Source organism: Anabrus simplex, chromosome 1, assembly GCF_040414725.1.
Source record: "Anabrus simplex isolate iqAnaSimp1 chromosome 1, ASM4041472v1, whole genome shotgun sequence".
NCBI classification, from domain to species: Eukaryota; Metazoa; Arthropoda; class Insecta; order Orthoptera; family Tettigoniidae; genus Anabrus; species Anabrus simplex.
In genome coordinates, this window is record NC_090265.1 from 1560017373 (window position 1) to 1560161551 (window position 144179).

General features: G+C 38.6%; 2 protein-coding genes across 2 annotated transcripts in view; one reads left to right on the forward strand and one right to left on the reverse strand.

The window, feature by feature from the left end:
* The window catches only part of crb (crumbs), a 625965-nt gene extending 620104 nt beyond the window's left edge, over positions 1 to 5861 (reverse strand). Inside the window, exon 1 of the mRNA XM_067138875.2 lies at positions 5742 to 5861. Within this exon, the coding sequence (XP_066994976.2) occupies positions 5742 to 5772 (31 nt within the window). The 5' untranslated portion in view covers positions 5773 to 5861. The remainder of the gene's footprint in view (positions 1 to 5741) is intronic.
* Positions 5862 to 10168: 4307 nt separating this feature from the next.
* On the forward strand, positions 10169 to 93139 carry LOC136858518 (mitochondrial-processing peptidase subunit alpha). The gene is made up of 11 exons (XM_067138120.2): positions 10169 to 10314; positions 10585 to 10829; positions 34262 to 34341; positions 47070 to 47152; positions 53658 to 53760; positions 63525 to 63617; positions 63700 to 63984; positions 65236 to 65444; positions 87335 to 87500; positions 87598 to 87730; positions 92489 to 93139. The coding sequence occupies exons 1-11, from the start codon at positions 10259 to 10261 to the stop codon at positions 92665 to 92667; spliced, it is 1632 nt and encodes a 543-aa protein (XP_066994221.1). The 5' UTR covers positions 10169 to 10258; the 3' UTR covers positions 92668 to 93139.
* Positions 93140 to 144179: the final 51040 nt, after the last annotated feature.

Consider the following 144179-nt stretch of genomic DNA (forward strand, 5'->3'; position numbering starts at 1 on the left):
GGAAAATGCTGGGGAAGTACCTTAATTAAGCCTACGGGCACTTCCCACTCCTAGGCCTTTCCTAGCCCATCGTCGCCATAACACCTATCTGTGATGGTGCGACATAAAACAAATTGTAAATAATTGTTGTACTTTTCCTTTCTTTACTGAAAGCGAGACTGATATTAGCAGCATGAAATTACGTATACTATTTCAATAGGCCTACTTTGGTATCAATTTAAGTTTAGTCTTTGTCGAGTTTATTTGCCAATTCCTTCTTCCTGTTTTTTCTTTCTTTCTTTCTTTCTTTCTTTCAACATCTGCGACCACCGCACGTGTTAACCACGAAACAAATTATTCTGCGATATCGGTGTGTGCTGTGGTTCATGATCAAGTTTTTATATTTATATTTTGACTTTAGAATAAATTAAATGTTAACATGTTTACATAATCGACGCAAAATATGACAACCTTGCTTTTGACAGAGCTCACTTGCCTTTTAAACGACACGCGCCTCTTGTGTCCAGAGGAAAGAAACCGACTGACAACCCTCATTATCACTAGGGCGGGCAGAATGACAACCCTCATTATTACCAGGGTGGGCCAAGTTTTGAGATTAGAGGATACCGCGTGGGTATGCTTTGAGCGTCAGGACTATACAAGTTTTAGCTCGCCGGCTCGCAGGCAGGGGGTTAATCCCAGTGAAACTCACAGATCAGGCGAGTGCAGACATTTAATTTTATTATTATTTATTGTTATTTATTATTATTTCTCATTATTTGAGATCGAATTTCTTGGCGGAATTTTAGTGGATTTTTAGTAGTATTTAGAGGATCTTGAAAATATAAGTTGGCAACACTGCTTGTAAATCTAATCAAATACTGTATTTGATCTAATCCATAGATTCCCAACAGAACTGAGCGAGTTGTCTATCGTTTAAGGTTCGTGAAGATGTAAGCTTGCATTCGAGATACAATGGATTTGAGCCCCACTGTCGGCAGTTCTGACGATGGTTCTCCGAAGATCAACCAATTTCCATAATAAGTAGGCCTGACTGCTACACCCCTTTTCGTATCCCACTGTTCAAATTATTTCTACACAAATTCATCTATATTCTGATGCAAAGATCTTTATTCTCGACTTGAGAGGTCAAATGGCATTATCCCAGAATTTGTGATACACGTTCAGGCACTCCTTTACAGATGTAAATCTAAGAATAAAAAAAAATACCATTTTCTGAAATCCCTCTGTAATATAGCGATAGCGGATAGCGAACGTGAACTTTTAAAAATCAAAATTAAGAATTGTCGCATTTTGAAAAACATAATGTGGAATTTAATTTCATTATCTCACTGATAATTCTTGGCATTTACATAGTTATTCTTCGGTATTCTATATAGCGAATCCGTATTAATTAATAATGTTACTGGTTTTACCTCCCACTAACTACATTTTAATGGTTTTCGGAGAGGCCAAGGTCCAGGAATTTTGTCCGAAAGAGTTCTTAAATGTGCCGGCACCGAGCTCGATAATTGCAGTCGCTTAAGTGCGGCCAGTATTCAGTAATCGGGAGATAGTGGGTTCGAGCCCCATTGTCGGCAACCCTGAAGATGGTTTTCCGTGGTTTCCCATTTTCAGACCAGGCAAATGCCGGGGCTGTACCTTAATTAAGGCCACGGACGCTTCCTTCTACTTCCTAGGGCTTTCCTATCCCATCGTCGCAGTAAGACCTATCTGTGTCGGTGCGATGTAAAGCAAATAGCAATAAATAAATAAATAAATAAATAAATAAATAAATAAATAAATAAATAAATAAATAAATAAATAAATAAATAAATAAATAAATAAATGTGCCAGTAAGTCTACCAACACGAGGCTGACGTATTTGAGAGCCTTTAAATACCGCCGGACGGAGCCAGGATTGATAATGATGATGATGATGCTTGTTGTTTAAAGGGGCCTAACATCTAAGGTCATCGGCCCCTAACGGTACGAGATGGAGGACATGATATGTTCATTAACATTGACTAGAATTTAAAACAAATAAAGATGAACAATGATATTATTATTATTATTTGCTGTACGTCCCACTACGGCATTCGGTGACGCCGAGGTACCGGAATTTAGTCCCGCAGTTCTTTTCACGTGCCAGTAAATCTACCGACACGAGGCTGACGTTTTTGAGCACCTTCAAATACCACCGGACTGAGCTAAGATCAAACCTGCTAAGTTGGGCTCGAAGGCCAGCGCTCTATCGCCTGTGCTAATCAGTCTTGAGAATCCTTATTAATGTTAACACATTCTTATATATGTCAGTTTCATACTGTGCTACAGAATGTCCTGCTGCAAATGCTAAGTGCCAAGAAGGTTGGATTAATGTGACGTAAAAACTAATAACATTACCCCAAGTACCAAGAAATAAAATTTGATTACGATTGTTGTTTTAGGGGCCTAACATCTAGGTAATAATAATAATAATAATAATAATAATAATAATAATAATAATAATAATAATAATAATAATAATAATAATTTCGTGTGACTATTTCTAGCCGAGTGCAGCCCTTGTAAAGCATATCCTCCGATGAGGGTGGGCGGCATTTGCGATGTGTAGGTTAACTGCGTGTTACTGTGGTGGAGGATAGTGTTATGTGTGGTGTGTGAGTTGCAGGGATGATGGAGACAGCACAAACACCCAGCCCCTGGGCCACTGGAATTAACTAAGGAAGGTTAAAATACCCGACCGGGAATTGAACCCGGGACCCTCTGAACCGAAGACCAGTACGCTGACCATTCAGCCAACGAGTTGGACAACATCTACGTGATCGGCCCAGAAACGAAAGTCTATAAAAGACTGACATTAAATGTCAAACAATAATTAAGTTTGGTAGTAAATAAATGCAAGGCACAATTCTTGCCAGATAGACACACCTGTACACGCACTAAGATCTGTAATATAATGGATACATGCAAGCGAGATCCTTTTTGCCAGATGTCCACTTGGAAGTCTACAGTAATTTGCTCGTTAAATTAGATGAATATCTAATGTTCTGATTCATACCAAATCTCGACCACCAAAAAAGTAAATAAATACTTTATCCGCAAATTACTGCGGCAATCGAACATTTCACTACAGTACGAGTAAAAACAATTTTGATATTATTTATCGACACGAACAAATTTCTTTTGTCTTAGACGCCTGAAACTCCTCCTACCCAGGAAGTTCCGTAAGTATGTCGTCATAGCTGTGCCGGCGAATTCTGGCCTTGTTCCTATACGTTTAACATTTATGTGAGGGAGGAGGGTATATAAGTATAAATAGCGTACTTCTAAGTAGGACTCTTCCATTTTCCACGGTTCATCAGGCCTGAAGTGTTTAATATACCCTACCTTACGTCCCGCCTATGACAGCTTCCTCCTTGATAGGCAACCATCCACACAGTACAGAAAAACTGCATTGGGTGGGCCGATATCAGGGCTGGCGCAAACCCAGACAAACACACCCTCGTCGTATATGCTGTATGCTATTGCTGGTTAGCAGATATTGAAATGTCATGTGGTTGGCGTGACGACATCCTCAGTCGAACTGCTTTAATTCTGCTAAATCTCGCATCAGCCAACTCTTAAGTTGGCCTCACCCCTCAGCCAAGAATGAAAATCCTTGTACTGATCAGGATTCGAACCCAGATCCTCCAGGTAAGAGGCAGATACTCTACCCTTACACCACGACCGTCTAGATAACCTTCCTAAAAATACAGAAAAGGTGGCTTGCTTTAGCCGGTCCGAAATTGATAAGAGAGTCAGTCCTCTTAACAGAGACCCAATGTATTCAGTATAATGAAAGGGAAGTCAGGGCTCGGTCAAACATGCACTAGTTAAAAGTACCTATTTATTAATACATTACCATCCTCCCTCAGGTGGATGTTAAAAGTCTAAGAAAAAGTAAATGTGTTCATGACGAATGTGTTTCACTATCTGAACACAAAATCTTGGCTAGATCCCAATTTCATATTTGCAGGTACCTATCCCAAAAAGAACTAAATCAAACCACATGAAGCTATAGGTTTGTATTTTCATAGTTACTTAATTTGTTTAGAATAGGAATGCGAGTCTGACCGTTACCGTTCAAGATTGGATAGCCACTCATCTCACTTCGCGAGTCTAGGCGAACCCATTCATGGACTTCAAATTTCCAATTCCTTCTTTTGTTGTTCTATTTTAGTAGCTTCGGACATCAGTCAATGGCCACGGATTGTACCTATAGCCTACGTGAACATCCAGGATTCAAAATATATATATTTGTATGATCGAGAATGGCAGCATGTACCTCATGTCAACCCATAGTAGAACTGAATGTTGACTCCTTAACTATTAGGTCAAAGAGGTGGATAAAATAATGTTATTGGTTTTATAGCACGTCCCCTAACTAATTAAACGGTTTTCGGAAACGCAGGGGTGCCGGATTTTTTCCTCGTACCTGTACGAGTTTCTTTTACGTACCAGGAAATCTACCGAGAGGCTGGCGTATTTGGGCACCTTCTCATACCACCGGACTGAGCTAGGATCGAACCACCAACTTGCTGTCAGTAGGTTAGCGCTCAACCGTCTGAGCCATTCAGCCTGGCTCAGAGATGTGGTCAGCTGTCTCAGTTCCCGGCCGATTATTTTCCAACCCTGGTCCCAATATTTACAAATGCACACATCAGTGCAGACTGCAGCCACTGTATTGGCAAGCTACAGTATGTCTGGCTTTACACAAAGTATGGGAAGTGAGCAAGTGAGGGTAGTTATCTTTGTGTAAAATATCACTGATATCAAAATCATAAATTTCTTTACAATGTCCTTATTAAGAGGTCTTCACTCGGGTACAACCTCCAATGTCTTATTTACGAAATCGCTGAAAAACGAGATTTCAATTTGTAACTGTCGTACTTTTCAGTATTAATAAGCATCCCCTGATCGAACCAAGAACAATCACAATGCTCTCTGTCCGTAGCCATAGCACCGTGTTGGCGTGACCTCCTCTGCTTCCACGAGTTTTACTTGAAATCTTTAAATAGTGAACTTAACCATTGTTTTCTAGGTTTTCCCCGAAATTCTCTTTCTTCGCAATATACCGTACAACTGTATACATAACAGTATACTTATTAATACACGCATTACCTTCAATTACTATGAAGAAACTTAAGAGTATCCAACCCTCGGGAACGCAGCTATAAAAGTATCTAATTCTTATTCATACACGCATTACCGTCAATATCTATTAAGAAATTTAACAGTATCCAACCCTTAGGAACGGAGCTATAAAAGGATCTTACGGCCTTCCGGGCTAAAGACAGGTAATGGAAATGAAGTCGTGTTATTCCTGAAAGTAAAGGAGAAAATTACTCTACACCTACTTTCTTGATAATAAATGGCGATGTCTCTTTAGTATATAAAATTAAATAAATAAACAAATGGGATGCAATTTTCTTCTCTCGTCCCATCCTTCAAAACTGGCGCTAGGATGTCCAAAACCTTATGGGGAATGTAGAACTTTTTTACAGTTTGCTAAAGAAAGATGAATTTATTACGATGTACTGTACACATTTTTTTCAAACACACTGAATCAACGGAGTGATTATCAGGATGCACACTTGAAGATACAGAGATTTCTCACGCCAAATATAACACCTGTCCTACATTCATTTCACTAAACGTACAGGTGACACAAAACTATAGAAGCTGAAGAGAAGATAATACACTATATATAATTTACGTACCTATAAGGCACACCGAAGCATTAATGAACATGTTCACTTCGTTTTACTTTCACTTGTGAACTAATCCACTATATCCACCATTACGTTGCGCACTCGATTGCCACCACACCACCGAAACACGACAACCAGACAACCACTGACTACTCACTCAAGGTTTACGCACTTGTTATGCTAGTAGTAGCTCCCCGCCCCCACCAATTCAAATGATTCACAACACGATTCACATTTTTCTCTACAGAGGACGCTGGTCGCAAACATGGCGCTTTAAATTCCATGGTTTCGCGAACGCAATGAGGGGTTGTGAAAAATACAGTTAGACATTTACATCTTGCAAGATATTTTGTAGTGGAGCAAAACTTACGTCTTCATAGAATAAACTTCAATTTTCAACACAGATATATTCCAAAGATCATTTTTTTTTTTTTCAAAATAAAAGCAATATACTATGAACTATTACTGCTCTCTATGGAGTCGTACGAATACTACGTGTATTTTCGATTGTCAATTTTATGTTGTCCATTAGAGATGGGAATAACGGACATTTTTAAATCACAGTTATAACTGTGATTGCTACTTTTCAGTATCTGTTATTTTTACCTGTGATTTGATAACAGTTAGTAACAACAGGTTACCTTCAACATAATTTTTGTAATGTATTTAGGCCACTCCCATAATATCATTTGAAGATATTATGATATATTTTATTTATTCACATGGATCGAATAAAAATGATAGCAATGGAATGGAAATTAATGTCTTACTGCACGAGAACATTTTAGGCATCCAATAATAATAATAACAACAATAATATATGAGAATATCGTCATAAATCAAACATTGCTGATAGTGTTTACTTATAGGTACCGGTAATAAACATAAAACCTGCCCACTGCCTTTAGATATTTCTCTTGCAATCTCCTCGTATGCTGACGTGCTTTTAATTCTATTGTGGTAATCTATGGAGCCCACTGGATATATAGCAGCCAGGGATGTGCCTCCTACTTAGCAGTTAATACGCAGTTACGCACATAACATTCTCCGGCTATGAAGACGAAGCCATTTTTGTTGTTTATATTCCCAGCATGCTTAGCGGCGTAGAGCGCACCGCTAATACTCATATTTCATTTGTCAATTCTGTCAAAGACTTAGCAATTCTTTAACCGATTATAACATGTTCTGATTCAGTTTCAAGACTTTTGAAGACTTCTAAAGTACTGCAAACGGTCTGACAAGTAAACTAGAGAAATATTGGAAGTTCTCATGAAGTATCCTTAACAAATAAACTTTAAGGTTATGAAAAATTAAAATCATTGAAACTTGTTTAATCACAAGCACGCGGCTTCTCAGAACAAATAAAAAATCGTGAATTTATTTTAAAAACTACAACTAGAGGTCTAATTACGCTTGTCTCCTTAATCTACAGTTAAATGTACTAAATCAACATCCAAACATAAAATAAAATAAGCCCACACGTCAACAAGCTTAAGCCTACTTATGTAACTAACACAGTACACTAAATTACAGTTAGAATTTGGGATGTCACCAAATTAGGCCTGCTTGTTAAGTGATGCATTCGCATTCAGAAACAAAAGCATGCTAGTTTTCTTGTCACTTAACCTGGTGCGACGTTCGTTCAGCACATTACCAGCTTTGGAAAATACCCTTTCGCATGGCACGGACGAAGCCAAAGCACACAGATACTCTCTAGCAACCAAACTAAGGTGTGGATAGTTGTACACTCTCTCTCGCCACCATTGCAAAGGGTCCATTTGCCGTGGTAGAATGTCATCTTCTAAATATCTCTGTACTTCAATTATAGCTCTAGACTTTCCAGTACCGCAGGGTTGAGCTTTAGCCACAGACTTGTCGAATGAATCCCATAAAGAAAGTTCATCTGGATCATCATGAGAAACAGCTTGAGTAGTCTGATTTTCAGTTGGAGTATTCTGATTAAGTTTTTCAGCAATCATTTCAATCACATGTTTTTTTGCATTTTCAGCAGCAGTGGCATTTTTGAATGGCAGAGTCTTAAAACGTGGATCAAGGAATGTGCAGATAGATATTGTTTTGCTACTCTCAACTGATCCCAGCCTTGTTAACAAACCACTTTCAATCTTCAAGACCACAGCTTTTACTTTTTCGCTCAAGTTACTGCTAAGTGATTTTCGGCACATATCACTTAAGCAGTTAACCAACACAATGACGACTGATGCAGTGGCATAGTTTTCCCCACTAATAAACCTTGTAGCACTTTCAAATGGTTTTAGAACGCGACACATTTCTTTCATTGTTGCCCACTCATCTGCAGTGATCACTGGTAAATCTGTGTCAAGTAATGCAACTGTGCTACGTATGGCATCTTCAAGTTCAACAAATCTGTCAAACATAAAATAAACAGAGTTCCAACGTGTCGCCACTTGCTGCAATAACTTTTTCGGCTGTCCTGGGCCATTCTTGGTCTGGTAACTGCACAGCTTCTCGTTGGCAATAGTGCTTCTCTTGAAGTGCGCAACTATGCTTTTTACCTTCTCGACGACTGGCATCACTAAATTCAAGGCATCCATTAAAATCAAATTCAGTGTGTGTGCGAAACATCCGAAATGTTTCCACCTAAGTTCGTTCACGATAGCACTTTTAATATTGGCTGCATTGTCCGAAACAGCTAGCAAAATAGCACTTTCCAGACCCCATGAACTGACACATTCTTTTATTTTATTAGCAAGGTTGACATTAGTGTGGCTACCCTCAATTAAAGTACAGTCAAGCAATACTGACACCAGTTCGAAGTTTTCATTTACGAAGTGGACTGTTATGGCTAAGAAGCTCTGATTATTTAGTGACGTCCAACAGTCTGTAGTCAAACACAGTTTTGTAACAGACTTCAAAATACTTCTGACATTTGTCACACACTCTTCATATAGTGCAGGAATCAATGTTTTCGAAATGGTTTTGCGGCTTGGTGGCTGATAATATGAATTCAGTGCATGAGAATATGCTAGAAAACCTTCGTCTTCGACCACACTGAATGGTTGTAAGTCACAAACAAACAATTTCAGTAATGAATTATCAATATGATTTTTTTCTTTAGCGGTTAACTTCTTCGGAACAAATTTTGATACAGATTCCTGACGTAATGTTGTTCTGGGTGCTATGGGTCTGGGAACACTAGATAATGCGCAAGGTATCTCAGTTAAATGTTCTCCTGCAGACGAAGAGCAAGTAGGAATTTCATCAGGTGGAGTATCTGAACTTCTCCCTATTGAAGAAATAGGGGCAAGAGATGTTTGTTGCGAGTCATAGCTGTCTTCTTTACGGTGGGACACCTACAATAAACACACATACTAGGGATGTAACATTTTCAATACAAATGACTCATCTGTACATTTAAAAAAATAATAACACCATTGATTAATGAACATATAGCTAAAAATTAAATTTACTTGATTCAGACTTACTGAGGGCGCCGCCACGGTTGGGTGTTTACTGGTTATGTGCTTTTTCAGATTCGATGTTGAAGTTTTGTACGAAAATTTATTCTTACACATTCTACACCGAGCGAAGTTATCGTCAATGATATTATAGAACGTCCATATATCACTTGTTTTCCTCCTTTTCGTTGAAAGCTCCATTTTAATACCTCAATATTACCCACAACACTAACTAATAATAACTCGGCAAATTAAAAAGTAACGGTTCATCAGCTGTAAAAACATAGGAACAAAAGTGTAGGTATTTTTTGTGAGTGCTCTCTATCGGATATTGGTGGCGATTCGATGTGACAGGCGAACATCTGGGTAGCAGGTATAAGGACTCCTCTCCTATTGGCTTCACGGTAACAATCACAGCTAAGCGGGCAGGTCGATTGCAAAGTTACTCTTATGCACGGCACTGTGACTCCATAAGGTGACAGACGGGCCTCTGTGTAGCAGATATAAGAACTTCTCTCCTATTGGCTGCACGGTAGCAATCACAGCTAAGCGGGAAGGTCGACTGCAAAGTTACTCTTGGGCACAGCACTGTGACTCCATAAGGTGACAGACGGGCCTCTGTGTAGCAGATATAAGAACTCCTCTCCTATTGGCTGCACGGTAGCAATCACAGCTAAACCAGAACATCGACTGCAATTGGTCGGCCGGTAGCAGTCCATCACGAGCGCTAGTAGCAGCGTCACACAATAATAGTTTTTAATGTTGCCACTCGAGTTTGTTGCTACGAGAATGTCTGCCTAATTCGACACATTGTTAATACAAATATGTTTTAAATCAGTCTAATGTATGTTCTACAGGGACTACAGTTATTCGTCGAACAGGACGGAAAAATTGTAAATCACAGATATTTTGCTCCATCAATCACATATTGTGATTGCTACTCTTTGGTATCTGTGAGTAAATAACAGTTCGTGATTGTGATGCACATCTCTATTGTCCATAACATCTAGGATTCATCTCGGAGCTCCTTCTACCTCTAACCTGAACAAGTGGGGGTGCAGAATTTGTTTGTAAAGCAAGTTGTGTAAAATGGTGGGACGGACAGGATTCTGTACTCTGGGAGCACGTATTCTCGGAAAACATTCGTAAGTGTTAGTTTTTACGAAAGATGGGCCAAGGTGTTTTTGCATGCCGAATAGTAAGTTGGTAAAAACAGTTACAACATTGTGACACGATGGTAGAATATTGCACATGAACCAGTTGTGTCAAACTAATTGACTTTGAATTGTATGTTATTAAGTTCTACTTGTAAATGAGTTTTATGTTAATTATCACTTCTTTCGTGACGTGCTGCATGTAATTTCTTAATTGTCTGTCGTCTGTACCAGTTCATATCACAAATATCAATTTTCCAGGTCTTCCAAGCCAGTTCGATGTTCTACATGGCAGAAGCTTAATTTTTCGACGAAGCGATCGGACCCGCCAGTTAATAAGAGCGGTTCATTCACCCAACCTCCACTAACACAATCTCTTCCTGGTCTGCCTCCTGCAGTATTCAGTTCTTTGGATGGCGAAGAACATAACACTCAGATAACAACTTTGGAGAATGGTTTACAAGTTGCTACAGAGAACCGATTTGGACAGTTTTGCACTGTTGGAGGTAAGTGGAACATATTGTGAATAGTATTATTGTAGGTGGAATTATTGCATAAGAGAACTGTTTTTGACATTGCACCACAAGTCACGATATTAACTGCAAAGTTGGGAAGATTAATATTTATTATCACTGCCATGGTACAGTTCTTGGTGAATTTACTACTTCTTGCATCTCTTAACTTACTTCTTCCTTTCAGGTCTATATCTTACCTTGAGTGAAAACATGGGATAAACACTTGTGTAGATATGGAAAAAAATGTCTGTAAAACAGTTATGTATGGCAACAGTAAATAAACGAGGGCAAGTCAATAAGTATCTGCAATTTTGATCTAATTGTCTTTAGGTTGGCTCCGTGGCGTTGTATGCTCCACTAGATGACAACATTGTCTACGTCTGTGGTAGGTTTCAGCGTTATCAAATCAGTGCAGCTTGCGCTGTTGCGACATAAAGATAGCCGCGCCACTCTCTGTTTGCACCAAGGAAGAACAGAGTTCCGTAATCATTTTTTTTGTGGCCTGTGGGTGTACCAGGAGCGGAAATTCATAGAACACTCATTCATCTGTTATTCAGGATCATATCAAGCACATGTTCAATATTGACATCTTGTTACCACTGCAGGTGGACGCCCGGATCTTTCCTCATCCTTCATGCTCGTGCAACCACTTTTGAACTGTTTAGTCCACTGGTAAACACTTTGCTGTGGGAAGATATTGTCCCTGTATTGTGCTGAAAGTCTTCTATGAATCTCTGCTCCTGGTACATCCTCAGACCACAAAAAAAAAAAAGGATTACGGAATGCTGTTTTTCCTTGGTGCAAACAGAGAGAGTGGCGCAGCTATCTTGATGTCACAGCAGCACAAGCTGTACTGATCTGATAAGCTGAAACCTACCACAAACGTAGACAACGGTGCCATCTAGCGGCTGGTGAGCACACACCGCCACAGAACCAACCTAAAGACAATTAGAGCAAAATTGCAGATACTTATTGACTTGCCTAGGTAGATACTGTAATCTCTGCCAATTCAGTAAAGCTCAGGTTGCCATTATCTAAAGATTGTATGCATCAATTTTTTGAAAAACTGTATTTTTGTTGTTACCTTTGGATATTACTTCATTAATCACCTAGTACCATGCACGTCTAATCCTTATCCCGTTTCTCTATGGGGTTGGATATGACGTGAGATGAATCTTTGTAGCAAGTTTTTACGACCGGATGCTCTTCCTGACGTCAGCCTCATCAGAAGAGTTAATGAAATGAAACAAATGAAATAGGAAGGGAGAGGGTGAAACCCAGTGCTGGCACATAGCCTACTCCTGTCGAATAACACCAAGGCTTTGTGTCTCCATCCGATGGACAAATCACCATCAACAGCATCGTTTGCCCTTACTCCATATGAATACTGCAGAGAGGTTTGGAATTTAATCCAGGTTTTAGCACATAATCTAGTGATTAGAAATTGTATACCACCACCTCCCCTACCCTGCCGGCCGACATTCTGATGGTGACATTTTTTTTTTTTACCAGTGGAACTTGAATTGGCTAACCATAGTCAGACCATATAGACTTCATGCTTTTACCAGGCGGGCTATCTCATTAATCACTTAGTATTCTAACAAAACTTTAAAAAGAAGTATATATTGAGGACCAAGTTGGCTGCACCATTCAGGCCTTATGGCTATTTGCATTCGGGAGACATTGGGCTCAAACCCTACTGAAGATAGTTTTCCTAGGTTTTCCATTTATACACCAGGAAAATGTACCTTACAATGTTGACTTCCGGCCATTTCCTAAGCAGTGTTTTTTGGTGTGGTATGCCCTCTGTGGGGTGCACACAATCAGACACATATACCTTGGTCTTTTTTATATACATAATAGACTGCAAAACAGCCCTACACTAAAAGTACTCCTTCCACCTCGTAGACATCCACACGTACCAGCCACACTTTATTTTCCTTCCCCACCCAGTTACCACAGGCTTCAGGAGTACCTCTGGCACAACCTCAAAGACATTAAGGTACTGACCTACGGTCATCAAACCTACTTTAATAATAAAACACAGATAAATCTTGCGCCAATACCCATAACCCTCCACTGCACACCCACCTTTGGATGAATTTTATGAAGCATGGCGTTGCTCCCTGAATTCAATGCAATTAGATATAATAGCCAACTTTGCCGCACTAAATGATCTTATATGAAATCGGTTCTAACCTTTAACCCAGGGCCATCCAGTCATTGCACTCTGAGAGCAAGGCCGCGCTCGGGGAGCACCGGGCAGTCAGACTAGCGCATCTTCCCCTACCACCACTACAGTGTGGCAGCGAGGAGACCTGAGGCAGACAGACGATGTTTGGACTGTGCTGACTCGATTCGTACGTACAGTCGTGCGGCCGACGGCTTTTGTGGGTTTGTTGACATCATAGTGATAGGGCTGTTTTGCCATAACAAATATACCGCACGTACAAATCGAAAGGTACTCTGATGTATGGAATATGAAGGAAGGGAAATCAAGTGTTAAGTAAAGAATAATGTGATTTATTCAAAACTGAAATTTGAACATGTTTTGAGAGGAAAATTCAACAAAATTTTACCAATATGACCAGATAGTACAGACCTTGAGTAACTTTTGCCCAGTCGTTTTTACGAGCTTTTAGTTTTGGAGCGAACAATCTTCTCCAAATTGGCTACAATATTTCTAGACACAGCTATTCTTAATTGCGCAAGTTTCTATCGCTCATCATTGCACGATGTTTACTTTTAATAAGCTTAAGAACTGAAAAATGCTCACAAATGTAAGTTGAGTTGAACATTGACAGAACTTGACATTCATGTTTATACAAAAGGGGGTATTCTTATTGCGGAAAGCCGCTGTAAAATTCTTCTAAACTTCGTGACATTAGAAGGCGGTCTTTAAGATGAACATTGCACTGCAGTTCAATCAACTCTAATTGAAATAGCTGTGGAGCACTGTCTGCACTAAGAGAAAATGGTCGAACAAATACATCTAACACCGCTTGGTGTTCTGATAATTCTGAAAATCTGTTTTCATACTCTTCTTGTAATTGGTGAATTACCTGCAAGTATTCATCAAAGTCGACACCTTCTTTCATTGTTTCAAGTAATGGAAAATGTCCTGTGTTCCTTGAACGCAACTGGTTTTCCCACGAAATCAATTTTCTTTTGAGTGCGTGAATTTTTTTTCACTAAATCGCAGATATTGGGCTTTTCGCCCCGAAGCGAAGTGTTCAAAGTGTTCAGATGGACAGTAATGTCACTTAAAAATGCGAAGTCCGCCACCCACTTAGGATCACGCAAAAGAACTTTGGGCCGCCCTTTTGATGTCACACAGTATCCCGTATTCGAGAGATAGTAGGTTCGAACCCCACTATCGGCAGCCCTGAAAATGGTTTTCTGTAGTTTCCCATTTTCACACCAGGCAAATGCTGGGGCTGTACCTTAATTAAGGCCACGGCCGCTTCCTTCCCACTCCTAGCCCTTCCCTGTCCCATCGTGGCCATAAGACCTATCTGTGTCGGTGCGACGTAAAGCAACTAGCAAAAAAAAATTTGATGTCACAAAAGATATCTATTGCATTCTGCAAGCAAAAAAACACGATGAAACACCTTCGCCTTGCTCAGCCATCTTACTTCTGCATGGTACGGGATATCCGGATAGTCTGCTTCGATGTCATCCAAGAAGTCTTTGAATTGACGGTGCGTGAGTCCATGGGAGCGAAGAAAATTTACCATTCGCACAGCTGTTCCCATTGTGTCTTTAAGCTTGGCGACTTTTGCACAGATTGCCTCCTGATGGGCCCTGTTTCATAAAACATCTTTCACCAATATTATTAGTAAAAAACCAATAATATTAACTAATAATATTAGTGAGGCGAATGGAGGAGGATAGGTTACCTAGGAGAATAATGGGCTCTGCTGTGGAGGGTAAGAGAAGTAGTGGGAGACCAAGACGACGATGGTTAGACTCGGTTTCTAGCGATTTAAAGATAAGAGGTATAAAACTAAACGAGGCCACAACACTAGTTGCAAATTGAGGATTGTGGCGACATTTAGTAAATTCTCAGAGACTTACAGACTGAACGCTGAAAGGCATAACAGTCTATAATGATAATGAATGAATGAATGAATGAATGAATGAATAATATTAGTATTATGTTTCATAGAGTTATTAGCTAATAATATTAGTAAACTGTTTCATAGACAACATGACTAATAAAAGTTACTCATATTATTAGGATTATTTCCATGAGTGTATTTTTTCTCATAATTCATATTATTAGTAAAACCAAAGTGAGTGGTATTTTAATATTTTGGCATTAAATCGTGAAAATCACTGAAATGGTCAACTCTGATTCAAATCATGATAAGGAATGAGTGTAGGCATTCACCGTTCAATAAATGTTACGTCAAACAGCCTGTACTGGCATGTAACAAACATATGAATACAATGGGAGATTTGAGTTAGATTACAGAACTTTTGAGTATTTGCTTGATAGGATTGGTAATAGAACGTTCCACTGCAAGGAAAAATAGCAGCTTTGCATTACACTCCACCGGTTGGTAGTGATACACAGTATGATTGTGTTTCTCTGGTGCAGTTCTGCTCGGACACCCCAGGTAACCTTTAAAATCTTGGCTTAAATCACCAGTAAACCAAGATGATAGTGATGGTGATTATTGTTTTAAGAGGAAGTAGGCTACAACTAAGCAACCATCATCTATAATAACACTATTCAGATAAAAAAAATGGAGAGGATCTGACATTTTTAAAAATGAAGGTATCGGCCAAAGAAAGAGAAGGGTCACGAAGGGCGTGAAAATGGAAGACTCTCTCGGCCTTGCAACCTAATAATGTCAGGGTCGGAAAAGTACAAGAGTTGAACTAGGGAGGTCAGAAAGGTAGATGAAAATGAGCCTGGCACAAGTAAGTTGAAGCAATGGCAGGACTTGTCTCGGTACCCCGTGTTCGGTAACGCACGCTTCCAAGTTGAGAGCCCTGGGACCCCTTTTAGTCGCCTCTTACAACAGGCAGGGGATACTGTGGCTGTTATATTACCACCCACACCAACAGGGGTTAGTAAACAAAGATTTTGCTAGGCCATCTCAACAGAGATGTTTAAGAGCTCATGGAATAAAAAAGTAAAAGGAACAAGGAGGGTTAGTGTGCAAAAGGCTGCAAATAGTGGATGCTTTAACTCAATCACTTTCCGCAAAGAAACTTTCTTCTCTCACATTATTTGCACTTCTTTTATCCATTTTCATATGTTTCAAAGTCACAACAACGAAAATATCAAGTGAGTTTCTCGAACATGTGGATTAATAGTCGGTTGTAGTCAAGCATTAGCTTACTTTCTAAACTTTCTCTTAAGTAGTAGTTATAGTACTCATTATTGATATATTTTTAACGTACTCTACGTACGATTTATATTATATATGATATAGATGTTGATTCCCATAGGGAATCTGAAATATTTGTCCTGAATTTCAGATTCCCTATGGGAATCAACATCTATATCATCTGATGGCCAAGCAGGCATCAATTTTTGATAATGAGACAAAGTCTTTTAGTGCATTGGCACTGCCGGTGGCTCCAGTTAGCCTACACAGTGGCCTCCACTGTATGCACTAGCCAGCGTATTGGTAGGTGTGCTAGGTACCAACTGATGAGCCCACCCTAGCACACGAGGGCGAAACGCTGGCAGCCAGGAATGAGTTAGCTGGAAAATTTATAATGTCCAATAACGGACCATTTATATTGGTATTATATTATATAGATGATATGTTTTTTTAAGTGTGATTACTTTTGTTAATACTATTACTGTTATTATTGTTAATATCATAGTATTGTTGTCAGTAGTTATTTTTAAGTGTTCTAAGTTAAGACTGGTTAAGTGTGAGAAAGGGAGTATATCCCTAACTTTGCCGGGATGAATAAAACATATTATTATTATTATTATTATTATTATTACAAGGAACAAATCCAAACCAAGAACATATGCAACAGACCAATTTTAACCTCCATTTGTATCAGCTGACTAATGAACTAATATTATTAGTGAAGATTTTTTTTAGTCGTGTAAATCTTTATGAAACAGAATTTGGTTAACTAATAATTATTTTTATGAGTTCTAATATTATTAGGCAATATTATTAGTTAGTTTTATGAAACAGGGCGCAGGGTGTATCAAGCAATAGATCGCCGCCATTAGGGTACTACAGCCATTTTTAATTTTACATAGCTGAGGAACCCTGTGCGTAGACCACGCAAAGCAGGAGCTTCATCCGTCGTTACACTCTTCATCCACTCCCATTTTAATCCCATTGACTCAAAAACATATTCCACAGCTTGGAAAATATCAAAAGCGGTAGTGGTGTCTTTGAGAGCTACCAAGTCTAGGAAATCCTCGGTGACCCTAAGATCGTCATCCACCCCTCGAATGAAAATAACGAGCTGAGCTGTGTCCGCAATGTCAGTTTATTCGTCGAGGGCAATGGAAAAGGATACAAAATTTGCTACCTTCTCCATTAATTGCTGTTCCATATCAACGGCCATATAGTCTATTCTGCGAGCCACAGTTTGAGGAGAAAGAGAGATTTTGTCAAATTTCTCACCTAGCTCCATAGGACAAATACATCCCGCCGCATCCATTAGGCACTCCTTGATTAAATTCCCTTCTGTGAAGGGATTCCCAGCTTTGGCAATTCGCAGCGAACATTTGTAGCTTGCTCGTAAAATGGGTCCACCAACCTCACTCTCCCCAATCTCCTGTCAGGCAAAAATACGGCAAGTCACAATTTTAGTGTTCTTCAGATAATTAAATCATTTCTTCATTCCCTTTTGTAAACAAGCATTTTAAAATTAAAACAATAGTACTTATAGAATAGTGCTGCTTGAAATTTTCTTTCAATTCTGGCGTCTGGCTTCTGTCAAATCACCATAATCATCCCTGTGGTTCGCACTGTAGTTAAGAGATATAAACTTCATGTAGAATGGTCCGTATTGAACTGTGATTAGATATAAAATTAAAAGTTTAGTTTAACAGTTCCACCTTTTCATTACAAAATTTTTTACATTACAAATGAAACATTTATTTGGAACTAGTTTTGACCTAAGGTAATGCATTAAAGTAATGCAATTTATGCATAGTTTTAAACTTTTATCTCCATTGTGACTGTTTCGTCTTCAACTTTATAGCGTCAGACCACAATGTTTCTATGATATATGTACATTGTTTATGGACTATACAATATGTTGTGCAATTCATGTTGTTGGCTGATGATGACCTTGACCATAGGTCGAAACTAGTTCCAAATAAATGTTTCATTTGTAATGTAACACGCATTACAAACATTTTGTATTGAAAAGGTGAAACTGTTAAACTAAACTTCTAATTTTATATGACAGTGTAGTGCCGTTCCAAATTGTGTTGTTTTTTAAACACACTAAATCTCGGTGGCACACTAAACATTTGGCATGCCCTTTATAAGCTGTACAGAAAATTGAAATTTCCCATTCTGCTCTAAGTGCTGCTGCTTCACCACTCCTTTTTTTTTTTTTTTTTTTTTTTGTACGATGTTCAGTCATGACAACTGCGAAACTGATTTAGTTACAGGCTGTCAACAAAGCGCATTGGATTAGACTAGTGACTGATGGATCGGTTGTTTGCTTCGGTGCAGTGGGCAGATCGCTCGCTCAGCCAGCCAAGCTCCTTCCACCACTACCAAAACTACCTTCCCCCAAAGCGTTCGGAACACTGGCTTAGAGCACGGCCAGAGCACTAGCGCTTGGGGAGTGCTGTTTGGATGGCCCTGCTCTAACCTCATATACATCGTGTGATCCTAAAGATGTGGGTTAAGGGTTGACATGAGAGGCTCTTGTTCCTGCCGTGTTGGGCCAATGTTATTTTTGTCACTAAACAGGAAGTGTGCAGACCAATAAAGAAATGCCTTACAATTACCCTGGAATGGTATGATACTTAAAACTTACATAATTGGTATGATGTCATATTTTTTACGATCTTGAGAAAAACATTTTTTTGGTAACATGGAAATGAAAAATCATAACTTATAGAACATATTTCAATTTTGCATACTTTTAAAAGCTGAAAATACATTTAATATGAAAGAAAAGTTTATTGAGGAACAACGTCGCCTAGCAGTTAGGTCTGTCCGTAAATTAAAAAAACTTGAAATTACTATATATTTAATTTTTAAAACAAATTGTATGTTAAAACAGAGGGTTAAATGATCAAAATGTTTTGGTAATAGCTAAAAAAAAAATCTTGCTTGCAATGATATGATGTCTTGATGATGCTGCAGTTGATTCAGGCGCTGCAGATTTTGCAGATATCCCACCGGTGCTCCACACAGAACGCAGTGTCAAACTTGATGCAGTAGTTGGCTGTCATTCTTCGTTTTTCATCTGGGCGTATTTTACAAGTTGTTCTCTTTTTGTCCATCCCGGAAAGAACTGGATCTGCTGCTTCTTTTCAGCCAAGAACACAAGACCATAGTTCTTAGCTCCCTCGGATGATTTTTGATAGTCAAGTGCTGTTCTAGCCATGGAAAAACCAGCTGCTGATACAACTGATTCAGATAAGCTGATCTTGTCATGGTTTGTTCTTTTCTAGAACTCTAGACCCTGTTCAAAATAATAAGCGAGTTAACTCCTCCAATGTCGATCAAGTCATAAAAAATGCAGAGTGGCCATCTTTTTGTTTTCCTTACACTAGATCTGACTGAAACCATTTAGTCAGGAGTATCTACTCCTCCTTTGGTCTGGTTGTAATGGTCAATCATAACTCCTTTGCCATCTTGATTCACTCCCTTGTCTTGGTGCATTGTGGAAATAAGGCAAACTACTTTGTTCTTCTTAGCCTTGTGCGATAGAATTGTTATCGTGTTGCTGAAAAAGTATTTTGCATCCCCAAATTTCCCTGTTCTTTGTTGATCTCATACTCAAAGGTATCTCTGGTTTGTTTAGGCAGATTGTTTCTAAAAGTGTCAGCTTATAAGGAGCCTTGAGCAATTCAGAAGCCAACAGAACGGTTGTGAACCAGTTATCCATTGTTATGTTGCGGTTCGATCCATGAAATGGAGGTGTTAACTTTTTCACATAGTAGTGGGAAAGAGGGCCTTCGACAGTTGTGATTTGTTTCCCTAAGTATGGCTCAGCAACTAACGTATACTTAGAACCAGCATCACAAACGATAACAATTTTTAACCCATATTTAGCTGGCTTTTTAGGCATATACATTTTGAATGGACATCTGCCTCTAAATGCAAGCAGCTGTTCATCAGTAGTGAGATACGGGCCAGCCTCGTAGTTGTTTATGCATGATTTCATGAAAACTTCCCAAAGGTGCCTTATAGGTGCGAAGCGATCCATTGTTACTCTCTCAGCTCGGGTAGTTTTGTCATCGAATCTGAGACAATCTAATAAAAACTGGAATCGCTTCTCACTAAAGCAAACTCTTTAAACATTACCACTTACAGAAGGATCAACCATTATTGCTGTATTTAGGTTATTGTCCGTGTGGAGAGCAGAGAATATTAGAATGCCCAAGAGTGCCTTATCTCTGTGGGAGAGGTTTGACTGTTTGAAAACTGAATTGTTTTGTAGTTGGCTTGTTTTCTTACTATTTCTTCATTTGTATGAGTAACGATTAAGTTTACCATAGTATCAGTAAAGAACAACTGAAACGCATCTAAAGGGGTTAGAACATCTTTACCGCTACCTTTAGGCCGTTGTCGGATATTCACAATATTTCTAGGGGTATTTATTGTACTTATGGTTGGAGGATTTTCAGTCCAGGAATAAGCGTTTTTTCTTTTGATTATTTTTGTTGTTCGTTGTGGAGTCAAGCTTGCAGATCCTAAAGAACCAGAAATAGTAGTGGTAGCAGTAGTATTACTATTATCAGGTCTTGATTCAGCAGATAGAGTTGTAACAGATTTTGTCCCACAACTACCAGAGGGACCAGGGGTGTCAAGAACTTGTGTAGTAGTGCTGTGTGGGCCAACCACTCCTGATGTGTACATTGGATCTTTTTCATTTGTTGAATGACCACGACGTTTTCTCTCCAATTTTTCATGAAATTCATCATCTGAGGATTTATCTGAGGGTGAGGGTGTATAGTCGTCACTCTCAGAGTATACTTAAACTGAAACACAACACTACGTAAAATAGTTACACCATTGGTATGATATCGTAACATTCACGAACTGACATAAAGAACTCAAAAACAAGAGCTTCCAGCACGACAGTTGCACGTGCACTGACCTTGTGAGTTGAGTAGGGGAAGACATTGGGAGGGCCAGAACAGTCTGCGCAAAAACCTGTTCTATGCAGTCAAATTTGTGTTACGTTTCATAAAAATTACGACATCGTACCATTCCAGGGATAACCATGGTTACAGGACTCTTCAATTGACAACCATTTGTTGCAAGTAAGAAAGCCAATGTCTTGTGCAACAGCATTTTGACAATTTTTTTGTAAATTTTATTTATTACAGTATGAATACCTTACCAAGTTGAATAGTGATTATTTTCACTGAAGGTCAGTTTTACCCTTTGATGGTAGACTTGCTGTTATGGACCGTTTAACTGGTCTCCTATTTTAAGTTAACTATATCAGTGTTTTTGTAGACCTCTTTGTTTTATGTGTCTTTATTTATTGTTTTCAGTATTTTAAGTGAATGAGCAGTTTCCATCATTTTGAATTATCAAGGAATGCATTACTTCTTATGTGTGTAACTAGCTCTGTGGCCTTCTTTAATCCCATATCTCTTATGGTTAGTCTACACCAAAGTTAATAAATGTTAACGGAACAAAGTTAATAAACAATGTTAATAAAAAATTTTCTCAACATGTTAATAAACTTTTGTTAACAAACTTCTTCAACATTGTGTCCACACCAAAATAGCTGTTTGTGATGGATAGAATGAGGAAGAAAAATATACTTACAGGTGCAGCTTTCATTATTTTAGTGAATACAGTTAGAGAAAAGAACAGACGCGAAGTGTGGCAAAGAAAAATATTGGAAAGGCGAGTAGAATTAAGTTTGGAGGGAACACTTATATCAGAACTTTTAATTCATGATGCAGCAGGCTTTCAGACTTTTCTTGAGAATGTCCCCACATGACTTTCAGTTCTTGTTGACAATAGTTGGGTCTGAAATTGCAAGTAATAATACAGATTATTAAAAAGCCAGCTCCACTAATGGCAGGCTAATTTTTTATAGGTATAACTTTAAGATTCTTAGCAACTGGGTGACTCGGACATACTTACTGGTATTTACCTAGTGTATTTGTCTAGAGTATCAAAAGAAGCAATTTCAGTTAATATGTATGAGGTGTTTGAAGCTTTATACAACAATATTGAGGAATTGGTAAAGGTACGAAATCAAGAAAATCTTAATTTAACGTAGTTAGGGTAGTATTATTTTGATGATGTACAAGCGATTATGGGAGGTTAGGTTATTTAGTGAGGCGCGAAGCTAGAAATTAAACTACATTAGAACACAGCTAAAAGAATATCATACAGAATTTAACGTACTGTATATTAGATCTTTCGCTTTGATAGTCAATTTTTAGAAGAAATAAGAAATCATCATATTCTGCGCTATGAATTTGCGTGCTCTAATTGCATCCTTGCGCATGTGCGAACCGAAATGTTAACGAAAACCCGAAAACACGTCGGTTATTCACAATATTTCTAGGGGTATTTCTTGTACTTATGGTTGGAGGATTTTCAGTCCAGGAATAACCGTTTTTTTCCTTCGATTATTTTTGTTTCATTCACAAAAGTTAAAGAAATTTTGTTTATCAACATGTTCAAAAAGTTAATGAATACACTATTTTGTTTATTAACATCCAAAAATGTTCATTGTTCATTTGGACTCGTCCTGTCAGCATTTCGGTGCGATCGTGCATCCTGTGAGCGACTGTGGGATCATTGTTGTGAAAAGTGACATCACCTGGACGTTTCCTCCGTGTGCAAATAAGCAAAAAACCTTATATTTTAGTGCATATTATTCATTTTCTAGGTCGATGACTTTGTTGTTCTGTTCTTCTACACGTATTTTAGAAAAATATTATTTCATATTTCATATGATATGATCGTTGTATGTAATATCATAAGATCATTTGTCACAGTTAAGGTCTACAGTATTCTGATTTTAGATTTAAAAAAAACGGTGCAAGAATAACCTACTAATACTTAGAAGAAGGGTTTCTCTTAATTATACCGAAGAATACTGCAAACGAACATGCCAAAACAACATCTCAAAGGACGAAAATTACACGCATTTTTAGCCCCGGAGGTTACCTCCATGCACGACTAGTAACGTAATATTTTTCGCGCGACTAAAGAAGGGTTAACAAAGTTAACGGAAACATCTTGGTGTGGACGCACCTTTATACTTGCGGACAAAATATGGCCTCAGTTCCTGGAAGCCAGCCGTCAGTCACACCCTGCACCCTGCTGAGTTAACGAGTTCTAAGTGATCTTTGTTTGGTGTGGAGAAGTTGCCAAACCTCACCATCTTTACCCTTTCTTCACGTTGAGTGCTGTAGACAATTTGGCAACTCCAGCTAGAGTAGACATACTGGGCCGATTGCAGAAATGATGACCAGTTTTAAGCCGTACACAATGTCTACCTAAACAATGTCCAAGATGCACATGATCTTCCATTGCATAAACAATGTTCAACCGGTGTTTAGCTGGACATCGTTTATAGTTTCAATATTGGTTTGAAAACGGAAATAGAAGTATCTTTCATGTAACTCTTTGGTTGTCACAACCAATGAAATTCATTGGTACATGTGCCAAACGTTAATCAGCTGTCGTCTTTGTATACATTACGCAAATGTGGCTAAGCATGAGCATGACTTGCCCATGGATAAGAATATCATTTTCGGTGGAAATGAAATCTCGTAATATTATCGACACTAATGCAACGCCACTGTGTGGGGAAGTGTAGCTTTGATTATAGTGCTGTTACGGTGAGTGTTATCTTAATAGCTTAGGCGAAGGGTAGATGAAACAGTAGTACTGTGTAACCGAATTAATTATATGGGCCATATACCGGATGGTGCACCAGCCCCTTGTGATCCAGTTTTATGCATCCCTTCACATGTACTGCAATTCTGAAGGACATCGGTCCCTCTCCCTAAACCTGGGTAATATAACGAGATGTGTGTTTACGGGCTAGAGGACAGTAGGAATCGTGAGAGCCACTATTAATTTGTTCTGGGTACTTCGAATAAATCTGTAAAACAAGTACAGGTACGCAGAAGACGTTCTTTAAAACAGGAAGTGGATGCACAGACTGGGAGCACGGTACTGTATAGGCTGGGAAATGGGCGCCGTATGTCAAGTGTCGCAGTAGCTCACATTGCAAGCGGGCGGGGAGATATGTGATAGTGGACAGTACTCGAGGTAGGAGGTTCGAATCCCGCATAAGAATTTTTTTTTTTTTTTTAACAGCCAGTTGCCTGGGATGTGATAAGATTGCATACTTGATAGCTTCCAAGGACTGATTTGTTTATTTGACCCTGTAAAGTACCGTATGTATCGTTGCATTGGGTATGGTGCTGGGTTGGATGAGGATGAAGAGATTATGGTCTGTGGCCAGTTAGCTATGTCGTACATGTTCCAAGCTTCGTAGACCATAGGTAGGGCAAAGTATGCCCCATCGGAACGACATGTGATGGCAGCTAAATATGTAGCTGCGTGAACTCCCCTTCTTCGAAGCAGTTCACAACACAAAGTTTATTCATTGTCTCGAGATGTATTCCAGCTGTTGATAAACTGAACCATAATAGGTATTATGTTTGATCCTGTATTGACTTGTTTGAATCTATTAAAGAACTATTTAAAATAGTTTTTACTTGAGTTCGCCTTGTCAATACACCTTATAATGATAGAAAACTATTTATTTTATTTTACCATACATGTTTCGGGAAAATCATCCATTCCCTTCATCAGCGATGGGTATGTGGATATGTTACTTATGTATGGAGAAGCTAGACAGAATGCATACCAGGCACAACGCCTGTACCAAGAACACTATCCGGATAGACGACAACCTTGCAAGTGACTAATCTCATGTTTTAATCCGTACTGAAATCTGTTATTTACAATAACAAAGTTTTATTATAATCCACCTGTTCAATACAATATAATGTTGTTACATTTATAATATCTTCATTAATTAAAAAGTTTATGTGGGACATGTTTCGCTCCCTTACAAATCTGAATCTCGAAGAATGGTTATGTTAGTAAACAATGACTTAAGAACTGTTAAATCAGTTTTCACAAACTTAAACTTACTCTACTAGAATATCATAAAATACAGAATCTTTGGAGATTTGCCTTAATAATATGGGCTTTATAGGAGAGATACATTAAAATTGTGGAAGAAAGAGTTGTTCTAAAATATTTAAAACAATTAGCATGTCTAAAATCGTAGGGGAAGAAAAATACACGACAACCGGCGGTCATGAAATTTCGGAGTATGGAAAAAAGACACGGTCTGTGGAAATCATCCTGTGATGTCTGCTGACAATGCAGAGGTCGTGTTTGACGCTATCCGGTGTAACCCTCATACTAGCACACGGGCCATTGCACAGGAGATGAACATCAGCTGAGCGTTTATTAAGCGGATATTGCATACCCACCGGTTTCACCCTTTCAGTCTGTACTTACACCAGGATCTCCATGGTCATGATTTCGATGCCCGAGTGGCGTTCTGTCAATAGATCCTACAGCATGTGCACGCTGATCCTGCTTTTTTAGCGACTCTCTTATTTACGGATGAAGCACGATTCCACAACAATGGAACCGTTAATCGCCATAATATGCATTACTGGAGTGTGGACAATTCCCATTGGGTGCAACAGTCGGCATTTCAGGTACAGTGGGGCGTGAATGTATGGTGTGGAATCATGGGTGATCACCTCATCGGTCCCCATTTCTTTGAGGCCCATCTGACCAGCTAACGCTATCTGCGGTTTCTCCAAGATGAACTACCACCGTTTTTGGAACATGTGCCACTCCGTGACTGTTGCAGGATGTGGTTTCAACATGACGGAGCTGCACTGCACGCGGTGGTGGTCGTCCGGAGCCATCTCCATGCAACGTATCCTGATAAATGAATAGGAAGGGGAGGACCTGTCAACTGGGCCGCCAGATTGTCCAATCTTATGCCCATGGATTTTTTCTGTGGGGCCATGTAAAACAAATGGTGTATGCACAGGAGCCGGCTAGTCCTTGTCACCTTAGACAGCTCATCACCGAGGCATGCCGATCTGTTTCTCCACAGATGTTGCAACGGGCCAGGCGGTCCTTACAACATTGCGCGCTGCTCTGTATCATCCACGGAGTTCGTCAGTTTGAGCAGGTGCTGCGTTAAACAACGTGAATAACTGAAATCCTTTCACACGTTTCCTAGCCTTTATCAATCCAGCTCCATACCAACGGCCCTTTTCATAGTCAAATAAATGAATCAGTCCTTGGAAACTATCAAGTATACAACCTTAACACATCGCAGGCAGTTGGCTGTTAAAAACATTTCTTATGAGGGATTCGAACCTCCTACCTCGAGCACTGCCCACTATCACGTACCTTCCCACCCGCTTGCCATGTGAGCTACTGCGACACTTGACCTACGGTGCCCACTTCTCAGCCTGCGCAGTACCGTGTTCCCGCTCTGTGCATCCACTTCCTGTTTTAAAGTACATGTTCTGCGTATCTGTACTCATTTTACGGGTTCATTTGAGGTACCCATAATGAATTAATAGTGGCGCTCACGATTCCTGGTGTCTTCTAGCCCGTAAACACACATCTCGTTATGGGATGCATAAAACTGGATCGCAAGGGGCTGGTGGACCACGCGGTAGATGTAGTTTGCATTCTGGACATCATAAGTTGGGAGCCCTGAAGATTGTTTTACGAAGTTTCCCCATTTTACAGCAGGCAACTACTAGGGCTGTTATTATGGCCACGGCTCTTCTTTCCTAGTCCTTGCAATTTCCTATCTCATAGTTGCTGATAACTTATCTGAATTAGCGTGACGATTATCTAAAAAAGGAAAAACCCACCCACACAACCTATTTTTTAGTTGTCACTATTATATGTGCTTACTTAGCAATAAATATAATACAAGTGAATCCCTCCCGGTTGATATATGTGACATCCCTCTGATGATCAGCACAAGTAAGTCTGATATGGATGTAGTCTAAGTGACCCATAATTCCATGAAAGTTATCCCATGTATAATAAAATATATCGGTTGCCAAGAATTGTAGTCAATTTGAGTCACCAGGCTGTCCCTTGTGTCAGTCTCAAGAAACAAGTCTCTTGGAAAGCGAAAACATATTTTAAACTGTACCTCCCTGTACATTTCAAATGAATTGCTGTGATTTCATAGCAGACGACCCACAGAGAGGCCGTCGGACTAACCTTTCTTCCTGGAATCGTCTCAACATGATAATACAAATTATATGTTTCATGGTACATAACCTCTGATTTGTGATTCACTCGTCACATTTGAGATTAAACAGTGTTCTCGGCAGCGTTTAAACATGACTGGTTGAACATTGGTTTTAGACAGTGTCTACAGTGCAACGTGGCAGGCATACTTAGACATTGTTTAACCGTACATGAATTCCATGAAAAGTGCAACCTTGGCATGCTTTTTTAAACTATCAAAAAAATAGTGGTATGTTTAACAATATGAACAGTACATATTATAAATGACCTTTTCTAGTGATGAACATATTTTTAAAATACCAGGTCTTTCAGAATAATTTTTAAGAAGTCGTTAAATTTCTTCATGAGCTCTTATGCTTAATTTACTCATTTAAACCAACAATCTTTCTTTAATTTGTCCCTATGCACTATTATCTCCTTTAATCCGATAAGCATTTTGCCAATTCTTTTCAGTTATATTGTTTTTTGTCAACAGTATAACACCCGTTACAATTCTTGTAACATCCATTACATTCAAAATAGTGAAATAACAAGAAAAAAAATGTTTGATAGTATTTAGTTGGTATTGTAGTTCAGTTGCTTATGGAGAAACACTGGTTTTTCTGCCTTTTCTATCCTGGGTCAGTTCCTGATTTTCAGATGCTCTGATCCAAAAGTAGAAAAAGTAGTAAAAGTGCTAGCTGAAGATGCAACTGAGGGGCCTGTTCCACAAAAGTATGGTCTTGTACATTACAAGTAAATTCTCTAGTAACTTGTACAAATACCAGAGTTTCTGTTCCACAGTTGTACTTTACTACTCCATACTTACAAATTACTAGTGAATTTTTATAGGCGTGTTCCACAAAAGTACTAGTACTTGTAACTTACTAGCGAATTGAGAAGAATTCTCTACCAGTGAAAGGACAATAATATATAAATGTACTAGTGCTATTTAAATACGCTTATTTTGGATACATTTTGATAAATATGTGGTCTAGCAGTAGTGATAGTGATGGTGATGAAAATGAAAACTATCGTCTGTACAGGGAAAGAATAAACTTCCAGTTTAACACTGTATTTGAATACAATGAACGTTTTAGGTTAAGCACAATATAGTGGAAGAATTTTTGATAGATATTGGCCATAGCTTAAAATATCCTACGAACAGAAATAAATCTCTCTCTGCTAAACAACATTTACTAACAACATTACATTGGCTAGGAAATGGTGGTCAGTACCATGGTACTGCAGATATGCTTGGGATGGCAAAATCTTCGGTCTGTGGTAGCTGCAATAAATGATATAAAATTTCCTCAAATTGTTTGTTGGCCTGAAAATACTGAAAAAAACATATTCCAAGAAGGACATTCCTGGAATCATTAATGAGCAGAATATCTCTTACATACGTCCAACTTTTCCCCTCAAAAGCTCCATGAGCTTTTCCCAAGTCAAATATTTCCATCCAACCATTTATTTTGTCTTGTTTTTTCAGACTCTCGCTGAATCCACCGAAATGAATATCTTTCCTACCTTCTATTTCCTTCAAAATGAATAACTTTGTTTCTCTTGACATCATTTTAACAATTCATGCAGAGTTTGCAATTTCGTAACAATTAAGTTTGGCGGCCGAATATCGTTATTAGCGGCATCTGATTCCTAATGACAGACCAAGGTAGGTATGTTAGACCAAATACAGTAGAGACAATACACGACACTTACGGATTTCGCCTTGCTAAAATGGGAGACAATTCGACGGTGGCGCTCCTAGTGACTTGACCTGAACAAATCGCGCTAAATTCAAATATCAATGGAAATGTATATACGGAAATGGATAAATAAATTACGTCTAGAAAGAAAGTGGTATTGAGATATTAACTTCGAAGTTGCTAAAGCAATTCTGGATAAATGAATGAAGAATTATTTAAAAGGTTATTATTCAAAGACTGAAATTAGACATATAAACAAGGTGTGAAATGGACTGCTGTGAAATGGTTTGATCTTTCATTGATGCATTACTTTTTTAGCTTTAGCATGTAACTTGTTTGATGATAATAATAAATATAATCAATAAATAAAAATATTATCATAAAAATATATAAATAAAATTACTCAAAAACTTAATAAAATTAATAAGCATAATTAACCGAAATGTCCGTAGTATGGGCGCCAGAGTTCACCAGAATGGATCCCTCGAATTTAGATAAGAGCATGATAAACTTTATATCCCAGGGCGTGTACATAATGCTGCGTACTGGTACATCTGCTGCAGGCCTTACCTAACCTCCTGAAAACGACTAATTAGGTAGGAACTGCACCTAGGTTTATCAATAACACTGATTCTAAAATAGCTAACTATATTCTGAACAAATTCCGTGCATGAGCACCTCATCAACATACAACATTATACATATAATACACACATAAAATATTGCTGGAAGACTCCATATTTACAACAACAACAATAATGAAAATCGTGGGAAAACGAAAGCGAGAACTAAGTTACCATTTGTAAATAGTCCGATGAACAATGTACATGTATGAAGATAAATACCCTTCACTGTCTCTATATCAATTCGACTTACCGATTCTCATAATCGGCAGTTATCACATCACACAGATACTGTACCTTGTACTACCGTGTTCACATATTTTAACACTTGTTGTAAAGATATATACACACGTCTGTCGATCCTCAACATATAAATTTATGGAAAGTCTGAGATAGCTTTCACCAACATATAATGCTAGGCCGCCACAAGTGCTACAATACTTAATGCGCAAGCACTCTCCACAATCAGCCACTTTCCACTAACATAACAAGACTACGCTCCACGAACGTTTGAAGTCCAGTCCATTGCAGCCGTGTCACTCCAGTACCGTGTATCAGCACCACTTCCTTCCCGTACAGTGCGTCAGTTGTAGTTGTAGTTATCTTCCTTCTCGTTCCTTTACAATCACCTCTACAATCACCCTTACAATGTTCCTTACAATGTCTCTCATCATCTCCCGGTTGCCGCCGTATCATCAACCTTTATAGACATCAACATCCCCCTCCTCTCAGATGATACGTCTGGATTGGTGCTTGCCAGCCAATCATGGGTGGTCCTCTTCTCAAGACATGCCCTGAACTTCTCCTTTCTCCCAAGAGATAAACAAACACTCGGGAGTTTTACATGAATCACCAAACTTTCGTACTACAACAACAAGCTCATCTCATCAGGCTGGGATATATTCATGACTCATGAATTTCCCGACACAAGTACATCACAACAAGCACTGGGGCAGCCATATGACTCATTCAAATTACCAGAGTTATTAAAGCAGTGTTTTCCCACTCATGCAAAACAAATTACTCATACCTACATATGTGGATATCTTCCAGCTTACCAATATAAATGGCAAAGTATACAAATGAAATAATAATAATAATAATAATAATAATAATAATAATAATAATAATAATAATAATAATAATAATAAAATAGAATACTGACAATAATATCTCTAACTTCTACATATAATTCTGGGGTGTGATATATGTACTATCGCAAGCATACCTGCCTGAAATCTTACGGTTGGATTTGTCTTTTTTCCTCATTTAAAAACAATGTATCATCATATTAAGACATTTGTCAATAAAAATATCGGCACATTCCTTACACATATGATGCAATGAATTAACATTTAATAGCTGGACAATTTTCCTCTTAACATGAAGCCTACTAACAGAAAGAAAATCTATAAAATTCCGGCTTTAATCTGAGAAGAGGGATAAAAGAAAGAAAAGTTTGAAAATGTTGTCGATAGTGATGCTTTGAGGAATATTTACGTACAATTAGAGTAAAAATGTAACATACCCTTGGCTGTACAGTCGAGGATTTTTAAAGTCGCTGGCCTGGAAATGATCTGAACAGATCTTATAATTCTTATACAAGCGTAACGTCCCTTCTTTCTTGTACACTTTATCCAAATCGCTTCTGTGACATTTCAAAACCCACAGATCACACCTACAACAACACATCGGTATTGAAGGTTAACTGCTGCACTATACAATAAAATATGATATTTTAAGCCCGTTAAAACATGGGTCGAGCAGGTCAGAAGATTATGAAGTACTATAAAAATCTCTGTCACTGGAAGAATATATATGCAAACACAATATTACTTACATGTTCTTGTCACGAGGGAACCTGAAGAATGACCGCGCATTTTTCTCTACTTCGTAATTACTGCAGCCAAACACAGCACATACCTTTCCCCTCATGTTGACAGGAGATATCAAGGAATGGCACACGCTACTATTTAATTATGTCAACTCACTGAAAACGCATAATTAACACCAAAAACTTCACACAAAAATACACGTGCTCTTATGACAGAATCAGTACCGTTCAGGTCTATCCGCTAGAGTGTGCTCCAATAGCTGTCCCTCGATATCTCGCTCAGTGTCGTGTATTGTCTCTACTGTATTTGGTGTCGTGTATTGTCTCTACTGTATTTGGTTAGACTCTCGTAGAACATACGCGAGGATCGCGGAAGAACAGAATGGCTGATAATAACGGAGTAATTTCCTATCATCAAAGAAATAAACTGAAAAATAACATCGTAGCATTAAAAAATTCACAGGAATATTAGTTCTTTCAATCTTTGCTGCATAAGTTACAGTAAAATACGATATTACGATAAATGAGGCAAGCATAACCTAATTCAATGACTGGAATACGAAGATAAACAGCTGATTCATGCTATGACGTAGTATGTTTATTGATATGTCGTCACTTGTAAAACTTGTAACAATTCACTGGTAATATACAAGAGACTATCAATTTTTGTGGAACAGAAATGTACAACTCCATACATTACAAGAACCCACACTAGTAACTTGTAATGTACAAGACCATACTTTTGTGGAATAGGCCCTGGTGACAAATCGTGCATCATCAGTTCTTCTTCTTCTTCTTCTTCTTCTTCTTCTTCTTCTTCTTCTTCTTCTTCTTCTTCTTCTTCTTCTTCTTCTTCTTCAAAAATCTTTTCCCTTTCTTGAATGCTTTCCCATCATGGTTTGGCTGTTATACTCTTCTTAATTTGTGATTGTAAAAGTGTTCCAGTGGGGCAGTTTGAAATTCAAAATTGTTATTGTCAGTTTTACTTTGGATTTCAAATAATCAGATACCTTTTTCCTTTATTTCTCTTTTATCACAAATGACTGCTTTTTTTAACAGACCAATTTATATACAGTATTAACTTTGATATTTCTCTTAAAAAAAACAATTAAAGAATTTATTTCTTAGTCTTAGAATGAGCCATGTGTTGGAAGGAGAGGAGTTTAGAGTTGCTACACTCTTTTCCTATTGCAAGGAACCAAAGACTATCTTTATTTTTTTGACAGGTATTTTAAAAATTAAGTATTCTAAAAAATAAATGCTACTGGTTTTTTTTATATGCAAAGTATATATAGTACGCGAACCTTTTCTTGAGCCCTGAGCTCCATGGTGCTGAATGGGAACTAGGGCTCAAGAAAAGGTTCGCGTACTATACTGATGTAGTAATAGCTCATGATTGCACCATAATTGAACAAAAATATCATGTAATTTAGAATTTCTGATTTAAATTGGATTAAAATAAAAAGAACATTTTTAATAACATGATTTTTATTAACCCTAGAAATTACATCAAGATTCTTCTCAATATCACACCATAAAGAATCCAATAATGGCACACCATACTTTTCCCCTTTTCCCCCTATCTCTGTTCAAGTCATTGAAGGCCCTTGGAGGGGTGGATGGTAAATGTTGTATACAAGGAACTTTATATACAATGCACAACATAAAAGTTTATTGCTTCAGCATTTTTATACAATATGTACATGAAATAGAACAAAACTTTTCTTGATGCTTGTGGAGTTGCACATGTTTAATGTTAATATAATTTAGTAGGCTGAGGGCCTGAAGAATATTTACATTTGTACAAATTGAAAGTCCTATATACATTCAATCTTGTCTTGATGAGACAGTCTGTTCAAATGAGAGAATGTTCTTGATAGTCGAAAACTATTGGTCATGTATAGTAACAAGTGGAACTTGTAGAGAGAGTTCGTATTAGCAGAATGCTAACAGGAGGCGTATAACTTGCAAGGAACTTGCGTTTATGTTCATCTATAGGAGAATGCTATGATTGCAGTCAGAGCACTGTACGGTACTTGTGTGAATAGCAGAATGCTTGGATGGGTGCTCGACGTAGCTACGGGATGCAGGATGAATGAGGCAATGTCCAGAGGTGAAACCTCACGGCCAGGAATCAGTCCACCTGTTCAGAACACATTTTTAAGAGGGTGCCTCCGTGTCTGACTTGCGGTGTAGTCTGGTCGTTGGACACTGTGGGAGTCCTCGAGAGGCGAGAAACGTCGCTCCTTTTATAGCGCTGGCTGACGTCGCAGACGATCACGTCAGCGCACTGCAGTCTGCCTCGTGGTCTCTAGAAACATCCATGTCGGGCGGGCTGTGGCGCTTGTAGGCACGGAGGACACACACAACAGTAAAGGCTTTCATTATTCGTAACCGCAACACTAAGTGGGATAGAGCGGGTAACCCTATACTAACTTGGTACTTTTCTTTGGTCTGTGCTGAGTGAACCTTAGGGCCATGTACCTCTCTAGAAGTGGGAATTGTGTTTCTAAAACGTTTGACCTCCAGACAGCGAATCAAATTGAACCCATGTCCTTCTGGGCAAACTGATTGTGCCTTTACCACCTCAGCTAAGTAGACCCTGGTACAAATTACTAGAATCTTTTAAAAATAATAGCAAGGTAAAATAGGAAAAAAATATTTTAATCCCTCAGATGGTCAAGATTTTTTATGTTTGGAAGCTATTGTGTTGCTGAGACTTAAACCATGATGACTGTAAATTCATTTTTATATTTGACTAACTATATTCATCTCTTTTCAGTTGTTATTGAGTCTGGTTCAAGATACGAGGTTTCATATCCCAGTGGAATCTCCCATTTTCTTGAAAAGTTGGCATTTAATGTAAGTGTTATTTTGTATACTTGAACCAAATTTTACATAACTATATGAGCGAGATGAAACAGAAGGTATAATGTGAAGTATTTGCAAATACAAGTTCTTTTTAAAAATATCCAAATTGGTGTTCTAGAAGTTGTTCAAGAAATAACTCGATGAAAATGTTATTGCCTTAAATGTAGTCCTTTCCTCAATTCTCTGTATTCCATATGATATTTCACTTTTGGAAGCAGTGTTCTCTTTGCTCAACACCTTGTGCTTTCTTAATTGAAGAAGGTTCTACAGGATCAAGATTTTACTCACTCAAAATTGTCAGCGTAGTAAGCTGCAGCTATAAGCCACATTCTCCACCTCATTACAACTGGCATAGGCAGCATTGGCTCCATTTTTTACTTCCCAAATTTTTTAAAAAATGACTTGGAGCCTTTATGAATATTTTCTTGATTGCAAAAACTAAGATTTTCATTTCAGGCAAGAAAGACTATACTGTTTCAACAACTCAGTGAAATTCATTAGAATATATCAAGACCTCCCATGGCTTTACACATGCAAGATGCTCTGTCTGTGTAGGCCATGAGAACAATATTGGTTGCTGTGCCTGATGGTTACAAAAGATTGAACATATCATTGAAAAAATAACAACCGTTGAATGATTCACCTTTGATCGCACACATTAATAGATAGTAGAATAGAATACTCCCATCTCCTAGTTCCGGATTACCTGAAACTGGGGAAAAAATCCTCTTCCTATTTTATGGTTCTTTCTGCTAATATCTCAGCATACATCTTGCTAAGTGTGTCCAACAGCATAATGGTCCTATAGTTCTTTGTATTAGATCTTTCACTGTTCCTTTTGTATTCAGGACATATTATTCCTTGCCAAAATCATGAGATTTTCCTACCATAACATTTTTTGTTTAGTTATAATTCCCAGCATCTTGACTGTTGTTACTTAGCTCTTTCCAAAATTCATAAGTATTTCCACTAATAACACCAGATTTTCCCCCTTTCGTTTTTTCATTGTCTGTAATACTTCATGGTTAATGGAGTGGTTCCTGTAGTCATGTCCTAGTTCGTGAACATGAGCAACGACTGAGTGGCCTAGTAAGTGGTCCTGAGTGTCGGGACACCAGTTTCTATGGAATGGGAGTGGGCATCTCGGACTATTTTGAGTCTTGGCCCTCCTTGTGCTCAGGCGGCTATGCTGTATAATCCACTGATAGTCCCTAACCCGTTAGAGGAGAGATCCTCACTTGGACTATGTGTAAGTAAGTGTAGCACCCTGCTTCATAGAATTTTCACCGAGTACACTCAGAACATTTTAAGCAAGCCTCGGGCCTATGGGAGTATCAGAATCCCACTTCCATTTGACAGGCGAGGGACTCCTTGGAAACAACTTGGTGAACAAAATGGAATTCAATGGGGAGCTATCAATATTAATAGGGCTTATGGAAGAAAGAAAGTAGAACTGGCTGAGTCTGCAAAGAGGATGCATCTGGGTATGAATGGAGTAAATTATATTTGGGTAACGGGAGATAACGAGGAGGAGATTATAAAGTGTACTTGACGAGTGTTAGAAAGAGAAAGCAGTGTGGAGTAGGGCTGTTCATCAGGAATACTACTGCATGCAGCATAGTTTCTGTTAGGCATGTAAGTGAGTAAAAAATGTAGGTATATCTGGCGGTTGGAGGAATTAGAATGAGAATTGTCTCAGTGTATTGACCATGCAGATAAGGATGAAGTTGACAAGTTTTATGAAGCATTGAGTGACATCATAGTAAGGGTTAGCATCAAGGATAGGATGGTGCTATTGGGCGATTTCAATGCGAGAATTGGAAATAGAACTGAAGGTTACGAAAATATGATCGGTAAAATGTGGGGAAGATAAGGAAGCTAATAGGAGCAGGAAGTGTTTGCTGGACTTTTGTGCTAGTATGGGTTTAACAGTTACCAATACCTTCTGCTACATATGGGAGGGTAGGAGCACCAGATCCATAATAGACTATATCTTAACCAACTTTGAATTCAGGAAGTCTGTTAGGAATGTGCAGGTTTTCTGGAGATTTTTCAGTGATACAGACCACTATCTGATCTGTAGTGAACTGTGTGCCTTTAGGCCTAGGATAGAGCAGGTGACATCTGCCTGCAGATGGATAAGGGTAGAAAATCTCCAGGATGAGCAAATTAGACAGAAGCACATGAATGTAATTAGTGAAAAGTTCCAAATAATGGACAGTAAGCAGGTTCAGGATATAGAAAGAAAATGGGTGGCATATAGCAAGGGAATGCCAGGGAACAACTGTGTGTAAATTTGGGAAGAAGCAAACATCTTGGTGGAATGATGAAGTGAGAACAGTTTGTAAATGTAAAAAGAAGGCGTATCAGAAATGGATCCAAACAAGGATTAATGCAGACAATTGTACGTAGATGAAAGAATCGGATTGAAACAAATAAGTTGTTGAATCCAAAAAGATGATGTGGGAAGATTTTGGTAATAACCTGGAAAGGCTGAGTCAAGCATCAGTCGCTTAAGTGCGGCCAGTATCCAGTATTCAGGAGATAGTGGGTTCGAACCCCACTGTTGGCAGCCCTGAAGATGGTTTTTCGTGGTTTCCCATTTTCACACCAGGCAAATGCTGGGGTTGTACCTTAATTAAGGCCACGGGCGCTTCCTTCCCAGTCCTAGCCCTTTCCTGTCCCATCATCGCCATAAGACCTATCTGTGTCGATGCGACGTAAAGCCAATTTAAAAAAATCTCGGGAAGGGAGGGAGAAAAGGAAATGAATAGTGTTTTGGGTAATTCAGGTGCACTCATAATAGATCTCAGAGAATCACTGTAGAGGTGGAAGGAGTATTTTGAAAATCTTTTCAATGTTAAAGGAAATCTTCCTGGTGACGTTGCAAAAAACTGAGCTCATGGGGAGGAGGACAATGATGTTGGTGAAATTACATTTGATGAAGTGGAAAGGATGGTGAATAAACTCCATTGTCATAATGCATCAGGAATAGATGAAATTAGACTTGAAATTGTGAAATATAATAGGAAGGCAGGGATGAAATGGCTTCATAGAGTAATAAGATTAAAGTGGAGTGTCGGTAAGATAGCTTCTGATTGGACAAAAGCGGTAATTGCACCCATCTGTAAGCAAGGGAACAGGAAGGATTGCATCAACTATCAAGGTATCTCGTAGATCAGTATACCAGGCAAAGTGTTCACTGGCAAATGAGGACTGAATCAACTAAGAAAAATTGTATAACAGAAGAAATATTACATCTAATGACCTTACGACGGAAATACAAGAATGTTGATTTAGGGAAATACGATGAAATAGGAAGAAAATCAGGGAGGCTAAGGAATCTTGGATGAAGGAGAGAGATTAAGAAATTGAAGACCTATAAAGCAAACATGATGTGTTTATTTTGCACAAGAAGGTAAAAGAAGTAACTGGTAACTTCTAAACTCGACCTTACACTCAGTTACTGAATGCAGCAAATAGACTGATTTCCAGTGAAGAGGAAGCAGAGGAAGTGTGGGTGGACTATGTGTAAGCTCTATTTGGAGAAGGAACAAACCCAGTTTCACCATTAGGCCTGGACCTGAAATGTTGATCAGTGAAGTGCAGGGTGTCGTAACTTTATTAAAAACTGGAAGAGCAGCAGCTCCACATGATATTCACCCTGGAATTCGAAAATTACTTGATGAAAACAGTGTTACAATACTAACCAAGTTTTTAAATTATATATACAGGACAGGATACATCCCACAGGATACATTTCTAATCCCCATTCCTAAGAAGCCAAATGCAACTAAATGTAGCCAATACAGACTCATTAGTATCATGAGTCAAGTTTTTAAATTATTTCTAAAGATAATACATTTCAGAATTCTTAAAAAAAAGAAAAAAGAAAAAAGTGAACTGGACATAGGTGATGAACAATTTGGTTTCCGCAAGGGCTTTGGGACACATGAGGCCTTGTTTTGCCTGATGACACTTTAACAAATTTGTAGGGACCACTCTAAAGATGTATGTATCCACTTCATTGATTAGGCCCAAGCATTCGATTGTGTCAAACATTGCAAATGCCTTTGAATTCTGAACACCATAGGAATAGATAGTGAAGATCTTACGAAGGCTATGCTGAAAGTTTGAGCAGCCTGTAAACCGTAACTCTGAGGACAATAGGATTCTTTTTATTTGAAAGAGTGATGTTTCTCGACCTTGGAACATGTTGGTTCCTCCACGGTGTGGGATGAAAGCACAGGCAGTGCTGAGTCGGACACAGTGCAAGATGGATCTGTCGCACTGCGATTTTCGCGCATTGATTTTTATGATTGTAAAAAGAATTTAAGTGCCGAAGAATGCCATTCTTCTTTGCTGCGTGTTTTTGGTGAGGCTTCCCGTTCTAGGGCCACAGTTGGAAATTGGTTTCGCGAGTTGTCAAGTGGTCGGCAGTCAATTGAAGATGAACCTTATCCCACTCGCCCAGCAACAGCTGTGACTCAGGAAAACATTGATGTTGTGAGGAAAGAAGATAAAAGAAGAATCACATTTTATATTTTGTGACATTGAAGAGACCCTAAATATTGGGTCAACAGCAGTGTAGACCATCGTTCACATTTATTTAGGCCTTACCAAGAGATGTGCCCATTGGTTGGCACATTCCCTGACAGGAAGCCAAAAGGAGGCGTGAGTGAGCTGGTGTCGTTTCATGCTAGAAATTTTCAATAGAGGCCAGTCCCAAGACACCTACAATATTGTCACAGGTGATGAAACATGGGTCTACCAGTATGACCCTGAAACAAAGAGACAGTCTTCTGTGTAGTGCTTTCCAGGGAAGGAGCCACCTATAAAGGTTCAACGAAGTCTGAGCTCTGGAAAGAAGATAGTGGCAACTTTTTTTTTTTTAAATGTAAATGGGGCATCTCACCTCTGTGACCTTGGATACACATCGTACAGTCATTGCTGAATGGTACGTGAATGACTGTCTTCCCAAAGTTCTTGCAACATGGAGGTCACAGCACCCGAAGTCCAAGAGTGGGCACCTTCTGCTGCATCACAACAATGCATCTGCCTACAGGGCTGCCAGAACAATGGACTTTTTGGGAAAGGAAAAAGTGCGAGTGTTACCTCTTCCACCCCTGTTCACCTGACCTGGCCCCATGTGACTTCTTTCTGTTTCCTAAGACCAAAGAAAAAATTCGTGGGCAGCGGTTTTCGTCAGATGAAGAGGCCCTTGCAGTGTATGAGAGTACACTAAGTAACATCCCGCAAGAAGCTTGGACTGAGACATTTTCTAAGTGGTGTCAGAGAATGGAAAAATGTATGTGTGCTAATGGAGAGTATTTTGAAAAGTTGTAATTGTTGTTTTGCAAATAATTTTTTTCTCACACTTTGCTAAAAACTTTCGGCACAGCCCTCATACATTTGTCAAAAGGTTGTGTGAACATCAAGAAGCTTCCATGAGAATTGTAAACTCTGAGATTTGCGCTACCAGGAACAAACAAGGGAGTACGGTGAGGATGTGTGAGTAAAATTTAACAGTAGGCTGATCAACAACAATCTGAGGTATGCAGATGACACCGTCGCCTTGGCTATCAGTATTGAAGGTCTTCAGCATCTGGTAGACAGAATCGTAGCAGAAGGGGATAAACTTGGAGTCCAAATTAACATCAATAAGGCAAAGGTGATGGCCATTACTAATATTCTTACTACTCACATTCTTATGAACATTTTTGGGGAACAATTTGAACTAGTGTAGAAGTGTACCTTGGTAGCTGGATTACTGAGGAGGAGGAGTAGGAGGCTTCACAGCCAGCATAGTGTGCCGTCAGCTGTGAAGGAAAGCATTGTGGGAAGTGGTCATTTATGCACAGCAATAGATTGTAATAAAATACCCGACTGATATGAGTTTGGAGCATCAATGAACAGTATACCATTGATAGGAGGAGGTGGAGATTTATTACTTTCCAGAGCTATAAAAAGGATAGAGTGGTAGCCAGTCATAAAGTGTGGGTTGTTCAGTGTAGCAAATGAGACTTGGCACAGAGTTCAGTGAGTGATAGTAGAGTGATCTTGCAACATGGAGATGTAACCATGCTTCACAGCCAGCATAGTGTGCCGTCAGCTGTGAAGGAAAGCATTGTGGGAAGTGGTTATTCATGCACAGCAATAGATTTTAATGAAATATCTGATTGATATGAGTTTTAAGTATCAATGAACAGTATACCATTGATAGAGAGAACTACTAAATATTGTGACAGTTACTCAGGATACTGTCAGTTTTACTTAGGATATCAATTAAAAGAAAATCTGAGGAAATTGAAATTCTGAACAAGATGAAATGGCAGCCACCACCAGCTTTGAGGAGGATGTGGAGAGAAAGGAGGGAATTGGGAGTCGGTGGTGAGAGAGGAGGCATTTCTGGACAGTCAATGATGGCCAAGACTCGTTCAACACCACCCTACCTGGCACGCTGAAGAGAATCTTTGATGATGATGATGATGATGAAATGGCAGCCACCCAATAACAATAAATGTTAGTTGTTTGCAAATTTAGGGATGCTCCAAAAAAACTTTTGCAAAGTAAGTAAAAGGAGTTAAATTTAGTTTAGTCTACAGCTGAAGGAAAGGCTATATTAGGATCCAGACATAGATGATGAAGTGAGAGCAGCTGTAAACATGAAAAGAAGGCTTATCAGAAATTGCTCTGAACAAGGGCTGATGCAGACAGGGTATGTAGATGAAAGAAACAGAGCAAAACAAACAGTCGTTGAATCCAAAAAGAAGTCGTGGGAAGATTTTGGTAATAACCTGGAAAGCCTAGGTCAAACAGCAGGGAAACTTTTCTGGACAGTAATAAAGAATCTTAGGAAGGGAGGGAAAAAGGAAATGAACAGTGCTTTGGGTAATTCAGGTGAACTCATAATAGATCCCAGGAAATCACTGGACAGGTAGAGGGAATATTTTGAAAATCTTCTCAACGTAAAAAGAAATCTTCCTGGTGGTGTCGCGAACAGCCAAGCTCGTTGGGAGGAGGAAAATGATGCTGGTGAAATTACGCTTGAGGAAGTGAAAAGGATGGTAAATAAACTCCATTGTTATAAAGCAGCAAGAATAGATGAAATTAGACCTGAAATGGTGAAGTATAGTGGGAAGGCAGGGATGAAATGGCTTCATAAAGTAGTAAGATTAGCATGGAGTGTTGGTAAGTTACCTTTAGATTGGACAAAATCAGTAATTGCACCTATCTGTAAGTAAGGGAACAAGAAGGATTACAACTATCGAGGTATCTCATTGATTATTATACCAGGCAAAGTATTTATTGGCATCTTGGAAGGGAGGGTGCGATCAGTGGTTGAGAAGAAGTTGGATTAAAACCAGTGTGGTTTCAGACCATAGAGGTGCTGTCAGGATCAGATTTTCAGTATGTGCCAGGTAATTGAAAAATGTTACGAGAGGAATAAACAGTTGTGTTTGTTTCGTAGATCTAGAGAAAACATATGATAGGGTACCGAGGGAAAAGATGTTTGCCATACTGGAGGGGGGGAGTGTGGAATTAAGGGTAGATTGTTAAAATCAATCAAGGGCATTTCTTTTGACAATTGCGCTGCAGTGAGAATTGATGGTAGAATGAGTTCTTGGTTCAGGTTACTTACAGGGGTTAGATGAGGCTGTAATCCTTCATCTTTGTTGTTCGTAGTTTACATGGATCATCTGCTGAAATGTATAAAGTGGCAGGGAGGGATTCAGGCAGGTGGAATTGTAGTAAGCAGTCTGGCCTATACTGATGACTTGATCTTAATGACAGATTGTGCCGAAAGCCTGCAGTCTAATATGTTGGAACTTGAAAATAGGTGCAATGAGTATGGTATGAAAATTAGCCTTTTGAGGACTAACTGATGTCAGTAGATAAGAAATTCAACAGAATTCAATGTCAAATTGGTAATACAAAGCTGGAACAGGTAGATAATTTTAAGTATTTAGGTTGTGTGTTTTACCAGGATGGTAATATAGTAAGTGAGATTGAATCAAGGTGTAGTAAAGCTAATGTAGTGAGCTTGCAGTTGCTATCAACAGTATTCTGTAAGAAGGAAGTCAGTTCCCATACAAAACTGTCTTTACATCGGTCTGTTTTCAGATCAACTTTGCTTCACGGGTGCGAAAGCTGAGTCGACTCAGGATATCTTATTCATAAGTTAGAAGTAACAGACATGAAAGTAGCAAGAATGATTGTTGGTACAAACAGGTGGGAACAATGGCAGGTGGGTACTTGGAATGAGATAAAGGCTAATTTAGGAATGAACTCGATGGATGAAGCTGTACGCATAAACCGGCTTCGGTGGTGGGGTCATGTGAGGCGAATGGATGGGGATAGGTTGCCTAGGAGAATAATGGACTCTGTTATGGAGGGTAAGAGAAGTAGAGGGAGACCAAGATGACAGTAGTTAGACTCAGTTTCTAAAGATTTAGAGATAAGAGGTACCGGTATAGAACTAAATGAGGCTGCATCACTAGTTGCAAATAGAGGATTGTGGTGACATTTAGTAAGTTCACAGAGGCTTGCAGATTGAATGCTGAAAGGCATTATGGTCTATAATGATAATGAATGAATGAATGAATGAATGAATGAATGAATGAATGAATGAATGAATGAATGGATGAATTGTATGACTGCCAATTATGCTTACCATCATGTTATCCTTAAATGATTTCTTTGCTAGATTCAATTTCATAGTAAGTTCCTTCAATTTCTCCTTACTTCCACAGCCAATTCTAGCTCTATTTCTTTCCACTCTGCACCTCCTTCTTAATCTCTTTACTTCTCTGTTATAATATGGTGGATTTTTACCATTCCTTACAACTTTTAAAGGTATGAACCTGTTTTCACATTCCTCAACAATGGCTTTAAATCCATCCTAGAGTCTGTTTACATATTTATTTACCGTTTTCCGCCGATCATAGTTACTTTTTAAAAACTCATGCCTGTTTTATCAGCCGTATGATACTGCCTAATAATCCTACTTTTAAGACCTTCCTTTCCATCACATTTATTTTTAACTATGACTAAAACAGCTTCATGATCACTAATACCATATATTACTTCGGTTTCTCTATAGAGCTCACTTGGCTTTACCAGCACCATGTCCAGAATATTTTTCCCTCTATTTAGTTCCATCACATTCTGAATCAGCTGTCCTTCCCCTATTAACTTATTTGCCATTTGTTGGTCATGCTTCCTGTCATTCGCATTACTTTCACAATTGATATTTGGTAAATTGCGATCTCCTGCTACAGTCACATTCCTTTCCAGATCATTTCATACATAGCTGATTATCTTATCAAATAATTCTGAATCAGCGTCAGCGTCTCTTGTAAGCCGGTGGTGGTTATTGTTTTAAGAGGAATCAGCTATTCTCTCTTAACACTGATCAAAGGGAAAATGAAGTGATCTCCCACTTTGAAGAATCAAGGTGTTGGCAAAAGAAAGGTAAAGTCCATGATGGGCACGAAAATGAAAACCTCGCTTGGCCTTGCTAAGGGTCAGAAGAGAAGAAGTGTGGTCAGATAGGAAAGATCAAAGTGATGAGTAGAGCTAGGAATTTTAGGTGCAAAATTTTGATAATAAAGTTGCAATAATTTAGTTTAAAAGGTGCAAAAAATGTGCAAATTTAAAGTGTAAATATTCATTACAAACTGTACCAAAACCGATAACATTATATATTAGGGCACAAATTCACACGTTAATTAAAAAGTCTGCTAAAAACAGGCTCAAAGCACTATTTAAAACAGGTTTGAAAATGGGAAAGCATGGAAAACCATCTTCAGCACTGTCAAACCCAGTATCTCCCTAATGCAAGCTGATGTCTACGTACGGACCAAAACTGCGGAGCCACTTGCTTGGTTACATTGTTATTAAAGTAGCTCATCCAGAAACTGTTAATTTTTTTAGCGAAGTTGCACCTCTTCTTTTTAGGTAAGTACTTGTATATCGAAAAGAAACATCAGCAGAAAAAATTGGTGCATATTTTGTTTGTAGTCAGTAATGTAGATCCTTGTTTATTGCAATTTGCAAAATCTTCAATATCAGAATTTATGGCTAAGCTCTGCTCCAGCTTCTGCTTTCTAGCACTGTCCAGTGATTCCTTCCTATCCATCAGAACAGCCTATTTCTCATCTTTCTGAGGACACTGCTCCTCAAATTTTGTAACGGCAGTTGTCAGGAAAGAGTGACCGTACACAATAAAATGTTCATCTTGCAATTCCTGTTTAGGTTCTAGTTCTTCGTCCTTCGTCACAGCTTAGGAATCATTCGGTAAAGCATCCGAGAAATCACACTGCAACCTTGAATCCAGTACCCCATCTAGTGTGAACTGAGGAAGGTGGAAGGGGAAGTAATTATTGTTATTGAATATAAAAAACATCCCACCTCAAAACAGACCAATCACTTTGAATATCATCTGCACTAAAATGTTTAACAGCAACATACATTTTCCCAGAATTTATTTTCTGTTTCGACATGCTGAATATTGGCTACAAAGGAGAATGACCATGTTCTAGCCAAAGTGAATTCTGGACTGAAAAATTATAAGAGTTTAAATTTTTTCCCCACTACAGCAGTCATTGATACTGATTGATGGGATTGCTAATTGGTCAATAATACTTCACCTTTCCCTTTTTCTTCCTGTTCGAAAGCTTTCGCCTAACTCTAGTGCGATAAAGCACTGATTTGTGGAACTTTTGCGTAAAGGGAGTTCATTGAGGCTCAAACTGATCTGAAAGCTTTTGCCTAACATAACTGCGCTGATGCAAAAGTAATGTAATACCACTCTGAAAACAGTTAATTCTAACAAAAACATACAGAAAGTAGGAGATTTGTCCATTTATAAAATAGTCAATGGAAGAAAAATAGATTAAGCCACAGATGTTCGGTTTCCTTTGTTGGGTTTTATGGGAATATGCCGTGAAGGAGCAAAAACACGAGGTGGGAGAGAGTGTTAAAAGCTGCCGACATTGAGTTAAGGCGCAAAAAGGTGCTGGCATTCAGAAAAGGTGCAAATATGTGCAACCACAATACAGTTAAGATTGTTTATCTCATATTTTCCTTGTAAGGCAAGTCAGTTTGAATGTTTTAATAGTAAACATTATTAAGGTGCAGCACCTAAAATTTTTAGTTCTAGTGATGAGCCTGACACAAGTAAGAGTAAGCAATCTGACTCAGCTAGGAGAACTGTGGTTGCCAATGCAGGTTGCGAGGTTGAGAGCCCTTGGTCCCCCTATCAGTCACCTTGAACAACAGTCAGGGGATACCATGGATTTTTTCTACCACCCCCAACCACAGGGAGGGGGGGGGGGATCTCTTGTGAGTATGAGGCTTTCATCTTGCTATATCAGGTAAGAAAGTTCAGTGTATTTCAGTTTCAAACTGTTCCCTTTGTGTTCTTAGTGAATGTTTAGGGTGAGCACAACTTCTTAAATGCAAGTGATCTAACTCATACCGGGCGAGTTCGCTGTGCGGTTAGGGGCGCACGGCTGTGAGCTTGCATCCGGGAGATTGTAGGTTCGAATCCCACTGTCGGCAGCCCTGAAGATGGTTTTCCGAGGTTTCCCATTTTCACACCAGGCAAATGCTGGGGCTGTACCTTAATTAAGGCCACTGCCGCTTCCTTCCAACTCCTAGGCCTTTCCTATGTCGGTGCAACGTAAAGCCACTATAAAAAAATATCTAACTCATGTTTGTGGAGGAGTGATCATGGGCATACATACATTTATGTTGTAGACCATTATGCCCCTAGGTATTTAGTCCTGGAGTCCTGTATGTGAGTACCTCTATAATTTTGTACCTGCAGTGGACTCTTCAGCTTTCACATTTTTCTCCTCGTCTCGGCTGTCTCCATCTTCTCTTAATTTCTTCCACTGGATCTATTAGTCCTAGTGATTCTCTGACCCTAGTAGTGTAACAGTGCTGGTTTCATGGTCTGTAAGAGGCACCTAAGAAATAACTTGACAGATATTCATGGATTTGGAATAAAGTTATACAGCTTCAGCTCCCACTTTCCCTGCCACATTTCTTGTTAATTTTCTTGACTTTGGCTCAGTCATCATCATCATCGTTGTCGTCGTGTAACCCTTCCAGCTTGCTGGGTGGGGTGGTGTTGAACAAGCTCTCGGCAGCATTATCTGTCCATGTAAGTCTCTCCTTCCATGATCACTCTCCAGTCCCCTCCTCTACTCTAGATGTCTATGTTCTGTTGGTTCAGTTTGGCTTAATATTCAATAAATTAATTTCTATAATTATCATACCTGTCCTGTTGTGCAGAAAGGGACCGAAAATTGGCAATGGAAATTTTACAGCAGAGCTGAACAAAAATGCGTGTGGTGTAAAAATTACTTGCAACCCTGATGGGTCTCCTTAACAAACCAAGTTATGCAGCAGTTTGAGTATTCGTCAAAATTTTGTACAGTTGGTAAGAAAACTAGTGAAAGCTGTAATTGTATATTTCTCAAAGTACGGTTTTCTTAATAGCAACAGTCAATAATTAATATTGTCTGAAGTTTTACACCTAGAAGCATGAACTCTGTTTTGAAATGCTCAGTATCTTATGTCAGTTTTAGACACAAATTTCAAAAATGAAAAATCCTACTTTTAGGTCCCTCTCTGCACAACAGGTCACATATATTTGGTTTCATATTAGTTTATATGAAATACTACACCTTATTTTCTTATTTTTTCAGTCAACAACTGAATTTCCTGATAAGGATAAAATCTTGTATGAATTAGAGAAGCATGGTGGAATTTGTGACTGCCAGTCATCCAGGTAAGGTTTTCTACATTCACATTTTAGAAATGTGTGCTTGTTTTTTTAATTTAAACCCCTAGTGTGTGCGGTGCAATGGTGCGCCCACTGGTCTAGTACGGTCACTGCGTTTGAAACGCCCGCTATGTGGATTTCATAATAGTTATTTGCTTTTTCGTAAGATGGCACGAAGAGGCAACTTTCAGCTATATCAATCAATCAATTAATACTGATCTGCATTTAGGGCAGTCGCCCAGGTGGCAGATTCCCTATCTGTTGTTTTCCTAGCCTTTTCTTAAATGATTTTAATGAGATTGGAAATTTATTGAACATCTCCCCAAGTTATTCCAATCCCTAACTTCCCTTCCTATAAATGAATATTTGCCCCAATTTGTCTTCTTGAATTCCAATTTTACCTTCATATTGTAATCTTTCCTACTGTCAAAGACGCCACTCAAACTTATTCGTCCACTAATGTCATTCCACGCTATCTCTCCGCTGATAGCTCGGAACATACCACTTATTACAAGTTATGAACCTCATTATTGATCAGAATTGAAAATTGTTATAGTTCAAAAACATTGAAGGTATTTATTAAACCACCTGTTCAATAATTTACATCCTCCTTTAAGTGGTTACATAAATATATTAATACTTAATATTTTTGGGACATATTTCACCCCAATTTAGGGCATCTTCAGCCTAAAATACAACCTTAAAAAGTTACACATATTATTAAAAGATTAGCCTTGTAGCCTTATTACTGAAACTTGGTACACTTAATGTGAATAATACATTGAGACTTTAATAAAACATGTTATTGGAGCATTATCTATGGTAATTCTAAAATTAATGAGTCCGAGACTAAAACTTCTTATAAAATTATGTGGTTCTAATAAAATTGGTTCAAAACAATTGGCTTTTATTTCACCTAATGTGATATTGTGTATATTGCCAGCAAAATAAAGGCGTTAACACAAGCACACAAAATTATGTCTTGCAAAGAACATGTCAGGGCCGCTGTTAATGTTGTAAACATGAAGATATAAATAATGAGGAAACGGAAATGTCAGGAGATTATCGTATAAAATGTAGTCCCTTTATATAGGTAATATTGTAGGGAACCTTTGCCAAGAGATACCAGAAGTATTCTGGAATAATGTTCCGTGTTTTTTGTAAGCTGTTACACATTATCTTCTGTTGGGTCCGGCTCCATGGCTAAATGGTTAGCGGGCTGGCCTTTGGTCACAGGGGTCCCGGGTTCGATTCCCGGCAGGGTCGGGAATTTTAACCATCATTGGTTAATTTCTCTGGCACGGGTACTGGGTTTATATGTCGTCATCATCATCATTTCATCCTCATCATGACACGCAGGTCGCCTAAGGGCGTCAAATTGAAAGACCTGCACCTGGCGAGCCGAACATGTCCTCGGACACTCCCGGCACTAAAAGCCATATGCCATTTCATTTTTGTTGGGTTAGTAACCGCCATTCTGTTGGCCAAGTAAAAGAAATTCTACGAGAGGGATAGACAGTTATGTTTATTTTTTGTAGATCTAGAGAAAGCATATGACAGGGTATCGAGGGAAAAGATATTCGGCATACTGGGGTACTATGAGATTAACGGTAGATTATTAAAATCAGTCAAAGCCATTTATGTTGATATTGGGCTGCAGTGCGAATTGATGGTAGAATGAGTTCTTGGTTCAGGGTACTTACAGGGATTCGACAAGGCTGTAATCTTTCACCTCTGTTGTTCATAGTTTATATGGATCATCTGTTGAAAGGTATAAAATGGCAGGAAGGGATTCAGGCAAGTGCATATGTAGTAAACAGTCTGGCCTATGCTGATGACTTGGTTTTAATGGCAGGTTGTGCCGAAAGCCTGCAGTCTAATATCTTGGAACTCAGAAAATAGGTGCAATGAGTATGGTATGAAAATTAGCCTTTTGAAGACAAAATTGATGTCAGTAGGTGAGCCACACCCCCACCCTTACCGACAACACACCTACGCATAAAACGCACTCGTCGGAGATTCGAGGCGTGGACCTCAACTAGGAAAGGCCAAACACAGCCCTGAACTGGAAGCGGTGCTCATATCAAAATCATAACAGGAAAAACACAATACTTCTAGTAATAAAATGCCAAGAAAATTTAAATGAGGGTTTATTATAATAATAAAATCAAGTGGAAACAAGAAATGAAGCCAGTAATTAAATAAGTAAATGATACGTACATGTACACAGCCCATCCAATTGAAGTCATGATGCTAATGCGCGAGCACAAACTTATCAAATACCAACCTCAAATTATTCATAACATGGGCTCGCCGTTATATTCTCAATCTCACAGCATATTCTGGTAATGCAAATACAATACGTACGGCTTATTTCGGTCATTCTTTCCGCAAGATTTATAAAATTAATTATGAACCAGTCTATTTAACTTCCACATCCACAACAATTACAACACAGATCAAAGCTTCCACGCAGCACGGAGGGCAAAAGTACAGAGAGGAAAAAAAATGCAAGATATCGCGACATAACAATAGACAAACATCTCTGGACCACGGAAGTAAAGTTTAAACTCAAGGAGCATCACAGGCATGCGCGTGGCCTGAATAAGAAAATGGCGGCCTCGTAGGCAAACAACGGCCGCGGTAAAAAACCAAGGCAAAACGAATATTATCGTGCCGGAAACAAACATGAAGCAGAGAAACAAGATTAAAATATAAAATAAGCAGATCGATATGTCATCCCTTCTCCCCATTCACTCACAAGAACACTCCCAAACATTCAGACATCGCCGGAACGGCAAAAAATCTGAGCATTAGCTCTCATAAATAAGTCGAACTCAGTCACTAGTAGTATGACTCACACGGTCACAAACCAGGGTCTCCCGTATGACAGAGCAGCGTCCATGGTGCGCACAATTACCAGCAGGATAATACAGACACAGTAGTCACACATAAAAACCATCATCTCACGCGCTGCGTACAACACGAATGGATCTCACGTCGACACGCAGGGTGTGCATTCATTGACGGCTAGACACAATACCATGAAGTGCACGAAAATAATCAATCAGAGACCCAGTTATTAATACATCACAATCACATCAACCACAGACGCATGGCCCAATCATGCAGTAGAGCACAAGGATGCATATCAACCGGCCATCATTACTAAAAGGCGAAGGGCACAATTTATGCATAGCAATAATAATATAAATACAAGATTTACCGTACCTGCCATATCAATACTAAAGACATCAAGAAGAGAGGTGGTACGGATCAAGTTTAAATCTGTTAAAGATCCATTTGTGGCACAAAAACGCCACTCCAATATGCATGGGGTCCATGTTTACATTTCACACACGTAACAATGCAAGGAAGAGTTGCAAAGAGATAAAACTACTCTCTCGCCGAAAGAATGATCTCCCATGCTCACCACCCAGGGAGCTGCTCTCTGTGATACAAACATGGAAACACTTAAATGAATTGAGGCGAGGCCGATACAAGTTCTTTGTAATATGGGAAACAACATCTCAATGAACATGCTATATTAGCATGGTTCATAGGTAAGAAATCCAAGAGAATTGAATGTCAGATGGGTGATACAAAGCTGGAACAGGTACATAATTTCAAGTATTTAGGATGTGTGTTCTCCTGGGATGGTAGGTCAAGGTGCAGTAAGGCTAATGCAGTGAACTTGCAGTTGCGATCAACAGTATTCTGTAAGAAGGAAGTCAGCTTCCGGACGAAACTATCTTTACATCGGTCTGTTCTTAGACCAACTTTGCTTTAAGGGATTGAAAGCTGGGTGATTCATAAGTCAGAAGTACCTGGCATTAAAGTAGCAGGAATGATTGCTGGAACAAACAGGTGGAAACAATGGCAGGAGGGTACTCAGAATGAGGAGATAAAGGCTAAGTTAGGAATGCACTTGATGGATGAAGCTGTACGCATAGACCAGCTTCGGTGGTGGGGTCATGTGAGGCGAATGGAGGAAGATAGGTTACCTAGGAGAATAATGAACTCTGTTAATGGAGAGTAAGAAAAGTAGAGGGAAACCAAGACTCATTTTCTAACCATTTAAAGATAAGAGCTATAGAATTAAATGAGGCCACAGCACTAGTTGCAAATAGAGGATTGTGGCGACTTTTAGTAAATTCACAGAGTCTTGCAGACTGAATGCTGAAAGGCATAGTGGTCTATGATGATAGATGTATGTATGTATGTATGTATGTATGTATGTATGTATGTATAAAGATTGTCACTGTAATGGTGGAGTAATTCTGCTTGTCTCCTAGCTAGGATTAGTTGCATATACATTGTAGAACACTAATGTGTGTTTGGTTTATGTTTACAGTTCAGGTGGAGTGAGAAGGGTCAAAATAAGTACTTGTATTAAACATTTGTGAATTTAAAAAGTTATTTCAACAAAATGTTACTTGCCAGGTATGTTGTAGCCCCTTGTGGTAATTCTTGGAAGGGACTGGTGAATCAGTGAATTGGGGGGCTCCCAGCTGGCCTGGAGGGCATGGTTGGTCATCATAATCATCATCATCATCATCATCATCATCATCATGCATTCCTTCCAGCAAGCTGGGTGGGATTTTTAAGAACGATGTGCCTCCATTTATTACGGTCCTGGTATGCTTCTTTTCTCTCTAGGTCATCTCATTATTTTCGTGTATTGTTCTCGTCAACTGGCTTACCCCTGAGTTTCTTGAAGGTTGAGTGGAAACATTCCCAGGCACGATGAAATTAGGAGCCTGGCACAAGTAAGTGAAAGCAATGCGAGTCTCAGCTAGAGCCGCATAGTCTCCAACTCCCACACCAAAGTTGAGAGCCCCTAGGTCCCTTATTTAGTCATCTCTTATGACAGGTAGGGGATATCGTGGATGTATTCTACTGTCTCCATCAACTGGGGTTTGCTCACTAAACTGTGGCTAATATCTTTGCAGAATTTTAGTAGGTTTGATGTCTTCTTTGGCGAGAAACTTTATTATGGTGCATTGTGCAGCGGACAGGCATACCTCTTGCTCGCACATTTCGCTGCCGACAGGAAGAAAGTCTTTGTATGTGTTTTGGATGAAGAATCAGATTCACGCATCGCCTCCACTCTTCACTCAAGGCACCCTTGGCAATTCAGGTGCGAGGTTAAAATTCTGGTTTATATTTATCTACAAGTACATGTTGACATCCATATGATGTAGAGTCACAAGTTAACCTTTCTCCTTCCCTTCAAAAATTCTACTTTCTTTGCCAGCTCGTGACCTGGAAAGTGACACACTACGACTGAAATAGAACTTACAAGCTTTTCATTCTGTTGAAGCACAAAATGTAACATTCAGAACACTATAACATACCTCTATTATATTATTATTGCTATGGGCTTTACGTCGTACTGACACAGATAGGTCTTATGGCGACGATGGGATAGGAAAGGCCTAGGAGTTGGAAGGAAGCGGCCGTGGCGTAAGTTAAGGTACAGCCCCAGCATTTGCCTGGTGTGAAAATGGGAAACCACGGAAAACCATCTTTGAAATGGACAGTTATAAGTGGAATGACATGTTTCATCTACAAGAACAGTTTACAAGTTCTATTAATTGTGTATGCGCTGACAAAATGGCTTCCTTAAACAAAAAAAATCCCAAAAATCATATGTTCCACAGAGGGCCTGAAATATGGTTTTATTGAAGTAGTTTTAGATTGCTATATTTTGAAATATTTTAAATTCTTATGACAGCTAGAGGCAAAGTAGATTTTATATGTTGTTAGGTATGGGGATGAGAACAATCACAAAAGATAAACTTGATGACAGGCCACATAAGAGCGGAGAAAACAACAGAAATGAGACAAGGACAAACATAAAAACAGAAAAGGACAAGGAATTCTACATCTTTATGTGCTACTGTCTTCAAACAAGCAGGCTCTCTCACTTTTAATCCCAGTTCTTCTAGATGTGTCTCTTCTCAGTCCTTGACAAACTTGTTTCTATTTCCCAGCCTCATCAGGGAAAAGGAATTAAGGATTGGAATAATTTAACAAGGGAAATGTTCGATAGATTTCCAAGTTCTTTAAAATCATTTAAGAGAAGACTGGGTAAATAACTTAAAAGGAATATGCCACTTGGGGACAACCCTAAATGCAGATTGATTGATTGATTGATTGATTGATTGATTGATTGATTGATTGATTGATTGTGGAAAGGGTGTTCAGAAATCACTGTGAAAAATTCGAGGAAGTAAATTTTATCCATGAGGCCATCCTTTCTGCTTTTGCAGAAGCAATGATGATAAACATTGTCTTTTCCACTTGGTAGAGCCTCTGGTCACCATAAACTTGGAATTGGTTGATACATTTTTCTTCTGAATATCGTTACTTGCTCAATGCTAGTTGTTGACATGGGTAAGAACATTGTTGTAGGGTAATAAAACTTTTTTCTTTGAGAAACAGTAACTTCCATATCTTTTAATTGATCTAAGGTAACTTATAAAATTAATTTCTTTGCATTTATTAGGGATACCTTTATCTATGCAGCTTCTGCTGATAGACGTGGGCTGGATGCAGTGACAAGAGTATTGGGTGAAGTAGTCCTCAGGCCACAGATATCTATCAATGAGGTGAGTTCTGTTATTGTTAGAGATTGATGTACTAAGTTATCTCGTAAAATTCCCTTGAAAGGAAGCAGTTAAAAAGGGTCCACCTTGGTCAATACAAATTGAGTGTTATTATTCTTTAAAAACTAGTGTAAAAATATGGTACACGTTTTGGCCTTCATTTGGCCTTCTTCAGTCATGAGATTAAATTACAATGTCAGAAAACAAGTGAAAATGACAAATATGTTAAAAATATTAAAGCATAACACCGAAGAAAAGCTTCTGTAAAAAGAGTAGTCATATTAAAGAAATTTATTTATCTTGACTGTGTAAAACTTCCATTGATAATGGAAAATTGGTCACATAGAAGAAACATAAAGGTACTTATTCCTAAAATATTGTTTTGCTTGGTATGCCATTTTGATGATGGAATATATGAATTGGTGCTTGCAAAAACGGGCTAACCAACGTTTTGTCAGACAGAGATAAATCAACTTTTGCAAACGTCAAGAAAAAACTTGATTCCATAAATATTTTTTTCATTATTTTATCTCACTGTACAGTAGTATGTTTTAAGTTATCAGTACCATTTAATAGAACTGTATTAAAAATAATAGGTGCTTGGAAAAATAGGAGTATAAAAACTGAAGAAAATTGACCTTTGCATTGACCTAGCTATAGATAGTAGTTTACCTTAGATTCATAACCAACTTTATTTTATGATCATACAATACAAAAAAAGGTGTTTTGTATACAGTAAACTAGATATAAAGATACAGCAAACTTATTTTGGGATAAGACATAACTTTCCCTCATGGGACAGTCATCAATCATATGGGTCATATTGTAATGCATTGGAGAATGATTCCTCAGCCACTTCTTGGCCACTGCCAGCTGTCAGTTCTCTGTAATACTGGTGATATCTTGGAGGGACATATTCAGGTAATTCAAGAAAATCCTTCAGCTTTGCTGGCTTTATTGGCCTTGTACCATTGTACTTTTGTGGCAGCTCAATACAGTACCAGCAAGTGATGGCTGACCACCAATACTGTTCCTTTTGTTAATGTCAACATTATCATATTCCTCAACAATACCATATGAATATTTTTAAAAAATACATAAATGGTTCATCTTCTTAAAATAGTATTCTTGAAACTTTACTAATTAGTACTCTTTGCTTATTTAGATACCATTCTCTTGGTTACATTTTCTAGCAAAGTTTTGAGTGCTCACAAACTTATCACTTGTCATTTTTACTACTTGAAATGGCTTTCTTACTCTAGTTCTTTTTACTAAATCCATCCATTCTTCTGGCACAAAAACACAGGAAACAGCCCTTTTCCTTTTTCAATAAACCCAAAATCCCTGTCACAGGGAAGATATGTATGACCAGGAACTAACGGGCACCAGGAAATGTTCTCTGCAGTGCCTACGTGCTGCTGCGTGAGGTAGCATCAGCAGTTTAGTTGGCAGCACGGTGTCATATGTCACGCTCACTCAGCGACAGGCCAAGGTCGACAGGATAGCAGTGCAGGGAAGGACCAACGTGTGAGCTGTGGGCTTTCTAATTCGTCAGTGTGTATTGCATTAAGCGAGTGTTCAGATAGATTATTGGAATAGAGCAACAGGGGTACAAGCGGTAATGTTTACTACTGAAGAGAGAGCTTTTTTTGTGGAATACGTTTTTCGCAAAGGCGATCGGTTTACAGAAAATGTAAAACTAATATTTCAGGCACAGTTTCCTAATTCAAAGTGTCGAAACCGGGATACCGTTCGGGATTTGATCAGTAAATTTCGTGTGACCGGCTCATTTCATGATGTACCGCGAACAGGCAGGCCTACGCTTTTAACGGACGAAAAACAATTGATGCACTTAATTAAGCGCAGTCCATTATGCAAGAAACTTTAGTCATATATTGTTCGACAATATGTGTAGACGTGTTGAAGTCTGTCTTCGAATACAAGGACAACACTTCCAGCATCTGTTATGAATTGCTGTGATCAGGACAAATTTTAATGTTTACTGTTTGTTTGTTTTGTTTTGTTTTGTTTTGTTTTGTTTTGTTTTGATACAAGTGGCAGAAGCCGTGCTGCCAACTTAACTGCTGTTATCACCTTGCGCAGCAGCACATAGGCGCTGTGGAAAACATTTCCTGGCGCCCTGTAGATACTTATCCTCTATAATATCAAATTTGTTAGCCTGAACAGAATGTGACCAGAAAGTTATTAAATTAATGTTCTTATTTTGGGAAAAATATGAATTAGTATACACAATTAAATGTGTAACATCATTTGATACTACATTCATAATATGGGGGGCTCTGGATCAAAACCTGCTTAATGCATTTTTGGCCAATTTGGGTTCTTACTGGAAGTCTGGAACATAAGCTACTGAAGTACGCAAACATCTGTATCAAACTCATTTATTTAGCCATGTTAAAAGGCTGTTGAATATGAGGCTCCGCTGCAAAACTTGCTTAATGCACAAGGCAAGCATTGAAAATCTGTATCAAAACCTGATTGGTGCACTTACAAATTAGGAGCCATCTGTCAGGATTTGTTGAAGGTCTACAATCAAAAGATTAGCTGCATTAATACGGACATTACAGACAGTATTGTGGAGCACATTGGTGCAAGGTTGTTCAATTATGGAGGGAACATCAAGACCAGTGTCTAGAAGCACCAAGGTCTCCAGGAGTAGAGTCCCCCCCTCCCCCCCAACTTTTTTTTTTTTTTTTTGTCAGGAGCCTGATAGTTCACAAGTTTGAAAGATTACTAACGTTCACATTTTTTTCTGTAGGTACAGCGCAAAGCCACCGAAGTGTTCGGCATGTGTTCACAAAACGAAAGATAAGGCTTTTAAATGCAACGAATTGACAGAAGCAGATGTCCGTCAGTTTAATAAAACATTTTATTCTCGTATGACCAAAGCAACTGCGAGGTGCATTCATACTTAAGTACGTAAGTGTTAATATATATCTGAGACGGACTGAGGGTAAGATGACTTGACAGACGTCTATCTGCACACTACTTTGTGAGAACTGTTGATAAGAATACTCTGCCTGTGTGTCGTGCGTTTCTATGTGTACTGAATATAAAAAGTACGTGTGTGGAGGGAATTGCTTCTCATTTTGACAGATTGCGGATCGGGTGATCATCACACTGCTCAACCCCTGTGCTGGGCCGTTTTCTGTGTAACGTATTGCTACAGTGCATGCACGTAAACAAATGAATCTTTGAATGAATATTTAATTTTCATGACTGCATTGTAATCGAAACCAACTTTCAGCCTATTAGGTAACCTATTGGTTACTCTACCAATTGAGCTATAGTGGCCCAGGCCATCTTTGTTCTGTTGGAAAGGATCTATATTACAGGTCTGACACTACTGCCATCACACTGTAGAGTGCGTTTAAGTTGCTCGTTGAGAGCCAAGTCAATGAATATTGAATTTTCACGACCGCATTGTAATCAAAACCGACTTTACATTTAGTTTGTGTTGAGGAGATGTTAAAAACAGAACAAAAATTGCCAATTGGACACCAGTGGTATCCGAACCCACAACCTCTCGATTTCGCGTCGGTTGCTCTACCAATTAACCTATAGTGGCCTAAGCCATCTTTGTTCTGTCGGAAAGGATCTAAGCTCTCTGTAACAGGAACGCCCGTACTTTAGTTCAGTGGAGAGCGTGGATTGACGCCAGGGCGTGTACGGTCTATGCTCAGAGAGTAAGAGAGAGATGGGTAGTATAATAAGTTCTTATTAAGTTGAAACTTGTGTTTATTTAAAAATTGACAAATTATATCACCTTTTACAGACGAACAGTTGAGATTTTTAATGTCCAGGTAGAGATACGGTAGACGTCGTCCCTCGGTGTCGGCGTCAGTGAATTTCCACATTGTTGAACTCCTTCCCCCTCAACGTAGAGCTCCTCTCGGCACCATGGCACCACGTTATCCCATGGCAGTTGGCGACCTGCAAAGTTCGGCTGAGACTTGAACCTAGGAATCTGACGTTCGGTGTCTGCGTGCAGTGTGGAATATTTAATTAGCTTTTATTCCACCGAAATCCCATGAAGGGAGTAGAGAAATGTGTGGGCTTCGCACAGAATGTCAGTAGAATCTGATACAACACTTTTCTACTGCACTGCATTAAAGAATGTGACACAACACTGTTCGTAAAATTCACAAGTTCCACGGTTAATAGAGTTGGACGCAGACACTTCGAAGAAATTCAAATAAATTCAGTATCACAGTTTGTGGCGATGAGGAAAATTAGCACAGTTCAAATATGAAGACACACACACACCGAATTCTACTGAGCCAGCACGCATCTTTTGAACACGTGGGTTGGACTGCGAGATTTCAAATACAAGATTCTTCAATCTTTAATAACTCGGTTATTCTTCCGCTGATTTTCTTGAAATTTTGTTCACTGTTATCTGCTATAAGGATCTACATGATGACTTGGTTAAAATTTTGATTGGACATTCCATTCTTGAGATTATGTAATGGAAGCAATGGAATGTTCGACCTTGACGTCACTTGGCCTTGGCTGGCTCCCTGCAGCTAGTGATCACCTGCCTCGCTGTCACATCCGCTGCCGGAGCGCTCAGCAGTCTTTTTAAGTCACAGTACACGGGTGTTTGCGTGAGTTGCGTAAGAAATACTTTGGCGGCGAATGTCAACAGGGCATTCCCGTTTCAATATACAGTCGACTCTCAATAATTTGACACTTGTTAATTTGAATTTCTCGATAATTTGAAGTTTTTCCTTGTCCCTTGAAAAATACTCGATAAATTGAAAAAAATCAATATTATTTGGTCCCCTCGGTAATTTGAAGCTGTAGGTAGGAATGGCATCTTGCTCACCGACATTCTATAATTTGAAGTCGGGCTTCCCTACTCTCTATAATTTGAAGTCTGTGATTACAGTATGTATTGTTATCGTGCATAGATCTGTTGTTTGTTTACATCAATAATGAGATGTACGAGTGAGTTCACAGTCTTGAGTTTTCTTTCAAATCTTAAAGTGTGTTACAGTATGTTAACGTTTGATTTGTGTAATTTTTAAGTATCAAAATGAGTTCAAGAAAGAACAAGTGTCTTTCCTTAAGTGAAAAAAGTGTGAGATTCAAGCTGTGGAGGATGGAAAATTAAAAAAACATGTCACCAAATAGTTCGGTATTCTACCATTGACATTGTCGATGATTTTGAAAAATAAAGTTCGTGTCACCGAAAGTGCCTTATGTGCGAGTAGAAAAAGGTCACGTCAGGGTGAATTTCCCTGTCTTGAAGAGTGCTTGCTTAAGTGGATTTGTCAGTGTAGAGGACAAAATGTTCGCCTGGGCGGTTTCATGTTGAAGGAAAAAGCCAAGTCTTTTGCGCAGTCTCTCAGGATTAAAGGATTTGCAGCAAGTGAGGGGTGGCTTTCAAATTTCAAAAACCACATGCCTTCACAGTTAAAAAGATCTGTGGAAAGAGTGCCAGCATGGATAATTCCATTTGTTCCGAATGGATTAACGAACTAAATGAACTTTTGAATGGCTATGGCCTATGACCCAAGGAACATATTCAACACAGACGAAACCGGGCTTTTTTAATAAATGTGTTCCTGATCGCACACTGACGTTCAAAGACGAGAAGTGTCATGGAGGGAAACTGAACAAGGAAAGAATAACTGTCTTTCTAGCATGTAACATGGACGGATCTCAAAAGTTGAAACCACTCATTATAGGGAAATCTGCGAAACCACGCTGCTTCAAAGGAATAAAATCGCTGCCCACAGCTTATCAGTCAAACAAAAAAGCATGGATGACGACAGAGTTGTTTAATGAATGGCTGACCTCGGTTAGCAGTGACATGAAAAAGGAAAAACGCAAAATCTGTTTTTGGACCACTGCACCGTGCACAATAACCCACCACCATTAGACCACGTAAAATTGATTTTTTTTCCACCCAACACGACATCAAGATTGCGACCATTAGACCAAGGCATTATTCAAAATTTAAAAACTCTCTACCACAGAGAAATTGTTTCTCTTGTGCTGGATAGCATCGAAAAAGGTAAGAAGGCGAACATAACAGTTTTGATCCCTATAATCATGATTGATAAGGTCTGGAAAAATGTCAACCTTACCACCATTTATAATTGCTTCAAAAAGTACTGGTTTAAGCAAACCGAAAACGTGGAATAGTCATCAGAGCCGCCAAAATTTACGAATTTTGACTCGGGATGGGGACTTCTACCTAACTGCGGAGAGTTAACGTTTAAGGATTACGTTCAAGTTGACGATGATATCGGTGTCCACTGTGCCCTAACTGAAGCTGAACTGTTGGATTTAGCCTCTGGATGAGGACAAGGAAGAAAACGAAGAAGAACAACCGCCAATTCCAGTCACATTGAGCAAGGCAAGGACATCTCTTACCACCCTACGCTCTTACGCCCTCAGAACGGACACATGTGACGATTTCTTCTCAGCTCACTCAAAAGAAAATTACTGACTTTTTTTCAAAATGAACATTTCTGTATGAACATTTCATAATTGTACAAATGTTGTGAAATAAATGAATAAGTATAAGTGAAACTCTTGTTTATTTGAATTTTTCCCTCCCTCCCTCTTGGTTACTTGAACTCCTATTATTTTGAACTCTCGGTAAATTGAACTTTTTCTCTGGTCCCTTGACCTTGTTCAAATAAGAGTTTTGTCTGTACATTGCTCAGAATTAAAAAAGAATGGTCTTTCTGTATCAGCCGTGTTCACAGTAACAAGGAAATGCACTTTTTAATTTTCTGTCATCTTTGTATGTATGTATGTATGTACGTATGTACATACGTGCATCACGGGAAAATGGCTGAAGAGAATTGAATAAAAATTGGTATGTAAAGTCACGAAATAAAGCACTACAGCCTAGGCTATAAATAACTTTATTTGTGCTGGATAAAATGGTAGTTTAGGGGAAGGCCTAAAATGTTATTTCTCAAATATCTGTGTTATTAATTTTTTGTGGCTAAGTCCATATCAGTGCCGAGCCATGAGAAAATGGCTGAGAGAATTTAATAAAATCTGTATGTAAACTACAGTTTAGGCTATACATAACTTTATTCACGCTGGATGAAATGGTAATGGGAAGGCACCAAAATTTAATTTTGAATACCTTTGTTATTATGCTATTAAATACAGTACAATCTTATTCACAACGTGGGCACGACTTTATCTAGAATTCTGTTTAAAATGTAAAATTCCGTAGCAAAGCACGGGTACACCAGGTAGTAATCTGCAAAGACTAAAAGGAAAACTAGAACATTATAATGCCGGCCCTGTGGTGTAGGGGTAGCGTGACTGCCTTTTACCCGGAGGCCTCGGGTTCGATTCCTGGTGGGTCAGGTATTTTTGCTGTCATCCGAGGGCTGGTTCAAGGTTCGCTCAGCCTACGTGATTACAGTTGAGGAGCTATCTGATAGTGAGATGGCGGGCCCGGTCTAGGAAGCCAAGAATAACGGCCGAAAGGATTTGTCATGATGACCACACAACACCTCATAATCTGCAGGTCTTCGGGCTGAGCAGCGGTCGCTTGATAGGCCATGGCCCTTCGGGGCTGTTGCACCATGGAGTTAGTTAGAACATTATAATATGCTTTGAGTCCCAAACTTTTTTTTAAATTTCTCTCTCTCTTATTAATCTGGTTGCTGATTACTGTATTAGGGAAGTACCATATTTACTCGTGTATTAGAGCCCCTCACATATTAGACACCCCTGGCTTTTCGAGACAAAGAAAATGAAAAAATAAATCTTGCCTGTAAGACGCCCCCCCAACGTAATTCGTCAGAGAACTATGACGATTCCGCTTCGAAGCGGGTACAAGTCTTATTGCAGCTCAGATGAGATTGCACAAATTTGTGAATAGTTTCGTCTGTACGACCTACACAATGAAAAACTCGTCAAATCCATACGGTACATCTGTGTTTCGTAGGTAAGATATTTCCGCCTCTGTAGTGTAGGTCTACTGCAGCTCTGATGACGTCGCACAAATATATGAATAGGCTTAGCTTCGTGTCCAACCCGCGCATTGCAAGCATGCATCAGTCGTGCTATATGTCTGTGTTTTGTAGTTAATAATGTCCGCCAGCGTAATGGATAGCACAATTAGTTGCTGTTTTCCAGGGTCTGACTTTGATTCCCGGTACCGTACTGCCAGAGATTTACGAATGGCAGGAAGGTTAATATGCTCTAAAAGCGGTACATGTAACTCCTCTCTACTGGGGGTGTGTCTAAAAAGAGCTGTACCACCTCGGGATGAGGAAACGAGAAATATTCGCGGTTGTTGCTATTTATACAGCAGGCAAGATCATTAACAAAGCGGTCGTTTAATATCTCGTAACTCGGGCCAATATAGGTATATATTTGGAGAGAAGTAAGTTTAAAACGTGATAAAAGCTATCCAATTAAAACGATTGTTTTACTCGCCAACGTACCTAACAAATAATAATAATATTATGTCCCCATGTACTTTAAACGATTTTCGGAGATGCCAAACAAAACATACTACGGTATGTGTTAATAAAAAGAGAGACAACGAACGTACAAAATTAAACATTATGATAATAAAACGCATTACTGCCACACCTGTAGATATCCATAAATGCGGTATATTTTCCTGTCATTTTTTTCCCCCCCCGTCAAACTTTTGGCACTATCAGGGCAATAATATACCTAACCTAAACAATGTGGTCTGTCTTATCTCATGGACAGCTGTTTACGCAAATTCTGATGTGATAAATGTAGAGAATGAGCATGAAATATACTTAAAAATAAGGGTCAGTGTTTCAGCAGCCGCAGTTATCAAAAGATTGTTTCCAGTTACTATGTATTACATTCGGAAGTACAACTCGTAACATACGCTAGTTATCAGCTGATGGTTTGGCATGCCTTCTACAGCACGACTTTATTCGGAAGGAGTGGCTCCTGCTACATATACACCAACTGGGAATATGAGAGACCATATGGGAATAGATTTACACTGTTTAGACTCTATAGTCTGGAACAAAATTATTTTTAAAAGGTTCAAAAAGCAGTGATCAGGTTTACTGTGTGGTAGGCCTACTGCTGAACTGGCAGAGACAAATGACTGGCCATTAAGTTCTTTTGTATCAATATTTAATTATATGATAACACGATACCCTTATCCCTTTCTTCTACGGGATCGAGTATGAAGTGAGACGAATCTTCGTAGCCGTATGCCCTTCCTGACGTCAACCTCACCAGAGGAATTGATGAGATGTAACAAATGACGTGATATGAGTAACTAAAACGGACTTTTATATGTACCGAAGGGCTAAAAGTTGTGTTTACCATTTTTTGTCTTTTACGTTTAGAAATACTACCTTCCGATGAAAATAGCCAGTATAACTTAAACACATTCTAAGTTTGTTAAATAATAGTATAGAATGTTTACACATATGATTTATAGCTCTTTATAACTTAGAAGTCATGTGTTCTCTGCACAAAATTTTGAGGTTATCTCATATTGGACCCCCCTTTATTATTTTTGGCTGTAAAAGTGGGAAAAAAGGGGTCTAATACGCGAGTAAATACAGTAACTTGTAAGCAGTATCATGGGAGCATATGATATATTATTTATGTCAATGGACAGTGGTTAGAAAGTAGTTAGTGGGACATAAAAACAATAACATTATTATTGACAATGGTTAGTCTGCAAAAAAATGTGTCTTTATCTTTATTTTGTTATCCTTGCAAGAAGAAAGTTAATATTGTTGCATATTTTTCAGATGGAGGCAGCTCGCCAAGCCATCACATTTGAGCTGGAAACTTTGATGATGCGCCCAGAGCAGGAACCATTGTTGATGGACATGATTCATGCAGTGAGTAGTACCTATGGCATTTATAGAGATAAATTATAAAATAAAGTCAGATGTGTTTTAACTGTGATTTGTTCATCTTCAGGCTGCCTACAAGGACAATACGTTGGGTCTGCCTAAGATTTGCCCTGGTGAGAACGTGAACAAAATTGATCGCAATGTTCTGTTCACCTACTTAAAGCATCATTACACCCCAAAACGAATGGTGGTTGCTGGTGTTGGTGTCGACCATGACTCCCTTGTCAAGTGTGTGGAAAAATACTTTGTTCACCTAAAACCTATTTGGGAGGAGGACTCTGGACTTGTTGTTCCTGCTAACAATTTCATTGTTGATGATTCAATAGCACAATACACAGGGGGTGTTATACAAGTGAGTATTGTTCGTCATTAGTAGCTTGCTTCAGCTGGTCCTGCCAGTATTTCCTTCGGTGGTACAACTTTCCAACCATACTTTAATGTGTAATGTGTTGTATTTATGATACTGTTTAGTTTTTATAACATGAAGAGAATTTGAAGGTAAAGGAGAATGGAGTAGTAGTCCTAATCTGTTCCTGGATATTGGTAATCTAGTCAGTGCTCCTATTGTTACTATTCTTACCGAGCAAGTTGGCTACGTAGTTAGGGGCGCACAGGTGTGAGCTTGCATTCGGGAGATAGTGGGTTCGAACCCCACTGTCGGCAGCGCTGAAGATGGTTTTTTGTGGTTTCCTATTTTCACACCAGGCAAATGCTGGAGCTGTACTGTAATTGAGACCATGGCTGCTTCCTTCCTTCTCCTAGCCCTTTCCTATCCCATCATCGCCAAAAACTTGTCCGAGTTTTGTGACATACAAATAGCAGATTTATCCTGGTTCCCTTGTCATCTCAGGAATATTGTTATTTACTATCCAGATGAGGTATCTATTTTAAGGAGAAATATAAGATGTCCACTCTTAATGCTATGATTAATTACAAAAAAAAGTGTTCATTGAGAAACAATAAGGTAAAAAGTTACTAGTCTATAGTAATGGGAAGACTTTGATGGTATCAGACCTTATTCACGTTTCTTTACTTTGAGTGTTTCTAACTGGGTCTTACGAAATATCTTAATTTTTCTCAGTTGGAGAGTGGTTGTATTCTAATTATTTTGTGGTTAGTATGAATCTGTTAGGATTGGTTTGTGTTCTTAAAGATCCTGGAAAAGATTATAGAATGGAAAGGATGATAGTTGAGCCTTTATTAATGGATGAACAACATGGTTTCAGGAAAGATAGACATACTGTGGGTAATGACTGAGAACATTTATTTTAAAATTTCAGCTGAAATAGGTGATCTGAACATTCTGTCTAAATGGAGGGCTAGTATTACCTGCTCAATACTGAGAAGAATTATTAAATGCATTTTGGACAGGCAGTTTGTGTACCTTCATCACTGAATAATTGCTGCGTAGTTTTAAGACCTCAAGTGGTTACCTGGCTTTATTCACATCACGAACTATGTTTTGGAATTAGTTTGTATTCTGGCACTTGTATAAAATTGTAAGTAAATATTTTTAAATGGGGTTTATGGCCCTTTGTTAATCTTTGTTAATCATTCAGTTAGTGAATTGATGACTTGAGCAGGGCATTCTATTTGCCTGCAGGATGTATGTTCAATACCACTGTATGCTGGCCCTTCAGGCTTGCCTGAGCTAGCCCATGTTGTTCTGGGACTGGAGTCTTGCTCACATCAGGATAAAGATTTCATTCCTACATGTGTACTCAACATGATGATGGGTGGAGGTGGCTCCTTCAGTGCTGGTGGGCCTGGAAAGGGCATGTACACTAGGCTCTACACCAATGTGCTTAACAGGTAAGAGAGGTTTATTACCAAGATATATATCCAGAAGGTAAATTTTTATGTTCATTGCATTCATTGCACTTGAAGTTCTAGTATACACTAAAAGCAAATTAGTGTTCTTTTTGTTGGGTGTATTTAGTATTTTATGGGTGGTTAGGTCTAGAAAGGTTAAAGTGAATCCACTTTCGCAAAACATGTAGCTCTAACGATTAACCATTTATACAAGGGTAATCCTAAAAATAAGGTCTCCTATTTTTTTATAAGTACAGAACTCGGTTCGTGTGGCTGTTGGTCACAATATTGTGAAGAGTCTTTTCCGCGCTCGCATATAAAAATGCGCACGCTGCACTGAGGCACTCTGTCTTGGCTTGGCAGCCGTTGAGAATGGAGCTCCCGTTAGACGTTACCGCCAGGTGCGAAGTGTGCGCAGTAATTCGGTTTTTAAACGCAAAAGGTACTGAACCAATCGAAATCCATTGCCAATTGACGGAAGTGTATGGTGTGCTAAGTTGGTCTCATCAGTTGGTAAATAGCACACCCACCAAGACGCTTGGCTAGTGCATACCGTGGAGGCCACTGCGTAGGCTACTTGGAGCCACTGGCGGTGCCAATGCACAATGAGAGACTTTGTCTCATTATCAAAAATTGATGCCTGCCTGGCCATCAATGATATAGATGTTGATTCCCATAGGGAACCTGAAATATTTGTCCCGAATGAGTAAATTTATAATACAAATATAAATGGTCTGTTATTGGACATTATAAATTTATTATAAATTTTTGTTATAAATTATTATTATTATTATTATTATTATTATTATTATTATTATTATTATTATTATTATTATTATTATTATTATTATTATTATTATTATTATTATTATTATTATAATGTCCAATAACGGACCATTTATATTGGTATTATAAATTTACTCATTCGGGACAAATATTTCAGGTTTCCTATGGGAATCAACATCTATATCAGTGTATGGTGAGTCGTGCATGGATGTCAAAAGTGTTCGTAAGTGTTGTAGAGAGTTTGCAGCCGGTCAGACTGAAATTTACGACGAACAAAGGAGCGGGAGACAGTCAATTTCCATCGAGGCAGTCATGAAGGTTGAGCAAATCATGCGTGAAGATCAGTGGATCACCCTGAATGATCTCTGCACTTTGATTCCTGACGTTTTCCGAAGCGCTGCTCACAGAATTTTAATGGAAAAGTTGAAATACCGGAAGGTGTGAAGACCACATGCGGCAAAGAGTTGATTCTTCCCGCGCATTTCTTCAACGCTTTGCAGCCGAACAGGACAACTGTTTGGGCTCAATTGTCACGGATGACGAAACCTGGGCGTTCTACTTTACACCTGAGACCAAGCAACAATCACGCCAGAGGTGGCATCCCTCTTTGCCAAAGCCGCGGAAATTCAAGCAAACACAGTCTGCTGGTAAAGTCATGACATCTGTGTTTTGGGATCGAAAAGGGGTATTGTTGGTCGACTTTATACCTGCTGGGACCACAATTAACGCTGACAGGTACTGTGAGACCCTGAAAAAACTCAAATGGGCAATTCAGAACTGGAGAAGAGGAATGTTGAGCAAGGGCGTAAACATTGTCCATGACAACGCTCTCTCGCACGTCACCCGGTAAACCATTGCTCTCCTGCAACGGTTTCAGTGGAACATCATCACCCACCCACCCTGTTCCCAACTTGGCGCCCAGTGACTATCACTTGTTCCCTAAGTTGAAAGAACATTTGGCTGGAAAGTGATTTAGCCCCAACGACGAGGTGAAAAATGAGGTTCACAACTTCCTGAACAGCATGGCGGCATGCTGGTATGACATGGGCATCTAAAAACTGTCACAGTGTCTACAAAAATGCATCGACCAAATTGGTGATTATGTAGAAAAATAGTTAAATGTTCGAGCTGTAAAATGATGTAGACCAACATAGAAATAAAAAAATAGACCTTATTTTTGGGATTACCTTCATGCAATTTGATTATTTTAATCCTACCTCCCACATAAATAAACATTAAGTGACATATTTTTTTCTTTAGGATTCTCTTTCATGTGACCACCTCTGGCAGTGAAATATTTAATATAACTTTTCTAGAAGAAATTGGGGAAGATACTAATTAACAAAATTACTAAACTGGCTAGTATGAAAATAAATGAATATACATTTTTGAAAACTTGTACAAAAGAAAACTGTTGCATTTTACTACCAGTTATGTAGTTTTTTCATTTTTCTTTAAAATAGAAAAAGTCACTATATATTTTACCATTGTGTTCCATTGTATTCTGATGCCTTGTAAAGTAACCACTTATAGTTTTGTAATCCTCAGTAACCAAACAATGTAGGTTAATTAATACAATATACTGTATTTACTTGTTTATTAGACTCCCTCGCATATTAGACCCTCCTTGGCTTTTCGAGACAAAGAAAATGAAAAAAATAAATCTCACATACAAGACCTCCAACGTAATTCGTCAGAATAGAAAACTATTCCGCTTCGAAGCAGGTACAAGCCTTATGCAGCTCTGATGACATCACACGAATTTGTGAATAGTTTCGTCCGTACGACCCACGCAATGAAAACACACGTCGAAGTCATGCGGTACATCTGTGTTTCGTAGTTAAGAAATTTCCGCCTCCGTAGCCTAGGCCTACTGCAGCTCTGATGACGTCGCACAAATAGGTGAATAGTTTTGTGTCCGACCAGTGCATTGCAAGCACGCATCTGTCATGTATATATGTCTGTGTTTTGTTGTTAAGAATGTCCGCCAGCATATTGGTTAGCACAATTAGCTGCTGTTCTCGGGAGCCCGAGTTCGATTCCCGGTGCCATATTGCCAGAGATTTACGAATTACAGAAAGGTTGATTTGCGGCAAAAATGGTACCTATCTAAAAAAGAGCTGCACCACCTCGGGATGAGGAAAAGAGTTTACTTTAGTTAAGAAATATTCACGGTAGTTGCTAGGCCTATAGGCGAGATCATTAACATAGTGATCGTTTAATGTCTTGTAACTCGGGCCAATATAGGGTTTATTGCGAGAGAAGCAGGTTTAAAACATGATAAAAATAATCCAATCACAATTGTTTTACTCGTCAACGTGCCTAACAAATAATAATATTGACTTTTTATGTCCTCACTTACTTTCAACGATTTTCGGAGACTCCAAATAAAACATACTAGGGTATGCATTAATTAAAAATGGGGGACAACGAACGTACAAAATTAAACATTATGATAATAAATGCATTACTACCAAACCTGTAGATATCCATAAATGCGGCAAACTTTCCTGTTATTAATTTTTATTCTTTCCGTCAAACTTTTGGCACTATCTAGGTGATACCATACCTAATCTAAAAACAATGTGGTCTCTCTTATCTCATTTACAACTGTTTAGGTAAATCCTGATGGGATAAATGTAGAGAACAAGCATGAAATATACTTAAAAATAAGGGTCTGGCTTTCAACAGCCACAGTTATCAAAAGAATACTTCCAGTCACTATGTATTACATTCGGAAATACAACTCGTAACATACGCTAGTTATCAGCTGGTAGTTTGGCATGCTTTCAACAACACGGCTTTATTCAGGAGTGGCTTCGGCTCCACATACACCACTGGGAATATCAGAGACCTTCTCCAGAAACCATTTGGGAATAGCTTCACACAGTGTGGACTCTATAGTCGGGAACAAAATTATTTTTAAAAGGTTCAAAAAGACGGTACCTCGAATGCTCTCGGTCTCGTTTGCAGTGCATGGCTGACGTAAGGCCATCTAATTGTAGTTGGTCTTGGCTGACGAGATGGCAGTGAAGGTGATGTCACTTGGATTGACGACACGCCGGCAGTGGTGGAAGTTAGTGGCACAAGACAATTAAAATGAAAGCAGTGATCAAGTTTACTGTGTGGTAGGCCTACTGCTCAACTGACAGAGACAAATGACTGACCATTGAGTTATTTTGCATCAATATTGCATAATATGATAATACGAGGATTGTTCAGGTGGCCCAGGGTTTTTTTTTTGACTAAATTGTGGTGAAGTGATAGAACATGCTTATCTTTAAAATGTTATCTTTTTTTTTTTTTTTTTTTTTTTTTTCATTAAGTGATTGAACAAATAAATTATTTCTGTGATGGTATTAAACATCCTTTGAAAGTAATGGTTTTATGTGGGTGTTTTTGTGGTGGTTATTACAGTGGCTTTAAGACAAAAATTATAAAAGTAATTATCATATATTCATTGGAAACTGCTGCCTTGTAGATATGATAAGGGACTATCAAAGGCTAAGGAAGTAAAATCTTAACACAAAATCCTCTAGTACCTTAGGCCTAGCAAGCCAGTATAGTGAATAAAACTGTAGTTGCTTTCAAGAATAGAAAGAGCCTCATATCAAAAAAATAACAGGACACACAGGTAATGGAAAGGAGATCAGTATATGTCCTTGGCCTGAGTAAGACCAAATGGAAAGGTGCAGGGAAAAAGGAACTCAGGAAAAACTATACCCTTTACTGGCATGGCAACAATAAGCAAATGAGGAATGGAGTTGGGTTGATTGTGTCAAAGGACTTCGAGAATATTACTGAGATTTCATGTCATTGAGAGGATCCTCAAAGCAGCAATACATCTAGGGAAAGAGAAGTGGACACTGGTACAGGTGTATGCACCTCAGACTGGTTGCAGCCAGGACGATAAGAACAAATTCCTGGAGAACCTAGACCAGACCACTGATAGCGAGAAGGCAGTGAATGCTCAGATTGGGACTTTAAGGAATGATTATGAGAGGGTGTTGGGACTTCATGGCTATGGCAATAGAAATTTAGAGGGAGAGCATTTCCTTGAATTCTGCATGAGGAATGGTGTGATGGTGAAAAATAGCTGGTTCAAGAAAATAGTCGCTCGCAAAACTACTAGGTGCAGTTGGAACGGACAAGACAAGTCTGTTATTATGTCATTATAGATGAAGAGGGTAAAAGTCTTGTAACAGATGGCAAGATAATTCCCAGCGAGAACCTTAATAGCGACCACCAGCTATTAGTGGCAGACCTGAAAGACATCCAGGTACCTAAGGTAACAACAAGGAGGCATTCAAAAATCAAAGGATGGGAACTCCTTGACAAGGAAAAGAGAATTGATTATCAAGATTGGATAAAAAGACAGCTACCAACTGTGCCATTTCGAGTCCAAATCTCACAGTGTTCAAGAAAAATCCACAGCTAGTGTCAGTGAACATCTCAGGGATTACAGCAAATATTTAAAAAACATTTTTTTTAAACGTGAATTCGAATGAGAGTTATTCAATGCAACACTTCCATTTACACCAGACAAGTTTTACGGACGGTTCAGATTTAAATCAACCACAGAATCAGCAAAATTGACTAGCTATGCCATAATATTAATTTATGTACTAATATTATAATCTATAAATAATAGTAATGAATTAAATCTTAATAACTATTATTTCTTCAAAAATATAGAAACTGATGGGTAAATTAAATCTATCCGAAGCTCAAATATTTATCAATATTTACAATAATATTCCTTTAAAAGCATTGGTTGAATATCATCCTCTTCATCTTAGCTGTCATAGCATTCAACAAAAAAAAAAATCTCAGCTTCTCTCTAAGCTTTTGATTTTAAAATTAAATATATAATTCACCTCATTTAACCCATTCCAGTCTGGGCCTTAATATCCCTAACTAACGTTCTGGACTGGGCATTTTCTAAGGATATTTAAAACATTATATCTCTGTACCTGTAGGAGATATTTGCATGATTCTTTTTTCTTTATGCTTGTTTGAGCATCTAGTTTTGAAAAACACTATTTTTGGTATGTCAACTACCACCTGAAATTTTAAAATTGTTTATATATTATATCATGTTTTGCGAATGGAAAAAAGTTCTGACGGATAACTAAGCAAGTACAGTTTTCTGAAATACTGTTATATTTACCCTATTTTGCTAATAAAATGTGCATTGTAATTACAAAACAACGACAATAATGTGTACGATATAAAAATAATATTCTTTTCAATAATAATAATAATTACAATAATGAAAATGGGAGATCTTATGAAATTTTATTTTAATTGATAAATTTTGTCAAAAGTTGCTCAAATGTAAAAATATTGTTCCATTTACCACCAAATACATCTAGAAAGAGAAAGTACAGTAATCTAAACAGACAACTGTACTAATATGTAGAAATCTTACGTATTCACGCAAATTTGAAATACGCGGGAACATGCGCTAGGCCGTAAAACGAACTCCAATCATAATGAAATGTAAGAAGTTGTTTCGAGTTCATATGCCAGTAATATGTTCAGTTGTGCATAAACATATAATATATCATAAAATATCGAGTATATCACTTTCGTCAAGCACATGTTTGCCGCGAGAAGCCATGTCTTGGAGCTCACCAAAGAGAAAGCTCACTGGGTGACAACATCTACTGATGCATGTTGATCGAAAATATCGTAAATTCTCTGACTTAGACATATAAAACTGCCATCTGCTTAAATACTCTCGTAACTAATACATGACGAAACACGATGTAACCACCAGAATGCGTGCATAGCTCGTTCTCGATTTTTAGTGAATTGTCAAACCTTACTACGGGCTATGCCCGCAGCGCGGCCTGAATGTAATTACGGCCACTGCGAGCTATGCTCGCAGTTAGACCGGAAAGAGTAAGTCTTCATAAATTGGAATTATTTAAATAAAATTATCGTGTCTTAACACAAATTGTTTCTCACATCTTTGAGGATTAAGCTTCTTATTACAGTATTAAACATTCAAGAGCTTGTTATTTCAAAAGTAAATTATTTGAATAAAATGTTGGAAATGTTTAAAATCCCATGATATAGGAAATAAAATATTTTTGATACCAGTATTAAGAATGATTATTTATATATATATTTCATATCAGACGTACACATTTAGGCATATACGAAATAAGATCAAATAATTATGTAACTGCCATTGGCTACCTACCATATTTGAGATATCTTCTCTGGAAATAGGTGAAATTGCCCTAAATAGATTCAATAGTTTCATTGTCAGGTTGCAATTATGTCTTATCACTTCATAAAATTCAATCATTTTATTACAAGTTAATAAGGAATACCATGGATGTTCTAACTCCACATTAGTGATAGACTGTCACAAAGAAGACGCTAAGATCATATATCCTATTAACATCCTGTCATTTTAGCTTAAATCAGTTTAAACCATATACATAATATGTAATTCTCTTCAAAATTGCCGTATGAGTGTTGATTATAGATTAGTGGAATTATTTTTTATGACCAATATCTGTTAGTAGCTCGCAAGTTTATTATCAAGTTGCCATTTACTACGCGATATGGATTATTCAATGTTTAAACATCAATACTACCACTAATTCTAACATTGATCCACACTTGCGTTACTTAACTACTCATTAATTAATCACATATGGAAATCCTTTCCCATACGTCTTCCCATTTATCATAATTCATCAACTACTTTCTTTTATACAACATTATTCCATCATTTCATATTCCCTTTCTCATATTTTCTTCATATATTTATACTGCACCATATGCCAGTATTACTTATTTGACTCTACGTAATACACAAATCAATTCACTTCTCATATACTTAAATTATCACTTCATGGATCAACAACTAAATCATATGTCTAGCAGTACACATCTTACTTATCCATATATATTCATATTTAACCTGTACTGGCTTATACTTGGCAATAAATGGTAAATATTTACGAACTTGGTAACCTACGACTTAATATTAACATGTATCACACTTCATTCTCATCAAAACTCCCTGTCTTTGGCATGGTTTATTGAAAACTAACTGAAATATCGCTGACATATATTCACTTTCCTACCTTAGGATGTACTTAAAAATCATACTGAAGACTACCTATGACCTTCCTTAATAGATCACTATTGAATCACTCGTGTAGAAACTACATGTCATTAAACATATCACGAAGATATAACGACCTATTCCTTCCAAAAATAATCAATCAACACCTACCTTCTACAAAGAAAAACATAAAATCATCTTAAAATAAATTGTGAAACTTATCTTATTCTGTGTCTGTCTGCTGCCGGGATTGCTGTTTGTTGTGCTACATCCTCCTTTGTACTGGTTCTTCCTTGGTTAATGGCTCAGTCATTTGGGATTCTCGGGAAGTGAGCTCGTATCTGCGGGTGATGTCGGCTGGAATCCATCAGTCGCCAATCCCATACTTGATTTAATGAACCATCACGTCGATCTCTTGTGCATGCATGAAAATTACATTCAAAGATAATATTAACAACATCTTCCTGTTAGTTGCATAGCCTTCTTGTACTGTTATTTTGTTTTATACTCTGAAATGTAACGTCAACTCGTATGCTGTGTACAGATTACCAATATGTCTGTCGTGGCTTATGATCATCTAATTCAATGATAATTTATATCAAATGCTTGCGTGTTTTTATCTGTGTCTCCTAATAAAACCTTTCCTTTTCTTCTATGAAATTCCAAGGGGAATCCTATCGTATTTTATCTTCTGCTTCATATTTCGTCTTAAATTTCTTAAATATTACATGCACGGAAATATATTCTCGTAATGACTTCGGTTTTTACCGACAAATTTGATATTTTAACTTCACAATATGTTATTTCTTCTACAGAATTACTCTTCTGATCTTCCCACCTGCCTTTTTCAAAATCAGTTCTCTCTGATGGTTCTAACAATTTCCGATGGTACATTTTATCTCGGTCACGGCCACTATGATTCCAATTGCTTGTATCATTTGACTTGTATTTTTCTGCCGTTTAACATACAAACTTTTTAACGTTATGCGTGGCAAATAATGACTTTTCAATTCCGTATTTTGGTAATCAGGACAATGGAATGGCACACAACTGATGAAATGAAGAGTGAGAAGAAGAATGGACCAGATAAGAAGGTTCTAGTGAAGGAAGCCATTGAGGTGTGTGGGAAGACAAGTGCAAAAGTATGAAAGAAGGAGAGAAACACCCTGGTGGATCAGAAAGGTGAAAGCAGCCATAAAGGATAGAAATTTGGCTAGGAGAGAAAAGGACTGTGAAAAACTAAAGTCACAAGATATACGGGATGAGGTGAAGATCAGAATCTTTGAACAAGTGTACTGTGATAAGAAACTGAAAGCCAAAAGAATAATTAAGCAGGAAAAGTTGAATGTTGGGATGACCACTCAGAAACTGGAGGAAGACAGCAGAGGAAACATGAAGTTGCTGTACAAAGTGGTCAAAAACAGAAGAAAACCAATGGACACCGTAAAGGCTCTTGAAGATAGCTATGGAAATGTGATCAGGAAGGAGAGTGACATCAGGGAGGTCTTGAGGAAACACTTTGAGAATCTGCTAAATGGGACAACAGAAGACCCGAAGAACTCAAAATCAGTTGTGGAAGAATACACTGAAGAACCTCCAATAACATGGATGAAAACAGAAACAGTCCTGAAGAAAATGCTCACTGGAAATTCACCAGGATATGATGATGTTAGCGTTGATGTGATCAAAGCGACAGGGATACAAGGTTACAGTGCTTGCATAGAGTACTAGGTGCAGTCTGTTATAACAATAAGATTTAACGTTAAGAATTTCATACTTAGGTTCCATATTGAATCAAGATTTACATCAAAGAAAGGACGATAAGTTCCACCTTTTCAATACTATATATACTATATATCTTGATGTATATATATAACAATAAGATACCTGCAGACTGGAACTATTCAAGAAAGGAATAAGGCTACAGTGCACAAACTACAGAGGAATAACTCTATTATCACGGGCTGAAAATCCTGGAAAAAGTCATCGAACGGAGACTGAGGATCATTTTAGAGGAGCAAGTAGAAGAAGAGCAATATGGTTTCAGAGCTAATAGGTCAACAACGGACCTAATTTTCAGCATCCGAATGTTGATAGAAAAACACTGGGAGAAAGGCAAGGATCTCTTCATGGTTTTTCTTGGATGTCTAGAAAGCATATGGCAGTGTGACAAGAGAAAAGATCTGGGATTGTCTAAGAAAGAGAAATGTGCCTGAAGGATTAGTGAGGAAAATTTGGATGTTACGGTATACGAGGACTGTACAAGCTGTGTGAGAGTTGGTAGTGATTATTCATCCTGGTTCCAGACCAAGAGTGGAGTACAACAGGGAAGTGCACTGTCACCACTAATATTCATCACTGTGATGGATCAAATAATGAAATCCATCAAAGAAACATCATTAGGTGAATTAAAAGCCATGGCCTTTGCAGATGATGTGATCTGGGGAGAGTTAGAAGTGGAAGTTCAATCAAAATTAAATGTTTGGAACGCCAAGTTCAAAGCATTCAACCTCAAGATCAGCATGACTAAGACCGTAGTGATGATAGTAAGCAGAGAGGGTCATTCGGCAAGGATCACACTTGCAGACCAACTTCCGGAATGTGTAGAAAGCTTCTATCTCGGCAGCATAATCTCTAGCAATGGCCTGGTCACAAAGGAGATGAACAATAGGGTGCAAAAGAGCTCCTGTTTCTACCAACAAGTGAGGACGCTTCTTTGGGGTACCAAAGTTCTAAAGAAGGCAAAACTAACAATGTTCAACAGCTATTTTGTACCAATATTGACATATGGTATTGAGACATGCACCCTAACCTCGCGAGACTTGTCAAGGCTACAGGCTTCAGAGAGGAAGTTCCTGAGGTCCACTATACACTGGACAAGATAGGGAATCAGGAGGTGCGAAAGAGAAGTGGCATATAGACATCACTACCAGATCGAGTCAGCAATTCTAGACTACGGTAGTTCGGACATGTGATGAGGATGGAACCAGAAAGAATGGCCAGACTGAACCTAAGAGAGAGATGACAGGAAGAAGAATGGTGGGAAGGCCTAGAACCCGTTGGATGGACGTTGTTAAGATGGACATCAAAGACAGGAGATCAACAATAGCAGACGTCATGGAGAAGAAGACATACATGAATAGAATGGAATGGACGAGGCTCATTAACAGTACCCAGGGAACTGAAACTATGAAATGATGATGATGATATGATACTCTTATTCCTTTTCTCTCGGGGTTGAGTATGAAGTGAGACGAATCTTCGTAGCAAGCTTTTACGACCGTATGCCCTTCCCAACGTCGACCTCATCAGAGAAATTAATGAAATGTAATGAATGACGTGATGTGAGTAACTAAAACGGATTATATTTACTTTATGTTTAGGCCTAAAAGCCATGTTCACCATTTATTGACTTTTTACATTTAGAAATACTGCCTTCCAACAAAAATAGGCAGTATAACATTCGTAAGTTTGTTAAAGAACTGTGTAGAATGTTTGCATTTACAATTTATAGCTCTGTATAGCCTAGATGTCATGTGTTCATTGCACACAATGTGAGGTTATCACATGTTCGATCCCCTTTACTTTTTTTTGGCTGTAAAAGTGGAGAAAAATGAGGTTTAATACGAAGTAAATACGGTAAACGAAATTCAGTAAAAGAATACAAAACTAATTAAAATGAGAAAATGTTTAAGCAAGGATCACCATTATCACCAGCCCTTTAAATTATGGCTACTGACTGCATTCTAAAGTGAACTTTCGGAAGAGGCTGTCAGTAATGAATACTGTTTTGTTCTTGTTCCTGGTTTTAAACCATCCGTGGATTTGCAGAAGATACCGTTATTGTGACGAAAGAGAAGTCTTCGGCAATTGACCTGACGAGAATCACAGTACATTTTTGCAGTAGATTGGACTACAAATTAATCGTGCAAGATCAGTAGCAATAAATTTATCAAAAGGGAAGTAAAAAACTGGTGAATTCAGTATCTTTGATAACATTACATTTACCTGTTTATAATCAAAAGACAATGTACCATTCTTGGGCAACAACTTCACAGACGACCCTATTTTCACATAACAAGAAGTACTTAACAACCTTAAAACAAAATTAAACCTAGTAGTTTTCTCCTTGCTGCTACATCTAGACTAAAAATGTATTTTGAACACTGTCCTTAATTTGTGATGTACAAACCACACTGTTATTATCCCAGAGTTTCCCCGACAATGCAGATAAAATGGTAAGAGGAACTCTGAAGGAAATACTACAATTACCAACAGATTCTTCCGATAACCAAAAATATAAAGGCCTCGACCTCTTCAGAACTAAATGGGTGGTGGGTCTTCAACAGATAAACAGATTGAGATTGTTGAAAAACTCCCGCAACTCGTATATCCAAAACACAAGGAAGCTTGAGGATGAAGGTCCTTCATGTCTAGCAAAACTTCACCTCTTCAGTGGAACTTGCCCATAACATGACCGTCCAAGAAATTCTTGTTTAACTGCAGTGTTCATTTCATGATCGCCCAGTATTTTCTCGGGTATTGTAATCTCTTTGGAAAATGTTTTCCGACATTCTCAACAGATCATTCATGAAGTTTTAGGTCTAAAATGTGTTATCTTCTCTCCTTCACATAAAATCTCTGACTAGCTGATGATGTAAACAGAATTGGCGAGCGCAAAATGGAAGAGATGTTTATCTGAAGACAAGAGACTTCATGAAAGATATTAGTATTTTTAATAGTAGTGATAATGAGTTGAATGATTCTTCGTATGATGCCCTTGTCAGTTTTTCTAGTGAAAGTGAAGAAGATACTATTTGGGAAACAGTGGTGATGGTAGGAGACATGGAACATACATTTGTGAGGCAAAAATGTAAGCCTGGAAATACTGTATAATAATTTCATGTGGCTATTTCTAGCCGAGTGCAGCCCTTGTAAGGTAGACCCTCTGATGAGGGTGGACGGCATCTGCCATGTTTAGGTTGGAGGATAGTGTTATGTGTTGTGTGTGAGTTGCAGGGATTTTGGGGACAGCACAAACACCCAGCCCCCAGGCCATTTGGAATTAACCAATGAAGGTTAAAATCCCCGACCCGGCCGGGAATCGAAACTGGGACCCTCTGAATCGAAGGCTAGTACGCTGACCATTCAGCCAACGAGTTGGACGAAATACTGCATGATGTAATATCATTCCATTTTATGGGATACTTAAAAAAAAATCAGAATCAAAATCTCTTTATTTGCAAATGAGGTGTCTACCTCGGTGGCAAATGGTACACTAATATACATTATTGTCAAGCACTAAATATTAAATTAACAAGAGAAGAAAATTTTCCTATAATACAGTATTATACAATTTACACTAACAATTTTTTCTATTAAACATACAGCTCATCCTTAATAAATTTATACTGTTTACAAAATTCTACTTATAATATCTCCTGTACTACTTACAAATATAGTCAACTGATATACAGTATGTGGAATTACTTCAAATGATACCATACAACTGGTATAAGATTAAACTTTACATTGCATTTTTTTTTTTTTACCCATTCTGGAACCTAAGTAGCATAACAACCTGCTGCGTCTTAACCAGAGCCCCCTTTGCCACCACTTTTCAGAGTTCCTGAAGGGCCTTCACAGCCACCGTAGCGGTCCCAGGGCCCTCGAAGTACCCACTGTACTTCACCCCTACAGGCAGTCCCCTATTTTGGCTGTCCAAACTCCTTAGACCAGGGGATGGAATTAATTTATTCACACACATTTTTTTATTTACAATAACCTGCACTGGTCGAATGCCCTCTAACACTTCATTTATTTTCTTCGTTGCTGTTTATTCTCTTCTTGAATATCTGTACAGATTTTGGAAAAGGATCAAACACTACCCCTGGTAAACTGTTCCACTCCTTCACACCCTTCCCAATGAATGAAAATTTACCCCAATCGCTTCTGCTAAAATTCCTTCTAATTTTATATTTGTGGTCTGTCCTGCCGTTATAATTATTTTCCAACTGAAGCCTCTCACGGATATCTCCCCATGCTTCTCCTCTTGTATAGGCTCTATATAATCCTATAAGTCTAGTTTTCTCCCTTCTCTTACTTAAAGTTTCCCACCCAAGTTCCTTTAACATTTCTGATACACTACTTTTTCTCCTGAAATCCCCTGTTACAAATTTTGCTGCTTTCCTCTGCACACTATCTATTTCTTTTATTAAGTATTCTTGGTGAGAATCCCAAACACTCAGTGGCGGCCGGTCAGTACGTGCTACCGGGCTCCAGCACGTAGCTTGGAACTGTAAGGAATATTATTTATGTACAGTACAATTATCCTGGTGCCTTTTCGTTGTTTTGAGTACAATATGAATTTGTGTTTTGTAAAAATCAGGACGAGATCTGTCGAACACCTAGCGCCGTTCTCCCGGGGAATAAGGCTCGTGCTCATGTGAAGTGAGCCCCTGCCTGTAGCCTGAAGGAAGCAATACGCAGGCGCAGCCAAGCTTGCAACACTCCCCCTAGCCGGCGGAGTATACCGTAAACCGGGATCAACTTTCACTGATCCCGTTTATAGTTACTTCCTCTCCCGCAAGGGGGTAGAATTACTCGATGTCTCCTTCTACCCTTATGTTCACGGCCGACTTGATGCGTCGCTCTAGCTAGCTCCTTGGAGCGCAGCGAGGGATCCAGTTGGCCGTGCTTATGTTGAACGTGGTAAGCGAATCTGCCACTAGAGAGTAGCATCGTCTGGGCTCGAAAGTAAAGCATAAGTGGAGGCAATCTATCTCACACATGCTTATTAAAATATCCATCTTCCTTTTGTGTCAAAAATAAGGAATTCGTAGGTGAGTCAAAGCATCTTTGACTGACCCTAAATGTTATCCCGCATTACAATGTAATTTACTCTGGTGAAATGAAATAGCATATGGCTTTTAGTGCCGGAAGTATCCGAGGACATGTTCGACTCGCCAGATGCAGATCTTTTGATTTGACTCCCGTAGGCGACCTGCGAGTCGTGATGAGGATGAAATGATGATGAAGACAACACGTACACCCAATGATGGTTAAAATTCCAGACCCTGCCGGGAATCGAACCCGGGATCCCTGTGACCAAAGGCCAGCGCGCTAACCATTTAGCCATGGAGCCGGACATTTACTCTGGTAATAGGGGAGGTCTCAATGAATCAGTTGGCAGCTCTTTCAGTTGCTTTGTGCGGTTTTGATTCCTGATATATGAATACAGCTTTTTCCATTTCCCTTTGTGGTCATTACCCTCTTGAAGTATGCCATTCATATAATTCTCTTTTGCTTCCTTTTTCACTCTATTCAGTTCCGTCATTAGCTGTTTTCTCACGGTTATATTACTGGTGCGTGTTTTTTCTGTCATTGTGTTAGTGCTAAAGTTTATACGAAGATTTATCAAATTATTTATCCACTGCAATGTATATAAAGTGAAATTAAATTAGTGTTCTTAGTGGGGATCTATATTCCCACGATTCTATTTGCACTGATGTAAGTTGCGCCATTAGGTTAGTAAAAACAATATTTCTCCAATGAATTATTTATCTCGTAGACAGTTGTCGAAGATCTGAGTTATAAATTGTGAGAAAAGTTGTATTATTATTATTATTATTATTATTATTATTATTATTATTATTATTATTATTATTATTACCAAGTTTGAAGTATGCGTTGTTCATCATGGCAATATGCAGATTTAAAACAGCGTATTTAGCTTGTTTTTTGTAGCACGTAGGACGATTTTTTCACGAGTCGCCACTGCAAACACTGTTTGCATATTCCAATAATGGATGAACCGTACTTAAGTAACTTTTTTTTCCTTTTAATTCTTTATTACATCTTTTAACTAGCCTCATTATGACATGTAACGATCTGTAAGCTTTCCCAACAATGTCATCAACATGACCCTTCCAGTGAAAATTACTTTCAAATCTCATACCTAAGTATTTGCACTTGCCATCTTTTGGGATAACTACCTCATCCAAAGTATATTCAAATTCAGTTTTAAAGCTCCTGTTTGTAAAAGTTGTAACGGTTGATTTGCCTCCATTAATCTTCATATTATTTTCTTCAACCCATTGTTGGATACTTTCAAGGTCCCTTTGTAATTCTGAACAATCCTCAGTGTTATTTATTTCGCTATAAACAATTATGCCATCTGCATACAATCTTATTTTTGATGTTTATTGTTCCCTAAATCATTTGCGTATATTAAGAAAAGTAATGGACCGATTATACTACCCTGTGCAATTCCCTTCCAAACTTTCTCTTCCTGTGATACATTATTTCCTACTTTGACTTTCTGAACCCTTGAATTTAGAAATGTTTCTATCCAACGTGTAACCCTTACGTCCAGTCCTATTCCCTCCAATTTCTTTAATAATATTCCATGTTCCACTGTATCAAAGGCTTTGGAAAGATCTATGGCTATGCAATCTAACTGACCTCCTGAATCCAATTGATCTGATATGTCCTGCTGAAATCCCACCAGTTGTGCCTCACAAGAAAAGGGTTGGCTTATTACCAGAGATGAGTGCAGTTGACCATTACAGACTATTTCTAAAGGATGATGTTGAAAGTTTGGTAGTAATCTAAACCAATTCTTCTGCTAAAACATGCATTGAAGAACTGGAAAATAAATATCTGCATGCAAGACCATGGTTTTGCAAAGAAACCAACTCATGTGAATTTTGGCAGTTTGTGTTAGTTTTGTTGATGGGAATAATTAAGAAGTCTGAGACAGTATTCTCAGAATACAAATTATTTATTTGTGGTGTCAGAAGCACTACGATTGGGTACATATATAAAAGACAAATTTTACAGCATCATATATGTATTGATGACAACAAAACATAAATGAAAAGAAAGAAAACCGGGCGTGTTGGCCGTGCGGTTAGGGGTACGTAGCTGTGAGCTTGCACCCGGGAGATAGTGGGTTCGAATCCCACTGTCGGCAGCCCTGAAGATGGTTTTCCATGGTTTCTCATTTTCACACCAGGCAAATGTTGGGGCTGTACCTTAATTAAGGCCATGGCTGCTTCCTTCTCCCTCCTAACCCTTTCCTATCCCATCATCACCATAAGACCTGTGTGTGCCGGTGCGACGTAAAGCCACTAGCAAAAAAAAAAAAAAAAAAAGGAAGAAAAAATATATAAGTGAATAAATAAATAAAGAAAGAAGGAAAGAAGGCCCAAGGTGGTGGATCTGGGCACTGTAGGTGATTCCGTATCGAGCACAGCACTTTAATATATGCTACTAGAGCTGGAAGTACCACAGCTGCGGGCACCAGACTTGCCCTTCACTGGATACTCATTAAAGGATTTAAAGTGTACTCATTCCAATTACGGGGCCTCAGATGAGTCCCTGCCGTTTACCCGCACCTGGTTACCTTTAAGATAGTCACGGCTACTCCTGCTGTTTGCCTGTGCCTAGCATTCGGGTACCTTAAGAGAGTCCCAGCTACGTCAGTTTGCCTTGATGACTCTGAATAACTTTGGGCTGGTCGCACGGTCCTCATACCAGTGATGAATCTTTCAAATGTCTGCTTTTATCAAATGTTGATAGTAGGTTCTGCGCCTACCATGGTTGTAACAAGGAATCAGGGTCCGATTTGCAACTGAGCACTTTCTTCACGTATGCTGCCTGAACCCTCAATAATAAACCAAAAGAATCAAGAATCTTTATTTGCCATTGACCATATACAACGAAATACGCTTCATCAGCTGATAATAATTTAGTATTTAATATTAACAAGGCTAAACGCACGAACACCTTTTATTAAAACTTAATACTAACATTATACAGTTTTAAGAATTCAGAGGTATTATAAAATTAATTTTGTAAAACCAATCATACAATTTCCTTTTCAAATTGCTTAAAGGAGTGGACCGTGCAGAATGTATTATATTAAATAGTCATAAACAACTGAATTTATGTGAATGAGCAGTTTTTGACAGCCTATGAATTGGGATGTCAAATGTCTGCTTTGCCCCGAGTACTGAATTCATATATGTTGTTTTTAGCATAATGTCAAAGAGACAGACATAAATATACAAATTTATAATTGTGAGTATTTTAAGCTTAATGAAGAGAGGCTGACTATGGTCAACTGCACCAACCCTACACATTGTGCGGGCAACCTTTTTCTGTATTAGAAGAATATTATATACGTAAGAAGAATGCCCCCATAATAACAGCCCATAAGTAATGTGTGACTGGAAGAGACCAAAATATGCCATCTTTAGTTAGTCACTGCTAATTAAATCCCTCAATTTTCTTATCAAATAGGTCACTCGTGATATTTTTTTTACAAATGTGTGTTTCCCAGATCAATTTGGCATCAGTATGGAAACCCAAAGTTTGACTGACTGACTGACTGACTGACTGACTTACTTACTTACTTACTTACTTACTTACTTACTTACTTACTTTCAATATCTTTTGATAAACCTAGTGTGAGAAATTGAGTTTTTTGCTGATTGCACAACAGCCTGTTGGATGAAAACTAATCCACTGCAAAGTGTATGAATAGTAGATCATAAAAAGTTATACAAAAAGTCTGCAATGTTATATACTTATCTCCAGCTGATTGCCCTCTATAAGTGATTTTTGCGGTAAAAAAAAAAAAACACTTTAAATTTAAATTGTAATTTTGGGATTGTTCACAAGGTCTCCAAACAAAATAGATTGTTTAACTCCTACAATTTTGTAAGGATGAAAGTAACTTTTAACCCATTCAACGCCAAACACGTATAAGTACGTTATTGAATGCCATACCTCGTCTGCCAAACCCATATATCGTCATTGCCAGGAACAAACCTCCTATGTGCAAAATAACAAATTTTTCAGGAGAGACAAAAAACTATTTCATATAATAATACTTACACCTTCATAATAATTGAAGTAATCTAGTTCCCTTCTCTACCTGTCTTTTTATAACCTGTACCATTTAACTGCAGTAATATCAATTATTTGACCACATGTGTAATTTTTGTTCATTACATTGACAGAAGCCTCTGTGGCTCAGGCAGCAGCATGCCAGCCTCTCACCGGTGGGTTCCATGGTTCAAATCCCGGTCACTCCATGTGAGATTTGTGCTGGACAAAGTGGAGGCGGGACAGGTTTTCCTCCGGGTACTCCGGTTTTCCCTGTCGTCCTTCATTCCAGCAACACTCTCCAATATAATTTCATTTCATCTGTCATTCATTAATCATTGCTCCAGAGGAGTGCGACAGGCTTCGGGAGCCGGCACAATTCCTATCCTCGCCGCTAGATGGGGCTTCATTTGTTCCATTTCTGACCCGGTCGAATGACTGGAAACAGGCTGTGGATTTTAATTTCATTACAATGACACATACGAGGTTATGGTTTCCACGAAATTACACATAGGAGATTTCACTTTAAGATAGAAGCTTTTGTTATGTTGGAGTTTTATTCAAACACACATTTTATTACAGTTTATTCAGCTGAATTTTATTACATCAATGCTTCCTAATTGCATTTTATTAAATTTATACTGTGCAACTTGATTACTGAGCTCCTCTGCAAACTTTTCACTTGTCCGGCTTTACAGAGAGATTATCATAGAAGGAGTGGTGGTCGTGTTCATTTACCTGCTTCAGTTCTAGCAAATGAGTGAACTTAGGCAATTGTATAGTAAGAGATGACATGAAAGATCAGATCAAACCTTGGTTTCGTGGACCTTGAGAAGGCCCTCAAACCACATGAGACACTAAGAAGAAATCTGAGAAGATGCGCAGTGGGTGCTACAGTGAAGAAGGTGGAAAGAAGAAGACAGATGCAATGCAAGCATGTAGGACATGTGAACATTTGGTGTTTACCCAAAAAAATTAATTAAAATTTTGCCATAGATTGCCCAGTAGTGATCCGATTTACTCTGTCATCTAGTAGAGTGAAACAGAACATCAAAACTGATGTTCAGGCAGCCTAAATGGCATCAAAATGTCTGCACACACTAGCTGAGGTTATCCAATTATTATTATTATTATTATTATTATTATTATTATTATTATTATTATTTCAACAATACAATGTCGTGGAGACAGTGAGACTTTGACAATAAGCTCCCTCTGTAGATCCCAAGATCATGGGTTCAAACCTGGCAGAGGTAGTCAGATTTTTGAAGGGCAGAAATAAAAAGTACAATCAACACTCCTCATGTCATACGATGTTGACATGTAGAGGATCGCTAGTGATACATTGGGTGTTTCCAAACTAAACCCCATGATGCAATAGCCCTGAAAGGCCATGACCTACCAAGCGACCGCTGCTCAACCTGAAGGCCTGCAGGTTACAAGATGTCATGTGGTCAGCACTAAGAATCCTTTCAGCTGTCATTCTTAGCTTTCCAAACTGGGGCTGCCATCTCACCATCAGATAGCTCCTTAATTGTAAACACGTAGGCTGAGCGGACCTCGAACCATCCCTGAGATCCAGGTAATAATCCGTAACCTGACCGGGAATTGAACCTTGGGTCTCTGGGTAAGAGGCAGGCACACTACCCCAACACCACAGTGCCGGCTTACATGTGGTTTTTATCCAGCAAAATTAATTAAAACTCAGTCATAGATCATCCAGTAGCGATTTGATTTACTCTGTCGTCTAGTAGAGTGAAATGGAACATCAACATTGATGTTCAGGCAGCCTGAATGGCATCAGATTAAAATGTTGTTACTTCGACAATGTAGTGTCCCGGAGTCAGGTGGATACATCTGCATTATACAGTTCTAAGAAGCAACATTTGAGGCCCAGCAAGAGCAAGAGAGCCTGGCTCTATCACCACTTCTATTCTTCCTTGTAATGAACTCTTAACGACTGACCTTCATGAGCCAATACTTGCTGGATGTAATTTTAGGTGTGGCAAACAAGCTTTATCTCCAAAGCCAAGAATGGTACAATCAGCTGATGCAATATTGCCTGCAACTCAACAAAAGAAAAGTGAATATATAACATCAGTCCCTCCTGGAATTAGAACACTCCAATTGATGATAAGGACGTGCAGCATATGATAACATTAAAGTATCTTGAGTCTATGCGGTGCTGGTGATAGTCAATGTATTAAAGAGGTCAGTGCAAGGATTAATGTAATCTAAATGATGAATGTTGGATGGAAGACTTCCTCAAATCGAAGATCTATTGTGCTTTCATCTGGTCTGTCACTGTCTATGGTGCAGAAGGTTGTGCCAGCTTCATAACAAAGGCATAACATTGTCTAAATGTCATGGAGACTGATGCTTGTCATTTTAAAGGGCCTAACATCTAGATCATCGGCCCGTTATGGAGACTATGATGCTTAGAAAATCGTCTGTTTTTTTAAGTTGGATAATATTTCCAGCATAGACCTAGGAAAATTGTTTGATATTGGAGCGATCCAGGAGAAAATGCTTGGAAGCTGTATATGTACTGTGAATAGAAGCTGATAAAATTGCAAAGATGGCTTACACACTAGAATTCATGGAAAAGAAACGCTACACAATAATATTAAGAGTACCAAGCTCGATAGCTGCAGTCGCTTAAGTGTGGCCAGTATCCAGTATTTGGAAGATAGTGGGTTCGAGCCCCACTGTCGGCAGCCCGGAAGATGGTTTTCCGTGGTTTCCCATTTTCACACCAGGCAAATGCTGGGGCTGAACCTTAAATAAGGCCACGGCCGCTTCCTTCCCACTTCTAGCCCTTTCCTGCCCCATCGTCGCTATAAGACCTATCTGTGTCGGTGCGACGTAAAATAACTTGCAAAAAAAGAAGAAGAAAATATTAACAGTGTAAATCCATGCCTCCAACATGGCCCACAATCAAATCAGGTGGAGGCTATGTTGCTGACCCTGCTACTAGGCAGGATAAATACTGATGAACAAGAAGATGATAGTTGCTTTTGAATTCTGTGCCTACCTTGACCATATTTTTATCTGAAAGTGTGATTTGCATTAATTCTTCTGTAAGACTCAAAAGTATATATTCTTTTTAAATCATTTGTAGGTATCACTGGATGTACAGTGCTACTGCATATAATCATGCATATGCAGACACTGGCCTTTTCTGTATCCATGCGAGTGCTCCTCCAGTTCATGTCCGAGATCTAGTTGATGTATTGGTACGAGAAATGGTTGGAATGGCAGGCAAGATTGGCAGTTCTGAGCTCCAGGTTTGTAGAAATCTTGTATAATAACTAATATGTATCAGGAATTAAAGGAAATTATTTTAGGTATACAGCAGCTAGTAAAGATAATTTGTGTTTTCAGCGAGCAAAGACTCAGTTGCAGTCTATGCTGCTTATGAACTTGGAAGCACGACCTGTTGTATTCGAGGATATAGGTCGGCAAGTACTTGCTACAGGAGAAAGGAAGAAGCCTGAGCATTTCATTCAACTTATTGGTAAGACTTTCAAAACTTGCATTATTTCTGGAATTTGCTTTTTGAACTCTTAGTGATTCATTACTAGTCAGCTCTTCTGACTTAAATTTGTTATTATTATTTACATTAATAACCTATTGTTAAAATGTTAGGTCATTTCATTTTCAGCTGATTTCTAGAAACTAATTTGTAAAACAAACCAGAGGGTGTAAGGTTAACCCATTTACCTCACATGGCGGGTGATGCCTCCCATATCTTAAATGACCGTCAATGTAACTAGAAGATGAGTCATACTCACTAGGCTGTTGTATTTTTCCTTGTAGTTCGGTTACTTCTGAAAATACCATTAACACGAGTGACAAATATTTAAACATTTTCATAGGATTTTAGTTTATGGTTTTGATATCTGGAATACCTCAATTCTAGCCCTTAAGTAATTGCCATCATCTTCATTCTTCAACATTGCTTGTTTTAAGTAACAGTAGACTGATCAAAGCCATTGCGATCACATATTTCTTTTTCACTGAATCTCGTTTTAAGTCTCAAATGTTGATAAACCCAATATCAGTAATTGAGGTTTTTGAAATTTATTCTCATCGTAATTGTTCTGGGGATTTTGTGAAACGCAGAGTTGTAACAAGGTGCTGGGGTGAATGGGTGGACAGGGAAATGACAAGAGCATAACTTAGAGCACCAAATTGTGAAATTTTATTTCTTTCCTGTTTTTTATTTTATTTTAAAATTTGATAGATAATCTGAATTAACAACAACAATATTATGATGAGCTTGTCAACTTGGGTAACAACAGCAGACTATAAGTCAAAAAATAAGGTACAATAGAGAAAATAATTGACACAATAGTTTGCAAGGGTTGAGCAATATAGCTCAAAACAGGTACACTTTTACAAGAGCATGTTTGCTCCACTCATTTTCATTCTAGGAGACTGAGCTCCAAAAGTTCCTACAACCTAGCCTCTTGGAGACCCAAGCTTCTTACAAAATTACGCCTGATAAACTTCAAATATTGTGTTTACAGTCGCTTCTTCTCAACAGTATAATAATTTCGTGTGGCTATTTCTAGCCGAGTGCAGCCCTTGCAAAGCAGACCCTCTGATGAGGGTGGGCGGCATCTGCCATGTGTAGGTAACTGCGTGTTATTGTGGTGGAGGATAGTGTTATGTGTGGTGTGTGACTTGCAGGGATGTTGGGGACAGCACAAACACCCAGTCCCCGAGCCATTGGAATTAACCAATGAAGGTTAAAATCCCCGACCCGGCCAGGAATCGAACCCGGGACCCTCTGAACCGAAGGCCAGTACGCTGACCATTCAGCCAACGAGTCGGACTGCTCAACAGTCATTTACACATTTGTCTGTCAGTAATTACACTTTAAACAGGGGCGATGAGTGCCCATACTAAATGGCCTTAATGCTAAAAATAAAAGATTTAACACAAACGACCATGAACAAAAGGCTAGGAGGCGAAACACTTGCACTCCTTTTAGGAGAACACTTAAAATCCTAAATGGGCTTATGGCCCAAAGTAGCAGAGGCTAAGTCTATACTACAGAGGGATGACTTGATGTGAAATATTAAGTACCAAAGCAGTGTGAAGAATTTCGAGGTTTAGAAAATCTTAGTCACCCCATACCAAGTTGAATGGGAATTAATAGGGGATGAACACTCTTTATTCCCTTAATTTAGACATTTCCCAGCAGGGAACAGACTTGTCGAGAATTTACATTTACACAATGACTTTACATTAAGAAAAGAAGTTTGAAACCTTCCCCTCAAGTTATCTGCCTAGAGCTATCACATGTTTAGAAATTTCTGCCGTTGCCTTGAGTAGTTGGGCCTTCCAAACAAGGGCAGGCACCCCTGCCTCCCAATCACGCCACACACACACTCACTCTCTCTCTCCTCGATAGTAGACACATCTGATGGTTGAAGGTCCAAGTATCTAGAGTTACATTAGTTCGAGATTCCTAGCACAGATAGCCTTCTAGAAGGCGCGCAGCTCAACAGGACGGAGAAGGTGTGCCCCCAGTACAGTAATGAATGATATTAGTAGTTGGGACCTATCAAATGACTTATCCAATATGGGGAAATAGGGAAATACATGTCAACAAACCACATGCGACAGCTGCTCTGACCCTTTTTATATTTTGATCAAGCCACACACTCGGTTCCTTGTTTATTCCAAGAAACTCATGGAACCAGGAATCGTTCTTTCATTTTTCCTATCGTGTAGAGATAGTTACCTTTTGGTTAACATTATCTTTCAGAGGGAAACTACTTTGCACATGTCAATAGCCCTTCAGTCGGAGTTTTCTCTTCTCTTTTTTTTCTCTTAAGCTTGTATTTATACTTTTTTTTTTTTCACTCAGGGTCATGTAGGGCACACCGAATTGTTATTTTCATTTATTTGTACTTTGTACAATTATAGGCTGCCTAACTCTGACAAAGTGTATATGACACTTTAATATTGAATGCATGTTTAACCATGGAGAGTTTTCTGGAGTTAACCTTATGCAGTACTATAAAGGTGATTTCTAACAATTTCGACGGAGCTTTTAATCGTCAAGACGTCTAAATCACAATAGAGATTCTTGGAAATGCCCACACTTTTGAAAAACTCAACTAAGAATTATGATATGCTTCTCGGATGCTTAAATTTCCTGATTTGACAGAATTCACTGTGTTAGACAGGTATACAGGGCCTAAACTTCTTTTTGTATTTTACCAAGTTGATGGGATTTGTCCTACAAAGTAACATTCATTCAGATCAGCTCAGCCATCAAACTGAACACATGTTAAGTATTGCTGTTATTAATTGTGCATGATATGCCTGCGAAAGTAAAAATATATTAACTTATTATGATATTTTAAAAGCATGAAAGCACAAAATGAAAGTTTTTGTGGACATTCGAGTTACTTGCACTGTCACAGATTGACTCCATCACTTCTTCCTGACATCAGCGCGATTCTTGTATTCTGTATATACCGTTGTTGTATCATAGTGCCATTATAGTGGATGTTTTCTGTAATGAATATTCTTGATATTATGTGTTGTTTCCTAAGAACACTAATGATTGTAATTGCCTGGCTTTTATCAGATCAAACCACGAAATGTATCCCTTATCTGTACTATTATCAATACCATTACCGTACCTTTTGTATCAGAATGTGCAGCAATATTCCAGATGGTTATCAGTTTGAGTTTCATTTATTGAAAGACATTTGATTTTCCCAAAGGGAAAGATGACACCATTTTATTTTTCATGCTGTTCAATACACTGTTGTTATTTTATAAGCCCCAGTGGAAAAGGATTTTGTGTTTGTTCTCTCGGGTTTTTCACATCTTTCAATACTTTCCTCTCATCTTTAGAAACTTCACTGTACCCACAAACACACAATGTAAAGCGTACTCGTGTTGAAAAAACCTATCAAGTGTTTCTGTATCCTTGTTGAATATTTCTTATACGTGTATTCAATAGTATGTTTTCCCACTTAACATGTTCTCTTTCCTTGTCCCCTGTAGAAACATCTCAGATGAGCTGAGTGGCTCAGACAGTTGAGGTGCTGGCCTTCTGACCCTAACTTGGCAGGTTTGATCCTGGCTCAGTCTGTGATGGTATTTGAAGGTGCTCAAATACGTCAGCCTCTTGTCGGTAGATTTACTGGCATGTAAAAGAAGTCATGCAGGACAAAATTCTGGCATCTTGGTGTCTCCGAAAACTACCAAAAAAGTAGTCAGTCGGATGTAAAAATAATGATAACAGTATTATTAATGCGGGTTTACTGTATACTGTTACTATTACTTGCCTTAATATGAAGTATTATTATAGTATTATGTTATGCTGTGTCTAAAATTTCAAAGGTAAATACAGGATGTTTCAGTAAAAGTGTGAAAAAAGTAAACAGGAAATAGGGGATGCTCTACTGAACATTTTGACATGGAGAGCCTGGGTGGTGATGGTGATTATTGTTTTAAGAGAATGTACAACTAGGCAACCATCCTCTAAATAACACTAATCAGAGAGAAAAATGGAAGGGACCTGACACTTCAAAAAATGATGTTGGCCAAAGAAAGACAAGGGCCATGAAGGGCGTGAAAATGACACTTCCTAGGTCTCAAGTGCTCTAATACCGTTGGGGTCGGAAAAGAACAAGAGTTGACCAAGGGAGGTCGGAGGGGATAGATGAAAGTGAGGAGCCTGACACAAGTAAGTGGAAGCAATACCAACGCTCAGCTAAGGGCCCCGTGTTCGCCAACCCACGCTTCCAAGTTTGGGGCCCCTGGGGCCCCTTTTTTGTCGCCTATTACGACAGGCACAGAGGATACCGTGGGTGTTTTTCTACTGCCTCCATACACAGGGGGTTGGGGAACCTAGGGTCTGAGAAGCCAGCTTAAGGAGATAGGTATGGGATTATATGTCTATCACTATTACTGTTTTCTAGATTATTTATAGCTCATTTTTACATGTATTTATTTACATTTAGTCTTTAGCAATACAAAATTGTACATTTAATCTGATTTGTCAGTGATATGATACTGTACAGTAATAACTTCTGTAAATAATATAAAAATAAAAGCAGTAATAGTGATATACGTGTTTTAGCCCATATCTCCTTAAGCTGGGTTCTCAGACCTATGTTCCCTATTGCAGAATGTTTAGTAGAGCATCTCCTATTTTCTGTTTAATATTTGCATACTTTTACTGAAACACTTTCTATATCATTTTAATCTTTTTAAAATAATTATATTTATCTATTTGCAGAGGAAGTTACTGCTGCTGATATAGAGCGAGTGGCCTCAAACCTTCTGCGATCACAACCAGCCTTGGCAGCAAGAGGTGAAGTCCAGAAGATACCACAGATGGGAGATATCCAGGCTGGTCTTTCAGATCGAGAGGGTAAATTACCTAGCCGACTTGGAAGGTTATCACTCTTTCGGTGATAAAATGGTCATTACACCTGCTCAGAATAGGAAGTTTTTGAACCTGTGTTATTTATCTATGTAAACCTTTTAGAAGGAAGAGACTTTAAAAACAGAAACAAGTTTATGTCATGTTAAAGTTCATCCACTCATTCTATTAGTTTTTATTCTGAGGGTCTTCAGACATCTTTCTCATTGAAAGAAAAGAAATTTTGGTTAAGTATAAGAAGTGAAAATTTGTTGGACCTTTAGAGTAAACTAATCTTGCCCACCAGATGCTGTCTAATAGCATGTAGATACAGCTTGTGTATATTTGAAACACAATTTGTATAACATTGTATTTTAACTGGCATAGATAATAAATATTTCCATTTAACATGTGAATAAACTCTGTAGAATTTCCTGTTATTAAAATCATGTACATATGTGTTGCACTTTTTCTTTGTAAAAAAGAAAATGCATAGTTCTGTCCATGAATGTTATGAATAAAAACTTTTTTTGTTGTTTGTATATTCTGTTTCTGTCTTTTCCTTTTGTAAATGATAAGGGCAAGTGCACTATGGCATTCTGTTCCTGAACTTTTTTTTTTAACAAGGGAAAATGTAATTTAAATTAGAAGGCCTTGTTGGTTTTCTTCTTCACAATTTGGCACGAAGAACAAACTGTGGTTGAAAAGTTCAGTAAATAATTATTTTCCCTTTTTTTCCATAAGGTTCCTTACTATTCTTTCAAGAAATTCTGTGAGGATTTGCACCGCCTGCGACTTAATTTTAGAAATCATTACTTAAATTAGCTGCCTCTGTGGATCAGCGGTAGAGTGTCGGCCTCCGGATCCCAAGATAGCGGGTTCAAACCCGGCAGAGGTAGTCGGATTTTTGAAGGGCGGAAAAAAGTCCATTCAACACTCCATGTCGTACGATGTCGGCATGTAAAAGATCTCTGGTGACACATTTGGTGTTTACCCGACAAAATTCATTAAATCTCAGCCATAGACGCCCAAGAGAGTTTTGGTTTACTCGGTCTGCCATCTAGTGGGGCCTAGAGTAAAATGGAACGTCGAAATTGACGAGCAGACATGTCTGCACATGGTAGCTGAGGCCATACGATCATTATTATTACTTAAATTTGCTACTCAAAGTTTTGTTACTTAAGTAGTACCACAACAATTCAAACTTGTAGTATTCCACGCACCAACTTGCTGCAGAATGTCATATTCCTGATGACCACCACCGAGAGTATCGGAATGGGGGACTATTTTATCTCCAGAATATTTTGCCAGGGAGGAATTTTTCTTACAGACAGCTCCAGTCCTCAGGAGTTATGGCTGTAGTTTCCTCGATTTTGCTGTATGCAGCATCTATCTTTACTATAACCATACAACCTTCAACATCCTTGCACTTCTCTTTCAGCCATTCTTCTTTAGCTGTCTTGCACTTTCTGTCTACTTCATTCTTTAGTCACCTGTGTTCCTTTCTGCCCTCCTCAATCTTTGCCTACTTATACTTCCGCATTCATTAATTAGGTCTAGTATTACCTGTGATATCCAGTGATTCTTCCTTGACCTTGCCGTTCTTCAGCAGCCCTACTCATCTCAGTCTTCAGGACTGTCCGCTCTCTTCATCTATTGATACTTTCAGCCTTTTCACTTAGCCCTTGCATAACATATTCCTTCAAAACCTTCCCTCTCTTTTCCGTCAACTGTCTGTATCCTATGTGTTTGTATTCTTCAATTTTCTTCAACTTCAGATGGCATTTCTTGACGACCAAGTTGTAGTCGGAATCCAAGTCTACCCCTGCATTCTTGCAGTCCAGCACCTCATTTCTGAATATCTGCCTAACCAAAATTCTGTTTAATATCTACTAGTGTCTCCAGGTCTTGTCAATGTATACAGCTGCCGTTTATGGCTTTTGAACCAAGTGTTCCTCTTTCATTCCTTTGTCCTAGGCATATTCTCCTACCACAGTATCTTCTCTTCTTGGCCTGAGTAGCTCAGATGGTTGAGGCTCTGGCCTTCTGACCCCAACTTGGCAGGTTTGGTGCTGGCTCAGTTTGGTGGTATTTGAAGGTGCTCAAATACGTCAGCCTCAAGTCTGTAGATTTACTGGCACGTAAAAGAACTCCTGCGGGAACAAATTCCAGCATCTCGGCATCTCCGAAAACCTTCAGAAGTAGTTAGTGGAATGTAAAGTCAAGAACAATAACATTATTATTATTATTAATATTATTATTATTATTATTATTATTATTATTATTATTATTATTATTATCATCATCATCATCATCATCATCTTTCTTGGCTTACCACTGCATTCCAGTCTTCCATCATAACTATTTTCATCTCCTTTGACATATTGTATTGAATCTTCTATCTGTTTGTATATTCTTTTGATTTCATCATTGTTGGCTGAACTAGTAGACATATAGGCCTGCACTATTGCAGTGGTCATTGGCTGTGTGTCTGTCGTAACAATAATTTGTTCACTGTGTTGGTCATAGTAACTTACCGGTTGTCTACGACATGGTGAGGTTATTCCATTTAGTGTGTAAAACATATGATGTAGGAGTAATGCCATCTGAAAAAATAAAATAAAAAATAAATAAACCACTTTTTCCTTTGTGAAAATAAATCATAAATAGGTCTCCCGGTCATGGCCATCCGTCAATGACTGCTAATTTCAGATGGCAACCAGCATAACATATACAGCCTGCATGGTTGCTAGGTAACATTGTCTGACCATCCATCCATACTTTACATCACTCCTGCACGGTTGCTAGGGTTACACTTCCGTCACACATTTTGTCGCGTCACGTTGCACAAATTTTCAGATGACCCCCCCAGCCATAAGATGTTTAGGTCAAAAGTTACATCTATTTCTAAGAAAGCAGAAATCTTAAAAGTCCTCTGAAAACAATAATCACCAACCAACCAATCTACAGCATCTTGACGATATCCTAAATAACATTCCTAAAAACTACGTTAAAATATTAATTGGGGATTTTAATGTCCAACTAGGAAGAGAACGTTGATATCGTGGTGTAATTGGTAAATGGCCTGCTCAGAAGGGAACAAACAAAAATGGTCAAAAACTCGTTGATCTTTGCAGGTATCGTGGCCTAATATCAAAATCTACATATTTTGAGAGAAAATCACAAAAACTCAAAACATGGAAACATCCCAATTACACTAAAGGTGAATGCCAATTAGATCATGTTTTTATGGATAAATTATATCACAAAGAAATTTATAATCTCAGGGTTCTTCAAGGAATAGACACAGGCTCGGATCATTATGTAGTTAAATTAACTCTCCAAAGGAGACTACAACAAGAAGCCTATAAACCAAAAAGGAAAATAGATCCTACACTGCTAATTAAAAATGAAAATTATCAAAAAGCAACAGAAAAAATTAAAATCACATATAACATAGATGACCTAGTTAGTAACCTTCAGGAAATTGCAGAAGAATTGGTCCCAATAAAGCTTTGTAAAAAACATCAGTGGTGGAATAATGAATGTAATGATGTGTTTGAGAAAAGGCGCAAAACATGGTTATTGCACCAGTCCCAAAAATCTGAAGCATCTTTTCAAAATTTAGTTAAATACCCAAAAGATACAACTAAAACCTTAAGAAGAATAAAATACAGTATCTTAAAGCAACTCTGAACTCAAATGAAGGAGAATTCAAAATATCACATTCATGAAATTATTACAAAATTTTTAAAAACATTTGACTAAGTATGAAGCCCCAACCTTATTGTTACAAGATGGAAATGGTGAATTAGCCCACAACAATCATGACAGTGCACAAATCCTGGCTAGATATTTGAAAACTCTCCCAAATTGTGAAGAACCAATGGAATTCCTTCACTTAGGTGTCAATTCACCAATAACAACCCCAACAAGAATATAAACCCTCCTACAATAAAGGAAGTTTACACAGCACTGAATGACATGAAGAATTTTAAAGCACCTGGAGAGAATCAGATCTTTGCAGAAATGTGGAAATATTCTGGAAGTTCAGCAATAATTGCCCTTCATCAACAACTAGTCAACATCTGGATTACGGCAAATGTCTCAGAACATGGGACAACAGCCTTCATCCATCCACTCATTAAAAAAGGGACAAAACAGACCCTAATAACTACCAAGGATTTCACTCCTGGACATTAATTTTAAAATTTTAAAATTTTCTCTAGAATTATTCTCAATAGAATTAAATTATAACTTGACAGTGAACTAGGAGAATATTGAGAGGTTTCAGGCCTTGAAGGAGTTGCCCTGACCAAATTACAGAAAAAGAAATAGAGATATGGTGATAGCATTTATGGACTTCAAGAAACCTATAATAAAGATAATAATCTTAATGACGTCATTGCCAACAAAAATACGTTATATGAGATAACTCCAAGGTTGATCCATACTGTAAATCGGAATAAGGTCCCTACTATTTTTCAATCACAGAACTCAAATGTTCCATTTACCACGCCTAATGTTAGGCCCGCCCACACCGATTCGGGTAACACCTCTCTAGTAATAACACAGGCGCACAAAGTACAACCCACTCCCCTTCCCTCTCTACGCTCCACCCCTCCGTTACTGCATCAGTACTTCACTAGAAGTAGAAAGGTTAGCCGATCAGACACAACCGGAACAGGTGGATCCAACTGACATCAGACTGGATGAGTAAGTTTGACTACAATTATGGTGTATTATACTATTATCTTTATAATTATCAACGCGGGCTCTAACATTCATCATTCTACATTTCTTTTTCTTTTCACTCAATGGCAGACAATATTCATAAACCATTCCAAGGTAGAAAAACGAATCAACGGGAACAGTAGTCTAATAAGAACGGCATAAAAAATCCAGGAAGCATTTTGTTAGAGGAGCAGCTGCCTATGAAGGATATTTGTAAACATAATTTCAACACACACAACGTTTAACCCATAATTATACTAATTCCTTAAAAAATAGTATCATCCAACCTCGCTTCTTTCCATATGCCGGGATGAGTGGCTCAGACAGTTGAGGCGCTGGCCTTCTGACCCCAACATGGCAGGTTCAATCCTGGCTCAGTCCGGTAGTATTTGAAGGTGCTCAAATACGTCAGTAGTCCTAGAGTGGAGAGTCTGATTCTACCCAGCGCCTCACATTCGAAAAGTATGTGTTCAGCTGATTCCTATGGTTCATTGCATTTCCTACATATATTGCTTCTTATTACTCCAATTCTATGTAGATGTTTTTTTCGGATGGCAGCATCCTGTCAACAGTCCTACTATCCATCTTATATTTTCCCTGCTGAGTTTCAACAGTTCTTTAGTATGCTTCTTGTTTGGTCCTTTTATCAGTTCCTTTGCAAGCCTGCATCCTGGAGTATTTTTCCAGTTCTCTATTTGTTTTTCTTGTACCCATTTTCCTATGTTAGTGTCAGGCATCTCCATAGGAAATCCCGCATACAGGTTCTGTCTTTCTGCCCCTTTCCTGCCTAGTTTATCTGCCTTTTCATTTCCTTCTATACCTGCATGCCCTGGTACCCATATTATTTTGACAATGTTGTACTTTGAGTGCTTCAGAAGAAGTGAATGGCAATACCAGACAATTCTGGATATTATCCGGACTGCTTCTAGTGCCTTAATGTCCGCTTGGCTGTCCATAAAAATGAAATTGTTCTTATTCCTATAGTTCATTTTCAGATTTTCTTCAAGACATGTTGTGATAGCTATCACTTCTGCTGGAAAGACTGTAGTGTGTTTGCCCAGGCTCATCTGGATTGATCTCTCAGGTCTTCCCCCGTTGATCCCTCCTCCTGTGCCATCCCCAGTCTTTGAGCCATCAGTCCACCACACTATATCTTCTTTTTCAGTATTATATTTGTTGACATCCCAGTCTTCTTTTTTTATTATCTGGGTCTCAAACGGTTTATCAAAGTTGTACTTTGGTATCATATGATCAGAAGGCATGTGTAGAACTTCCTCTGTTATTATTCTGTTAATTTTACAGTGTCCTAGATTGGGTCTTTGTGCATTCCATTACTCTGATTGTGCCAATCTATATGAACTCATTCTAGCCTGTCCTTTTATGAAATTGCATAGTGATGGGAGGTCTTTTCAAAGTTGTACTTTGGTATCATATGATCAGAAGGCATGTGTAGAACTTCCTCTGTTATTATTCTGTTAATTTTACAGTGTCCTAGATTGGGTCTTTGTGCATTCCATTACTCTGATTGTGCCAATCTATATGAACTCATTCTAGCCTGTCCTTTTATGAAATTGCATAGTGATGGGAGGTCTTTTCAAAGTTGTACTTTGGTATCATATGATCAGAAGGCATGTGTAGAACTTCCTCTGTTATTATTCTGTTAATTTTACAGTGTCCTAGATTGGGTCTTTGTGCATTCCATTACTCTGATTGTGCCAATCTATATGAACTCATTCTAGCCTGTCCTTGTATGAAATTGCATAGTGATGGGAGGTCTAGTAAAGTATTCAAGGCTTCTGTCAGCGTAGTTCTCATAGCCCCAGTTATGGCTATGCATGCCATTCTCTGTAGGCTATCCAATCTACTACTAACTTTTCCTTGGCTTACTTTCTGCCACCAGATGATTGCAGCACAGGCCATCAATGGTCTAATGATCATTGTATACATCCATATTACCATTGATGGTCTTGGGTCCCATGTCTTTCTGACAGCTCTTTTACATGCATACAGAAATTTTTTTAAATTTTTTTTGCTAGGGGCTTTATGTTGCACCGACACAGATAGGTCTTATGGCGACAATGGGATAGGAAAGGCCTAGGAGTTGGAAGGAAGTGGCCGTGGCCTTAATTAAGGTACAGCCCCAGCATTTGCCTGGTGTGAAAATGGGAAACCACGGAAAACCATTTTCAGGGCTGCCGATAGTGGAATTCGAACCTACTATCTCCCGGATGCAAGCTCACAGCCGCGCGCCTCTACGCGCACGGCCAACTCGCCCGGTACAGCAAGTTCTTGGCCTGGGTTATGTTCCTTTCTATATGTGGATTCCAGGTTAGATTTTTATCTAACACTACACCTAGTTGCAGTGCCTGTTCTTCCATATATATATCTTGCCCAAAGAGCTTCAGTGATCTCTTTCCCTCTTAATATTCTCCTTCTTGTAAAAGGGACCAGAGTTATCTTGTTCAGGTTGACTGATAGTTGTTCTTCCCGACACCAGTTTTCCACAAGGTTGTGATCTTTGCATGAGGTCCTGGATAACACTCATCACCTTACCTCGTACCACAATCACTAGGTCATCTGCGTATCCTTGTGTGTAAAAGCCTTGTTCGTTGAGTATAGCTATGATTTTGTTCACCATGAGGTTGCACAGCAGAGGAGAAAGAACTCCTCCCTGAGCACAGCCTCGGATGGCCCTAACCATCAGCGTTTCTTCAAACAGGGTTGCTTTTATCTTCCTTCCGTCTAACATGGATTTAATCTATTTGACGACGGTTGTACTCACCTTGCTCTTTTCCAATGCTTTGATCATAGAGTCATAGGTTGTATTGCTGAAGGCTCCTTCTATATCTAGAAATGCTGCCAGTGCAATTTCTTTACATTCTAGGCTTTTAGTTTACAAACCAACTGGTGGAGTGCTACTTCAATAGATCTGCCAGGTCTATATGCTAACTGATTTTCATATAACGTTGAGTTCAGTTGCACCGTTCTTCTGATATATTTATCTAGAATTTTCTCCATTGTTTTCAGCATGAAGGAGGTTAAACATAATGGTCTGTACGCTTTGGCTTGGGCATAATTTGCCTTTCCAGGCTTAGGTATGAATACTGCTTTAGCTTCAGACCATGATTTCGGCACGTACCCTAAATATAGACTAGCTCTGAAAAGGTCCGTCAGGGCATTGACGAGTACCTCCCGTCCTTCCTGTAGCAGTATCGGAAGTATTTCATTATAGAATAAAACGTGTCAATTGCCCATTTTACATGGTTATGTTTTATTATTCTGTTGGCACAGTTCCAGTCTGCTCTTCGAGCTTCGGTCTCTGTTCCAACTGTTTCTTCTTCTGTCATCTCCTCAGCCTCAGGAAAGTGACACGCCATTAGTATCTCCATCGTGTCCCTTCCCACCTGAGTAAATGGCCCATCTGGATTCTCCAGTGTCCCCACTTGATTTATATGGGTTGCTTTCAGAACCTTTTGGAGCCTTGCTGTTTCAGTATGTGATTCCACTTTCTCACAGAATATTCTCCAAGATTTTCTTTTTGATTTTCGTATCTCTAGGTTGTACTCAGTGAGTTTCCTATGATATACGTACCACTTACCATTTCTAGATGATATTCTATACAACATCCTAACCTCTTTTTTAATTTTGGCTAGTTTGTTGTTCCACCACCTTACTTCGTTGGTGTTTTTCTTTTCTTTGAGAGGACAGTGTTCATGGAATGAGTCTATAATGGCCTCTTCTAATAGTTCCACTGCCTCATCCAATTCTTTCTGTTCTCTCATGTTAGTTGGAATTTTTTGTACAGCCTTCCCTAGAACTTCTCTGTATATGTCCCAATTAGTTCTTTTCGGGTCTCTGTACATCTCAATCCCACATAGTCTCGCATCTATTGCAAATTGGATATGCTGGTGGTCTGCCAATGATGGTTCCTCCAGCACCTTCCAGTCTTTAATAAAATTTGCAGTATGTGTAGTGCTTAGTGTAATGTCTATTACCTCCCTATGATATTTATTTATAAATGTAGGCTTGTTTCCTAAGTTTAGTATCGTCAACTCAGTTCCAATAATAAACTCTAGTAAAGACTTACCTCTTGCATTGCAGTTTGTGCTGCCCCACGCTGCATCTGCTCCAAGGACTAGGTATTCGCCTTTCCTCTTTGCGTTGCAAATTAGGTTCTCAACTTCTTCTGATGGGAGCAGATTAGTTGAGTCACATAGGAGGTATGCAGAGCCTATGGTTATTTCTCTGGGTCCCTCCCAATTTCCAAGTTTAATCTTGGCCACAATTAAGTCTCGTGAACAGTGTTCCTGCAACATAAGGCATTTTAATTTCCTGTTCACAAGAAGACATGTTCTGGGTATTTCCGATGTTGTATTGTACATCAGCATACCTCCAGATTCTGCCAGTCCTGCTACTCTGCCCTTGACTACCCATGGCTCTTGAATAAGGACCACATCAGTAGCCTCGGACTTGAACTTCCTGGTGAAATTGGCTAAAGCTTCCTTTTTATGCTGAAGATTGGCCTTAAGGACATTCAGCTCCATCTTTATCAACATTGGGTTTTTCCCTTGATGACTTGAAACTTGATCTGCCCAAGTCCGAGCTTAGCCTTAAGGCTTCGCTTTTTGAGCTCTTCAAAGTCTCCTTCACCAAGGGCTAAAATGACTGTCCTTCCTTTCTTGCCAATTGAAGTGGCATTCAGCACTCTCCAGTCTTGTGTTAGAAGTTTGGTATCGTGCTGATTGATTCTGACAGCAGTCTGCTCTACTGGAGCTTCTGTTGCCATTTCTTGGTTTGAGTCGGCGACAGCCTGTCCAATTGGGACTTCTGTCTCCATTTTTTCATCTTGGGCTTGCTCCTGGATCTGCTTTACTGGAGCTTCCTTGGCTTTCCTTGATGTCGAAGTTTTTGAAATTGGTTCTTTATAAGATTATAAGCATCCATATTTCAGTCATAGGGTTTTTGCCCCCCCCCCCGAGCGCCGTTCTCACCATCTGTGGTGAGGCATACAGCCAGACATTGTCCTCGCGCAACTCAGACCACGCCCCCTCAGTCGTCCATCCAGTGGTCCGCCCTTGGCCCGAACGTGGCCAGATTTGTTCCCCCTTCAGTAGGCCTACTCACGTGGTCTCCACTTGGCATTATCAGGACTGAGTTCACAGCCATGACTTTCCCCCTAGGTTGGGATTGCCCCTTTCCCAACCCGTGGCTCATCCAGGCTATGTAGAGCAAAGTGATGTGTTGGTTCCAGCACCCTGCAGTGAGCCTTTACCTCAGTCACAAGCCCCACTTCACCTGAACCACTGTATCACCCATGTGGAGGAACTATGGATGCCTCTCTAGCATGTGAACATAACTGTTGATTCCTCTCTTACCATTTTTCAATTACCTGGCGCATACTGAAAATCTGATCCTGACAAGCCCCTCTGTGGTCTGAAACCACACTGGTTTTTATACAACGTCCTCTCAACCACTGATTGCACCTTCCTTCCAAGATGCCGGTGAATACTTTGCCTGGTATACTAATCAATGAGATACCATGATAGTTGTATAGATAGGTGCAATTACTGCTTTTGTCCAATCTGAAGGTATCTTAAAACACTCCATGCTGATCTTATTACTTTACGAAGCCATTTTATCCCTGCCTTCCCACTATACTTCACCATTTCTAATTTCATCTATTCCTGCTGCTTTATGACAATGGAGTGTATATGTTGAGAAGATTTTCAAAATATTCCCTTCACCTGTCCAGTGATTCTCTGGGATCTATTACGAGTTCACCTGAATGACCCAAAACACTGCTCATTTCCTTTTTTCCCTCCCTTCCTAAGATCCTTTATTACTGTCCAGAAAGGTTTCCCTGCTGCTTGACGTAGCCCTTCCAGGTTACTACCAAAATCTTCCCACAATTTCTTTTTGTATTCAACAACTATTTGTTTCGCTGTGGTTCTTCCATCTGATCAAGAGAAAAAATAGAAGGGATCCGACACTGAAAAAGTAAAGGTGCCAGCCAAAAAAAAACCCCACAAAAGACCTGAAAATGATAGACTCCATTAGGCCTCAAATACTCTGATATCTTCAAGGTTGGAAGAAGAACAAGAGTTGATCAAGGGAGTTCAGATAGGATAGATGAAAGTGGGGAGCCTGGCACAAGTAAGTGGAAGCAGTGCCAGGACTCGGCTAACGGCCCCATGGTCGTCAACCCACGCTCCCAAGTTAAGAGAGGCAGGGGATACTGTCGGTGTTATTCTGTCACCCCCATCCACGGGGAATAATTTGCTCACTACAAACAAATTAGAAATAGATTCTGGAGACTTTTGTATAACATTGTATGGAAGTGAAACATGGATAATAACTATCTCAGAGACAAAAGAGAAGCTTTTGAAATGTGGTATGACAGAAGAATGATGAAGGCAAGATTGATTGATTGGATCACAGTTGAAGAGGTACTGAATCAAGTTGGTAAAATTTGGTGAAATTTGACCAGAAAATGCCCTCTGTTTAGGAACTCTTTAAAAACTGGCAAAATATAAATAAAAAATGAATGTTGTTATTCTTTCAAACTATGCTCTCTCTTACTTTTTTAATTTTAGAAAAGTTGTATCTATCTGTAAATTTATAAGTACTTAGTTGCAAAAAAAGGAATGAAGAGGAACAGAATGTAGTTTAAGCTAGAAACACATCTTGAGAATAGAAGAGTTACTAACCAATGCTTGAATGATATGAAATGCCTGATGACGCTTCATGTGATGAATTGGGCCCGATGTGTTTCTCGTTTCTAAACTAATACACTGGGAACAAATATTGTGTTGCACTTTCTTTTCTGTGACTTACGTGAAATACTAACATGCCCTCTTGGTAACCAAAAATAAAAAATAAAAATACACTCATGTTCATAAAAAACAGAACACCTTGAAAGACTAGAGATAGGAAGTTCATATTCACAGGACATATTCGTTAGTATGTTCTGCAGAAACGATTAACATTTCATTTACCTTGGTTCAGCATGTGTCCTGTTGCCTAGTAGTCACTGGGTCCTCCATGGGCACTGATAACTTGTTTCATGCGTGATGGCATTGACACGTTTAAGGCGCGAATAGCATCCTGGGGTATAGCCACCATGCTGCATTCACCTCGTTCCACAGTTCACCTTTGGTGGTTGACACTGGCTCACAGCGCCGTACCCATTGTTTCACCATATTCCACACATTTTCGATTGGCGACAAGTCCGGTGATTGGGCGGGCCAGGGCGACAGTCTGACATCCAGTGACAACAGGAAGGCACGTGTTCATGCAGCAACATTTGGTCACGCATTGTCCTGCTGAAATATGGTGTCTCGGGTGTCGTGCAGAAAGGGTATGGCTATGGGTTTCAGGATGTAATTCACGTAGGTCAAATTGGTCACAATGCCCTGGACATGCACCAACTGTGATTTGTGGCTGTAGCCAATAGCCAATGATAGTTAACAGTCGTATTGTTATTGATTATTGTCGCTCCTCATATTCAAATATTGCATTGTTGGCTACAGTCGTGAACAAAGGGTGTAGTGTAGTCAAGTAAATATAAATAAAAATCAGCTGACCTTGTATTCCATTCATTTGTACTTCTGAGTAGGTAGTTAGTATCCGTAATTTATATTTCGCTCCCTCGATCTTTGAGCATTTATGAGCGGTTAGCTAATAATAATAAAGTTCATATATCCCAGTAATTGCAGTTCAAGTCCCTGGAGTAGTAGTAGTAGTAGTAGTAGTTTTGATAGAAATATTTGAGAAATTATTGTAGACAACCTCGTATTTTTCAGTAGGCCTAATTAAGGACACTTTTTTTTTTTCTCCGTCCCGTGGAGTAGGGAAATAATAGTAATCCACCAGCTGTAATAATCACATAACCACATTTCAGTAGAATTGTAGTGAAGATAAGGTATAATATATTAGATAGTATCTTGCCAGTTATATTCGTGTTTTTCTTCGTGTACGGCAATCCTTTTGATAGTTGAGCATTTAACCAAACGCAGTGTAGTGTAGTGTAGATACATTGCAGTATAGATACAGTACATTTAGATAGTGCCGTATCTTGCCTGCTATATTCGTGTGTTATCTTTCGTGTATATCTATTAGACCGTAATACTAATAATAATTTGTCTAAGCATTTAGCTTCGTTGGTAACCTTTGAGTACAGTAGTTCTTGCAAATTTCATTTCTGTTGTGCTTAGTAGTGACATACGGTACGGTACCGGTATCGTAATTAGGATACGTCTGAAAGTAGTTTAAAAATTACTGTAGTGTACTGTACAGTAGTATACGAGTAATATCCTATTAGAATTTAGTGTGCTTATTTTATTATTGTAAAATATTTGTGTAGTACTGGTGTAGTAGAGGTATCCGTAGAAACTCTTACTAAAATATTGTTGAAATTAGGATAGGCTTAATTGCAGTTTGGAATTGTGTAGTTCTTGTGTATTACTTTCGATATTCAGTAATTAACAGCAGCTTTTATCCTGTTAGGGGTTGTAGGATAAAAAAAAAAATAGAGCACGACTAAGTAGTATTGTAGTGTAGTCGTATATTAATTACCTTATTGTTGTGTACTATCCCAGACAATATATCCCTCCGTTCATTTATTTTTTTGCAAATAAGTTATTTTATTTTTTAATTTAAAAATTTTCCCCCGTAAAGAATGGCTAAGGAGCGCGAGTGTACTTATTGTGGGTGTGGTGAGGCATTGAGGGGTATGAGGGAGGAGTTGGAAAGTTTGAGGGAGATAATTAGGATTCTCACAGAAGACAGGAAGGAAGATAGGACTCCCTCAAACAATGTACAGGTTTTTTTTTTAATTTCGTGTGGCTATTTCTAGCCGAGTGCAGCCCTTGTAAGGCAGACCCTCCGATGAGGGTGGGCGGCATCTGCCATGTGGAGGTAACTGCATGTTATTGTGGTGGAGGATAGTGTTATGTGTTGTGCGTGAGTTGCAGGGATGTTGGGGACAGCACAAACACCCAGCCCCCGGGCCATTGGAATTAACCAATCAAGGTTAAAATCCCCGACCCGGCCGGGAATCGAACCCGGGACCCTCTGAACCGAAGGCCAGTACGCTGACCATTCAGCCAACGAGTCGGACGAATGTACAGGTTACAGTAGGTGTACAAGAGGGAGGGGAAGGAAAGGGAGGAGTTGTAGAAGACAGGTGGTCTAATGTTCTAAGGGGAAGGAGATTGCAGGCCAAGGGCTCTATTCAGGATCAGAATTCAGGACAGGTGTCTGTGCAAAATCGGTACGAGTCACTCCAGGTAGAAGAACAGAGGGAAGATGAGGGACAGGGAACTGTTGCTGAGATGCATGGAAGTAGGAGGAACGGAAACGCTAGAAAAGGGAAAGGTAGAGTAGAGGATAGGAAAAGACAGGTGGAACAGGGTCATGGGAAGGAGAAAAGGGAGGAAGAAGTAGCTTCTGCAGCTATCAGGAAAGATAGGGCTGACCAGGAGGGGAGGGGATCAAATGAGGTGGGTAGGGTTGAGGCTCTGGTCATGGGGGATTCCATCGTTAGACACGTGGGGAAAGTGTGTGGAGGAAAGGGAACCAGGGTAGAATGTTATCCAGGAATTAGGTTGAGGCAGATGTTGAGGAAAGTAGAAGAGAGGGAGGAGGGGAAGGAGAAGGTGGTAGTGTTTCACGTTGGTACCAACAACGTAAGGCAAGCTGATATAAGTACCAACATAGTTGGAGATGTGTGGGATCTGGTAAATGCAGCACGGGTGAAGTTTAAGAAAGCGGAGATTGTTATTAGTGGAATACTGTGTAGGAGGGATACTGACTGGAGGGTGATTGGGGATTTAAATGAGACTATGGAGTGGGTATGTGGGAAACTGGGAGTGAAATTTCTAGATCCTAACGGGTGGGTAGGAGATAGGGATCTGCGCTCAGATGGCCTTCATTTAAACCGCAGTGGTACGTATAAGTTAGGAAATTTGTTTGGAAGGGTAATAGGGAGGTACATTCAGGGAAACAGGATGGCCTAGGGAGCGCTGATAAGGGAACAGGGAACTGGAAATCAAGTAGGGATGACATAAAATTGTTAGTGTTGAACTGTAGAAGTATTGTAAAGAAAGGAATAGAATTAAGTAATTTAATAGATATATATTTACCAGATATTGTAATAGGAGTTGAATCATGGCTGAGAAATGATATAATGGATGCAGAAATTTTCTCACGGCACTGGAGTGTGTATCGTAGAGATAGGATAGGAAAGGTGGGAGGGGGAGTTTTCATTCTGGTGAAAGAAGAATTTGTAAGCTACGAAAAAGTTAAAGATGAGACACATGAAATTCTAGGTGTAAGGCTCATTTCTAAAGATAATAGGCAACTTGATATATTCGGAGTGTACAGATCGGGAAAGGGTAGCACTGATGCGGATTCGGAATTATTTGATAGGATAGTCAGCTATGTGGGAAACGACATGGAAAGAAATGTGATTGTAGCAGGAGATCTGAATTTGCCAGATGTCAATTGGGAAGGAAATGCGAACGACAGGAAGCATGACCAACAAATGGCAAATAAGTTAATATGGGAAGGACAGCTGATTCAGAAAGTGATGGAACCAACCAGAGGGAAAAATATTTTGGATGTGGTGCTGATAAAACCAGATGAGCTCTATAGGGAAACTGAAGTAATAGATGGTATTAGTGATCATGAAGCTGTTTTTGTGGTAGTTAAAAATAAATGTGATAGAAAGGAAGGTCTTAAAAGTAGGACTGTTAGGCAGTACCATATGGCTGATAAAGCAGGTATGAGGCAGTTTCTAAAAAGTAACTATGATCGGTGGAAAACGGTAAATAAAAATGTAAACAGACTCTGGGATGGGTTTAAAGAAATTGTTGAGGAATGCAAAAGCAGGTTTGTACCTTTAAGGGTGGTAAGGAATGGTAAAGACCCACCTTATTATAATAGAGAAATAAAGAGACTAAGAAGAAGGTGCAGACTGGAAAGAAATAGAGTTAGAAATGGCTGTGGAAGTAAGGAGAAATTGAAGGAACTTACTAGAAAATTGAATCTAGCAAAGAAGGCAGCTAAGGATAACATGATGGCAAGCATAATTGGCAGTCATACAAATTTTAGTGAAAAATGGAAGGGTATGTATAGGTATTTTAAGGCAGAAACAGGTTCTAAGAAGGACATTCCAGGAATAATTAATGAACAAGGGGAGTGTGTATGTCAGGATCTTCAAAAGGCAGAAGTATTCAGTCAGCAGTATGTAAAGATTGTTGGTTACAAGGATAATGTTGAGATAGAGGAAGAGACTAAGGCCAAAGAAGTAATAAAATTTACATATGATAACAATGACATTTACAATAAGATACAAAAGTTGAAAACTAGAAAAGCGGCTGGAATTGATCAGATTTCTGGGGATATACTAAAGACAATGGGTTGGGATATAGTACCATATCTGAAGTACTTATTTGATTATTGTTTGGCCGAAGGAGCTATACCAGATGAATGGAGAGTTGCTATAGTAGCCCCTGTGTATAAAGGAAAGGGTGATAGACATAAAGCTGAAAATTACAGGCCAGTAAGTTTGACATGCATTGTATGTAAGCTTTGGGAAGGCATTCTTTCTGATTATATTAGACATGTTTGTGAAATTAATAACTGGTTCGATAGAAGGCAATTCGGTTTTAGGAAAGGTTATTCCACTGAAGCTCAACTTGTAGGATTCCAGCAAGATATAGCAGATATCTTGGATTCTGGAGGTCAAATGGACTGTATCGCGATTGACATGTCTAAAGCATTTGATAGGGTGGATCATGGGAGACTACTGGCAAAAATGAGTGCAGTTGGACTAGACAAAAGAGTGACTGAATGGGTTGCTATATTTCTAGAAAATAGATCTCAGAGAGTTAGAGTAGGTGAAGCTTTGTCTGACCCTGTAATAGTTGAGAGGGGAGTTCCTCAGGGCAGTGTTATCGGACCTTTATGTCTTCTTATATATATATAAATGATATGAGTAAAGGAGTGGAATCGGATGTAAGGCTTTTTGCGGATGATGTTATTCTCTATAGAGTGATAAATAAGTTACAAGATTGTGAGCAACTGCAACGTGACCTCGAAAATATTGTGAGATGGACAGCAGACAATGGTATGTTGATAAACGGGGGTAAAAGTCAGGTTGTGAGTTTCACAAATAGCAAAGGTCCTCTCAGTTTTAATTACTGCGTTGATGGGGTGAAAGTTCCTTTCGGGGATCATTGTAAGTATCTAGGTGTTAATATAAGGAAAGATCTTCACTGGGGTAATCACATAAATGGGATTGTAAATAAAGGGTACCAATCTCTGCACATGGTTATGAGGGTGTTTAGGGGTTGTAGTAAGGATGTAAAGGAGAGTGCATATAAGTCTCTGGTAAGACCCCAAGTAGAGGATGGTTCCAGTGTATGGGACCCTCACCAGGATTACCTGATTCAAGAACTGGAAAAAATCCAAAGAAAAGCAGCTTGATTTGTTCTGGGTGATTTCCGACAAAAGAGTAGTGTTACAAAAATGTTGCAATGTTTGGGCTGGGAAGAATTGAGAGAAAGAAGACGAGCTGCTCGACTAAGTGGTATGTTCCGAGCTGTCAGCGGAGAGATGGCATGGAATGACATTATTAGACGAATAGGTTTGAATGGCGTCTATAAAAGTAGGAAAGATCAAAATATGAAGATAAAGTTGGAATTCAAGAGGACAAACTGGGGCAAATATTCATTTATAGGAAGGGGAGTTAGGGATTGGAATAACTTACCAAGGGAGATGTTCAATAAATTTCCAATTTCTTTGAAATCATTTCGGAAAAGGCTAGGAAAGCAACAGATAGGGAATCTGCCACCTGGGCGACTGCCCTAAATGCAGATCAGTATTGATTGTATTGTATTTTATTGTATAACACCCCACACCGTAAGGCTTTGAGTTGGCGCTGTATGTCGCGAATGCAGTCAATGTGATGCCTCTCCCCGTGTCTGCAGCGAACCAAAATGTGGCCATCATTTTCAAACAAACAGAACCTGGATTCGTCCAAAAACACTTATCTGCTGCCATTCCTGTCCCCAGTGATGTCGTTCCATACACCATTGTAGTCTAGCATGTTTATGCACATTAGTCAAAGATAGGCGGAGAAGTGGACGACACGCCGGTAACCCAGACCGTAATAAACGGCGACGGACTGTCACTCCTGTTAGTGTACGATGCGTTACAGTATTCCACTGTTGCGTCAGAGCCGAGGAGGACGTAGATCTGTCCTGTAGTGCCATTTGGATGAGGTGTCGGATCTTCTCTGGGGGTGATCTGTGTGGTGCGACCAGACCCATCTCGTCATATTCTACAGCTTTGTGTAAACCATTCTGTATACACCCATTGCACTGCTGACACACTTCGTCCCACATGAGCAGCAATTTCTCAGATGGATGCATCACGTTCTCTCGTCAATAATGCGCCCCTTCCAAACTCACTCTCATACATCTGCGAGGCATCCTGCACGTCTGCTCAAGTCACATTGATCCATTACCTTCAGTTTATAGTGACAACGAGAGCCACAGGCACATTTTACCAGTCGGTGGTGGTGCTCCGAGATATCGATATGGACCTTGAACCAGAGGCCCGACATGGTTCAAATGCTAAATCATTTCTTCAGAACATACTAATACACATGTCCTGTAAATACGAACTTCCTATCTCTAGTCTTTCAAGGTGTTCAGGTTTTTATGAACATGAGTGTATTACATTAAATAAATCGCAAGCAGAAGTGCACAGATCTTTCCCATGCGCCATAAACTGAACGCTCAGGCTCAAAGGAAATGACAGTGTGTTCTAGCTGCCTTATGGTTTGACTGGAGTAAATCAGACCTTCCTACCATCTTTCTTCCTGCTTATACGTACATTTATATGAATGGAAGACTAAACCACCTTCTGATTTGTCTCGTTGACCGAGACGTCACTGTGTGTGATAACTAGAGCCTGGATTTTCATGCAAATGCATGTTTTTAAATAAGCTGGTTAGACTTCAAAAAACTTTGCAAATATTCTTTTTATGATTTAACGATTCCAAATAATCGTTCTTTTTCCCTGCATGTTTTCCTGTTTTGGCATTTTTAGGAGAAAATTCATGCATAATGAATATTTTGAAGAGTTTGGATTTAACAGCGGATATTTGGCCATTTATATTGCATAATATGACTTTTCTTCTGACTTTGGCGCATATATAATGTTAACTTGCATTGTACGGTAATTCCTTTTATGAAAGTTGGTTTGCCAAATTTGGGATCATTTTCCATGTTATACAGTACGGTATATCTGTTATTGAGAGACGGAAAGTATGTATTTCTGGCATCTTGACAACCAAAGATAATAGGCTACATATGGTAGAGATCCTATAAACAAATTAAACAAGCACTTTCTTATGTGTTGCTTGAGACAACATTAACATAAATCGGACGGCCCCACGTCGATCTCTGTAATTCTTAGGAATAACCTGTCCCAGTTATAAATTTTTATAAATTGAATTGTAAATTGTGCATTACAAAATGGCGGCTCATTTTTCCTTCTATGTTAGACGAACAAACAAAACATGTATCACACTTCTGTGACGCCGCTTTATTGAGATAGCAGCTTACAAAACTTGATTTTGCACTGAAACTTCCACTGTTATCCTGGAATTTCCTACCTGGAACTCTCATTCATCACAGCTTCATTCTTTAGCAGTTATTGAAGACCATCATCTGCAATTATCGTAGGCCTACCGGTACATTCGCACGGAGAAGTAGCTGCGGAAGCTAGAGATAAGCTGAATAAAGTGATCCATTCAAATCCTGATTTGGAATTCGTCAAGTTTATAAAAGACGTATTGTGGTGAAAATGCAAAGACGTACAATTTGACCTAACCTTGTCCCAAATGTCTTCATTTAAGAATGCATCTGTCACTTCTTGTGACGTAGAAAGGTCATTTTCTGTACCGGTACGTAAGAATGTGCTGACAGATAAAGGGATGAGCTTAAATTAGGAGAAATTAGTTTATGTTGGTTTCAACACTGGTTTCAAAAAGAACTGAATTTTGATAGTGCATATTGTCCAGTTTACTGTGCATGTTTCGCCATGTGATAGTGCATGAATGCATGCATATTTCGAGATTTGATAGTGCATGAAAATCCGGGCTCTAGTGATAACTCTCAGTGTACAGCGTGTCATCAGAAATGTGCTTACCATTCTAGAAAAAATCTCATGAGACGTCTCGAGACATGTGCTCACGTTTTCCATCCCTAAGTAGATACGGTACTGTAATGAGATAATTGTGTTTGCAAACGTTTAGTGCATGGTCGTATTGTAGGTTTTTATTTAATTTATAATGAGAATATCATTTTGGAAAGAAAAACTATTACAAAGCCCACCTGGTGGCCATGTTTGTTAAGGCATCAAGTCCTTAGTGTCCGACATTGTGGTTAGCTGGTTTGAATCCCATTGGTAGAAAAATTATTTGCCATCATAATTGTACCCGGTGGTACACCTCCACGCCGCTAATTCAAACTTTGCGCCAGTTAAAACTCCTCTACTGGAGGAAGCCTGAACTTTAACTTCCATATTAATTCAACCATTTCTCAGAAGATGTCATTACTATAAATTTTCAAGTGTTCTGAACTATGTCAGTTTCGATTCGTTTTTGTTTTATCTGTAGCAAGAAGTGTGGACATTCTCTTCTAGATGGCACTACTGAAGGACTACAATTATGCACCATAGTGCGAAGTGAAAGAACTGTGGTTTTGGAGAAATTTTAGGTTCATAAGTTTGTTCTTTGTTAAATTTCTTTCAGTCATTGTTTAAGTTGACAATATTAACCCTCTCTTTCCGCCAGTTTTGAATTTGACCAATAAGGAATTTCTGTAATTAATTCTCCACCAATAAGGTGTTTCTTCTTCGTCTAGTACAGTAGTTTTTGCCATTATCCAATAAAATGCTTGTGGGCGGGTGTTCTCATTCCTGAAACGCCTCGAACTTTCCACGAGGGTATATAAACTGCTGATTTTTGGGTCTCCGCGCCACTTCAGTAACATCTATCATTGTGTAAATTATGTAGCAGGGGGCGGGAAGCGCCTCTTTCTTTGGGCAGCAGTTCAACCACCAGGTAATGGCCTTTTAATAACTTCTTTTCTTGCTAGCTCAGCAGTTTAACTCTCGGGACAGGTCCGAAGCCTTTGACCATGTAACTTTCCTCTAAATGTAAAGACAATTGGTATCAATTCTATCTTTTTAATTTACAAATTGGGATAGAGAGTGCTTAACCCTCTCGAGCTCCCACTCATATTGCTTTGAGGTGAACTTATTTTCACAACCGTTTCTTCCCTTCTAATGTAATGTAAATCGTTTTCTTATATAAGTCACCTCTTTAGGATGGGATTAGCCCTTGCAGTAACGGCCTAGTGCCAAGTAGGTTTTATATAAAGTGTATTAGGAGTGCAAGAACGCCTCCTCTCAAGTTGGTATTTTAGAGGCCATGTAATTGACCTCTTTCTTTACTGAATAGGCCTCAGTAGGTTGGGTATTTTTACCCCTGTGTTATTTGTGTTTGGAGGTCAACTTGAAAGTGGAGTTTGGTGTGGCCTTTGATAGGCGTGAACTTACGAGCGAGTCGCTCTTTCTTAAAATTTGTTTCTGCGTGCCTCTAGGAGGCTTTACGGTGTAACTGGGAGCAAGTACTCCTGGACATGATTGGGGTCTTCTGCCCCTTTGTTGAATTTTGTATATCGTAAAGTTGGGCTTATAGCTCAAGAAGTGTGTCTGGCTCTCGGAGCCCAAATCCTGTAATCACTGTAATTGTACATTTTCGAATTGTTACTAGGCTACTAAGTACCTGTTATATTTGTTTTTTTCTTGATCTTAAAAAGAAAATATAACCTTGTTAAATTAACTTTAATTTTGTATTTTGAGACCTGTTCACCCCAGCACCTTCTTTCACCTCTGCACATCCACAATACTCCGTAACAATAATGTTGGCCAGCAGGGTAGGATAGGTGGTGGTATACAATTCATAATCACCAGATTGGTACCAAAAACCTGGGTTCAATTCCAAACCTCTCTGCAATACTCATAAGGGTGGAGGCATGTGATGCTGTTGATGGTGATTCGTCTGTTGTATGGGGACCTTAAGGCTTGAGCAAACCTGTTGGTGTTATTCGACAGCAGTTGGCCACGTGTCAACCATATTTCACTCTCTCTCTACATCATCATCATCATCATCACACACTAACTTCAGTAAATTCAAGAGGACAAACAGTGGCAAATATTCATTTATAGGACAAGGAATAAGGGATTGGAATCAAGGGAAATGTTCAATAAATTTCCTGCTTGCTTGCTTGCTTGCTTTAACCAGGGTACATTACTTGTATTAAGGGTCCAAAACATGCATTTTCTTTCATTGTTAAGCTTTTCACCAGCTGACGATGTTAGATGTTAGCCCCCTGTAAACAACAAGCATCATCATCATCAAGTTTCCAGCTTTATAAACTTTCTCCCTTACAGTAGAAGAAGTATTATGATTGTGAACTTGCAGGACTGAAGTCCTGGGCTGTAAGCTTGAATTCCTCCTGTAAACTGTAAAGTTCAATTTTCTGGTAAACTGTTAGTTACTAAGAAAATATTTAGGAATATTTTAATAGGAGATTTAATTCTAAATCCTGCACGTATGCTCCTTTTTTGATAGAACTAACAGGCTGTCCACTATTTTGTTTTTATCAGGTAGGTAAGGCTTGTGCCAAAACACAGAAAAGCAATTTTTTTGAAAAACTATTAGTTAGGAAAAAAATGCGTGTGATTTTTTTTTTTTTTTTTTTTTTTTTTGTGAGCGTGTATAAAATTGAGTTCCATGCACACTCGGGTGGGCTCCAGTTTTTAAATAACACTAACTATTCAACTTGTAAATCTCATTTTTTGTCCCGTATTGGCATCAAGGTTAGATTGAATGGAGAATTAGATGGATTATGTTACATAATTACATAGACTAGCAGTAAAAAACAAACAAGTATTGGAATGTGGAATTCTCCATTCAACCTACTCTTAGCTAACAATTCAGAAAATGTATTCACTTTTAAGTGTCCTGAACACACAATTTTTCAGACTTGATCCACATTTTTCTTAAAGTTCCTGCTCACCTGCATATTTATGGATAGCCTGTATCTTCTTCATTGTCGTTTAGGCCTACTGAGGACACGGGGCTCATATCTACTCTTCGGTAAAGTTGTTGCTTTCTTCTTCTTCTTCCAATTCACCATCATTTGCTGACTATGAGTCAACTTTCTCTCCTCTGTCCACTTAGTTCCTGTAGTCTTCTTACTTGTAAGGGGTGTTGGGAAAACTCCCTATCGGATGGCTTGAAGGAGCAGTAGTCGGTCATGAGTTTGCCCCAGTAGGATATCTACTTGTTCCATATCCGACTTAACTGACGCAATCCATTTGTTCTTAGAAGCCTTGCCTCTTCCTGTTACCATGAATATCCTGTTGGTGAGTCTTTCAAAATCCAGATGGGCCAAGTGTCCATAAAAGGTCAGGTGCCTTTTCCTTATAGACATGATGATGTTCTCCTGGTGTTCATACAGTTCATCATTATGACGGATTCTGTAAATGCCTCATTTCTTTCGGATTGGTCCTAATATCCTCCTCAGGATCTTCCTCTCTTTTAACTCCAGCTTTCTGAGTGGGCCCTTCCTTGCCATTACAAGGCACTCAGAAGCATACAGAACAGATGGTTTGACGACCGAGTTGTAGTGTCTGAGTTTGAGTCTGGGATAGCCTGTAGTAATATAGAAGAAATAAGGTTTTTATGAAACACTAGCTACACAACACTGCCCGCTAGTTGTCTAAATGCGCATCAAACCCAGTGGCGGCTCGTTGATATCAGCAGTGGGGGGCGCACCTTAGTTTCATAATTCCACAAATATCTCAAGTTCTTCAAACCATTTTATCAAGATACACACTTCGAACACTATACGGTGCAATGCATATGCAATTATTTTGATGATGATGATGATGATGATGATGATGATTATTATTATTATTATTATTATTATTATTATTATTATTATTATTATTATTATTATTATTATTATTATTATTATTATTATTATTATTATTATTATTATTATTATTATTATTATTATTATATGCCTTTACTGGCAGGACCTAGTGTTTACAGTGCACTATGTCTTCTGGTATGGCCTAGAGCAATTTTGTTACTTTCATTGATCTGTCTCTGTCTTATCCTTGGCTTTGACAATATGAAAGTGACTGAGGTATGAGCGATGCTAGTAATGCCATTCCTTCTGCAACCAGTCCCTGCTATGAATGGTGTGAAAATGTTGCTCATAGGGCCGGTTGGTGCGTTCATTTCAGTGGGCTTGGCAGACTGATATGTAACAGCAACTTCTGGCTCAGTGAGGAAAGCAACAGGAAACTACCTCACTCCTCATTTCCCTAGTATGCCTCCTCTTCAGCGATGTCTAGGCCATCTATGACAGCTGATGGCAGAGTTGTTGAGGATCCATCCAGCCTTAGGGCTGAAGACTGAACATACATCCCCCTTGGGTGGGGGCGTTAGAATAACACCCACGGTATCCTCTGCCTGTCGTAAGAGGCGACTAAAAGGGGTCCCAAGGGCTCTGAACTTTGGAGCGTGGGTTGGCGACCACGGGGTCCTCAGCTGAGTCCTGGCATTGCTTCCACTTACTTGTGCCAGGCTCCTCACTTTCATCTATCCTGTCTGAACTCTCTTGGTCAACTCTTGTTCTTTTCCGACCCCGACGCTATTAGGTTTGCGAGGGCTAGGGAGTCTTTCATTTTCACGCCATTCGTGGCCCTTGTCTTTCTATGACCGATATCTTCATTTTTCGAAGTGTCGGAACCCTTCCATTTTTCCCTCTGCTTAGTGTTATATACAGTAGCGGATGGTTGCCTAGTCGTACTTCCTCTTAAAACAATAATCACCACCACCACCACCACCACTGAACATATATACACATACATTATTATTATTATTATTGAATAATAATAATAATAATAATAATAATAATAATAATAATAATAATAATAATAATAATAATAATAATAATAATAATAGCCTGTTCTTGTCCACGATCGAGTTATGTTTACGAATAGTTTCACTGTAGTGATCACTTAAACAAGACATGACATTGACTTCACCAAGCATTTCAAAGTCCATGGTACTATTGATATCACCTCTGTGGTGACCCATTTATCTCCTTTCCTAGAACGGGAGAATAGCAGGCAAGGAAAGCAGTAAAAGGTTTCTGAGATATCACTTCCTCATATCCGCGAGTTCTTGTTATATACGTCAGGAGAATTAATTTGTCTTTGGAAAGCCCTATTTTCATTTTTCTTGGTCTCCGGTTTTTTCAACAAGAAGTCTGGTGTCGGCCTAAAACACTCCTTCAGTTCGATTTTCTTCTCGATAGAAAGATAAGAAAACGTTAGTACTTTAATATGTTCGACGGTAATCATACCGTACGAAGTGCAAACATAACACTACGCCTACATATAAATCACAACCTTTCTCCTAATTTCACCTTGTCACAGTCACCTCACGAGATCATTCATCAACATAAAGTTAAACATCGCGCTCTCCAGTGAGTATGGCCAACATGAGTCAAGTGCGAGGAGACAGTAGTTACAGTCGTTCGTTGCCTACGCTATAATACAAGGCCTTGAAATGCACTAATGAAAACGGGTGCCACCTTAGTTCACCGTTCAGCCACTATGATCGCGCTGTTGCCCCCTTGTGTTCGCATGGCCGTGTATGTCTATAAGTAAATTATATCCTAAATAAAGAGAGCTGAATGTTATAGGTGTCTACAGTTTTAAAACTTTCCTACTCGGGGCTTCTTATCGAGTTTCAAAACTTTCTCACTTCTACTTGAGTGGCTCGAAGCAATGTTGTCTAATAGAGGTCTCAGAAATTTTTGGAGTAGAAAAAAGAGGTAGTTTGTCGTCTTTAAACTCTCTATACTTAATTTCATTGATGAACCTGGTTTTCAGAAAAAACGCACACATTTTTAGTAACTGTCGTCGGGGTAAATACTGCACAGCAGAGGTGACGAATTCCGTCATGCGCTGCAGTAGAGCCACAAACGATGATTTCGGGAATCTGAGGGCTCCTCGATCTTGAAAGCGAATACGGCACAATGTTGGACTTTCACTAGCTGGAGAAGTGATGTGTTCTAAACAGCCTTCACAGTCTGTTTGTTCTTCTGCCACACGCACTAAGTATCCTGCTACCATAGCTAGAGAAATACCAGGTATTGTGGAATCTGAAACAAATTAATCATATTTATGTACTAGCGAACACTTAAATAAAAAAGTATTGTTCACACAGATCTGATGTAATTTACCTTGCAAGGGTTTTGCAATGATAGACATTACGTGTTCAGGAAGCTGCGGAATTTGCTCATCATCGCGACTTTTATTCCTTCTATATCTTTCATCCATCTGGCACATTCTTGGTTGTAGTAAACTGGTTCGTACATTGCGGATCTTATTTTCATCCCTCAGCTCAACATTGCCATGTTTTGATGCCGCAATAATTCCTGTATGGAGCGTTGTTTCGATTGCGTTAAGGCATGACCTTGCGTCCATTGTGTCATTGTATCCCGCTTTGCGTCGTAGCTGGCCAAAGAAAAGCTCGATATCATCGCTTGTTAGATTCCTCGTCAAGACATAATGAGAATTTATACTTATGAGGTATTTTACGCAGGCCACAGTATATTGGGTAGTCAAGACCAACGCCTGATACGTTCCCTCGTGAATCTTTTCTCTTTCTCTGGATGCATTTGAATGTTCTTGATATATGACAGGAAATCATTTATTAACCAACTGAGGCGTTCATCTTCAATGCTGAAAAATGCCAGTTTGTTCTCATTCCTGGACTATGTCCCATACGAGGTGTTGCAGACATCATGGGCATCGAACCACTTCATAAAATGCTCCATGAAAGAAATTGTTTCTTTTAAACTGTTCCTGTCTTTAATGCTCTCGGGACAAACCACCTCCATACTCTTCAAACCAGCGATTGTTTAAGGGGAAAATACAATTTTGGCTCTTGCTACATTCATTTTCTCCAAATGTTTAGGGTAAACTACTTTTCTGGTTAGTTTCCTCACCGGCTTCATAATTGAAGATTTCTGGAGTTTGAAAAGACCTCTCAAATGATCGCCGGTCACGATAGCATTGTTTACAAAAAAGTCTCGTGACAAATGTTGGGATCGCACGTTTTTTATGACGTGACTGGGATCGAAACTTAGGAACAGAGGCCTAGTTTTATCAGCTGGATGTTGTATCTCATGCGTAATGCTTCCTCCACATAATGTTTCGAACATCGAAACATTTACCTGAGAATTGTCGGTCACAATTCTGATCACTCTGAAACCACACTCTTCAACAGCATTTAACGCATCCAAGGTTTTGCAAGTTGACTCACTGAGTCACATTCCACCAGCGGAACTTAAACGAAAACACGCCTTACTCCGGGAGTATAAGAAGATAAATGCAAACGACCAGCTACCAATACACCAGGACATCATTGCTGCTGAAGCCAGGCGTTTACGTTCGCGGAACCCCTCCATCCGGACAGCGAGACACCTGGTGAACAATAATTTCAACCTCTTACAAACCTAGAAGGATGAATTAGTAAAAAACATTCCATGTCAGCTGCAAGACATCACAACACCACCAAGTGGCTTTCACCTACCCCGGAAAACATGGTCAACACTGAACAGGGTAAGAACAAACCATGGCAGATGTGCAGATCTTCTCTACAAGTGGGGACATATACCTTCGCCAGAATGCAGTTGTGGTGCTCCCAGACAGACCATACGGCACATAGTGAATGACTGCCCGACGTATTCCTATAGTTGCAACTTCAGTGACTTTGTGGAAGCAGGTCCAGCTGTAATAGACTTTATTAACAACTTGAAAGTCAAACTGTAAATAATGTAAATATATATATATTTTTTTCTGACTAATATTGATATGTACAGCCAAACGCTAAATAAATAAATAAATAAATTTGCAAGTTGTGAGCCCGTAATGGATGAAGTGAAATAGAAAGACACCGGTATTCTGTAATATGTAGAGAGTCCCTTGAACAAAATGCAGAGTAGTTTATTGGCCAACCTATCTTCGATTCCAAGAGCGTCAATGTCAATGTCATTCAGTCCAATAAACATATCTAATTTCCTGTCATACATAAGTTTCAGCTTTATGGACATTTCATCTATTATAAGGGAACCAACCTTTTCGTTATCGTTCACTAACGACAGTTTTTCTACCAGTAATTGGGCTTTAGTTAGCGAAGTTATGCCGGTCTCCCCTTTTGAGTATCCAACATACGATTTCAACGTTCTTGGATGAGGAAGATGCAAAATATCGAGTGTTCTGAGAAGCCGATAACCAGTTGGCGACCTTGAAGATAATAGCACACAAATTTTAACTGTAGTCTCCTGGTATTTGCATTTCTTTTTTCCAAAGCTCTGAAATTGTTCTAACAAAAAGTTTGCTTTCATATTACCTCCCTCAGCTTCCTTCTGAATTTTAGAAACTCGACTTGCAAGATTTCCGGGATCCTTCTTTACCTTACTAAGTTCTGCTTCCAAGTTACGAATTTTTACGCGCAACTTCTTAATAATTGCCATGTACTTTCTATTTCTTCTGATCTCCTTCCTTAATTTCCTGGTAATGTATTTTGGTACTGTTGATTTTAGGACAGGAGAAAACTGTGTACCTACTGTTGTGGTGCCTACATTTATCAGGTCAGATTCTCCAGTATTATCAGGCACAGGAGAATCCGATTGTTCCACACATTTTCTCTTATTTCTTATATACTCATTTTCACTGTCCGTTTTTTCATGCTGTCTTTTCTTAGGAGCTTTCCTACATTTTAAAATGACTTGTTTGTGTTTGGGGAACTCTGTAAAAACTGAAGGGACTTTATTAGGCAGGAGCGTCATTTTAGATGTACTTATACTAAAGTCTTGTTCTCTGAAGTGTTTACTGCACACCCTCGATTTTTCTGTAGGAACCCAGAGAGATCCCGGCTTGTCTCCTCTGCGAGATATAGCAACAAGCCACCGTTCTTTTAAAGCACTATTCACTGGAAACTTGTGAAATGAAATTCCACTACCTTTAATTTGTCGTGAATGACAATAAGGAACACAGCAATAAACCATGATTGAACCTGCGAGTGATTATTATCACAAGAATACACACATTCACAACCAACTCAATACACACGTTTAAAGGCGCGAACCTGGTAAACAGGGGGCAAGGTAGCGATCCTAGCGGCCCGCCAATGAGCTGCAGTGTGACCACTTCTATAGCATTTTACGGGCCCTATTTCCAGGCCTTGTATTATAGCGTAGGCAACGCAGTCGTTACTAGTTTTGTTAGTTAATAATCCTAAAAATTACAAGACTATTTTAAATATATACCGGCACATTTAACTCAGGTAAGTGCCTCAGTAAAATAGTTCCTAGTTTTAGGAGAGAAATGGCATAAACCTACCCCTATTAAATAGAAATCAGATCACCAATATTTCGGGTAGGTTGGCTGCAACAATTGGCCGCGGCAGAAACGCGCCGGAATCTCCGTAGAACAGCACATCTCTACTACGCCTCTGATTGGCTCCCTCAAGGCCAGTCAAGCGAGACTCGGAGTATTTGGTCCGCTATGAGAGAGCGCCTTCCTGCGCGGAGCCGGCAGCGTATCGGGCCGCAGTACAGTACCACTCGCGCCCTTGATAATAATCTTATAGTAAAATATTTGCCTTGTTAACATTTAAGATTAAAATTCCCGAATTTAATGGAACCCCGTGGGGGGCGCGCGCCTTAGCGCCTCCCAAACGAGCCGCCACTGATCAAACCTCAAACTCAAAGGAAGGAAGAGTGCTCAGATGGACAAAATGGCGGCGACTCAAAGAAATGGGAAATTACATCATTTCAACCACCACTCTTCCACCTCTTACTGATATGCAAACAACATTGGGTGCTCTCAAGTCATCCCAGCTTCTCATAAAATGTCAGGCACTACAAAACCCAGATGATGTAAAATCGATCGTCAGATATGGCTATCAGGCTATGGACAGAATAGGTGAAGAATATGGTCCAAATGAAAAGCAGCCTGTATCAAAAGTTCCTTGCTTCTAAAACAGCTGAAGATTGGAATACTTATCATAATGCCAGGAGTGCAGGAAAGAAGACAGTTGCAGCAGCAAAATCAGCCCACTAGAGTGAAGTCTATGACGAGCTCAACATACCACCTGGTGAGCGAGAAATCTACCGACATGCTAAGCAGTGTTACAGAGAGACAGTTAACACAGAAATTTTTAATGGAATCAATGACGTAGAAGGCAAACTTGTCACCAATAGAAAGAAAGTAACAGAACAATGGAAACGATACTTGAAGGAAATCAGAAATGAGGAGTTTCCACCTGCTCAAATTTTGGGGCATACACCTGTACAGGGTGCTGTTACGCTGATTATAGATGCAGCGGTTGTTGAAGCACTGGTTAAGATGAAACTAGGAAAGGCAATTGGACCAGACGATCTACCTGCAGAACTGTGGAAATCAAAGCACTTGGCTGACAGGTTTCTTTAATAAGATCATTGAAGAGAGTCAGACTCCTTGGCTGAACGGTCAGCGTACTGGCCTTCGGTTCAAAGGGTCCCAGGTTCGATTCCCGGGCGGGTCGGGGATTTTAACCATAATTGGTTAATTCCAATGGCACGGGGACTGGGTGTATGTGTTGTCTTCATCATCATTTCATCCTCATCACGACGCGCACGTCACCTACGGGTGTCAAGTAGAAAGACCTGCACCTGGCGAGCCGAACCCGTCCTGGGATATCCCGGCACTAAAAGCCATACGACATATATATTGAAGAGAGGAGGATTCCAGCCAAGTGGGCATGCAGTACCACGGTTCCAATTTGGAAGCAGAAAGGAAGTCCAGCTCAATGAATGTATCATCAATAAAAGGATCCAACTACTTGTCAGACTCACCACCAACCAGTGCTGATTCGTGAAAAGTTGTGAAATGATAGATGCTCACTGTTAACAAAGATGGGTAGGTTCCCCTATTCAATACCTTAAGTTACGTTATTATTATTTTTTCATTATATATTAGGACTAGTTTCGGCCCATCTGTTAGGCCACCATCAGTCTTAATCACAAATGGAAAAGACATTATATGTAAATTACCATTACCAAAACCCGATATATCACATTGGTATGTCTTGACTCATTGAAATAACATGCTAGGATCATATATGAATCTATTTAAACTTATATCACTTGCGCATGTGAATCACTAGTTCTTGTAAGAAAACTATGGTCTTGGTATATGATGTAAATATTACACATTTAATGCAATAACACATTAAAAATACATTCTTCCATCACATGATTTTTATGATATCCTTGGGTGTAGTTCAACCTTGTTCCAGAATAGGTGCACTAGTTAGATAATATGAGAGATGTATAATAAAGCATCAGAAGAAGTCAAAGCACCTACACCTTACTTTCTTTGACCTGGAAATGAAATGGCGTATTACTTTTAGTGGTGGGAGTGTCCAAGGATATGCTCGCCAGGTGCAGGTCGTGACCTGGAAAAGACCTTTGACTGAGTGCCACAAGAATTTATTTGGTTTGCCATCTGTGAGAAAGAGCTAATAGAATGGGTCACTGCTCTAATTAAAAATCAAGAACCTTCCACCTTTCAGTGCATATATTTATTTTGTTGTCAAAGAATGACACTTGATTATAGGACATATTTTGTCTATTTAATATGAGACATCTTCAGCTTAGTAATACATAAAAATGGAAGAGACACATTAATTAAGAAGATCTCAAGATCACAGGACTGAGGATAAATTCTTCTTTCACCAGGTGAGTTGGCTGTGCAGTTAGGGGCGCGCAGCTGTGAGCTCGCATCTGGGAGATAGTGGGTTCGAACCACACTGTCGGCAGCTCTGAAGATGGTTTTCTGTGGTTTCCCATTTTCACACCAGGCTGTACCTTAATTAAGGCCATGGCCATTTCCTTCCCATTCCTAGGCCTTTCCTGTCCCATCTTCGCCATAAGACCTATCTGTGTTGGTGCGACATAAAGCAAATAGCATAAATTCTTCTTTCACCAATATAAATACTCCCCATCGTGTCATTCCTGACCTGTCTCTACAATAAACACTCCAGTTATAAATCTCATCATTGGATCCGTATTGAGCAACGTATACCTTTCTAAAATAATTTTTAGTTTTTGAGTCCACCTTTTCAATACGTTATGTTTTATATTTATTTACATAAATATTTTTACATTATTGTTACCGGTATGTCATAAGCAAGACATGTTTCGCCTATTTTTAGGCATCTTCAGCCACTGTTCCTACTACCTAAGATCAAAATAGCCAGAATCCTGGATTTTGCTTGATAATAAAATACTAGAAACATTTAGCTTGTATACAATTGCCCTGTCTAAAAAGGGACGCGTTTACAGTTATTGTACATTTGATAAAAACATAATGATATGCTTTAAAAAACTTGTGATGACACTGGTTGGTTTAGGTTATATTAGTCTGTAATATCCAATGTGCGTGCTCTCACTGGAATTTTCATGGATCTGAGTGTCACCTTGGGAATAAAATTTGGTAGTGTTTCCATAAGATATTGCGTGATCAGTTATCTGAATGTTGCTATATGGTGATACATTATGAAATCTTCATGGACCTGAGTGTCACTTTGGGAATAAAATTTGGCAGCGTTTCCATAAGATACTGTGTAATCCGTTGTCTGAATGTTGCTTTATCATGATTAAATTATGTAAAATCCTGCCACCTGTCACTGTGTGGGTTTGAAGAGGGGACTTCTCAAGGTTGTTGTAACATTTGTTGTGGTCTTGTTGCGTCTTTTAAAGGTTGATATTGGTTGATTGAGAGTCTGTAACAAAAAAAAAAGTATGCCTTAGTTGTGAAGTTTGTGTGAACTGATGTATAAAATGAGGATGTTAAGCAGGCTCCTACTCACAGCCCCTCGCCTCTCTTGTGGCTGACTTGTTCTTGTGACACCTGCTGTCCGACTGGCGATGGCTAATTCCGTGCGCCTTGTGTTATTTCTGTGTGAGTGTGTGTGTGTTACGCAGAGGGGTATGGGTTGGGGAGGGGTAGGCGGATGAGGTATTGGATGTTCTCGGAGGAGGTTTTTCTTCTGTGGGCAGAGCTTTTACATGAGGAAATTTATTGATGTTTTGGAGCATATTGTCTTTCCTTTTTTCTTGCAAACCGGCCGAACTTACGACCACGTCAATGCTACTTCACTTCCTTCTTATCATCCCTTTTTCTTCCTTCTTCTTTCTCCACAGTGCCTTCATTCTTTCAGAATATTGCACTTTTCTCTCTTCAGTCCATGTTCCCTCTCTGCGCTCTTTCTTTTCTTCCACAAGAACTTTTATGTTGGAAAGTTTTTCCTGAAGTGATCTCTATCACGACATTCTTCATCTGCAATTCTTAACCTCTTGAGTTCTTCCTTTATCTGCTTGGCATATCCCCCCTGTCTCTTCAAGTAGTATATTTTATTAAAAATTTGTTTATTTAACCTTGCTGGATTCATTCTGGCCCTATGTCCATAGAATCGCAGCCGTCTTTTCCTTATTGTTGTTTCCAGGTCTTCTGTTCTTTTGTGTATCTCCGTTTTTGATCGTAATCTTTAGTTTCCCTCTACCACCCTTGGGCCGTAAATCCTCCTTAATATTCTCCTTTCAATCTTTAGTAGTTTCTCGAGGTTTGTTATGTTGCTGTTTCCACCCCATACAGAATCACTGGTTTTACCACAGCATCATAATGTCTTAGTTTGGCATTGATGGAAAGATTCTTTTTGTTTTAAATGGCTTTGGTGGCGGTGTTTAGCCTTTCCAACTTAAGTCTCCCATTTTTCATGGCCTCTTTTTCCATCCGTTGCTGCTGATAATCTCTCCCAGGTATTTAAACTGCTATGTGACCTTCACTTCGCCATATTTTGTCTTCATTGTTCTCTTCACATAATTCCTGTCCGTGCTCATCATCTTTGTTTTTGTGAAGGAACCGGTTTTCTCGGATATCTCCTGTAATTCATTTATCTGTGTTCTTGCTTCCTGTTCTGTCTCAGTAAAGAGTGTCAAATCATCAACAAAGGCCAAACACTTGGGTTTGACATGTTTATTTTTACTACCTATTATAGCACCTGAGTCATTTTGTTTCCACAGTGTTTTCATGACCTTATCTAGAACCACGTTGAACAGTGTTGGTGATAAGCTGTCACCCTGTCTCAGATATGTTTTTATCTGGAAGGGTTTGCTGATCTCTCCTCGAAATTTCACTTTGGATGTGGTGTTTGTTAGTGTTAACCTACGTAAGTTGAGCGTTTTCTGATCGATACCATATTCTCTCAAGATGTCCATCAGTGTGTCTCTATCTATTGAATCGTATGCTTTTTGAAAGTCAACAAAAGAGATGAAGATGTTCTTTGGTCATGCATTGTAATATTTGACTATCATTTTTAGACTCAAGATTTGATCCTGACAAGAGCGCCCTCTCCTGCAGCCACCCTGGTACTCTCCCAACTTGTGGTCAATTTGCGGTGTCAATCTGTTCAATAGTAACTTAAGCATCCTAGAAATAGAAGAGTTTATGATTTTACTTGAATTTGCCATCAACAATAATTATTTCAAATTCCATAACACTATTTATCAACAACAATGTCTTCCTATGGGATCTCCTACTTCAGGTATACTAGCAGAAATCTACATCGATCATTTAGAGCACCAAGAGATAAGCAAAATTGAGAACATCTTTTCTGGTGCAGATTTGTAGATGACATATTTGTTATAATAGACAATAGATTCACTAAAGAGACAAATATATTAGAACAACTAAATAAAGTAGACTCACAAATAAAATTCACAATAGGAAAAGAAAATGACTCCACTTTGAATTATTTAGATATATCTGTCACTAGACACCACGATCACCTAACATATCAAGTATATAGGAAGCTCACACAAACCTCCAATACAATTAGAATAGATTCTATCCACCCTAATGCCCATAAAAAAGCAGCTTATTATAGTATGGTACACAGAGCATTCAATATACCTCTTTCCCAGGAAGAGCTGAAAAAAGAATTAAACACGATTTACAAAATAGTCTATCAAAACGGATTTAATAAAGAAATGGTCCATAAAATCATTCAAAAGATAAAATATCAACCCAAATCAAGACTAACCAGAGCTAACGACTCCAAGAAGGATTACGTACTTTTCACATACAATAATACCCACGTTCATTCCATAACTAATATTTAAAAAAAACGCAATTTAAAAAAATAGCATATAAAACCATGCATAACAGTGTCAACATTTTGCACAACGCCAAATCCGTTAATGATAATAGTAGATACAGTTGTTCAGGAGTGTATCGAATTATCTGCGACAATTGTGAGGCTAGCTATATCAGACGTGCTGGAAGAAACTTCCTTACCCATTACAATGAACACATTAACGCCTTAGAACATAATCACTTTTCGTCTATAGCTCAACATAACGAGGATTATAAGCATCATTTTACAAATATTGAAAACGACATGCAGATTCTAAGTATGATACCCAAGGGCCCTCTACTAAATATAACAGAATAATTTTACATTAATATAGATCAATGTGCAAACTCAAATTTTAACTTAAATGAAATTACAGATAGAGTTAATATCCTCTTTAATACAGTTATCCTGATTTTAAAAAACACCTACATAAAATAGTTAAGAAACAGAATCCAATACATATCAAGGAAACTCCTGAAAATACGCCCAGCTGTACCTCACCTTCCCCAATCATTACCCCTATTGCCCCTACACTCCCCCTCTCCGTCACCTCTACCTTACTCTTCCCAATAAATACCCCTCATGCCCCTCCACTTTCCCTCTCGATAACCGCTAGTACCAGCCCTTGACGCACACGGAGAAATGCATGACGTGCTCCCTAACTGCACACATTGACCAGTCAACAGTACTATGTAAGTAAGCACTTATTCCACACGTTCAGATATTTTAGATATTTGTTAAAGATATTTTATTTGCTTCCACCATCAAGTACAGAAAATGTACACTAGGTATTGTCAGTATTAATAAAAATAATCTATAGACAATATCTTAGCCATAATGCCTGAGTCATTAGAAACATTATTTTAGCTACCTATATTAGGTCAGTATTGAAATACCACATTCTAGATACTCTTCTACGCTATATAATGCCTTTTCCCTTAAAAATTGTGACAGTACCCTGTTAAATTCACTATTGTCTAATGTTCAAATAGGTAGTGGAAGCTTATTGTACATCTCAAACTGTTGATAACAGTGGCTCTTTGTGCTTTTACTAAGCTTGGAGTAAGGAGTATCCAGATGGTTCTTGTATCTTGTGTCATGCACCTTTCTTGAAATTCGGAAAGATTCTCTTTCATATGCATAATATTTGTAAGAATATATAAACAGGGATCTGTCATAATTTTTAGGCTCACAAAAGAAGTTTTACAGGAGTCTCTAAATTCTAATGCCTTTTTCTGTCAAATAAATATATTATTTGATGTAGGACAATTGCCCCATAACCTGATCCCATACAGTATATGAGGATGAAAGAAAGCATGATAGGATGCAAGTAGCATATCCCAACTGATGCAGGTTTTCAGTTTCTGCAACAGATACCACACCCTGGCTAATCTCCTACAGAGTTCTGATGTATGTATTTCCCAGGTAAGTCTTGTATCTACATGTAGGCCTAATAATTTAACAGAATTATGGCAGCCATTATTTACAGTGCGATCCAAGGTAAATAGGGTATTTTCTGTTTTAGTGACATTAATAGTTAATTTATTGTGATGAAACCAGTTTTCAGCAATTTTAACAGATGTGTTGACTTGGTTTTGTAGTGTTGTGTTATAAACATTACTATTTAGGAAAGTTGTATTATCAGCATATAGAACCGATGTGCAGGGAACATTACATGCTAGGTCATTGATATAGATAAAAAACAGGAAAGTTCCCAAAACAGACCTTTATGGGACACCTGCTTTAACCGTTTCCATACCAGATTTTTTATCACTTATTACCACCATCTGTTTCCTTTGTTGAAGATAGGATGCCATTAATTTCAGTTCATGACCCCTTACTCCATAATAACCGAGCTTATGAATTAAGATTTCATGCGAGACACAATCAAAAGCTTTTGTCAGGTCAATTAATGTAGCACCTGTGACTGTTTTATTCTCAACATTATTTAATATGTCTTTGATGACACATTCAACTGCTTTTATCGTAGAATGAGCTTTTCTAAATCCAAACTGTTTGTTGTAAAGTGAATTATTTTTGAAAAAGTACTCATCTAGTTGTATAAATATACAGGATTCAAGAATTTTGCTCAGAATTGGTACTGTTGTTATAGGTCGGTAATTTGATGGGCACATTCTATCCCCCTTTATAAAGATAGGTATCACTTTAGACATCTTTAAACACTCAGGAAAAACACACTGTCTAAACATTAAAAATGTCAATGGCATTAATATAATAATAATAATAATAATAATAATAATAATAATAATAATAATAATAATAATAATAATAATAATAATTGTACCGGGCGGTACACCTCCACACCGCTAGTTCAAATATTGCGCCAATTGAAACTCCTCTACAGGAGAAAGCCTGAACCTTAAAAAACTGTATTAACTCAACAGGTTCTCCGAAGAGGGCTCTGTGTGAATTTTGTTGTGTTTTTGTTTGTCATTGATCAAGAACTGTGGACGTTCTCTACCAGATGTCTCTACAAAAAACTATGATCATGCACTCTGGTGCAAAGGAATGAACCTTCTTGAAGAAATTTTGTATTCAAAAGTTGTGCCTCTACTAAATTTTGTTCTTTTATTTTTGGGTTGGCAATATTAATCCTTCCTTCCGCCAGGTTTGAACTTAGCCAATCCCGAATTTCTTTAATTAATTCTCACCCAATCATGTATGTCTTCTTCGATATGGATATGTAGCTCTAAGCTATCCAATAAAGTTAAGAGGGCGGGTCTTAATTACCCCTGACAGGTCTCGAATTTTCCGCGAGGGTATAAAAATTGCTGATTTTCTTGTCTCCGCGCCACTCGTATAACATCTTACTCAATGTGGGAATATGTAGCAGGGGGCGGGAAGCGCCCCGTTCTTCAGACAGCAGTTCTTCAACAAGGTAATGGCCTTTTAACATCTTTATTTCTTGCTAGCTCAGCAGTCTAACTCTCGGGGAGGGTTCGAAACCTTTAATATGTAACCCATCTCTTTAAAATGTAAATTCCGTTTCAGTCTATGTAAAAACTAGAAATCTCTTTTACTGTAAAGCGGGGATAGAGAGTGCTTTACCCTCTCGAGCTCCCCTTCATTTTGAAATTGAGGTGACTACGATTTCATAACCGCTTCTTCTCTTCCTTAATATATTAAAGTTTTCTCATACGAGTCACCTCCCTAGCTTGGGATTAGCCCCTGTGTATCGGCCTAGAGCCACTTAGGTTTTAAAATGTAGATTTAGGAGTGCAAATTCACGCCTCCATACTTTTGTTTTGGGCCATTTATATTAACCTAGTTTTTGCACACTAAGGCCCAGTAGATGGGGTACGGGATACCCCTGTTTCTTTGTAAGTGTGCCTTGAGGGCAGTTAGTGTAAAGTCCGTTTATGGCCTCTTAAATAGGCTTGAAAAATTGAGAGCGGGTTAGCTCTTTCTGGTGTGTGAAAGGTGCCTCTGGGAGGCTTGAGGTTAAAAGTTGGGAGCAAGTGCTCCATGTAATTAGGGGTTTTCTGCCCTTTGATAATTTGTGGTTGTGAGCCGAGAGCTCAGAAATGATACTTGGGTCTCGAAGCCCAAATCTTGTAACAAACTGTAATTTGTAATTTCTTAATTTGTTGATCTGCTACTTGGTACCTGTTCTACTCTGTTATTTGTTGATTTTGAAAAGAAAATATAACCTTTTTAAAGTTTTAAATTAACTTTAATTTTGTAGTTGAGACCTATTCCAGCCCACACCTTCTTTCACCTCCGCCTACCACGGATATCTCCGTAACAACAACAACAACAACAACAACAACAACAACAATAATAATAATAATAATAATAATAATAATAATACTTTATTAACGGTAATACCATTTTACATAACAGTAGAGAAGAATAAACAATACAAAACACACTAAAAAGAAAGTTCAATGGAGTATAAGTAGAAAAATATGTACAGATATATACACAGGTTATATTACAAATAATCACAGGAAAGTAATAGTCAATTCTGGAGATTATGTAAGTGATTTCTCAATTCTGACAATGAGCAGTTAAATGTATCAATATCCACTTTGTTTAGAGATCTTGACATTCGTTTAATTGGCCCATTGAATGCGTAGTTAGGCTAGTTCTATGGCAATTTGTAGACAATGTACCGTATTCGTGAACCTTGTGCGTCTGTCTGGTACATGTACGTTAATTTTTGCAAGGAGTTGTAGCGATTCACCGTAAAGGAGGTCTTCAAAGAACTTTGATAGGATCTAACAGTTATCTTTATTGTTCAGGGCAAGAATTCCGTCCGTTTTCTTGAAATGCAGGTTTGGTGCTATATAGCCTTTGATTCTATTTTTAAAGGCCTATGGAATAATCTGGTATTATTTTTCTTGAAGTTGTCATCCATTTCTGAGATTTCTGCCCTAAGATGTTCTCTTCTGACTCTTCTCAGTGTTTGGTGTTTTTGTTTCCTTATTTCTCGTGATTTTTCCAAATTTGTCACAGTCTTGTCTTTTACTTTTAATATTTTTAATAATTGTGGGATTTGATCGTATAAAGGATTTGTAGTCTCTATAATGTCATTTAAAATGTGGTTTCTATTGAAGAGCTGGTCTTTGAAAATATAGATGTTTTCGTATTCGTTCGTCAATTCGCCTGTTTTTATTCTCTTGTTCTATGGTTGTGTAGGCATGTCCAGTTTCTTTCATATATATATTCACATTGCCGAGAATGTATTATGTTTGTTTGCGTTATAGTGTTCTAAGTATCTCGTTGAGAAACTTCGTCCTGTTTATCCTATGTATGAGACAAAACATTGGGTACAGGTGAATTTGTAAATTCCGGATCCTGAGTATTGTTCTTTGTTGGAGTTGACGCTATTATGGTTTAGGAATATGCTTTGGTTAGTCTTTTGTGTTCTAAACAAAATTTTGAAATCATGTTTCTTTAATGGATTAGAAATTTGATATATGTTGTGATTACTGTAAGAAAATGTGGCAAATTTTCAGAATTAATTTTTTATTCATCTATTTCTAATTTTACATATTATTTGCTTGAGAATTTCTATGTTAAACCCATTGAAATTGGCTATGTTCCTTATATATTGTAATTCTTTGTTGAGGTCTTTGGGTTTTAAATCCTCAATGTATTAAATTATAATATGTTGCCCATTTTTGAGTGTTGGAATGTAATGAGTTGTTCTTGATTGTGTTTGGTGAAAAGTTTAGCTTCCTATAAATGTGTTATTCAAAGCTATCGTCTTTTTGTGTGATGGTAATGTTTTACCCTCCTCCCTCCCTTCTGTTTTCCAAAATATCTGCTTTGACCTAATTCTTGGATAACACCCTACCCTGGTTCCCTTTCTCTTTCATGTTCTCATCCTCCTATTTTTGATTTGTCACTTGTTTTTCTTTTTCATTTCTTATATGCAGTTTTGATAGGCTTCTTTTGTAAGACTTATTTTTCTTTTGGGTATTTTCCAACTATTTCTTTGTAATTGTTTATGTTATGTGTGTATTCTCTTTTCTTATCTATACTAACATTATAACAAGAGAAAGTTTGAGAGTTGTTTGTTTGTGGAGAGTAATTTCGTGAACCACTCATGAGTCCAGTAATTATTTCACTACTTGAAAGCTTATTTCTTCTATGTTATTATAGGCTATATACTCATATAATTACGTTGCTTATCAGAAGAGAAGGAAGTTCTTGAAACAATAGAGCAAGTTGGAAAATTTCTGCATCTGGGACGCATAAAAGTGAATATGCTGCGTACAAAGTTAATCCTATTAAATAATGAGTATGCAAATTTTTTCAAAAAGTTGTAATGTTTCCAGAAAAAATGCTATTATGTGTTTTTGTGCATGCTTAGGCTTAATCTGATAAAAAATAACTGACAAACTGCTAGTTAATTCATAAATGTACACATCATCAATGTGTACTTTATTTAAGTAATGCTGATATTTTAGCATAAAAGTGATCTAGCTTGTAACTAAAAATATGTTTCAAAACAATTCACTTGCAATTCACAATTTAATTTTACAAAATTCAAAATTATAATGTTAGAATTATATGTCAGAAATTGATGTAATACAAGCTGGTCAGATATTTTAATCTACCGGTACTTCAAGAAGTAGTTGTAATTCTAAAATACATATTATACACATCTTTCACTTTCTGAAGTCTAACTTTCCAGGCAAGGAACCAATCATTATGCGCTTTTTCATATAAAACAACCAATTCATCTGCTTGTTTGCTGCACTTTTGTATATGATCACCATAGTCCTGAAATGAGAAAACCAATGTTTTGATAAGTTAAAAGTAGCTGTAGCGTCATCGCAATAAAGAGCTGCTATGGAATATGTATACGTGTAGAACGTTTTAATACACACTACATTTAGACAATAATTCCTTTAAGATAAAATGCACACATTCACCTTTACTTATACAGTAGAAACTTATTTATTTATCAGGGCTTGGGACCAAGGTTGTAACAGATATGAGAATGGATGGATAACAGAATAAAATGAGAGAATAATTTATTATATTAACATATTGTAGATTAAGTAAAATTCTTTCAAGAATAAAATTTACTGTGTCCACCTATTCAATACAATTATATTCTGTAGTATTCCCTCAGCACTGCACATAAAAATTTGACGCCCAACGTGGTTGCAAAAATAAGTGCCGGCGTACATGAAAATTTGGCGCCCAACGTGGGGCTTGAAAAGGAGACCGACACCCCAATCAAAAGCATGTAACTTAATTTTTATGTACGCCGGCACTTATTTTTGCAACCACGTTGGGCGTCAAATTTTTATGTGCAGTGCTGAGGGAATATTTTTCTTGCGTAACCCGACAAATATTATTTTTGCGCCGATATGCTTTTGACTGGGGTGTCGATCTCATTTTCAAACCCCACTCTTGGCGACAAATTTTTATGAACCGATCCGCTTTGTCCCGCGGCATCTTTCTGTTTCCTTGATCTACAGTTGGTGATAAGTTTTCTTGAAGCACTCTAACATTAGGGTGAAAGACTAATTTATTTATGGCGAATGGCTTTCTGCTCTTTCCTCTATGATAATTAGACGTCAGCGTTCAAGAAAGTCTCTAGCTAATTGCACTATAGATCTCAGGGATTAAGATTATATTTACTTACATATTTTACGCCCACATTGGAGCACTTAAATCAATACATTTGAGTTAATTTCTTCTTTTTCTTCTCCCAGAACTTTCTCATCCTCTCCGACCTTGAAGCCCTTTGTGTGTCTGATATAGTATATTGTTTCCGTTCAACTGCTCTTAGTTTGAGACTTATGCTTTTGTTCTTCAAAATCCTCTTTTCTTTTCTGTCTTTGATTTGTTGCCGAGTTATACCCAATTCTTCCAAATCATCCTGAACTTCTTTGAACCAATTATTATTGATTTTATTTTTCAATAAATAATCAAATATTTGTTTCAATATCCTGCTGTCTGGTAATCTTGATATGTGACAGGAAAAGGAAATTCTTCTTTTGTGCATTGTAGATATTACTGATTCACATTCTCGATAGACAATGTTGTTTGGCAACAATCTCCACTGTGCATCAACTTGGTGTTTTTATTAATAATTGTTCTAAGGTTATATATATTACAAATAGTTTTTTACGTGGACTCGACTGGGAAACCGCGCCTCTTATTTTCTAGTACGTGTGCAAATCCGCCTGTTCTTTAAATGTAATTATAATCAACTTTCAAGTTCAGCCAACCATCATCCCACAAGAAATTGTCTTAAAATTAACCTTCTATACTAAAATTAGCAATAATAATAATAATAATAATTTAAATTCTTAAATACTAGCTTTATTTGTAATCATCTAGTAACTCAGGATGAATTAATAACTTATTTTAACATTCATTTGCATACATCATAATCTCATTTGGAAAGATAAAAAATTCTTGTTTGAAGTTAAATTATTAACATATTAAAAGAAGAATATTGAAATTATTAAAGAGAAATGTCAAAATAGTGAATGTCAGAAAATAAGATTGTCAAAAATAATGAATGACAAGAATGTCGAATGTCAAAAAGGACGAATGTCAAAATTGACGAATGTCAAAAATATTGAATGTCAAAAATGCCTCTTCACTTTTATAACCTCAGATCACTACTCTTATGCTATCCACTTTTAACTTCATTCATAACGTGGGCAGAATAAGTAAAGTTCCATCAGCATAGCTTCCAATGTCTACATTTTATAATATATCAACAAAAAAACAAAAATTATATATATTGTGCCCGTTCGCATCTCGTAGACCTTTTGCAAAATGGCGGCGTAGGAAGGTATGGCCAATGCGATCTATGAGATACTATGAATTTCTAGATAGTGCGATGTCGTAGAAGGCCACACGTCTCGGAATGAACCAATTTGGAAGGCACTACGGGACAGTAGAGAGTCAATGTGATTGTTTTTAAAAAATATAGCAGCGAAGGGATTGTTAAAAAACTTCACTTAAAAATTTGCATCGCAAGGGGGAAGACGCATCTGCCAAACGAGCTTCATATCGTAAGAATATATAAGAACTGAGAAGAAAATGTCGAAGAATAGGGATTGTCGTTCAAAAACTGAAGGAATAATTCACCAGCGGACGATATAAGAAGAGCCGAGAAATAAAAAAATAAGTAAACTACGGTGATCTAGATCTAGTAGGATCCCGTGAGCAATCGTCTTACGTTTGGTAAAGAAGGACCAACTGTAACAGAGGAGAAATAATTTCAAACGGGAAGAAGACTATCCTAGCTCAATTCAAGAAGGAGGAGAGTAAATTTCGAGTTCTACAGAAAAAGCTGATATATAAATTCTTATATACGGAGAATTTAATGCCGACCGAAGAAAAATGTACATCCGAAAGTACAAGGAAAATAATATCAACTGAAGAGATATCATCGTAAAAATGGAAAATATAATGACAGATTCCTTCTCCAAAATGAATATCTTTGCTGCCTACAGAACTGAAATTATGTGTGCCTGCTAAAAATGCAAGATGGACCGAACTGGGGAAAGGTACATCCCAACCAGATGACCAGCACATGACGAGGAAGGCGATGTCCAACCTGATGTCCAGACCATGATGAGGGAGAATCTCAACCCACCAGAAGGCGGTTCTGAACGGGAGGACGGAGGATGACCAGACCCGGATTCCAACCGCAGGTCTAACCACATCCGAGCACTGGAGTGAAAACTGGACCAGATATAACATCAAACGAGCTAAGTCTTTACATGTTTTAGTTGCGTAGTTTTTGATCTGCATGTGTACTCTAAGTTCGGCATGTGCTGATTAGTTGGTAATATTAACCGTTTAATTAAGAATGCAAGTGAATTATACAAGACAAGTGTGAGATATTTAAGGCTATGATATAATATGACAGTGTAGAATTGATTTTTATTACATTATATACGGGCTACCGCACTTGGTCAGAATAAGTAGAATGTGGCATGAGTAAATGAATGAAGTGTCTGTATTAAGAGCTGATAGCAATGAGTTAGCAGATATTGTAGAACATCGATAGATCTCGTATAAATTTGCACAATGTTTACGTCATGTTCGGCACGGGCGTCAGATATGAATGTATTTGAGTTACGTACTCTTTGCTCTGTAACATGAGGGCATTGAACTCTGTTTTGGGTTTGAATATTCATGGTTATTGAAATGCATTTAATAGAAAAGCAGTTCTGAGATACTTAGCATAGCATTATAAGAGTAATCGGCGGTATGCTTGTGGTAGAGATTATGCAAATGAAGTGATAGTTGTGTATTGAAATGAAGTTGTAATATGGTTATTCGACGGAATGTATATATGAATATTGAAATGTGGATGTTTATTTATGTGCTTCGGTGTGGATATGAATGCTATTTGCTGAGGAAACGCTATGTTACATTTATATGAGGTGAGATTTCGTGTCAAATGAAATACACTGACTGACAGAGCAAATGCAACACCAAGAAGGAGTGGTTCGAAAGGGATGAAAGTTGGGGAAAAAACAGAGACGGCACGGACGAATATTTGATGTTTATTTCAAACCGATATGCAGGTTACACAATGCGCACGGCATCGACTCAGTAGGATGTAGGACCACCGCGAGCGGCAATGCACGCAGAAACACGTCGAGGTACAGAGTCAATAAGAGTGCGGATGGTGTCCTGAGGGATGGTTCTCCATTCTCTGTCAACCATTTGCCACAGTTGGTCGTCCGTACGAGGCTGGGGCAGAGATTGCAAACGGCGTCCAATGAGATCCCACACGTGTTCGATTGGTGAGAGATCCGGAGAGTACGCTGGCCACGGAAGCATCTGTACACCTCGTAGAGCCTGTTGGGAGATGCGAGCAGTGTGTGGGCGGGCATTATCCTGCTGAAACAGAGCATTGTGCAGCCCCTGAAGGTACGGGAGTGCCACCGGCCGCAGCACATGCTGCACGTAGCGGTGGGCATTTAACGTGCCTTGAATACGCACTAGAGGTGACGTGGAATCATACGCAATAGCGCCCCAAACCATGATGCCGCGTTGTCTAGCGGTAGGGCGCTCCACAGTTACTGCCGGATTTGACCCTTCTCCACGCCGACGCCACACTCGTCTGCGGTGACTATCACTGACAGAACAGAAGCGTGACTCATCGGAGAACACGACGTTCCACCATTCCCTCATCCAAGTCGCTCTAGCCCGGCACCATGCCAGGCGTGCACGTCTATGCTGTGGAGTCAATGGTAGTCTTCTGAGCGGACGCCGGGAGTGCAGGCCTCCTTCAACCAATCGACGGGAAATTGTTCTGGTCGATATTGGAACAGCCAGGGTGTCTTGCACATGCTGAAGAATGGCGGTTGACGTGGCGTGCGGGGCTGCCACCGCTTGGCGGTGGATGCGCCGATCCTCGCGTGCTGACGTCACTCGGGCTGCGCCTGGACCCCTCGCACGTGCCACATGTCCCTGCGCCAACCATCTTCGCCACAGGCGCTGCACCGTGGACACATCCCTATGGGTATCGGCTGCGATTTGACGAAGCGACCAACCTGCCCTTCTCAGCCCGATCATCATACCCCTCGTAAAGTCGTCTGTCTGCTGGAAATGCCTCCGTTGACGGCGGCCTGGCATTCTTAGCTATACACGTGTCCTGTGGCACAAGACAATACGATCTACAATGACTGTTGGCTGAGAAATCACGGTACGAAGTGGGCCATTCGCCAACGCCGTGTCCCATTTATCGTTCGCTACGTGCGCAGCACAGCGGCGCATTTCACATCATGAGCATACCTCAGTGACGTCAGTCTACCCTGCAATTGGCATAAAGTTCTGACCACTCCTTCTTGGTGTTGCATTTGCTCTGTCAGTCAGTGTAGTACGTGAAAGTGAGCACATCGCGTGGATGACCTAATTGAGGTAAGATTGATATGTACTATAATAGAAGTGAGATTCGTGACAGAATCATATGACAGTTGTAGATGCTTAAGTTAAATACGAGAGTACGTTGATATATCGTAGAGACCGAGGAGATAAAAAGGGAGGGGGTGTTTATTCTGGTGAAGGAAACTTATTGTTCACATGAATGGTTTACCGATGAAAGGGATGAAATATTAGGAATAAAATTAGTTTGTCATAATATGAAGGAGGTGGGAATTATAGGAACATACAGGCCTGGAAGAGAGGAAAGAGACATGGAAATATTTGAGAAAATAATAGATTATACTCATAAAAACAATAATAATGATATGGTAATAATTGGGGGAGATCTAAACTTGCCTGAAGTTGAATGGAATGGAGCGGCAAGTGAAGCCCATGAACAGAAACTGGCAAATAAGTTAATTTGGGAGGAGGCTTTACACAAGTAGTACAAGAACCGACTCGTCTCAATTACTTACTAGATGTATTCTTGGTTAAACCATGGGAAATTGTTGATAAAACTGAGGTAATTGAAGGAATTGAAGGAAGAAAATGTAGAATAGTAAACAGGAAAATCAAAGAGGGTAGGGAGAATAGGGAAACTAGAAAATAGCTAATGAGGGAACTGAATAGAGTGAAAAGGAAGCAAAAGAGAATTATATGAATGGCATTCTTCAAGAGGGTTATGACCACAAAGGGAAATGGAAAAAGCTGTATTCATATATTAGGAATCAAAAAGGAAAAGGAATCCAAATTCCTACAATGGTGGGAGAAGAGGGTGAACACTATTTAACAGATACTGAGAAAGCAAACCTCTTCAGTAGGGAATTCAGAGATTCAGAAGAAGATTGTCAGGAATTGGAAACCATAACAGAAGATAGAGAGGGAGAGACACATAGGGAAACAAGAAGCTTCTCATTCACAAATGAAGATATTTTTAGAGAAATCCAACTGCTTCAGCAAGGAAAAGCAGCAGGAAGTGATCACATTACTGGGGAGGTATTAAAGACAATGGGGTGGTATATAGTGCCTTATTTAAAATTTCTCTTTGTCTATGTCATAAATAATAGTGTAATACCAAAGGAATGGAAGGAATCTATAATAATACCAATTTATAAAGGAAAGGGTGATAAAAGGAAACCAGAGAACTACAGACCAATCAGCCGGACCAGTATAGTTTGTAAAATACTGGAGAGTTTAATAGCAAAGTACATCAGAGGGATATGTGATGATAAACATTGGTTCATGAGGAGCCAGTATAGATTGAGAAATAAATTTTCTTGCGAGGCACAACTGGTGGGATTTTAGCAGGACATATCAGATCAGTTGGATTCAGGAGGCCAGTTAGATTGCATAGCCATAGATCTTTCCAAAGCCTTTGATACAGTGGAACATAGAATATTATTAAAGAAATTGGAGGGAATAGGACTGGACGTAAGGGTTATACGTCGGATAAAAACATTTCTAAATTCAAGGGTTCAGAAAGTCAAAGTAGGAATTAACGTATCGCAGGAAGAGAAAGTTTGGAAGGGAATTGCACAGGGTAGTATAATCGGTCCGTTACTTTTCTTAATATACGCAAATGATTTAGGGAACAATATAACATCGAAAATAAGATTTATGCAGATGACATAAATGTTTATAGGGAAATAAATAACATTGAGGATTGCTCAGAATTACAAAGGGCCCTTGAGAGTATCCAAGAATGGGTTGAAGAAAATAATATGAAGATTAATGGAGGCAAATCAACTGTTACAACATTTACAAACAGGAGCTTTAAAACTGAATTTGAATATACTTTGGATGAGGTAGTTATCCCTAAAGATGGCAAGTGCAAATATTTAGGTGTGAGATTTGAAAGTAATTTTCACTGGAAGGGTCATGTTGATGACATTGTTGGGAAAGCATACAGATCGTTACATGTCATAATGAGGCTACTTAAAGGATGCAACAAAGAATTAAAAGAAAAAGTTACTTAAGTATGGTTCATCCATTATTGGAATATGCAAACAATGTTTGGGATCCTCACCAAGAATACCTAATAAAAGAACTAGATGGTGTGCAGAGGAAAGCAGCAAGGTTTGTAACAGGGGATTTCAGGAGAAAGAGTAGTGTATCAGAAATTTTAAAGGAACTTGGTTGGGAAACTTTAAGTAAGAGAAGGGAGAAAACTAGTCTTATAGGATTATATAGAGCCTATACAGGAGAAGAAGCATGGAGAGATATCCGTGAGAGGCTTCAGTTGGAAAATAATTATATTGGCAGGACAGACCACAAATATAAAATTAGAAGGAATTTTAGCAGAAGCGATTGTGGTAAATTTTCATTCATTGGGAAGGGTGTGAGGGAGTGGAACAGTTTACCAGGGGTAGTGTTTGATCCTTTTCCAAAATCTGTACAGATATTCAAGAAGAGAATTAACAGCAACAGAGAAAATAAATGAAGTGTTAGAGGGCATTCGACCAGTGCAGGTTATTGTAAATAAAAAAATGTGTGTGATTAAATTAATTCCATCCCCTGGTCTAAGGTGTTTGGACAGCCAAAATAGGGGACTGCCTGTAGGAGTGAAGTACAGTGGGTACTTCGAGGGCTCTGGGACCGCTACGGTAGCTGTGAAGGCCCTTCAGGAACTCTGAAAAGTGGTGGCAAAAAGGGCTCTGGTTAAGACGCAGCAGGTCGTTATGCTACTTAGGTTCCAAAATGGGTAAAATGTAAATATGTAAATAAATTCAATGTTAATTTTAACCTTATACCAGTTGTATATTATTATAAGTAATTTCACATACTGTATATGAGTTGACTATGTTTGTAAGATATTATAAGTAGAATTTTGTAAACAATATAAATTTATTAAGGATGATGTATGTGTTTAATAGAACAAATTATTAGCGTAAATTGTATAATATTGTATTCTAGGAAAATTTTCTTCGTCTCTTGTTAATTTAAAATTTAGTGCTTGACAATAATGTATTTTAGTGTACCATTTGCCACTGAGGTAGACACCTTATTTGCAAATAAAGAGATTTTGATTTGATTTGATTTGATATTTAACTATGTTCATGGCCAAATGTAATCATGATATTCTTTGATGCGGTAACACATTTCCAAACATGAATGCGTATTATTTTCATTCTGACTGACCATATGAACTCAGTAGCTTGCAAGGATGAGAAATACTATGTAATATGAGAAAGGGAAAGCACATTGAGTCGGAAATAGATGTGTGTGTGGATCAGAAACTGAGTACATACATAGATAGATAATTTGTTTCTTTTGACACAGAGATTATTTGAATTGACGTTTCTTGAAAAATATAATGAATAGGTAAATGGTAGGCTAGGAGCCAGATATCACAGGCACTAGGGAAGTATTGCCTTAGCCCCTAAGCTGTTATTGAAGCGTATTTAAGAAGAAGGACCAAACAATATGAGTTCAAATTTATGAATGCAGAGTTATGAGATCAGATTTATGAGTTAAAAGTTAGGCTAGGGTTTATTTTCAGAGACATATATCCAAAGATATGCTCAAATTTATATTTACATTCTGACTTTAATCTATTTAGTTATTTTTACGCTTCATTCTGGTAAACTAAACGTTTTATTAAGACGTAATTGATTTGAATGTGATGAGAATAAGTAATATAATTAACATGGCAGTATTTACGTCAACTTAATGAAGTATTTCAATGGAGTATTGTGATTGCTCAGTGATCAATTGTGAACAGTAAGATTCATTTTGATCTCATTTCGGAATGTGAATGTTAACATGAACAGGGATATGAATCTCAACATGAATATTAATGTGAACATGAATATGTGTAAATAGCTTAACGTTGCAAATACTTTTCTTTTATTTGAGCCAGCGCTGACTCTGAACTATTATTCATGTATAATAACATAAAAATACTACCCAAAATCACACTACTTTTTCGTAGGTCGATATTTTATTTAAATAAATATTATTATATTATTTTTCTAGAACGAATGTGTTATGAATTCTTTCTCTTACGCTTAGTTTATAAGTTAGTTGTTACGTTGAGTAATTTATTGATTGAATTGATGCATGGTAAGAATTTTTCGAGGTTTTCGGTAGTCGGTACTTTCTTAGGTGAATTAATTCTTCGGTGATACGTCTTCGGTGGACCGGTAGTATTCTGAACTCACGTAAAACGCAACTTAATATAAAATCTCAGATTTTACTTGACTGGTGGATACCCTGAGAAGAAATTGAGCCGCTGGGAAAATAATTTGCTGACCGTGCTACCACGGGGCACAATATATATATATTATCTGTAACTGGATTAATCTCCGAAATATTTCCTAAAAGTATGTAGGAATTCTCTAACATAGCCTTGTCATTTTTATAAACAGGTCATACGTCTACCAAGGTAAAAATTAACTTAAATTCCATCACCTGGTCGCGAAAATTCAAGGGATTCCGTAGATGATATTTCTTAATTCGTTAATGGCAGTAACATGAAATTATGAAGAAACGTTCATCAATGATCTATTGTTTCGACTTAAATCAGTTAAAATACAACGCAACATGCGAAATTCTCCTTGAAAATGCCATGACTATAATATCAGTTATCTGGAAATGATCTTTTGATGATCGTACACCGTTATTACCCTGTAAGTTCAATAAACAAATATCACCATATGTATATCACATCAAGCCACATTATACGTCACTCCATAATTCACATTGCTATCACGACAAATATAACCTAGAATTAGAATTGTGTCGCGAAATTTTTTATCAATTAACCTTATATAAATATCTCTCATCATATTTTGTCGTAAACACCATAATTCCACACAATTGTGTCAACGAATATATATCAATCATAATACGCACAACTCTAACCTCACAATTCCATCGTATTTGTTTCCTGCCACACATATAGATATCAATTAATCCTTTTTTTTGGCAACGTATAATTCAAAAATTCGATATCTTAACACAATGAAATTGTATGGGTCTCTAATTACCATTCACATCAGAGTATACACTTTTCTTGTAAAAAATAAC

Excerpts from the sequence above, each read along its gene's own strand:
- LOC136858518 (XM_067138120.2), top strand. The coding sequence starts at position 10,259 with ATGGTGGGACGGACAGGATTCTGTACTCTGGGAGCACGTATTCTCGGA. Across the intron at positions 65,445-87,334 it reads TACACCAATGTGCTTAACAG|GTATCACTGGATGTACAGTG; the intron begins GTAAGAGAGGTT and ends AATCATTTGTAG. Across the intron at positions 87,731-92,488 it reads GCATTTCATTCAACTTATTG|AGGAAGTTACTGCTGCTGAT; the intron begins GTAAGACTTTCA and ends ATCTATTTGCAG.